Genomic DNA, 117,210 nt, shown 5'->3' on the forward strand with positions numbered 1-117,210 from the left:
AACCAGCAGTAAAGCCAGCCAGAACCCACCCCTGGATTAAACCATTCAGGGCTGGGTTGGCATCACACTAAACCATACATCATCGGTTTAGAAATCACTCCAGGTTCAGAAAACAGGCTAAAGAAAGCTAAAGCTAAAGAGAGCACCACTAATGTGGCTTAGTGTCTTGTGTGAACTGAAGTCTCCTAACCAATAACCACAGATGATCTTAACCCACCTGCATTGACTGACTCCTCTTGCATTGGGTGTAACGGTTGCTTATGGGGACTCAGTATCCCACCCCCCCAATAAAAATATAGCAACGACTTATGTTGCACCATGAATGAATGAAACCTGCAAGCCTTGAGGAAGTCCCAACTTTCCGGAGAGCGTCCGCAGTGGCTTTTCGGTTTCTTAAAAACGGGGGCAGGCAGTTCTCCGGGCTTTCTCCGGGCCCTCGGACTTTGCAAAGCAGCCGCTTGTCCCGAGCGCGCTGCGCCTGGAGGAGGAAGAGTTAAGCGCCGACTTGTGCGAGCGCGCGTGTGTGTGTTTGTGCAGTTTTTATCCCTTCCCCTGCCGCCCCGCGATTCCGAGAGCCTCGCCGGAGAAGCGGCGGAGAAACGGGATTGCAACAGCGAAGCCAGGAGCTGCCGAGCAGAGCGGGGCGCCTCCCGCCGCACCGACTTTGCCCGGGTTTGGAGGGACCGCGCCGTCCGGAGAGGTGAGTACCGCGCGTCCGCCCCGCCGTGAGGATCGGGCTGCTGGAGAACTCGGGTCCCCGGCACTCTCTTCCCGTCCCTCCAACGGGGCGGCGGAGCCCTCGGGGCTGCAGGGGCGCCGCTGCGTGGCGCCAAAGTTTCTCCCGACGGGAAAGGTGGGAGAGGCCGCGGGGAGCCGGAGGAGAGGTTGCGCCTTCCACCCGCGCTGCGTCCTGGGGCGATCCGAGCCGGGTCGGGGTGCAGCTCTCGGCGGGCGGCCAAGGGGGGCGTTGCGCAGCGCGCCTGCCTCTGCGGCCATCTGGAGCGGGGAGCTCTGGGTTGCAGCGGCTGCCAAAAAATAATAAAAATGCTCCTCCGGCCCTTGTAAGGGGATGCTTTCCAAACTCTTCCCTTTGCTTGAAATAATGGAGATCTCCGATCCATGCCAGGGGGGATCCGGGAATCGGTGCCTTCTGTTCTGGCCTTCCTGTTTTTGCTTCGATTCCTTTCTTTCGTGGGCTATTCCGTTTTTCTAAAAAGCAGGTATTTTACCTATAAGCGTTTCGGATTTGAGCGATCTGAGCCGGGACTTCATCATCCTCATAACTTGCTTTCCGTGTTTGGCAAAGAGTAACTCTTAAGCCTGTCGCCAGTGTTTTTCGACTTCCTGTCCCGTTTCCCACCGCCCGAACAGTACAAGTAGTACAATGTATTTTTTTTTAAAACAGAAAATAATTCCTAATTTTCAGAAACATAATATATAGAGAAAAAGGCTGGATGGTAAAAAAAAGATTAATAATTTTTGCAAGGCAAAGTCAGCTGCCTTTTCGGTAGAAGCCAGGAAAAACTTCGCTGGTTTTCTTCTTCCAGCCCTTATTATTCTGTTTGTTTTTTTCTCCCCCATGGTTTTCTCGCTTTCCCTAAGATGCCCTATGTTTCTTTTGTGGCACCTCAACCATCAAAAGTGGGATTCTTTTTTCCCCTCCATTGTCATCCTTATATAACTGTTGCTTCAGTACCCCCACTTCTCTCCTATTTTGGATCTGGGTCTCTGCTGTGCTCTGTTCTGCTCCGAACAGTTGTGAAAACCACACGGCTCTTCTCCCAGTGCGGTCACAACACAGAGCATTTTTTTTTGGCAGGACCACACATTGCTGCCTAAGGAAGAAAAAGAGGATCCAGTAAGAGACCCACGAAGGCGTGAGATTCCCAGACAATTTCCGGACAAATTTATCTTTGGAACTCAATGTTCGAAATTCATGAGCCATTGATGGTCCTTTTCTATTTAAAGTAATTTTTTTCTTCCTAAACATCCCGCCCTAATTTTTTTTTAAAAAAAGCTGCACCCAGAGTCTTTCATAGAAAAAAGGGAGAATAACCATTTTGCTATCCACATGTTCTGTATATCATCACTTTCCTTATCTTTTTATGCCCCTAAATTAAACCTGCCCCAAATCTCTCTGCCTTTTTTCTCACCTCTCGTTGTCTGAGCCAATGAAAGGGCTTATCTTTTTTATTTTATTTTCGAACATACAAAATACACAAAAACAAAACTTAGACATAAACTACATTTACACAGTACATTAGAACTTCATGTTCCTTCTTACAGCAGTTTCAAATCGGTACTATTCTCCTTATGTTATTTCCCCTTCTAATATATTTCATTTGAGTTTCACCATTTTCAAACCCTCTTACTTTACTTATCTATCTGATATATTGCGTGATTACCTCTAATAAGTTTAAACTCTCTTGAGTGCATATATACATGGTAATCCTCCTTAACTTCTATTTTTGGGCTTTCATTGACCCTTGTTTCTTTCCTCCAGCCACCTATACCATTTTCCCCATATCTGATAATATTCTGTCTCTTCTTTTCCCTGAATTTCTTTTGTTAATTTGTCCATTTCGGCACAGTCCATAGACCTTATTATTTAGTCTTCGCTTGGTATCAATGCATTTGGCTTATCTTCTAATAAGCCATTCAGAGGGGAAAGTAATTGCACTTTATTACATGGCTAAATCTTTCTAACCACAACCTCTCAAGGTAATATATGAAAAGCCAGATGTTTCTTAGAAGCTTAGTAAGGCCGGTAGACCAACTTATTTACCTGTGGTTTCTCATTAGCTTTATGCCTATGAAATATTCAGCCATCTAGCACTGGTTGTAAAATATTAAATCAGAGCTTTGTGACACTGAAATAGTAGGAATCTGTCCTCTGTTAGATGCCAAACTGTCAAGGCGATAGTGAGGACTTGAACATTGCAATACTGCTTCTTCAGAGAAGATGGGAGGTTGTGAGTTGATAGCATGCCTTCTCAGTAGGGTAGAAATGGATAGTTATTAGCTCTGTGGGAATCCCAGTTCTTGGTAGAAACTCTTAAGTTTTGATTCATGGATTGTTGACACTTTGGGAGGCATGGAGTGAAGATTTGGAGAAGGCTCAAGGCAGGGCTTTTTCTTTGGAAGTTTGGATTGGTTTCAGTTCTTCCAAATATTGATTTGTGTTTGTGGCAGGTATGAGTTTGAGAAAGAATCTCAAAAAAAAGCATTGTAGAAATGAGGGAACTAGGTACATCCAGCATATTGAAGAGAAGGATTGAGCAGTGGAGGGAGGGCAGCTGTCATGCCAGGGGCTGTCACAAAGAAAAGGGGATTGGTTTATTCTCTAGGGCACCAGAGGGCAGGACAAGAAGTAATAGAAGCTTATTAAAGAGCCATCCAACTGAGAAGTAAGGAGAAATTTTCTGACAGTGAGAACAATTAATCAACGGAGTAGCTTGCTTCCTGAAGTCATGGGTACTCCATTATTGAAGGTTTTCAAAAATAGACAATAACCATTTGACTGGGATGTTATGAGACTCCTGCTGTGAACTGGAGTTGGAGTAGAAGACCTCCAAGGTCCTTTTCAGTCCCTTGATTCTATGTTCTAAGACATGGTTCCTCTCCCTGGTGGATTATTTTAGAAACTGACTTAGCCCAATTTTTCCTATCTTGCTGCACTATAATTCTCATCTAGCATCAGCTAGGAGGATACCCTGACAAATCGCCCCCTAAAAACTAACAAAAGAGAGAGCGAGGAATGTCTGATTTTGGTAACCATGCACATGTAATCAAAATAAAGATTTTTAATAACTTTTTAGAGAAAATATGTAGTGTTCTTAAGTAGGAGGTAGGCCTTTAGGATTTTTGAGAATGATTAAGGGCTGTTTGATTTGATGGCTCCATACTAAAGGTCATCTCTGTTCTGGGAAGAAGAAGACTTAATTGAAGAGAGTTGGCATGGTACCAAAGGAAACAACAGGTGCTCGAAGTGAATGGCAAAGGAGGTGGGAAGGGAATGAAGCCTGAATATCCGAGTCTTCATTATTTTATTTATTAAATTTATATACCATCCATCTCAAAGTCATGCAACTAACATACAATCTGATTAAATGTTATTATAAAAAATGATTGTAAAATACAGAAAGACAATAAATATAACATGAAAAATAAACGTAACATAATAATAATAATATCTTAATATCTTCTAAAATATGCCCTGTTTCTAAGCACGTACTCTTGATGTCACCTCTAGCTATGTCTGTGTAGATATATTTCCTTGAAAACTACAGGCAGACCTCGACTTGTGACCACAATTGACCCCAAAAATTCTGTTGCTAAGCAAGACAGTTATTAAGCAAGTTTTGCTGCATTTTACAACCTTTCTTGTCACCGTTGTTAAGTGAATCGCTGAAATTATTAAATGAATCTGGCTTCCCCATTGACTTTGCTTGTCAAAAGTTTGCAAAAGCAGATCCAATGAGCCAGGACACTGCAACTGCCATAAATACATGCCAGATGTCAAGTCTCCAAATTTTCATCATGTGACTGTGGGGATGCTGCAACAGTCGTAAGTGTGAAAAATGGTCATGTCATTTTTTTCAAGCTCATTGGGACTTTGAACAATTACTAAACAAATGGTTGTAGGTTGAGGACTACCTTTATGGAACTTCAATCCAAGTAATACATTTAAGATAAGGTGCTTTTTCCAGACTGATGAACGTCCAAATTATGAACCGCCAGCAAACCAGAATTTATTGTTGTTAGTCGCGAAGTTGTGTCTGACCCATCGCGACCCCATGGACAATGTTCCTCCAGGCCTTCCTGTCCTCTACAATCCTCTGGGGTCCATTTAAGCTCATGCCTACGGCTTCAGTGACTCCATCCAGCCACCTCATTCTCTGCTGTCCCCTTCTTCTTTTGCCCACAATCTTTCCCATCATTAGGCTCTTATCCAGTGATTCCTTCCTTCTCATTAGGTGACCAAAGTTATTTGAGTTTCATTTTCAGGATCTGGCCTTCCAAAGAGCAGTCAGGTTTGATCTCCTCTAGGACTGACCGGTTTGATTGTCTTGCAGTCCAAGGCACTCGCAGGAGTCTTCTCCAGCACCATAGTTCAAAGGCCTCCATTCTTTGGCACTCAGCCTTTCTTACGGTCCAACTTTCACAGCCATACATTGCAACTGGGAAAACCAGAGTTAAAGAAGCACAATAGTATTTTGTTTTTCCCTCCTTCACCCCAGCAAAATTAGAGTCACCTTTCTCTTCCTCTTTTCTAGATCCTTTCTCAGAGATATCTACCGGTATGCTTTATCCTAAAGTAGGATGTCCTTCCTTATGTATTCTCCTATGTTTCGCCTGTCAACTCGATGTTATCTTATTTGTTTTTAAAACATTCAGCACCCAGGTGCAGAGTCATACCTACTTAGCAGGGCTTGGTTGACTTAAAACATAGCTCATCCTCAGCTTCAAGAATGGTGAGTTCAGCAAATTGGAAGAGCACTGCAGCTAAGCTTCATTTCCCAACTGCTCCCTTCCTCCTTTCCTCTTTCCTATTTAAGGAAGCTCCCAGTGGATAGATGAGAGCAAGAATAAATGAGGGAGGAGAGATTTGTTCAGAGAGGGCTGACAGGCAGGTGACAGTTGCTAAACCTCCTCTTTGTACACCGATTTTCTCCTGCACATCTGTTTTCCTGCCCCACCTTTGGGAATCCAAAGGAATATCAGGCCAGACAATGAATTTAGCTATACGAGAGAGAGAGGGGGGGGGATGGGCTAATTGACAAGGGCAGTGAAATGGATTTTTAAAAAAATGCTTTTACTTTGCATTTCATTGGAAAGGTTCCCAATGTTTGTATGAAAGGTAAGAAACAGTCCCTGGTCATGCTTTGACATTGAAAAACACCGTATAGATGTAGGAAGGTGGAAAAGAATGTGGTAATGTTGTTCGTTTAGATGGTCTCTGTTTAATGTTTAACATTTAGATAGTCTCTGTTTAATGTTATAACAATCTCAATGACTTCCTCTGCAATTGGATTGAAGGATTATGGCTGGGGAAGAAAGGAAACCTAACCGATCTGTCTTCCCAAAAGAATCACTGATGCTTTTTCTTTCTTGTTTCTGCTTTCTTGTTGAATCTAGTGCTATATGGGTCTTGAATTAGATCTTCAGATTTCTCTTCTTTTTTTAGGCTTCCACAATTCTGGGTGTTTACTATATCCACGCTTGGAATCATCTGTGCATATTCTGAATATCTTTGGGGGGGGTTCCTCCCTCTCGTGACTATGAAGAATGATGGGGAAGCTGACGTTTGGCATTGACATAAATTAATTCAGAGGTGTGAAGAATAGAGCAAAAGTTGTTGCAGGCTTCGGCATCCTTTCACGCCTGAAGGCCCGGCTGCCAAACCCATAGTATGTGTGCATAGGAAGAGTGTGTTTTTAATTGTGAAGAGCTGGGGAAATGGAAGGTTGTCTCATCCTGCATCACCTAGTAAGAATAGAAGAAGGAAGAGGAGGAAGTGACTGTCACTCTTCTCACAAAGCCTGGATATCTTTAAAGGTTAGCTATTATTTGAGATGGTTTATCTGGAAAATGTCTTTTAGAATCTTGCTGTCTTTTATTTGCCTGTTTTACCATCTGCAGGCATGAGCCCAGCATGTTAGAATAATTGGTGTATGCAGGATTCAGTTGGTTTGATTAGTTGTCTAATTCAACTAATCCAGTTATCATTATTAGTCAAAGTAATATACAGTAATTCTCAATAGAATATTTGTAGCTTGAAGTTGAACTGTGGGGTCCTTGTTGGTCTCTGAACTTGATTGTTTTCTTGCAAACATTTCATTAAGCTAACAGTAAACAACAAAGGAATCATCAACAACACTCCCACCAACACTGACAGAACAAACCACTAATATATAAACAAAGGGAAAATCCCACTCCCTTCTAGCACTGATGATGTTACCTAGTTGGGTAGTGAAATTTCTGCAAGAAAACAGCCAAGCTGAAAGAGCACCAAGGACCCCCAGTTATACGTTCGGCTGATGGTCACTCACTCACACACTCACAGGCCTAGAAAATAGCCACACTCAAATCACTTTCAACTGAACACTGAGACTCAAACACAACCTGTTATTTGGAATACATGGGGACCAAGTGAATTTAGAATAACAGCAAAACTTTACTGGTTACAATATGTTGTATGTGCGCTCTCTCTCTCTCTCTCTCTCTCTCTCTCTCCCTCCCTCCCTCCCTCCCTCCCTCCCCTCTCTGTCTCTTACATAACACACACACAAACCAGTGCTGAAATGCAAACAATTTTACTACTGGTTCTGTGGGCGTGGCTTGGTGGGCATGGCAGGGGAAGGATACTGCAAAATCCCCATTCCCTCCCCATTCTGGGGTTAGCCAAAGCTGGCATTTGCTGGTTCTCCGAACTACTCAAAATTTTCGCGACTGGTTCTCCAGAACCTGTCAGAACCCGCTGAATTTCACCCCTGACACAAACCCACATAAGAGATACTCATCCACGCTTACCCAATTCTCAACTAGGCTTGGAGGCACTAGCCGGAGGGAAGGAAGCCCACCCCTTCTACTCCCCAAATTACTTGCTTTGTTTATTCCCACGTCTGGTAGCTGCTGATGGGATTTGGGGAGGAGTTTTCTATGGGCTCAGCGCCAATTTCTTTTGTCTGGTTCATGTGACATTTTTTTCCCTTGGTTTTCTTAGCCACGTGGTTTGTTCTTAACTATTTTTTTTACAGAAGATTCAATGCTTTTGTCCACATCTGCTTATGTGCCTGCTTCGTCTTTAGTTATGGCAGCTTCAGCCTAGACTCACATCCCATACAATCTTATTGTTGTTTGCCCTGCCCTTTGCGGGAGGAAAGGTAGTCTGTGACAGGTATGGACTAGGGAATCAAATGTAGGACCCAAAACAAATCCTGATTACTGCAGTGCTTATTAGACAGCATGTACTGGTGAGACTCTTTCCAAGGGAATATTCCCTTGAGAGATCCCACCCAACAAAGGGATGCACTCATATTTATACATCTCTGTTGGAAGAAATGTCCCTCTGGGTTCAATCCCAAGTGGGGGAAAAGACACTAGAAACATGGTGGCTGCTTGGAAAGATGGTTTAAAGGTGGACAGGATCGCACGGCTTGAGGTCCTGAACAGAAAAGGAGGGATCACATGCTTCAAGATGTTGGGTGAAGAAGAAAAAAGGGGCAGAGATGCTGAAAGTTCCTGGTTTTATGCCCTCTGTGCCCATTGATCTTGAGCTTGTAATTATGATTGGTTGTCAGGCTCCCATGGGGCCATGCAGGGGCAACTCTGTAGGCTGTGAATCCACAGTTGGTTGAGCATTGCTTCTTCCCTGGTGTCTTATAATGGGATGGGTAAAAGGCTAATACTATCGTGTCTTAATCCCATTACCCTGGACCTGAAGGGGGAAGATCTTTGTTATGTAGAATAGACTGACTCAGGCATTTTAATGACCCATTGACAAAGGTGGGGGCTATTAAGAGTGAGTCTGCTTCCTGCCTAAAAACATGTTTCTCCATTTCTGATCCAGGGAAATATAATATTCTGCTTTTTCAACATTTCACAGTATATTTCATTCTTCTAGGAGGGGGGTGGGTTTTAACTTCCTACGTCCCAGAAGAGCAGGAGGGACTAATGCATAAGCAACACATGATATAAACATACTTATTCATAGGTAAAGGATCTCAAATTACTATAGTTAATGGAGCTCAGGAATAAGGCAATAAATGAATAAAACAGGGAAGGGAACATTTCCTATCAATTAAGGGGAGGAGGCAATTTGGGAATGCCAGATTCCCCCCCTCCCCCAAAGTTTCCTATTGCAAACCTATAGGATTTTTTCTAATAAGATGACTAACTTTGGCCTTGTACCTCTATGGATCCGTGACCCGTCAAAACCGCGGAGGACAAAATTGCGCTCGACGAAAGCGCGCATTTGACGCCATCACAGCGCGACGAAAAAAATTAAAAATTGAAATAAAATTAGCAATAGCAATAGCAGTAGACTTATATACCGCTTCATAGGCCTTTCAGGCCTCTCTAAGCGGTTTACAGAGAGTCAGCATATTGCCCCCAACAATCTGGGTCCTCATTTTACCCACCTCGGAAGGATGGAAGGCTGAGTCAACCCTGAGCCGGTGAGATTTGAACCGCTGAACTGCTGATCTAGCAGTAGCCTGCAGTGCTGCATTTAACCACTGCGCCACCTAAAATTAAAGCAAGCCGATTCACATAAAGGTAAGGGTTAGGTTTAGGGTTAGGGTTAGGTTTAGAGCGTTAGGGTTACGTTTAGCGTTAGGTTAAGGGTTAGCGTTAGGTTTAGCGTTAAGTTAAGGGTTACGTTTAGGGTTAGATTTAGGGTTAGGTTAAGGGTTAGGTTTAGGGTTAGGTTTAGGGTTAGGTTTGGGGGGGTTAGGGTAAGGTTTTCACTTTATTTTTACATTTTTCGATCACAGCGCGATGTTTTCGTCGCGCTGTGATGACGTCAAATGCGCGTTTTCGTCGAGCGTGATTTTGTCCTCCGCGGTTTTGTGGTAGAACCCTATGGATCAACTTGATTTAATTGATTCCACTCATCTAAGAACTATTTTTCCCCACAGTCCAAACAAAGGTCCATACATGTCCATACATGTATGCATACACATATGCCAGTATGTCACATGCACACATACTTATTGGTCAAGGTAGGAAAACTCAGATTGAACTTGACAAAGTGGGGCACTTGGGCGTTGTACAGAATCTTTCTTTTTTTTTTCTGTCTAATTTTCCTTTCTTGGAAGATCTTCAATTTAGGCCTTTGCTTCTTCTTACCCTGTTTTCTCTTTGCCTTTTGTTTTGGTTATGTTAATTTGCAGAATTTCAGCTTATGACAGCAAAACAGGCACATTCCATTCGGAATATAGAGCACAAGCAACTTCTCTAACTTCCTTTTACCTGCCATAAGCATGATCCTTCAAATGAATTCAGGCTTATTAGACTCAAGTTAATAAAAAGGAATTTTCTGAGGCTTTAAAGCTGAACTCTGAAGCCTTTCTTACAGGTATAAGATGGTAAAAAGTGGCAGTGAAATAATTAAAGCTGGCTGTCCTATAAGTCTTGCTTTGTGAAAGCATCACATTTTTAAAAAAAACCACACATTTAATTGCTTCACAGAACTGCATGGGCGTGACCCGTCAAAAGCGCGGAGGACAAAATCGCGCTCGGCGAAAGCGCGCATGTGACGTCATCACAGTGCGACGCAAAAAATTAAAAATGGAAATAAAATAAAATTAAAGCAAGCCGATTCACATAAAGGTAAGGGTTAGGGTTAGGGTTAGGTTAAGGGTTAGGGTTAGGTTTAGAGTGTTAAGGTTATGTTTAGCGTTAGGTTAAGGGTTAGCGTTAGGTTTAGCGTTACGTTAACGGTTAGGTTTAGAGTTAGATTTAGGGTTAGGTTTAGGGTTAGGTTTGGGGGGGTTAGGGTAAGGTTTTCGCTTTTTTTTACATTTTTCGATCACAGCGCAATGTTTTTGTCGTGCTGTGATGACGTCAAATGCGCGCTTTTGTCGAGCGCGATTTTGTCCTCCACGGTTTTGTGGTGGAACCCTGCATGGGTAGCCAAAGCTATCAGGCAGTTGATTTTGGTTCATTTCCATAGCTTTCATACAGATAGTTTTTGTTCAACAATCACAATTAGGACTGGCGACTCCATTGCTTAGGCCCGCAATTGCTCAATGCCATGTGACTGTGATGGAGTTACAGCCTCACTTCTGCTGCCGTCGTTAGTTGAATCACCATGGTTGTTAAACGGAACATCACATGACCATGACTTCCAAGTCTACTACTGCCTTCTCCATTGGCTTCCGCTAGTTGCAAGCCAGTTGCAAAGCACACAGTGATGATTGTCTGAGATGCTGCACGGGTTGTAAATGCGAGGACCAATCATAAAGTCACCTTTTCAGTGCCACTGAGGCCCAAAAACCAGGAACCAGGGTGGTTCAAAGGAGTCCAGGTTTATCCTGTGCTATCTCTCAACAAGAATCTGAAATCCCAAAGGTGCTTTTTCAAAAGGCTTTTTGTTTTGGCTTGAAGACGTTTCGCTTCTTATCCAAGAGGCTTCTTTAGTTCTTCTTTAGCCAAGAAACTCCAGTTGCCTGTTGAAAAAGCAGCTTTGGGACAACCATGACCTGGTTGATTGAGAATCTCCACCGAGAAGAATCTGAACTATTAATGTTCAAGGCAAATTAGCGGCAGATAAAAGTCAACAGAATTCAACGGGGGGGGGGGGCTGGACTTAGATCTCTTGTGGGCGCGAAAGGACTCCAAACTAATGACGCTCTTGACTCCCCCCTCGAGCTCAGCCTGCTCATTTCATACAGTAACTTAGAACAACGGCTAAACAAGGCAACAGGTAAGTGAAGAATACCTGTCCTGAACTCCTTGGATAAAGGTGCATCATAGAAAGCATTATCTCGGTTTCAAGGTAGAAGCAGAGGTTGGCTGCTCCGGGTTCGGCCAGGTTCGGGAGAACCCGTAGCTAACGTTATGGCTGGTTTGGAGAACCTCCAAATCCCACCCCTGGCTGTCCCTGCCCCTCCCCTCCCACCCCTCCCGTCCCAGGAGTCTCCATGCGGCCTGTTTTGGATGTGAGGTAAGTGCAGGGCCCGTGCGGAGGCTCAGGGAGGGGGAAAACAGGCCTCCGGAGCCCGAGGAAGGTGAAAACGCCCAATTCCCCCACCATGGTGCAGGAGGCCTAGGCCACACCTACCATGGCCATACCCACCCATCAACCAGGCAGAGAACCTGTTGCTGAAAGCTTTGAAGCTCACCCCTGGGTAGAAGGCGAAAGATCACCACTGAAGGTACAGGCAATAGGGTATAAATGTTTGCAAATTCCTCAAAGACACTGCTTTATTTTGGGCAAGAGTGACAGTGATGAGAAATGATGGGGAGTATTTGTGAATATCATCATCCTGTTCTGAAATCCTTTCTCTAGCTCGGTTGTTTCAGCAGGGATGTTGCATATCCAGGGGATTCATTTAAAAATACCTGACCTATCTTTCAACCAGACAGCAAAATATGACTCAGAACTGGCCTTTCAGGCATCCATTACTCAATGGTACTTTAAAAAAATACTACGGCTGCTAGGATCACATCATTTCACTCTATAGTAGTCTTACTCAGGGGAATCTGAAAATCACATTATTTCCATCCAGGTATCCAGGTGAGTTTCTCTAGTTTAAGAGCTTCCTATTTTTAGGTCTGGATAAAAACTTACATTTCATAATTATTTATCAATATGCTGGCTTGAGCAATTATGTTATAAAGAAAATAATTTCAGCAGTTTGGATCTTATTCCTTGGAAGTTTTCCTTGCCCTTCTATTAAAAAAATAAACTAATTGAAATCTTGACAAGTACAGGTCATCCTCACTTAACGACCATAATTGGAACTGGCAACCAGCACTAAGCAATGCAGTCATTAAACAAGACATCACCTGACCATGACAGACACGGTCATCACTTCTGCCATAGTCATTAAACAAATTACCCATGGTTGTTAAGTGAGACATTATATGACCACAACTTGTGATTTTACTGCCAATTTCTCCATTGATTCTGCTTGTCAGAAGATGGAAGGGCCTGACTATCGATCATGTGACCATGGGAACGTTATGACGGTCTTAAGCAGGGGTGGGCTTCGAAAAATTTCACAATGGGTTCTCTGCCTGGTTACTGGATGGGCGTGCCCATGGTGGGTGTGGCCTAGTTGGCCTCCTGCACTTTTACGTTCTCAGCTGAAGGAGATTCACTGAGGCGATTTGTGCAGGAACACAACACGTTTATTGTTAACAGCAACTACTGACAGAACAGAACAAGCAACACCAGTTTGGCAGCTATTTATAGTGCAGCTGTCAAACCGGCAACCAATTAGAATGACGCTAGGTCTTGCTGGCAACGCCTTAGCCAATCCTGGCAACCATTGGTGTTGATTGACACCCCGCGGTTGCCATGGTCTGGACACAACATGCACCGTAGCGGGAGGGATGTTTTTGCCTTCCCCAGGCTCCAGAGGCTTTCCTCGAGCCTCTGGGAGGGTGAAAACTGCCTCCCCTGAGCTCTGGAGGCTTTCTGGGATGCCCGTTTTCCCCCACCTCGAGTCTCCGCACGGGCCCTGCACTTACCTCACATCCAAAACAGGCCGCGTGGAGAGTCCGGGAAGGGGATGGGCGGGGTGGGCAGAGCCAGATGGGTGAGATTTGGAGGTTCTCTGAACTGGCCATAACGTTAGCTAAGGGTTCTCCCAAACCTGGCCAAACCCGTAGCAGCCTACCCCTGGTCTTAAGCATGTGGACTGGCCTTACAGTTATTTTTTCCACCAGCATCATAAGTTCAGGCAGACCTGAAGCAAGCATTACTTTTAGTCTATACTAGTAATCCTTTGCTACAAATCAAGCGTATATATTTCTTTTCAGTAGTGTATATATAACATCTCTTATGCCTGAAAAATTCCACAGTTCCTGATGTGTTGATCATTCTAAGTAGAATATAGTCAATATGCAATCAAGAACAACAAAGGTGCTTTCAGCATTTGGCCACAGTGGAGCCATATTAACAGCCCTGTTGATATTGGCACCTAGTGGGACAATAATAGGATGAGATTGAAACATGTCAGTTCCTGTTTCAGCTCCAAGATTGCATCTCCAATCTCAAGACAATTGAAACCAGCTCTTATTAAATGTTCTCTGAGGGCTCCTGAAGCGATTTTTTTATTATTCTGTTAAGCTCATTTCTAGGAAAACACTGCCATGTTTTAAAAGCAAATCTGTATTCGTTTATTCAACGTGCAACATTCGGTTTGTTATTTCAAAGGACGTGCGAATAACACAATTTTCACCAATCATCTTTTTTCCTAAAATGGCTAGCTTCTTCTTATATCTCTAGAAACCAGACAAAATGGCAATAGTATAACTTTCTCCTTTTGTTGTTTCTTAGACATTACCATTTAGAGGCAAGATACATCTACTCGTAATTATTTTTTTACAGCTGTCAGGAACCTATAATCTCTTTCCTATGGAATGCATTTATAAAGGAGGAAGAAAGAGCTAGAAACAGAAGTGGGTTGCTCCCAGTTTGGCCCGGATTGGGTGAACCGGTAGTAGCGGCAGCGGGAGGCTCCTCCCACCTGCCCGGACGCTTCTGCGTGTGCGCAGAATTATCGCACATGAGCTCATGCGCGAAGGAACCGGTAGTAAAAAAAATGGAAACCCACCATTTGCTAGAAAGTTATGTTCAGGCTTATAGAAATTCATCTTCCTCTCATAAAAATCTTGAAATCTGCCAACTGAAGCCAGATGTGCAAGCTTATCATTAAAGAACTGCGTGCAAAAATTCATTTTGAATATTAAAATGTGTGAAAGAATACAGTAATCTGTTTCCAACTCCGTCAAGTTTTCCTTATTTAGCTGCTGCTGAATAATTGGAAGTCAGGAATCTCTCTGCTGATTTATGCACTGTGGTCCTTTTAAACTGCAGTCTGCATCTTCTGTTAATATGTACTTAAAATGAAATAGTTCTGCAAAAAGTGTATGGGGAAAAATTATTTGGGGACATGAGTGGATTCCTGATAAATATTATTGAATCGTAGAATCAGAAGGTGTCATTTAGGTCACAGTGGGGCCAAATGTCTTGTGTAGCTCAAAAATACAAATTGAAGAATTTCAGGGTGTCTAGCTTCTGCTTAGATGCAGCAAAGGAAGAAGAGCTGAGCTCATCCTCACTTCAGGAAATTGATTGCACTGTCAAAATTATCTTTCTGTTAGACATTTCAAATGTTCAATCTGAATCTGCATGACTGTATTATTCCATTATTTTATGTCCTATTCCCTGGAAAAATAGGGAACACGTTTTAATTTTATATATAGTGGCCTTGTGGTGTGATGGACAGCTAACACATTTTAAAAATAAAACAAAAATAAATGTAAATGTTTTATGCGTCATTCTTTTTGGTACTTCATATCTCACCTAAGTCATCTTGGTGCTAAACACTGTCAGTTCCTTTTGCTTCTCTTCATAAAAATCTAGTTTCTACAAAAGTTTTTTTTTTTTCCAAGTGGCAACTGGACTTCTTGTTTTTCTTTGAAGATGTTTTGCTTCTCTTTTGACATCTAGTTTCTACACTTTTCTCACTAAGGAACTCTTTCCAGTTTTTTAAACTAAGGTGCCCAGAACTAGATCCAGTGCTTGTAGGGCCTGACCAAAGAACTATAGAGAATAAAGTGGAATTATTAGTGCTCATTATTTGAATATTAACACTAACCTAAATGTTACATTTGCCTTCTTACTGACACTTTAAATTGATAGCATACGCCAGAGGTGGGTTCCTACCAGTTCGCACCTATTCGGTAGAACCGGTTCGTCAAATCTACTGAACCGGTTAAAAGAGATTCTACTGGTGGACCCGGAAAACAGGCCACACCTACAGAAGAGGTTCCAAAATTTTTTGAAACCCACCACTGGCATACGCAATGTGTACTCAACAATCATTTTCATTTGTACCATTATCAATGGAGGCAAGGGACTCCTGCCTTGGGGAGGAAGTTGGATTAAAAGACCTCTAAGGTCCCTTCCGGCCCCATGATTCTATGACAGGGGTCTCCAACCATGGCAACTTTAAGCCTGGCAGACATCAGCTCCCAGCTGGCTGGCTGGCTGGGGAATTCTGGGAATTGAAGTCCACCAATGTTTAAAGTTGCCAAGGTTGGAGATACCTGTGATGTCAAAAAAAATCAAGATGATGTGATTTAATAGGCATTCCTCCCACCTGCCCTTCTAAGTTATTAATAAAAATAACAATGAATTAGGGGCCCAGGATTACTACCGGTTCTGTGGGCGTGGCATCGCTAGGTGTGGCTTGGTCGGCATGGCAGGGAAAGCATACCGCAAAATCCTCATTCCCTCCCCACTACAGGGCAAGGATACTGTAAAATCCCTATTCCCTCCCCACCCCACTAACCTGTGTTCTCCTGTGCAGGGCAACAGAAGAAGACCCAGCCAATCACCTGGGACTTGGGAGGCAGTGATGGGGGCTGAGCCAGCCAGAGGTAGTATTTGCTGTTTCTCCAAACTACTCAAAATTTCTGCTACTGGTTCACCAGAACCGGTCAGAACTGGCTGAATACCACCTCTGCAGCTGATCCCTCGTAGTATTATTTTTAGTTCTCGTACTTATTTTTATCTGGATGCTTTTGACACCATTGCCGGTAGTAGAGCTGAAATGAACATTTTTAACATACAAGTGCACCTGTCAGGCCTGCAGCCATCTTTTCTTTTGGATCTTTGGCCTGCCACACTTTCTATTAATCTACTATGCGTTTTCTATTGTGGGAGAATGGGGGGGGGGATTGTACGGAGTTAGATGCTATGTAGCCAAAACAAAATTCTTTCTAGAAAGCCAAGGGCATCCTTTGTCTTTGCACCTCTGCACCTGACAGGAACTAGATGGGTAGAACTGCCAGCATGGCAATGGAAGATTGAACCATGTGATGGACTTGTGGGTGTGGGGGGCAAGATCTTGAACTTTCAACCAGGTGGGGAAAACCAGGAAGCTTTCAGATTCAGGTTTTCCCAGATGTGCCAACATGGCTCTCTGAATAAATTGGAACTTTGAGCAATACTTTGCCTCGGACTCTGATTTACTTTTAGATGCTATTTAGAACCCTGACAGCACCTTCTCTTTTTCTGACACTTCTGTTAATTTTGAAAATACGGTATCCTTCAACTTCCATCAGCGGGTCCTCCTTCCATCTGTTAAACAGTATTTACTTTCCTAATGAGGCTCATCTAACATTTTTCCAGTACTCTGAGCATTAGCCTATGGACAATGAACATCATTAATTTTATGAGGCTTTTCTCCCTAAATTTTCATTGACTGTTTTAATAGATCCACTGGGGCAGCACTTCGGCTTCTTTCCACAGTGTTTGGTTTCCTTTTTAGAGTTCTTCAGAGTTTTCCAATTCTACATTCTTCAAAGAAAGGTTTGTCCTTGGGAGGTGCAACTAACTTATCTCAGAGGCCAATTATCAGATAATTGCCAATGGTCTTGATCAGTCTTGAAAATGTAATTCTGTTACATCTCTAGGACTTGCTCCAAGTAGAGAAATCTATGTCATAAGGCTGTGGTGGTGAACCTATGGTATGCGTGCCATAGGTGGCACACGGAGCCCTCTGTGTGCGGGGAGCAGGGAGGTCATGCATGCATGTGCGGGGAGTGGGGGGAGCGTGGGGGTGGCGACGCACCCCCTGCACCCCATTTTTGGTTTCAGAAGGCTTCAGGGAGGCCTGCTAGGCCCAAAATGGGCCACCGGGGTGATGCGGTGCACCCCCTGCCCTGATTTTGGTCCCAGGAGGATCCAGGAAGGCCTGCTAGGCCCAAAATGGAGTGCAGGGGGGTGCGCGCATGCACGGTGGGCAAGGGTAGTGTGGGGGAGTTGTGCTCACATGCGCGGGGGCAGGGCACATTGCATTATGGGTGTGGGCATGCGCACACACGATTTCAGCACACGAGGAGAAAAAGGTTAGCCATCACTGTCATAAGCTATTGGGGCTACAGGACACATCTTGCTTCAATAGTGAATCACCAACTACCACAAATATTCTCTTAATTTTCTTGTAGTCTTCATCTCTACTATTTCCCTGTACTCTACCATAGTGTCTTTCTCTCTTTCCCTGGAGGCCTGAGAATTCAGAGTTCTTGATCCTGAAATCTTCTATATCACTTTCTTTTGATTGTCACACTTGTCCACCTAGTTTCTTCTTCTATTTAGTTTCTTCTTTATGAAGAGTAGCCTCCAGTATAACTTTTTGTGGTAGCTCCTTTCTTGGACTTGATCTGTCTTCATCTTTCATCAGCTGAGATGTAGCTCCTTGCTGTTCCAATTCTTATATATTTTTTCTTCTTTAAAGCTTGTCATAAATCTGTGTCTGAAAATTCTTAGACAGTCACTAATGCTATTAGGAACCGATTATACATAATCCTCAACTTACAACAGCAATTCAAAGTTCTAACAGCCTCAGAAAAAGTGACGGTTGGATTTTTAGGACCGCCACACCACCCCTGAAGTCATGTGATTGCATTCAGGTGCTTGTCAACAACCTCTTCTGTAGGTGTGGCCTGCTTTGTGGGAGTGGTTTGCCGGCCATGTGACTGGGTGGGAGTGGTTCGCCAACCATGTGACCGAATGGGAGCAGCTTGGCAGTCATGTGACTGGGTGGGCGTGGCCAACTTGTAAAATGTGGTGAAACTCACTTAACAACGCTTTTGCTTAGCAACCAAAATGTTGGCTCAGAAACTCTGGCATTTGAAGCCCGTAAGTCTTAAAGCTGTCAAGTTACAAGACCCTTGCATCCCTAACCCTTTAGAAAAAAAACTCCAGGGATTTTCAAACTTGACAGCTTTAAGATTTTAAGGTTTAGATAGGACTCTTAGAGCTGGGCGGGGCAATTGGTGAGCCAGCCAATCAACTCCTAGAATTCTCCTCCAGTCATGTTGGCTCAGGAACCCTTGCATTAAAGTGTGCAAGTCTTAAAGCTGTCAACTCCCAGAATTCCTCCTCTCACTCTTCATCTTGATGATGTGCGGACGGGCGGGGAGAGGGAGCTGGAACCGGTTCTAAATGGCACGGTAGATTTGTGGAACCTCTTATATAGAAGAGGTTAGAACTGGCAGGAACACACCCATGATATATGAGTGTGTGTGTGTGTGTGTGTGTGTGTGTGTGTGTGCGTGTGCGTGTGTGTGTCTGTGTGTTGCTTTTGTGCTGATAAATAAATAAAGGGAGACTAGTATAGATCTATTTCAAGTTATTTATCTCTCATCAGCTAGCCATACCCTTACTGGGATTTGAACATGTGCTGTATTACATTTGGGCAGTTCTATTAGCCACTAGACCACAGGCTCTCCTCCTTTATCAGCTAAGCCAGGGAAATAGGTATATATTATGTCACAACCCCTGGTATGCCCAAATATGGGAGGAAGCATACTGCTTCCTTTCTCTGTCTATCGGCTCATCTCAGGAGACCATCCAGACAGAAAGCCATTATTTTTACTGTTGCCTTTGTTACATTTGTGTTGCATTTGTGCTGATAAATAAATAAAGGGAGACTAGTATAGATCTATTTCAAGCTATTTAGCTCTCATCAGCTAGCCATACCCTTACTGGGATTTGAACCTGTGCTGTATTACATACCCTAAATAGCTTGAAATAGATCTATACTAGTCCCCCTTTATTTATTTATCAGCACAAATGCGACACAAATGTAACAAAGGCAATAGTAAAAATAATGGCTTTCTGTCTGGATGGTCTCTTGAGATGAGCCGATAGACAGAGAAAGGAATCAGTATGCTTCCTCCCATATTTGGGCATACCAGGGGTTGTGACATCGTGTGTATGTGTGTGTGTGTTTGTGTGTGTGTGTTTGTGTGTGTGTGTATGTATGTCTGGAAACAAATACCGTGGGGGTAAGACATCCCTAACACCCCCACGGTGTGTTCTGTTAAGATACAGCCTGTTGTGCCTTAAAATGGCTTCTACTGTACTGCCATAAAATGGGTTCTACTGTACTGCCATAAAATGGCTTCTACTGCACAGTGCAGTGGAGTTGCAATGGTAACTGCTTCACAGTACTCCACAAGGGGGCTCCCTTTGGTAAGGGAGAAAATCCAACATTAGAAATTATGTTTGGCCCAGACATTTTCCTTCTTTAAATAAATACCCAGGCAATGCCAGGTTATCAGCTAGTTTCCAATAAAAAAACACGTTGGGGAAGCTGAATTGGCTTAACAACAGCTGGAGAAATGGTTGTAAAATTGGATTCATTTTATGACTGTGCTGACTTTCAATGGAAATTCTGATCCCAATTGAGATCATAACTCCAAGGATTACATATAATCTTGCATATAGGTTCAACTGTTACTTCTTTATTTTTGAGTTGTTTTGTAAGCCTAATGTCAGGGTTCCAAATAGCATCCAAAAGTAAATAAGAGTTCGAGGCAAAGTAAATAAGAGTTCGAGGCAAAGTATTGCTCAAAGTTCCAATTTATTCAGAGAGTTATGTTGGCACATCTGGGAAAACCCGAATCCGAAAACTTCCCGGTTTTTCCCACCCAGTTGAAAATTCAAGATCTTGCCACCACCCCCACAAGTCCATCACATGGTCCAATCTTCCACTGCCATGCTGGCAAGTCCACCCATCCAGTTCCGGTCAGGTGCAGAGGTGCGAAGGCAAAGGATGACCTTGGCTTTCTAGAAAGAATTTTGTTATGACTAAATAGCATCTAACTCCTACAATCCCCCCTCCCATTTTCCCACAATAGAAAATCCATAGTAGAATAATGGAAAGTGTAGCAAGTCAAAGATCCAAAAGAAAAGATGGCTGAAGGCCTGACCTCTTCATATTCAGTATTTCCAGGTTCCCATAGGTGCAGAAGATAAGAAATGCAAAATACCCTTTTCTTCTCCTGCTTGTTGAACACAGTGGCAGTCCCCATAGGCAACAACTGTTTCTGATTGGGAGAGACACATAATCAGTATTTGTGTCGGTGTTACTAAATTCTGCAGCCGTCTGTTCTTAAGCTACCAAAGTGCCTAATTTGATAAGTTGAAAATAAATGAGTCATGGAGTCCTCCCAGACCACTAGATTTAAAATGAAGGAATTTATCACACTTAGGGACCAGCTAAAAATTAAAAGCCTCAGGTGGAGTTTAGAGCGAACAGTTAAGGATCGGGGATCCATTGCAGAGATCATGGAGTTACGTGGGGAATAATGTAGCAAGTTGGCTGAACATCCAGACTCCTAAAAATTGTTGATGTGTCTTTGTTCTCTTTCATGATTTCATAGTATTCTGACATCAAGGAGTTAAGTTCATTAATGATTGCACCAAATGTTTTTGCCCCTTCGACAGATAAACTTGCCAAATGACCTTGTTTATGTGTTTTCTGAACTTGGTTGTTTTCTTGTAGATGTTTCATTACCAAACTAGGTAACATCATCAGTGCTAGTGATATTACCTAGTTTGGTAATGAAATATCTGCAAGAAAACTTTCAAGCTCAGAGAACACCAAGGACTCCACAGTTCAACCTGAGCTACAAATATTCTCTTCTATCTGGATTTTGCTTTTCCTGTGCATTAGAAGCCCTTTGATTTCTTGAAATGAAGGAAATTTATTTTTTTCAGCAAGGAAAAACTTTTAGATAATATAATCACATCAGGGGTGGGCTGCTGGGAATTTACAGGGGTTCGGGAGAACCTCTAGCTAAGGTTCTGTGCAGTTTGGAGAACCCCCAAATCCCACTCCTGGCTGGCCCCGCCCGCCCCTCCCCTCCTAGGAGTCCCACGCAGCCTATTTTGGATGCAGGTAAGTGTAGGCCACACGCAGAGGCTCAGGGAGGGCAAAAAACGGCCCTACCTCCAGAACCTGGAGGAGGCTGTTTTCGCCCTCCCGGAGGCTTAAGGAAAGCCTCTGGAGCCCGGAGTGGGCAAAAAAGCTCCTCCCCTCCGCCGTGGTGCAGGAGGCCGACATGGCCACGCCCACCTAGCAACCAGGCAGACAACCCCTTACTAAAATTTTTGAATCCCACCCCTGATCACAATCACTGGCTAACGTCTGCAGATCAAAAGATTACTAATAGTCCAGGATCAGTGGTGAGGTGAAAGATAGCAATAGCAATAGCAGTTAGACTTATATACCGCTTCATAGGGCTTTCAGCCCTCTTTAATTGATTGATTGATTGATTTTATTATATTTGTATGCTGCCCTTTTCCCCCGAAGGGGACTCAGGGCGGCTCACAATTCAAATCAGGGAAGAGGGGTACAGACAAAAAATAAAACAAAACATAACAATGCATAATTTAAAAACACACAACAGTCATACCATTCGAGACAGGGGCAACAGCTCTTTAGCCCCAGGCCTGTCGGAACAGCCAGGTTTTAAGGGCTTTGCGGAAGGCCTGGAGGGTGGTGAGGGTTCGAATCTCCACGGGGAGTTCGTTCCAGAGGGTCGGAGCAGCCACAGAGAAGGCTCTCCTCCGGGTAGTCGCCAGTCGACACTGGCCGGCGGATGGAATTCGGAGGAGGCCTAATCTGTGGGATCTAATCGGTCTAGTGGAGGTGATTGGCAGCAGGCGGTCTCTCAAGTACCCAGGTCCAATACCATGAAGGGCTTTATAAGTGACGACTAGCGCCTTGAAGCGTATCCGGAGACCAATAGGCAGCCAGTGCAGCTCGCGGAGGATAGGTGTTACGTGGGTGAACCGAGGTGCACCCACGATCGCTCGCGCGGCTGCATTCTGGACAAGCTGAAGTCTCCGAATGCTCTTCAAGGGCTGCCCCATGTAGAGCACGTTGCAGTAGTCCAGTCTAGAGGTCACAAGGGCGCGAGTGACTGTTGTGAGGGCCTCCCGGTTCAGGTAGGGATGCAACTGGTGCACCAGGCGAACCTGGGCAAATGCCCCCCTGGTCACAGCTGACAAGTGGTGTTCAAAAGTCAGCTGTGAGTCCAGGAGGACTACCAAATTGCGAACCCTGTCTGAGGGGCATAATGTTTGACCCCCCAGCCTGAGAGATGGAACACTTGGCCAATTAGTAGGAGGGAAACACACCAGCCACTTGGTCTTATCCGGATTGAGTACAAGCTTGTTAACCCCCATCCAGTCCCTAACAGCCTCGAGGCACTGGCACATCACGTCAACCGCTTCACTGAGTTGGCACGGGGTGGACAGATACAGCTGCGTATCGTCCGCCTACTGATGGTATTTTATCCCGTGCCGTTGAATGATCTCACCCAGCGGCTTCATGTAGATATTAAACAGGAGGGGGGACAGGACTGAACCCTGTGGCACCCCATAATTCAGGGGCCTAGGGGTCGATCTCTTCCCTCCGACCAACACCGACTGCGACCTGTCCGAGAGGTAAGAGGAGAACCACCGTAAGTCAGTGCTTCCCACCCCCACCTCCCGCAGTCGTCGCAGAAGGATACCATGGTCGATGGTATCGAAGGCCACTGAGAGGTCAAGGAGCACTAGGACGGAGGCATAACCTCCATCCCTGGCTCTCCAAAGATCATCAATCAATGCGACCAAAGCGTTTTCCGTGCTGTAGCCAGGCCTAAATCCCGACTGGAAGGGATCTAGATAATCGGTTTCCTCCAAGGACCGCCGGAGCTGAAAGGCCACCACTTTCTCAACAACCTTCCCCACAAAGGGGAGGTTGGAGACTGGACGATAGTTGTTTAAAACGGCTGGATCCAAAGATGGCTTCTTCAGAAGGGGTCTCACCACCGCCGCTTTTAGAGCGGGGGGAAAGAACCCCTCCCGAAGGGAGGCGGTAACAACCGCCTGGATCCAGCCCCGTGTCACCTCCCTGCTGTTAGCGACCAGCCAGGAGGGGCACGGGTCCAGTACACATGTGGAGGCACTTACAGCTCCCATGGCCTTGTCCACGTCCTCAGGGGTAACAGCTTGAAAATCAATCCAGTGATGTCCTTCCAGATTCTTCCCTGGTGCCTCGGCTGGCTCTGCGCAATTGGAGTCCAGGTCCGTCTGAAGCCGAGCAACTTTATCCGCGAGGAATTGGACGTAATCCTCAGCTCTGCCTTGCAAAGGATCGCTCGTATCCCTCCTATTTAGGAGGCAATGGGTTATCCTGAACAAGGCGGCTGGACGCGACTCAGCGGAAGCAATCAGAGAGGCAATGTGTGTTCTTTTTGTCATCCTAATTGCCCAGAGGTAGGCTCTGATGCTGGATGTTAAAAGCGCTCGGTCTGACTCAGACTTACTGGATCTCCATCGTTGCTCTAGGCATCTCTTTCGGCGCTTCATCTCCCGGAGTTCCTCAGTAAACCAAGGAGCCCTCCTGGATCCACTGCCTCGGATCAGCCGTAAAGGCGCAATCTGGTTAAGAGCCCCTGCCGCTGCTGAATTCCAAGCAGCAACCAGAGTCTCCGCCGGACTGCGGGCGAGGGTATCAGGAACAACGCCAAGCTGCGTCTGAAAGCCCAAAGCGTCCATAAGGCGCCTGGGGTGGAACCACCTAATCAGTTCCTCCTCCCTACAGTGGGGGTTTGGTCTCCGAAAGTCAAGCCTCAGTAGGTAGTGGTCCGACCATGACAGGGGTAAGATCTCGCTACCCCTCAAGCGGTTTACAGAGTCAGCATATCGCCCCCACAGTCTGGGTCCTCATTTCACCCACCTCGGAAGAATGGAAGGCTGAGTTAACCTTGAGCCGGTGAGATTAGAACCGCTGAACTGCAGATAACAGTCAGCTGTAGTGGCCTTCAGTACTGCACCCTAACCACTGCGCCACCTCAGCTCTAAGATAGCAATAGCAATAGCAATAGCAATTAGACTTATATACCGCTTCATAGGGCTTTCAGCCCTCTCTAAGCGGTTTACAGAGTCAGCATATTGCCCCCAACAATCCGGGTCCTCATTTTACCCACCTCGGAAGGATGGAAGGCTGAGTCAACCCTGAGCCGGTAAGATTTGAACAGCCGAACTGCTGAACTGCAGTCAGCTGAAGTAGCCTGCAGTGCTGCATTTAACCACTGCGCCACCTCAGCTCTTTGACAGATGACAGATGACAACCCTACACAAAAACACAGCTTTTAGGAACATTCCGCTTTCAATCGTATTGATTTCTTCTGCCTTCCAAGAGCCAGTCACAATACTTTATTATGTTTATTCTTTTTAAATGATTTTTCTTTACCTTTATGAAATATTAGTAATATCCTTTAATTATATTCTCCAGGGGTTTATAGGAAGAACGAGGAATTAAAATGTCAAGTTTTAAATAAAGGGTGAGTAACTAGAGGAAGTAGATGAAATTGTGTCATTTGATAGAATAGGACAAGGGAGAAATTTTAGTGGGCTAATGTGGATAGAAGGGATGTGGGTGGACTGCAGCCTTTCATGAGCAACAAATGTTTTGCCAAAAGAAGTAAAAACGGCTGCGAATAAGAGTCCGCTTCTTTCCATTATACAGAGAATTGAGTATGAAACATAAAATGGAGGTGGGGGATGCGATAAATAGAAAGCATATGGCGAAAAACAAGAATTGATCATGAAATATAGGTGATGAATGAACGTGGGTTGAATACTTAAGTGACGGGTATGAAAGCAGTAGATTGAAGTATGGATAGGGCGGAAAAGTCAGATAGGATTGTGTTGTGACTCAGCAGAAGTTTGCTGTGAGTTGAGTCGGGATGCAGGATTAACAATGCAGCTGGGGCTCGTTAGTGTCATCTTCTGGAGATAAAAGGACGGATGGTGCTACGCCCTGGTGGCAGAAGTCAACGTTCGTCGTTCATTCATGGTTCATTGTTCATCGGTCGTCGTTTGTTTGTGAGAGACACTTGGAGAAATGATTTGCTTTCTTTCTGTACACCTGGTTTGGCCGTAAGAGATCTTTGTTTTTGCATTCTGTTATCTTATTGCCAGAGACTTTATTTATGTTCATTTTGGGCTCGCATCCAGTCTGAGCCAAGGACTGATAAAGTTATTTCCTTTTAAGTCGGTTTGCCTGTCGTCTTTGAATGAGCGAAGAAGGGGGGTCAGAACAGGATTGTATAGCAATTACATAAAGCAGGGGTGGGGAACGATGGCCCTCTTATGACGTGTGGACTTCAACTCCCAGAATTCCTGAGCCAGTTGAAGTCCACACGTCATAAGAGGACCATTGTTCCCCACCCCTGACATAAAGGAAAAATCGATGGATTGAGAGTTAGGCAACAAAAACAAGGAACTTGGCTGGATGGAATTAATGAAATCCTCAAAAAGAATGTGGTGAGAAGCTTAAAAGAACAATAATACCAAGGTATGAAAAACTGGATTGACAAGCTAGAGGCAAGGATGGCTTGCAAAAATGGAAAAATACTGGAGGTTGGAGAGGTTTAAGGTGGTATTTCTCAACCTCAGCAGCTTTAAGATGTGTGGACTCCAACTCCTTGAACTCCCCAATCCACAGAACTTAAAATTGCCGAGTTTGAGAAACGCTGATATAGGGAATAGTATTGCTGTAAAGTAGTGGGCTTCTTCTTCTCTCCTGCACTTCTTGACATATAGTCATCGTAGAGCCTGCACATTACAGTCAGTGGTGGGATTTAAATAAATTAATAACCAGTTTTCTGCCCTAATGACAAACTAGGTAGGTGGGGCTCGGTGGTCATGTGACTGGGTGGGTGTGGCCAACTCAATGTCACTCAGGTAGAAGGGTGCTTTGCTATAGCTGTTACAATGTAATTAAGGGTTAACCGGAGAGGCAGTTTCTGTAAGCAGGGCAATAAAGATTAGGCTAGAAACAACACCAGAATGTTTCCTTCCTGCTTTCCTTACAGGATTAGCCCTGTAAAGTGGGAAAAAACAAAAGGAGATTTCTTTCAACAACCGGTTCTCCGAACTGCTTAGAAAGTTAACAACCGGTTCTCTCAGATAGGTGCGAACTGGCTGAATCTCACCACTGATTGCAGTCGTAAGTCTGTATTAACGATAAAAGTTCAGTCAAATGATTGATCCAATATTGTAACCTTTTATGGCAGTTGTTAAGCAAATCAGTGTGGTTATTAAGCATTCCCTCAGTCACTGAGAGAGCCAATGATTTGGTATGGGTGCAGTTTTGCCAAAAAACAGAAATAAGTACCGGTTTTCAGCAAAACGGTTGCAAAATGCAGTTGTGTGACTGCAGAATGGTGCAAATGGTTGTAACTATTTCTGATTGCCAAGCCCCATAAATTCTGTTACATTACTGCAGAGGGAGCCATTGGAATTTCATATCTGGGCCATAAGTCTCTCTTTCCAGGTTAATAGTAGGTTTGAACAGTCACCAAGCAACTGCCGTAAGTCAAGGACTACTTGAATTTTATTTACCTTATGAATTCTCCTTGTCTATGCTTTGCATAAGCCTGTTTACCCTAAATGAGAAAAAAAACATGATTAAGTAAATATGTTTGAAAGCCACTACAGCCTAAAAGCAGTCCATATAATTCCAATTGTAACAGAATAACAGAGTTGGAAGGGACCTTGGAGGTCTTCTAGTCCAACCCTCTGCTCAAGCAGGAGACCCTCAACCATTCTGGACAAATGGCTCTCCAATCCCTTCTTAGAAACCTCCAGTGATGGAGCATCCACAACTTCTGAAGACCAGCCAGTCAACTGGTTGTTTTCACTGTCATGAAATTACTCCTTAGTTCAATGATCTTTACACTTTAATGATCTTCCACCAGTTACTTCTTGTCCTGTCCTCCAGTGCTTAGGAGAATAGGTTGACCCTCTCTTCTTTGTGGCAGTGTCAGACCTGGAAGCCATCTTTTCCATTAGGCCTTCAGGCCTGCCACATTTTCTACTGTGGGGAAAAAAGAAGGGGGGATTATATGGGATTGTATGGGAGATATATATACTTGTCAGAGAGTCAAGGACACCTTGCCCGGCAGTTTGCCCATTTTTGGAAGGTACCTGATTGGACCATGTGATGGACATGTGGGTGCTAGGCAGGAACTTGAACTTTTACTTGGGTGGAGAAAACCTGGAAGCTTTCAGATTCGGGTTTTCCCATATGTGCCGAAATGACATCTCTAATAAAATGGAACTTTGAGGGAACTTAAGCCTTGGAGTCTTCTTGCATTGGGGGTGTTACTTGGAATCCTGAAAGGCAGCTCTTTAGAAACTGGAACATTACTATCATGTCACCCTGTTGTGACTCAGCAGAAGTTTGTTGTGAGTTGAGTCGGGATGCAAGATTAACAATGCAGCTGGGGCTCATTAGTGGTGTCTTCTGGTGATAAAAGAACGGATGGTGCCACGCCCTGGTTGCAGGAGTCAACATTCATCATTCATCGGTCATGGTTTGTTTGTGAGAGACACTTGGAGAAGTGATTTGCTTTCTGTAACCCTGATTCAAGGAGACACTTGGAGAAGTGAATTGCTTTGTAAGAGTTTTGTTTTGCATTCTGTTATCTTCTTGTCAGAGACTTTATTTATGTTTATTTTTGGGCTCGCAGCCAGTCTGAGCCGAGGACTGATAAAGTTCTTTCCTTTTAAGTTTGTCTGCCTGTCGTCTGTTAACGAGAGAAGAAGGGGCGACAGAACACACCCCTAGTCCTTCTTTTCATTAAACGAGACATACTCAGTTCCTGCAATTGTTCTTCATAGGTTTTGGCCTCGGGTCGCCTAATCATGTGTTAAATATTTCTGTCTTCAGCCAAAAAGGGAAATCTTGTAAAGCTGATTGCAAATTACTTTGGAAAGAATTACACTCTCTCCCCTGCCCCTCCCTCTGAGAAGACACTCTTTGATAGCCACATTCTTCATTTCAAGTAACCAGCGAGAGTCTTTTCAAGAGACCCTCAACTGAAGATATTAAAGGGTAGATAGGCGTGTGAGAGAGTGATTCACACATGTATCAAACCATCCTGCTTTTAAATTGCATCTAAGACATCTTTTCAGCATTACTTCATCGGGATCGTTGCTTTTCATCCTCTTTCAGAAGCAATTTCAGACTTTTCAGAAGGACGATATGTCCATTCTCAATGTGGCTTGATGAAAAGTATATTAGAGGTGACTATAAGGCTGTGAAAGGCATTGATTCTCACTGTATAGTTATTTATGAGTTGTCGGGAGGTGAGACTTTTTCTTTCTTCCCCTTAATTCTGTGGCTAAAGACGTGTTCTTGTGACAAGACCGGTAGACGTGAAGGTCAAGGAAAGAGAAAGACCTCAACTATTGCCCATGGTCAATTGTCTCCTGTCTGATTTCTGAGTTTTTAAGGTATTCTTGGGACAGGTGCCACTTTCATGAATGTAATTATTTCACAGTTGAGATTATTATCAAAAAGAGAAAAGTCAATTGAAACACAGTTAGCAATTTACTGTCACATTTCTGAATTGGAGCTACAGCAGATATAATAAAACAGGCGTGTGTAATGTTGACAACTTTAAGTCTTAAAAGTTACCAGAATTCCCTAGCAAGCCATGCTGGCTGGAGAATTCTGGGAGTTGAAATCTACAAGTCTTAAATTTGCCAAAATAGGACACCCCCATAATAAAGGAAAATGAGCAGGGATCTCTGCCTTCCCTTTTTTTTTTTTTTTTTAGGAAATTTTCCCATCTTTTGTGACCTACTTCACTATTCTAATTTTTCAGGAAATTGCTTTGAAGTTATGTAAATGGAAGTAGTTACCTTTCACATTTACTTAAGTTTGTTTTTCTTCCAATACTTGTTCTCCTTCCATCAAAATATGAATGTACTCCTCAGCCGTGATATGGTTACATGTTTGACAAGGACTTTCTTAAGACTGGCTGATGTTGACATGAGAACATTGTGGGTGCTTTTCCCCGGGGTAGCAAGATACTCTTGCTTCTATAACTAAGTGCACCAGTTTGGTCTAGACTCTAGTGTAGGGGTGTCAAACTCAAGGCCTGTGGATGCTTAGCTCTGGCTTGTGCCCCCGCCCCTGGAAACAGCAAAAGACTGGCCCGCAGTGCCTCTGCCAGAGAAAATGGAGCTCGGGGGGGGGGGGGCAGCCCTCCCAAGCTCTGTATTTTTGCTGGCAGAGGGTTGCAGGAGGTTGTCGCAGCTGAAAACGGAACTTAGGAGGGCCATAGGCAGTCCTCCCAAGATCCATTTTTGCTTGCAGAGGGTTGCAGGAGGATGTTGCAGCTGGAAACGGACCTTAGGAGGCCCGTGAGCAGCCCTCCCGAGCTCTGTTTTTGCTGGCAGAAGGTTGTAGGAGATTGTTGCAGCTGGGCCGCAGGCAGTCCTCCCGAGCTCTGTTTTTGCTGACAGAGGGTTGCAGGAGGTTGTCGCAGCTGAAAACGGAGTGCAGGAGCTTGTTTTCTCTGTCAGAGTGCTCGGGCCACCACAGACACCCCCGATACGAGTGACATCAAGCTGGCCATACCCATCCTGGCCATGCCCACTCTGCCCCATACCCCAGGTTAAGTGCAATCCTGATGTGGCTCTCAATGAAATCGAATTTGACACCCCTGGTTCTAGTAGTTAAGGCACCAGGCTAGAAAGCAAGAGACCACGAGTTCAAGTTCTGCCTTAGGCATGAAAGCCAGTTCGATGATCTTGATCCAGTCACTCACTCTCAGTTTAATGCGCCTCTTAGTGTTGTTGTTGTGGATAAAATAGGAGGAGGAAGGAGGAGGAGTTGTGTGATTGTCGCATTGTAAAAACAATAAAGGCAGGATATAAATAAATAAAACGATTAAATCACTGGGACCTTGACTAGTAATAATGAAAGGGCTCTCTATCTACCCTAAAGGAAGAAGAAAATGTACATTAAATAATTCAGAATAACTCTTTGATCCTGATTCTGCATTCACAAACAAATTAGAATGCTCACATTTCAGATAGCTTTATCGTAATCTGTGAGACAGATTGAGTGAAGAGTGATTGGCCTAAATTTTAGAAACATCCTGGCTGTGGAATTCTGGGAGTTGAAGTCCATCACCTTAAAGTTCTCAAGAATGAGAAATACTATCCTAGAGTTACCCAGTGAGTCCCTGACTGAGTGGTGATCACCCTGGATTTTCTTGGTCCAAGTTCTGGCCCTCATTTTAAACCATTCCCGAATGATATGGCTTTTAAAAGAAGACTCCTGCAGGACAACCCATTCTTGGGAGAGTTACTAATTTTTCCCTCAGGAGAAGATCGCCTGGGAGATCAAATGGAGCCCATGGATGTGTGAAAGTACTGTTATGAAATCCACACTGAAAGCCACTCCACTGAAGGTTTTTATACTTGCTTCATATAATTATTGCCAAAGTGTGAAGGATAGATGGAAGCTTGAAGGGTTTAATTTGGGAGATAGCTTTTAATCCAGTGTCAGTGATTTTCACTACGATCAAATTTATCGAACTGGCTTCCTTGACAGCAGCCATTGTATATTTTCATTCATTCTCTCTCTCTCCTCCCCTCTGTCTGTTTGTCTCCCTTCCCCTCTCCCTGTCTCTGTTTTTCCCCCCTCCCTCTCCCTCTCTCTCTGTCTCTCCTTCTCTCTCTCCCTCTCCCTCTCCCGCTCTTCCTCCCTGTTTCTCTCTGTTGCTCTCCCCCCCTCTCTCCCTCTCTGTCTCTCCCTCTCTCTGTCTCTCTCTCCCTTTCTTCCTCACTGTTTCTCTCTGTCCCTCTCTCCCTCTCTGTCTCTCCCTCTCTCTTTGTCTCTCTCTCCCTCCCTGTCTTCCTCCCTGTTTCTCTCTCTCCCTCTCTCTCTGTCTCTCTATCTCTTCCTCTCTCTCTTGCTCTCTTCCTCCCTGTTTCTCTGTCTCTCTTCCCCCTCTCTCTGTCTCTCCCTCTCTCTGTCTCTCTCTCCCTCTCCTCCTCCCTGTTTCTCCCCCCCCTCTCCCTCTCTCTCTCAAAATCCCTGTCTCCCTCTTCCTCTCTCCCTCCGTTTCTCTCTGTCTCTCCCTCTCCCTCCCTTCCTTCCTGTTTCTCTCTGTCTCTCTCTCCCCTCTCCCTCCCTGTCTCTCCCTCTCTCTCTATCTCCCTCTCTTCCTCCCTGTTTCTCTCTGTCTCCGCCCTTCCTCTTTGCCTCTTCCTCTCTTCCTCCCTGTTTCTCTCTGTCTCTCTCCCTCTCTCTTTCTCTGTCTCTCCCTCTCACTCACTCCTTCTCTGTCTCTCCCTCTCCCCCCCTCTCTGAAGCAGAACTCAGCATCAGTACAGAGAGACTGAGGTACAGACTTTATCCAGAAGAGCCTGCTCAATGTGTCCTGGTTTCTGAGACTGGCTGACCACTTATGCTTAGGGGCTGACCTCCAGCGTTATCAATCACCTTCGGTGTTTGGACTACCCATTTCTTCAAGTTATTCCTAGCCATTCTGGAGAGGAATTGTTCCTTCTCCTGTGGAGACCCCAACGCTTGGTCATCACGGCAGTCTTTGCCTGCTTCCTTGGGGCACCCTGGCCTCTCCCGGCAGTCAGATCTTCCTCCCAACCTCCTCAGTCATTGTGGATGTGGAGTTCCAAAGGTGGAGGAAATAAGTCCTTCGACTTGCTTCAGGTGAATCTTTCCCGGTTTTGGGGGCCCAATGCAGAGGGCTGCCATGTTGAGGCACCAACTTGTTGCAGGGACAATCGCCGTGTCTGTCTCCTGAGATGCCAGGCCCTTGGGGAAAATGGAAGCAGCCAACACCAAGTCATTCTTCTGGGAGACCTTCCCACCCATGCCTACCTGTCGGGTTTACTGCAGCCCAACCTATCAGGATGGACACCTCTTTGTGGTGGGCGGGTGCAGCCAGCAAGGCCAGCCATTGGACACCCTGGAAATGTTGGACGTGGTTTCCCACAAGTGGATGGCATTACCTTCTATGCCCACCCCACGGGCAGGGGCAGCGGCCGTGATGCTGGGCAAAGAAGTGTTGGTGATTGGTGGGGTTGACTCCACACAGAGACCCCTGGCCTCCGTCGAAGTCTACCACACGGATGAAGGCAGGTGGGAGAAAAAAACAGACCTGGCTCAGCCTTCAATGGGCATCTCAGCCCTTGAGAAAGGTAGGTGGCCAAATTACTCCATTTGGGGGGGGGGGTTATGTTAGGAATATAATCTAACGGTTGGGTTGGCAATATATAAATCATATAGCAATGCTGTACCTGTTTCTTTAAATCAAACTGTAAAATGTGATTGGTTGCTGTTTTCCTCAATCGGCCATAAGAGGGAACCAGAATGACTGTTAGCTCTCTGTATGTTAGATGTTGGGCTGATCTGATCTGAGTGTTTTGGAAGCTGGCTGTTAGAAAGTGCCGTCAGCTATTGTAAGTTTTGCAACTGCTAGCAAACTTTGAGTACCGAACTGATTATATGATACTGGACTATGTTATTTGGATTATCCCTTAACTGAAAGACGTTGATGACTGACAGTGTTAACTGTGTATGACTTAGACTGTTTGATGGACTCTGATACCTCTATTTCCACGAAAGCAAAAGCCTATTTAAACTGCAGTGTCTCTGTATGCTGGTTTATGTGTTCTCCAACACAACTCTCACAACGCTTCTCTGAACGCACTCGCTCTCTCAACGGGAAGCTAACTTAACAGCTTTTGTTCTGACCTAGGCTTCTGGAGAAAGCATAAATCACAATCTTAGCCCCCCAAACCCTCTTTTATTTATACAACTGTGAATTATGGTCATTCACAGCGCATAATGATTCACAAACAGTCTGTGAAGATTCTGACAGATGTCTGCTCGAGTTGCCACAATTTTTCAGGGTAATGTTGGTAAGCACCCACCTTTATCTCCCTTGAAACGCTGCTAGAGACCTAATTGCCAATTAGTTTCGCAAGGCCAAACGTAGCACAGAGTCAAACAGAATTTCTTAGAGCTTGAACCGACCAGATGAACTCATTGCTTCCTGCAAAGGGTCACGTCCAGGTACTCCTCTTTTATGTCTTATGGGAGGGGCCAATCATCTCCAAGCCTTATTCCCAAGTCACCCCTTTTTTCTTAATTGTTCTTGCCTTCTGGCAACTGCACATGCGCACCCTGGGAACAGGCTCACACTGTTCTTCTGCCTCACTGATGTCAGACTCCAGAGGTAGCACATAACTACCAGATGGCCTTGGCCCCCTCTCTGCCTCCAATGCAGATCACTTGTCTGAGCCTTCCCCAGACTCCAGGATTGGCCCATGTTCCTCCCCAACCTCCTCACTCTCTGACTCTGCTGCCAGTTGTACAGGCTGCCAGCAGACCATAACAGGTTGATAATGCGCTAGAGAAGGGACAGTACAAGTTGTCCTCGACTTACGACCACAACTGAGCCCAAAATATGTGTTGTTCAGGGAGACATTTGTTAAGTGGGTTTTGCCTCATTTTATGACATTTCTTGCCACAGTTGTTAAATGAATCACTGCTGTTGATAAGTTAGTAGTCCCGACTGTTAAGTGAACCTGGCTTCCCCATTGACTTTGCTTGTCACACAAAAGGTGAATCCGTGACCTTGGAACACAGCAACACTCACATAGCATCAACCGGTTGCCAAGCATCTGAATTTTGATCACCTGATCATGGGGATGCTACAAAGGCATAAGGGTGAAAAATGGTCCTAAGTCAGTTTTTTCAATGCCGTTGTAACTGTGAACGGTCATTAAATGAACTGTTGGTAAGTGGAAAACCACCTGTACTTGTCTCAACTGGAACTCCAGACGCTGGGGAAACCGGTTGGTTGTTGAAGTTACCGCTAAGCATATCCCCTTGTGGATATCCCATTCTGTGCCACGTTGGCAATTTTCCTGCCTGTTGAATGCCCACTTTTCCTGGGCTGATTTTGCTGTTCATCATTTCTGCTGCAAAACAAGTACCATCCTCTCCCCCACCTCCCCGCCCCTGCTGATAATCTTGTTATTATATAGTGCTGGAGCTGATTTAGTTGCATGAAGAGTCAGATGTAGGAGAATATAGGTAGTCCTCAAGTTATGACCACACTGGAACCCAAACAGAGATGGTATTCAGCAGTTCCGACCAGTTTTGGAGAACCGGCAGCAGAAATTTTGAGTAGTTCAGAGAACCGGTAAATACCACCTCTGACTGGCCCCGTCCCCATCTATTCTCTGTCTCCTGAATCCCAACTGATCAGGAGGGAATGGAGATTTTGCAGTATCCTTCCCCTGCCATACCCACCAATCCACGTCCGCAGAACTGCTAGTAAAAATTTTTGAATCCTATCACTGAATCCAAAGTTTATGTTGCTAAGTGAAACATTTGTTAAATGATTTTGCCCCATCTTGCTGAATCATTGCACTTAACTCGTGTTGTTAAATGAATCTGGCTTCCCCATTAGCTTTGCTTGTAAGAAGGTTGCGAAAGCGGGTCATATGACCCCAGGACCCTGCAACCGTCATAAATATGAGTCAGTTGCCATGCGTCTGTATTTTGATCGTGTGACCATGGGGAGGCTGCAATGGTCATGTGTGAAAAACAGTCATAAGTCACTTTTTCCAGTGCTGTTGTAACTTTGAATGGTCACTAAATGAACTGTTGTAAGTCGAGGACTACCTGTATATGCTAATTTGGGGGTAGGTGGGTACAGTCTTTTGTGAATCGATGGGTGCCCAAGGGTTTTCTGGAAAGTGTCATGACAAGGAGGCTAGGAAGAAATGGGCACAGTAAAAGAGCGTGTGAAAAAAATGTGAAAGAAAAAAAAACTTCTCAAACTGTCGTTTTAAAAGGATTTTTTCCCCTCCTTTTTCATTGCTTCCCACCTTATCTGAACCTTTGTAATTTTTCATTCAAATTGAGTGATAATGGAAAAGTAAGCTGTGGGGCGTAGCATTAAAAGAAGTTTGAGGGGAGGGGATGCACACAGCTTATGTGCTGGTTAAACCCATGGAATATAGCACAATTTTCCCCCAGGTTGTTGGACACAGTTGGCTTTTGAAGGTTTGTTGTGACTTGGGGAGCACCCCCCAAAAATAACAGGTAGGGCCAAGATATTTTCTTTCAGTCATGTTTACAGTTATTTAAAATCAAACTTTAAATTATCCTTTGCCGTGTATTTGATAGTTTTTCCTTCCTGCCAACTAAACAATTAAACAAGAAAAACGAAATGCACAGGTATGGTTATAGGTGGTACCTTGCTCAATAGTAGTAACTATGAGAGGGATCTTGGAGTCCTAGTGGACAAGCATTTAAATATGAGCCAGCAGTGTGCAGCAGCTGCCAAAAAAGCCAACACAGTTCTAGGCTGCATAAACAGAGGGATAGAATCAAGATCACATGAAGTGTTAATATCACTTTATAATGCCTTGGTAAGGCTACACTTGGAATACTGCATTCAATTTTGGTTGCCACGATGTAGAAAAGATGTGGAGACTCTAGAAAGAGTGCAGAGAAGAGCAACAAAGATGATTAGGGGACCGGAGACTAAAATATATGAAAAACGGTTGCAGGAACTGGGTAGATCTAGTTTAATGAAAAGGAGGACTAGGGGAGACATGATAGCAGTGTTCCGATATCTCAGGGGAGATAGAAGAGATAGAAAGAAGAGGGAGTCAAACTATTCTCCAAGGCACCTGAGGGCAGGACAAGAGGCAATGGGTGGAAACTAATCAAGGAGAGAAGCAACTTAGAACTGAGGAGAAATTTCCTGACAGTTAGAACAATTAATCAGTGGAACAACTTGCCTCTAGAAGTTGTGAATGCCCCAACACTGGAAGTCTTTAAGAAGATGTTGGATGGCCATCTGTCTGAAACGGTATAAGGTTTCCTGCCTAGGCACGGGGTTGGACTAGAAGACCTCCAAGATCCCTTCCAACTCTGCTATTGTATTGTAATTAACAACTGAATGAAACTTTGAGGGGCTGCTCATACAGAGGGTGGGGGTGTCACAGAGCTAAAAGTCTGCACACAAATATTATACAAGTAGTCCTTAACTTACAACCACGTTTTGGGATGAATATTCCATGGTAAGATATTGAGGTCATAAATTGAGTCGGACCCAATTTTTGTGGTGGCCATTGAACTTCTGCAATGGGCCGTTTTTGCCCGAAATCACCAAGTGCCTGAATTGCAACCATGATACAATGGTTGTAAGTTATGAGTACAGGTTGCATGTCACTTTTTCTGGTGCTGTTGTAACTTTGAACTGTCGTTGAATGAATGGCCATAAGTCGAGGACCCCCTATATAGCAGGTATCTTAACTAGGTACTCTTAACATGGTAAGAGTGCCTTTCTAGATAAAGTTAGGCAGGCACAAAGGAATGTCCTGTTCAGCTCAAATAAATCTTGTAGGGATTTTTTAACTTTGTAATGGAAAATGTGCAATGTTCCCTTATGTGTGTAAAAGCTGTGGTGGCGCAGTGCTTAGAGTGCAGTATTGTAGGCTAACTGCCCACTGTCGAAAGTTCGATCCGGATTTGGCAGTTCAAATCTGGCAGTTCGATTCTCACCAGGTTGACTCAGCCTTCCATCCTTCTGAGGTGAGTAAAATGAGGACCCAGATGGTTGGGGGCAATAGGCTGACTCTGTAAACTGCTTAGAGAGGGCTGCAAAGTGGCATATAAGTCTAAGTGCTATTGCTATGTGTGTGTTTTAAGTACCAGCTGTCTCAAAAGGAAAAGGGGGGTGAGAAAAACCAATAAAATAAACTTGTACAGGTAGTCCTCAACTTACGACCACAATTGAACCCCTAATCTCTGTTGTTAAATGAGTTTTGCCCCATTTTACTATCTTCCTTGCCACAGTTGTTCAGTGAGTCACTGCAGTTGTTAAGTTAGTATCCCGGTTGTTAAGTGAATCTGGCTTCCCTATTGACTTTGCTTGTCAGAAGGTCGCAAAGGGAGGTCACATAACCCCTGAACCAGAGGTGGTATTCAGCAGGTTCTAACCAGTTCTGGAGAACCGGTAGTGGAAATTTTGAGTATTTGGAGAACTGGCAAATACCACCTCTGGCTGGCCCCGCCCCCATCTATTCCCTGCCTCCTGAGTCCCAACTGATTGGGAGGAAATGGGGATTTTGTAGTATCCTTCCCCTGCCATGCCCACCAAGCCACGCCCACCAAGCCACGTCCACAGAACCAGTAGTAAAAAAATTTGAATCTCACCACTGCCCTGAACGTTGCAATGGTCATAAATACAAGTCATTTGCCAAGCATCTGAATTTTGATCACATGACCATGGGGATGATGCAATGGTCGTAAGCATGAAAAACTGCCATAAGTTACTTTTTAAAGTGCCCCTGTAACTTCAAACGGTCACTAAACAAAGTTTTGTAAGTCAAGGACTACCTAATAATAGCAACTACGATTCTCAGCCATAGTGTGTGCGAGATGCCAGCATAGCATCTCTTTTACATGGTGTAACATTCTGTAGGAAGTTACTCACCCCTCTCCTAGGAAAATGAGATATTTTAGGAAATTTTAAAAGGGCAGAATATTTTCCCTAAAAGGGAGGCAGAAACTCAGCCCCTACACACCTTTGTCAATAGGCCATTAAGGCCTGAGCCAGCCTATTCTACATAGCAAAGATCTTCCTCCTTCAGGCAGAGCCATAATAGGAATTGCCCAAACCCTCTTCATGACATCATTGCCCAGCAAGGTTCAACCAAGCTTGGGACTCAGGACAGCCTACAGAGTTGCCCCCATGGGAGTCTGGAAACCAATCAGAATACAAGCTCAAGTTCAAAAGCCCAGAGAGGGCATAAAACCAGGGCACTCTCAGCATCCCTTCCCTTCCCCCCCCCCCCCAGGACCTCAAATCATGTGGTCCTGTCCATCATCAACAAACCTTCTTTCCAAGCAACTTCCATGAATCCAGTGTCTTTTCCCCCACTTGGAACTGAACCCAGAAGGACATTTCTTCCAACAATTCATTGCCTTCAAGCTGGAAAAAAAGAAAGGAAGAAAAAAAAAGCTTTAAAAACCCAATTTCTGTCTTTTCGCATTTGTCATTATAAATAAGCAATGCAAAGGTGCATTTGGCAACCACTGAACTGATTTGCAACAAAGAGGCCTTTTCAGGAGACATTGTACCACTGTTTCCTCCACCACTTTGTTTTTAGTTTAAAGCAGCCATAGGAGGCTCCCAGTTTGGTTGCAGGAGTGGGATGGGAAGGCTGTGTCATCGTTCCCTCAGAAATGTTGTTCGCCTCACACGAGAATCCGGATTTCCTTTCGCAATCAGACACAGCTTTGGGAAGGGTGATTTTTTTTGGGGGGGGGGGGGGAGAAGGGTGATGCATGGCACCCAGAGAGAAGATTTAATTCCTCTGCTCTCAGCACTGTTGCTGTGATAAAATATGGAGCCCTCTGGAGCTGCAGAAAGTGAAAAACTGCAAAAATAAGATGTGATTATAGATGATCCCTCAAATGTGTCACGTGACTTATAAGTGGCCCTCTGTAATATGCACTTAGCTCATCTTGCTTTCTGCAGAAGAGCGCATTATTTGTAAAAAAGAGAGAGAGAGAGACAGACAGACAGAGACAGACAGAGAGAGAGATATTTGGGATTTTAAAGACTTCCCTGTTTCCCATTTATGAATTCTGAACAGGTAATCCTCAGCTTACGATCACAATTGAGCCCAAAATTTCTCTTGTAAAATGAGACATTTGTTAAGTGGATTTTGCCCCGTTTTAAGCCCTTTCTTGCTCCAATTGTTAAGTGAATCGCTGCAGTCATTAAGTTAGTGACACGGTTGTTAAGTGAATCTGGCTTTCCCATTGGCTTTGCTTGTCATAAGGTCGCAAAAGGGGATCACATGACCCCAGGATGCTGCAACTTGGGTCATAAATATGAGTCGGTTGCTAAGTGTCTGCATTTTTATCACAAGACCTCAGGGACGCTTCAGGTCGTAAGTGTGAAAAACAGTCCTAAGTCACTTTTTTCAAAGCCATTGTAACTTTGAACATTCATTAAATCAACTGTTGTAAATTGAGGACTACCTGTATTTTACTCTATGTTTTCTCAGAAATTGGCTACGATCCTTTAGGTCCACATTTTTTTTCCAATTTTCCATTTCATTCCTTTCCTTCTCTTTTTCCTGTTAAGTTTCAGATCATTTGGAGACAATCTTAAATGTGATGTTTATAAAGATGATAATTTGATCAGGAAGAATTTAAGTTATCAGCCTTTCCAGTAGAATGTATTCATGTAATGCAATCAAATATATCCATTTAATTTAATACATTCAAACAATGTTTAGTGCAATTTCATGCATTCAGCAAAGATGATCAGATATAACATTTTCAAGTTTGTTTCAAAACATATTGCATTCAAACGGGATCTATAATTAATTCCATCAAACTAGTCAATTTAGGCTTGGTTTTAAAAAAGTAAACACTTTATTTTGCCTCAGTAAATATTAATGCAAATATATTTCTTCCAACTAGCTAATATTCTAAAAAATTAAATGTATTAGCCATGAACATTTCTGCAGTATGTATAGCGTAGAAACAAAATGTTTACAACCTTATTTAATTGCATTATTTGAGAACCTTGAGCTGGGTATTAAACAATGGTTGTGCTTTTCTCGTGCCTAATAAGCCAGGTAAAATAGAAATTTCCTGTATTATCATAATATGGCTATGTCTTTTTTGATATTACTTTTCATTGGATCAATTTTCCAGCACATTTGATACCATAATAGACATTTTCAAATTCTGCTTTGTTTTCCAACATATTGCCACTGCTTGTTGGAATATGTACCTAATAAGAAAACTATCAATTCTTTACATTTCAATGTATTTTCGATTATCAAATCAAAACAAAAACTTAGTAAGGCCAACGAAGGATCCATTGTAATTAAATTAGTTGTGATTTGGTTCAAACTGGGTTTTGTCCTATTTTAATAAAAACTGCACCCCCAAAAGTGAACAGCTTTATAGGACTACTACCTATGATAATACGAACCTATTTCTTTTTATTTTCTCTAACATACTGAGTTTAATGTTAGGCTTGAAAGACCAAGTCCACACATGATGGTCTAATTAAAGTGATTTATTGCTAAACAACTTATACACAGGAATATTGTCAATTAACAGATTAGCACCTGCTTGGAATTAGAAAAAGGTCCACAAAATTCAAGTGGAGTTGGGTTTAGTCCATTTATGACTATATAGGTATTCCAGGCTGAACCCTCTTTTAACCGTGACCCGTCAAAACCACGGTAGAATAAAGCGCGCCCGACCAAAGCGCGTACGTGACATCATCATCAGCGTGAAGAAAATAATTAAAAATAAATTAAATTAAAATTAAAATTAAATTAAAGCAAGCCGATTCACATAAAGGTAAGGGTTAGGTTTAGGGTTAGGGTTAGGGTTAGGTTAAGGGTTAGGGTTAGGTTTAGGGTTACGTTAAGCGTTAGGGTTAGGTTTAGGGTTAGGGTTAGGGTTAGGTTAAGGGTTAGCGTTAGGTTTAGCGTTAGGTTAAGGGTTAGGTTTAGGGTTAGGGTTAGGTTAAGGGTTAGGGTTAGGTTTAGGTTTAGGGTTAGGTTTGGGGGGGTTAGGGTAAGGTTTTCGCTTTAATTTTAAATTTACCGCTCACAGCGCGATGTTTTCGTCGCGCTGTGATGACGTCACGTACGCGCTTTCATCGAGCGCGCTTTATTCTACCGCGGTTTTGTGGTGGAACCCTTTTAACTCCATCAGCAGGTTCTGCCATTCCTTCTTCTACCCTATTTCCCTGAAAATAAGACCTCCCCGGATAATAAGCCCAATCAGGCTTTTGAGCGCATGCGCTAAAATAAGGCCTCCCCAAAAATATTGCAACACAGCAGCAGCCATGAGGTGACCACACTCACCACCTCCTGTACCTCAAAAATAATAAGACCTCCATGAAAATAAGGCCAAGCGCTTATTTCGAGGGTCAAAATAAAATAAAACCTTGTCTTATTTTCGGGGAAACACAATTCACTTATGATAGAATTTATTCAATATGAAATACCAGCTATAAAACTCACTGAGTTTTCCCTAATTTCGGGCAAAATTGTTTTCAGTGTTTTTCTACGTCAGTTGGATAGCAATCAGATTGAACGTGTAGGGGGCTTTCTCATCTAATATATTATTTTTAACCCACTCAGAAAGTTTGCCTTCTAACAGAATGTTGCAATTTTTTTGGAAATTCTCGCCCATTCCCTATTAGCTGATGAATTTAGCTTAATCTCAGATTTAATGTTGTGTCTGTTAGTATTATAACTGCTGGAACTGTAGAATTTCTTCATGAATGAACGAAAGTTCTTAAAATTATTTTGAAGAAAGCCTCCAGTCCTGGAAGGACATGGGTTTTTAATAGGAAAAAAGCAGGGAGATGGACTAGAAGACCTCCAAGGTCCCTTCCAATTCTGTTAATTGTTAAGAGGTTTTTCAGGTTCCTCTCTGCATTCCAAAGAGCTAGAAATATTTGTATGACTCTAAATGAAGTGTAAAGTTTATAATTAGAATCTCCTTTTAATTATCACAAGTACCCAACAATATGTTATTGTACAAGTGGGAAAATGTACCAAAATAAGGATTTGTGGACCAATAGCATTTCTTTGTCGCTTGCTTTGGGCAATGTTATCTGGCAGAAGTAGCCATTTCCATCCTTTTTTCCACTTTGTTGTGCAAGGATCAAAATAGTCTGAAGTGGTCTTAACTGAATGCCTTTATTCTTCCATCTACAGCCGTGCCAGCTGAGCCGTGTGCCAATGATGTGCACACTACGTGTGACATTAAAAACAACAAAAACATGCCATCTTTTAAAAAGCTTAAACCAGCCTTCTCTGATCTGGTACCCCGAGAAGTAGAATTTTTGAGAGTTCTAATGGAGAGCAGTAGGTTTCAAAAACTGATTTGAGTCCTTCAAGAACAGGGAAAAGAATAACCAATTAACTTTTACAATCAGAGGCAAGCCAATAATGAATAAATAATGAGGAATCAGTATGTAGCATTTAGGATGGTGGACTATGGTGGAAGAGACCAGCTTTCAAATTTCTACTAGCCGGGACACTTATTTGATGATTCCGGATCAGTCACTGGAAGGTTAACAGAATTGGAAGAGAGCTCAGAGATCTTCTAGTCCAGTGATAGTGAACCTTTTTAGCACCGTGCCCAAACCAGAACGATGTGTATGTGCGTGTATGTGTACCAGGGGTGTGTTCCTGCCAGTTCTAACCTCTTCTATAGAAGAGGTTCCACAAATCTACAGTGCCGTTTAGAAACGGTTCCAGCTCCCTCTCCCCGCCCGTCCGCACATCACCAAGATGAAGAGCGAGAGGAGGAATTCTGGGAGTTGACAGCTTTAAGACTTGCACACTTTAATGTTCCTGAGCCAACATGACTGGAGGAGGAATTCTGGGAGTTGAAGTCCACAAGTCTTAAAGCTGTCAAGTTTGAACACCCCTGGGGTTTTTTTTTCTAAAGGGATAGAGGTGCAAGGGTCTTGTAACTCGACAGCTTTAAGACTTGCACACCAATATCAGAGTTTCTAAGCCAACATTTTGGTTGCTAAGCAAGAGCGTTGTTAAGTGAGTTTCACCACATTTTACAAGTTGGCCATGCCCACCTAGTCACATGGCTGGCAAGCCACTCCCAGCCAGTCACATGGCTGGCAAGCCACTCCCACAAAACAGGCCACACCTACAGAAGAGGTTCTAAAAAATCTTGAAACCCATCACTGGTGAGCACACGCTGGAGTGCCAGAAACCGGAAGACCAGCTGGTCAGCGTGCACATGCCTGGTTTTTGGCTGTTTTGGGGCCATTTTCAGGCCGCTCTTGGAGGGGCGCCTTTCTGGCGCTGCGACACCTATGAAGATCAGCTGGCCATCATGCACATGCCTAGTTTTGGGCTGTTTTTAGTCGGTTTTTCAGGCCATTTTCAAGCCGTTTTTAGGCTGTTTTCTGGTGCTCCGGCAGCCATGAAGACCAGCTGACTGGCATGCATGTGAGCGCTGGAAACCAGAAGAGCAGCTGGCGATGGCACGCATGCCCACAGAGAGGGCTCTGCGTATCACCTATGGTACGGGTGCCATAGGTCGCCACCACGGTTCTAGTCAAACCCCCTGCTCAGGGAGGAAACTATATGCCATTCTTGACAAAAGGTTATTCAAATCTCTTCTTTAAAGTCTTCAGTAATGGAGGATCCACAACTTCCGAAGGCAAGCAGTTCCACTGGTTCATTGGTCTAACTGTCAGAACATTTCTCCTTTTTTCTAGGTTGGTTCTCCTTGATTAGTTTCCATCCATTGCTTCTTGTTCTGCTTTCAATGCTTCAAAGGATAGATTGAGCCCAGTGGTGGGATTCAATATTTTTTACTACCAGTTCTGTGGGCGTGGCTTGGTGGGCATGGCAGAGGAAGGATACTACAAAATCACTATTTCCTCCTGATCAGCTGGGACTTGGGAGGCAGAGAATAGATGGAGGCAGGGCCAGTCAGAGGTGGTATTTATCGGTTCTCCAAACTACTCAAAATTTTCCACTACCGGTTCTCCAGAACTGGTCAGAACCTGCTGAATACCACCTCTGTTCGACTCCCTCTTCCTTGTGGCAGCCCTTTAGATACTGGAAGACTGTTAATCATGTCACCCCTAGTCCTTCTTTTCATTAAACTAGACATACCCAATCCTGCAACCGTTCTTCATGTTTTAGCTTCTGGTCTCCTAATCATCTTCATTGCTCTTCTCTGCACTCTTTCTAAAGTCTCAACATCTTTTTTATATTGTGGAGACCAAAACTGGATGCAGCATTCCAAGTGTGGCCTTACCAAGGCATTATAAAATGGTAGTAACACTTCATGTGATATTGATTCTATCCCTCTGTTTATGCAGCCTAGGACTAACAGAGTTGGAAGGGACCTTGGGAGGTCATCTAATCCAACCCCCCTGCTTGAGTAGGGGATCCTATAATATTTCAGACAAACAGCTATCCAGACTCTTCTTGAAAGACTGCATTGGGTGTTGTTGTTTTTTGGCAGCTGTAAGTTAATTTAATTTATTTATTTAGTTTGTCAAACATGTACAAGATAACATGTATAAGTGTAAACATGGGCATGAACAAAGGAAATGAGTAGAAATAAATGGGGACAGTAGGAAAGGGACAGTAGGCACGTTTATGTACGCCCCCTTTACGGACCTCTTAGGAATGGGATGAGGTCCATGGTAGACAGTTTAAGGTTGACGCTGTGTGGGTTAGAGGATGTAACAACGGAGTCAGGTAGAGCATTCCAGGCATTGACCACTCTGTTGCTGAAATCATATTTTCTGCAATCAAGTTTGGAGCGATTTACCTTGCGTTTGTATCTATTGTTTATTGAGGTTGAAGCTGAAGTAGTCGTTGACAAGTAGGACGTTGTAACTGACAATTGTGTGTACTAAGCTTATGTCGGACTGTAGGCGGCGTAGTTCCAGGTTGTCCAAGTCCAAAATTTCAAGCCTAGTGGCGCAAGGGATTCTGTTGTGAGCAGAGGAGTGGTGTACTTTTCTCGTGAAACACTTCTGAGCCTGCTCAATTGTACTAATGTCCGATAAACAGTGTGGATTCCAGGCAGACGAGCTGTGTTCAAGAATTGGTCTGGCAAAGGTTTTGTATACCCTAGTTAGCAGTAATAATGTTGTAGGAGGTTAAAAGCCAGATATACTGCTTTAGGATATATGGATGAGTCAGATAAGAGTAATTACAAAAAAATATATATATCAGGAAATTATGGTTTGGTAGTCACTGAGTATTTAGTGGAGGTGGGATTCTTCCACCTCTAAAATCATTCAGTGCCTTTTGTTTTTCTCAGCACAAGTTCACAGTCCCTTCTTTGAAGCCTGTTGATGAAGAATGAGAGATGAGAAGTAGCAGCTGCATTTCCTCTCAGAGGCCTCAAAAGGGTGGCACTGATATTACGTCCCCTCCCCACAGTCTTCCTCTTTAGTAGATTTGAAGAGGGGAGATGAAAAGAGCTGTGTTGTGCTTTGGAGGCTCTCTGGAAATTCAATTATCACTAGAGGGCAGCAAAGAGATACGGAGCCCCAAAATGGCAGCCTTGATTTAAGTCCACACATCTGGCTGGGTGTCACGGTTAGAAGACAGAACTCTCTGCTTCTGCTTCCATCCAGTTCCAGACTTTAAGAAATATGGGAGTAGACTGATCTTTAACCCAAACAAGCTTTCTCAGACATGGTGTTCTCCTGGTTTGTAGAAGTTTAATGTCCATTGGCTTAAGACAACATAGTATAGTGTTCTGACCCCCCTTCTCTGTCCAGGAATGAAAGCCAAAAACAAATGTAAATAAGAATACTTTTACTCAGTCCAGACTCTCGTTGGCTGCAAGCCCAAAATAAATAAAGAGATAAGCACTCTGGCAGCAAACCTAGGCAGCAAATGCAAAACAAACTCTGGCAGCAATCCAACTTGCCAAGTTGATTTCTCTAAATCGTGAACGTTGACTCTTGCAAACAGGGCGTGGCACAAACAGTCTCTTTTATAATCAGGAGAGGATCTTAATCCGCATCAGCTAAGCGCAATCATCTCCTACAATTACGCAGTTGTTCCTTCTGCAGAGTAGCTCTTCGACGGCGTGCATCCTGAAACAACTCACAAGTGTTTTCCTGAAGAATCCCTCTGATCCAAGGCTCCACCGCCACCTGGTGGCCAACCAGTCTCTCCTCGCCCTGCTCGGAGTCGGCACCCTGTCCAGGGTCCTCCACCTCCTCCAGGGCCGACTCATACGACTCCTCACTGTCGGAGTCTGGCGGCAGCTCCAACGGCTCCTGCCAGGCCACAACAGTATAGTATAGTATAGTATAGTATAGTATAGTATAGTATAGTATAGTATAGTATAGTATAGTATAGTATAGTATAGTATAGTATAGTATAGTATAGCCTTTATTGTCATTGTACATCATGCATACAATGAAATTGGTTGTAGCCTCACTGTTACAATCCATGACAAAAAATACAAACAACATAAATAGTATAAAGAATAATCCCTATGCAAGTAATTAGGAAAAAGAAAGAAAAAGAAAAACTAATCATAAATTTCCGCATGTCCGTGGAGTCATTGTGGTTGTGTTTAAGAGTCTGACAGCCCAAGGATAGAAACTATTTTTAAACCTATTTGTTCAGCTGGCTATGCTTTGATGTCTTCTGCCCGATGGTAGAAGTGTGAAGAGACACTGACCAGGGTGTGAATCATCTCTGAGCATCTTCCTTACTCTGCTAATGCAGAGAGATCTGGCAATGTCATCCAGTGGGGTTAATGGTTTCTTGTGCCAAATTGATCACTCTCTGTAGTGCCTTCCTCCCCACAGCAGTTAAACCAGCGTACCGTACTATAATGCAGTATGTGAGGACATTTTCTATTGTGGACCGATAGAAAGAGGTCATCAGCCGTTGTTCCACCTGATTTTTTCCGCAGGACTCTAAGGAAATGAAGTCTCTGTTGGGCCTTTCCAATCACCAGGGACATATTGTTTTTCCACGTGAGATCTTGACTGATAAGCACTATTTAATAAGCATTATTAAATAAGAATTTAAAAGAAGAAACCCTCTCTATACAGCCTCCCTCGATATACAGTTGGGCAGGTTCCTCTCTGTGCTCATTATTATTATTAAATAAAAACATTATTTAAAAAATAATTATTCAAACATGATTCTCTTTATAGTAGAGGGGCACAATGGCCCAGTGGTTAAAGACACTGAGTTTGATAGCTGGAAAACTGACAGCCCAGCTTCAAGATCCAAACTCTGCACAATGGAATGAGCTACTATTACTTTCCTCAGCTCCTGCCCACCTAACAGTTCGAAAACATGCATATGTGAGTAGATAAAATAGGTACCACTTTGGCGGGAAGGTAACAGTATTCCTTGTGCCTTTGGCATATGACCCATGGAAATTGTCTTCGGACAGCTTTGGCTCCCTCAGCCAAGAAACAGAGATGGGCGTCGTGCTCTAGAGTTGGACACGGCTGATAGGGAGACCTTTATCTTTTTAGTAGAGAATGATGTGGATGATGGTACAATATTTCTATATAGCACTATCTTTGGAAAAGCTAGTCAAGCTGAATGGTCTCTCATATCACAGCTATTTTCCTCTTTTTGGTGCAGTTGTATTGTTAAGAGACACACAATGAGGTAGTTCAATAACCAGACTGTGGCTAAATCTGTTTACAACTATCACTGCAGAATGATTTTCAGCTGTTAGCTTTGTTCCAAGCTTGTTTTCCGTAAATAGTGTGGAAAAGGAAAAAAAGACACAACAAAGAGTCAATATGTTGAGATCCGGACCCTTACTACCCTCCCGGCCTTCCGCAAAGCCACCAAGTCCTGGCTGTTCCAGCAGGCTGGTGGGGGCTGAGAAGCACTTACCTCCACGGAAATTGTGAATGTTGGTTTTGTTTTTAATATGTTGTCTTTGTCTCGTTTTCTCCCTTTCCCTTGTCTTTTGTGAGCCGCCCGGAGTCCTCCAGGAGTGGGCGGCATACAAGACAAATAAATAAATAAATAAATAAATAAATAAATAAATAAATAAATAAATAAATATTCATCATGAAATCAGTTTTTGTTTCTTTGACAGGGGGAACTAAGTTTTCCTAAGTTGATTTTAGCCTATCTCTCAAAGCAACTTTGAATACGTTAATTCACAGCCTTTGCTTCCAATGGGCTTCCAGCTGCAATTCAAGATGCTGGTTATCACAAAAAACCCTACATTGATTGATTGATTGATTGATTGATTGATTGATTGATTGATTGTTGATTGATTCGTTTGTTTGTTCGTTCGTTCATTCATTCATTCATTCATTCAATTTCTATAACTTCCCATCTCAATTAATGACTCTGTGTGGCTTACAATTCAAAAATATACAATTAAAAATACTAAAAACATTTTAAAACAGTAAAAAAAATATAAGCATCAATGCAAGATACTTGGCCAGTTAGCAATACAGCCAGGAAACAGGGCTCTTAACACATTCAGTGTTAAGGAACATAGCCAATTGTTTAGGACCCTATGAAAGGCTGACAGGACTGGAGCTGTTCTGCTCTCCAAAGGGAGAATATTCTATAGAGCAGGGGTCACGGCAGAAAAATCTCATCTTCTGGTCCCTGCCAGCTGACACTCTTTGGCTGACAGAATCTGCAACATGCCCATCCTGCTCTATTGACATAAAAAACCAATATACTTGTAAAACCAACCGGCTGTTTCTGCTTAGTAATCAGGGTTGGCATCCTCTGGGTCTCTTCTACCTCAGGGTAGAAAATGTTTTCTCATGGGACCAAGGATCTGTGACTTCTGAATGGCTGCATCTGCCCCATAAAAAAGTATCCCCCCCCCCCAAAAAAAAACTGGAGAAGCCCTGATCCTCCTGTTGGTGTTATAGAGCTGGATGTTTATCCTGGCATTGGGACCAGGAGATTAGATCAGCCCCGTTGATGTATTTCTCTTATTGTTCTTTACATATTGATACTGGATTGTTCAGGTCCAATGCATATGATATGCTACTAGCTGACAACCCGGCGTTGTCTGAGTATTTATTTATAGGGGGGAAATGTCTGGACCAAACGTAATTTCTAATGTTGGATTTTTTCCCTTACCAAAGGGAGTCCCATTGTGGAGTACTGCGAAGCCATTACCATGGCATCTCCACTGTGCTGTACAGTAGAAACCATTTTACAGCAGTACAGTAGAAACCATTTTAAGGCACAACAGGCTGTATGTTTACAGAACACACACAGTATTTGTTTCCAAAGAGTAATCTGTGTCATCTGTGTACCAAGTTTGGTTGCAATTGCTCAAGGCGTTCCAGAGTTATGCTGGAACACACGCAAACACACGCGCACGCACACACAGAGTCATTATGTGTGTGTGTGTGTGTGTGTGTATTGATACCTAGTTTTCTTGGTTGCATAATTTTTTTAATTCTCTGTGCATCACCCTGGGAGGGTCACTGCTGTTGGGATGGGCAGAAATATTAAATCAATCAATCAATCAATCTTCCTGCCAAGTTGGTCCTCTCCCAAGATAAATAAATAAATAAATCTTCAATACAAACAAGCAAATAAGTAAGTAAACAAATCTTCCTGCCAAGCCAGTTCTCTGCATCTGATTTGTGTCAGTCCTAGTTGGTCAGAATCATTAATTTTCTTCACCCCATTCAATAATTTTTTTAATATTACACCCTGCTCGTGTGTATCAATACCCCCTTTGTCATGCCTTGAGCCAGGAAAAGAATGAAGCTGCCTGAATGGCTGGTTCAAAGGAGCGGTTATATAACTGATTCATTTCATCTGTTTGATTTAATTACACAGGATTTAATTACCGCATATCGGTTCCAGAAATTGGCTGCAGTGATTTCTCTCGGGACGTTTTATCTTTTTAAACATCTCTGTCATAACTCTCTAAAATAAGATTGGCTGCTTATGCCTCTCTATCATTATCTGTTTTTTTAATCTCGCCAAGAAATAGGGATTTTTTCCCCCCCAGCCGGTGCCTGAGGGATTCTGCTTTTCTCGGCGTGCCTCTGCTCTCTTGGTGGAACAAAAAGGCGCTTGTGAGCCATTGTCAGAAATCACAATTGTAGGTTTCCATCCGGACCTGGAGTTAGAGGTGATTGCTCAGACAAGGAAGCCTGTTGTATCTTCTTGATGTCATATTTGGCAACCTGACTTAATGAAAAGGAGGTTAACAACAGATGCAAATCAATTAAGATCTGCAAGAAATCCTGGTTAGCTAATAATTGTGTGTCCGTCCTCTCAGATTGGGAGTAGAAACCTTCTCTTGTATTCCCACCTTCCATTACTATGGGTAGAGTGGCAGGGAGGATGTGCTGGAAGCAGAATTTGGCAGCATGGTTGGGTTGCCATGGTGTCTCCAGGGATACTACGTGGCGAATATAATTAGTTGTGATAGCCTGATATCCCAGTGTTGTTCATGTGTTATATTTGTTAGAAGGAGCAGGTACCCACGTGAGGCAGTTGCTAGGGTCTATCAGAGTACAGCTAGCTTGGGTCTTAAAGCAATTGTGAGTAGAGTAAGGTAGGATGCCATGCTGGAACAAAGCAAGCCTTCCTCAACAGGTTGTCTTCTGGAAAGAGAGACTGTTCTGACCCAGGTTTCCCAAGAGCATGAAACACACACCTTGTCCCGACAAAAAACCCTTTTATTAATTTACTGTGAATTCTGCTCATTCACATCCAGCAAAATCTTTCAAGTGAGGATTTACAATCACAGAACTTATCTGGCTTGGAGAGCTGCCAGGCCAATATCTGCAAAACTTGGCAAGGAGTCTTAGAGAGTCACGAACCAATTAAGCGAACTAATTGTCTCCTGCAAACTCCACTCCCCTTTCGCTCCTCTTTTATTTCCTCTGGGAGGGCCCATTCATTGTCCACCTGTGGCCTTACTCCCAAGTCGACCCCTGTTCTTTAGCCGTTCCCTTCGTCTGGCAACTCTGCGCATGCACACATAGGGAACAGGCTACAGCTGTTCGTCTGCCTCACTGATGTCTGATTCCAAAGGCAGCTGATAACTGGCATACGGCCCTGGCCCCCTCTCTGCCTCCGACACAGAGCCCTCATCAGAGCCTTCCCCAGACTCCAGGACTGGCCCATGTTCCTCCCCAACCTCCTCACTGTCCGAATCTGCTGCCAGCTTCTCTGGCTGTAGACAGGCGTCAACACAGACTGCTGGGCCCAGATTATGTCAATCATAGAAGAAGTCTGAGGAAGAATTTTTTAGGGAGTACGAGCAGGGTTTGGATAGATAGTGGCATCGGCACCATGAACATGGATTTAGGCAAACTGGAAGAGTGGAGTTCAAGGGAACCTGGTGCGCTGTGCTCCAAGAGGTCGTGAAGAATTGGACATAACTTACCAACTGAACAACAACAAAAGGGCGCAGTTAGTTATGAGGAATATGGTCCTTGGATTCTTTCAGAAATTGTTTCTTCCATTGATAGGAAGTAAGAATCCCTCTGTATAGGATAGGGGTAGTCAACCTTTTTATACCTACCGCCCACTTTAGTATTTCTGTTAGTAGTAAAATTTTCTAACCGCCCCCCGGTTCCACAGTAATGGTGATTTATGAAGTAGGGAAGTCAATTAAATTAAAAAAAGGAAAGTGCTTCAGTATCGGACAAAACTCCTACGCCCACCATGAAAGCTGGAACGCCCACAAGTGGGTGGTAGGGACCAGGTTGATTACCACTGGTATAGGAGATGGGAGGAGGTTCTAAATGTGGAAAGAAAGAAAGAAAGAAAGAAAGAAAGAAAGAAAGAAAGAAAGAAAGAAAGAAAGAAAGAAAGAAAGAAAGAAAGAGGAAGGAAAGGAAGAGGAAGGAAGGAAAGAAAGAAAAAGGAAGGAAGGAAAGAAGAAAAGAAAAAGAAAGAAAAAAGAAAGAGAGGGTGGAAGGAAGGAGAGAGAAAGAAAGAGAGAGAGAGAAGAAAGAAGAAAATAAAATTTAGTTGCCTATTGATTTTCCCAGATTTATTGCTGGAACCAAATCAACCTCAAATCGTTGGTTAAGATACTACTTCTGTACATCAACCTGGCCACTTTCAGTTAAATTGGGCTACTTCTGCTATCAGTTCTGACATTTAGCTAGGACTGGTGGGAATTGGAGTCCCAAAGATCTGGAGGATGTTGTTTTCAGATTCTGACTCATCAGATCATTTTGGAAGATTGATTGTTGATAAGGAAAGGAAGAGGATAGCATTGTTTTCACAATTATTTAGATTATGGAATTAGCGCAGCCAAATCATGTTCTACAAGAGTGGAAGATGAACATGTTCTACAACAGCATGTAATTTGTATCCCTCTTGATTTTAGTCGATCTTGCCCATAATTAATGACAGCCTGGCTGGGTCTGATTAATAGACTTGGAATCTAAATATATCTGCAGTTATTATCCAGGTATGCAACCTAAATAGAGGAAAAATGCACTCACAGCAGTCTTCAACAGCTTGTTGTCTATGAAGATTCTCAGTCATCGAGGTCATGGTTGTTCCAAAGGTGCTTTCCCAAAAGGCAACTGAACTTTCTTGGTTTTATTTTCCTTGAAAACAAAATTGTTCTTTCTGAAGAAATAAATAAAACAAAACCAAGAAAGTCCCATTGCCTTTTGGAAAGAACCTTTGGGATCTCTCCAGCATGTTGTTTCCAAATGTGTTGGACTACAGGTTTTATCCTCTTAAGGGAGCACAGCCATTGTATTTCCTGAGTAATAAAAATAATATTTTTAGTACATCTCCAGTTTGGGGCTAACGTTGGGGGTGTGAATCAGAAAAAGCAAAGCGACAAATCAAGGTGTTTGAAATAGTTTTCCTATTGAGGATTCTAAAATATGAATTGCCTTAATAAAAAGCAACCTAGATTGAGGAGGTGCAAGAGCTATTATTGCTAACCTAGAGCAGTTTAGACTATAAGAAGAGCGAATCATGTTTTATTTTGTTAGCAGATAAACTATGGGCTGATGACTGAAGGATTATATTTCTTGGCTTCCCCATTAAATTGCTGCAATGAACTGTGCACCTTGTGCATTAAAAGGCCCACATGGGCTTTTAATTATGCAGGCATCCAAGCCAGTGAGAACAAGAAGGTAATATTTAATTCTAGCAATTAGTATTCTAATTCATGCACAGGAGAGATCTCAAGTTTTTCTACTAGTTATTTATTAATAGAAACTGTCCTTTGAATGCGAGAGAAACATCTGAAGGGGTTCATTCTGATGATCCATAGTCTACTGTGTTTCCCTGAAAATAAGACAGGGTCTTATTTTCTTTTGACCCCCGAAATAAGCGCTTGGGCTTATTCTCAGGGAGGTCTTATTATTTTTGAGGTACAGGGGGCAGCGAGCGTGGTCACCTCATGGCTGCTGCTGCTGTGTTGCGCTGCTGCAGCTGTGAGGCATATCGCTGAGCCTGTCACTCTTTTTGCAGCGCCCATTAGCATGACAGAAGGGGCACGGTGGCTAGGGTTGAGGGAACGACTGTTAGGTAAGGGCGTGTGGGGTGCGTGGGACATGTTCCCCCCTCCCTTTCCTCCACTCCGGCCTTGCCTCCTCACCTTGTGTTTTTGCACAACTAACAACCCGAGGACATGGCGGGGACCGGCTGCGCATGCGCTTAAATATTTTTGGGGAGGGCTTATTTTCCGGGGAGGGCTTGTTTTAGTGCATGCGTTCAAAAGCCCGATTGGGCTTATTATCTGGGGAGGTCTTATTTTCAGGGAAACAGGGTAGCACCTGCAATTCTACATATAAAGATTTTAATCCCTCCGCCACGTAATTCCCAAAAGAATTAGAATTTCATTTCTATTTGAATTCGACAATTCACCAGTCGTTTTGATCGATCACATGCAGATTTTCAACTCCATGGCCAACGGTGGCTATATGAGCATTGATCCAGTTGAGCAGGAAGGCACCAGGATAATTAAGCTAAATTTTGAGGCCTACAATGGAAGAATCAGAGGGAGGATGGCATGCTGTAGTACCAGCCTATAAACATGATAAGAAGTGATTATGTAAACCTTTCTGTTGTAGCATTTGCTGATAGTTGTAAAGGGATAGCATCTCTTGTGACTTCCTCTGCTTTGAGTTTCTTCAATAATTTCTGTGAGGCCATAACTTGCATTAAGCCTAAAAGACTCTTGAATCTTTGTGTATCACTAATTATTATTCTGTTCACTTTATTCATTTGTTGTCTTTTTTAATGTGCATCGTGTCCTTTGCAAAGAACTACTTCCCATAAGAACTTCAGTAAGTGTAAAATAAAAGAATAAAAACAAAAGGCTGGATCCCACTATATTAGCTATAGTTCAGTGGTAGGTTGCATGCGGTATGCCTTGGTATGGGCGTACCGAAGCCTGCCCAGAGCACCAGCTATCGTTCCAGTATGGTACTCCAGAAGGCCCAACCACCCGCCTGAACTCCTTACCTATTCATTAAAGCCTTTGGCGCTTCCGTGCATGCGCATGGCACGTACAGCCCCTGTGCGACGCTCTACTGAGCAGCTGGAGCATCACGGAGACTTGCAGAGGCATCGTTAGAAAGTACGACGCACGCGCGCTGCACGTGTTCATGTGGAGGACGCTGGGCCCTATTGCAACCATATTGGTTGCAGCGGGATCTGGAACCCGCCACTGCTATAGTTATTTAATGGATTTGATGTGCCAGCTTGTCAGTCATTTTTACCTAAGTTCCTTTTTCTTAGCAAGGACAATGCTTCTGAAAGCTACGATGTCATGTTGCCCCTTAACTTTCTTTATCTGTTTGTGAGAGTGCAAGACAGATCAGGGGTATCAAATTCAAGTCTCGCGGGCGGGGTAGGGCTGCCTTGGAAACGGCAAAGAACCAGCCCGCAGTGCCTCTGCTAGTGAAATCGGAGCTCAGGAGGGTTGCACACGGCCCACCTGAGCTCCATTTTTGCTGGCAGAGGGTTGCAGGAGATCGTTGCAGGCAAAAATGGACCGTTTTCACTGGCAGAGTATTCGGGCCACCACAGGTACCCCTGACATGAGTGACATTAAGCAGGCCACGCCCACCCTGGCTACATCCATCCAATGAAATTAAGTTTGACACCCCTGCTCTAAAAGCTCCAGCAGCAAAGGCGAGCTAGTACAAAAATAGCCACTACTTTAAATACCTTGGTTTCAAATTGTTTAGATTTTTGCGTAGTAGATCAAGGTTTCTCAATCTTGTCAGCTTTAAGATGTCTGACTCGAATTCTCAGAATTCCTCAGCCAACATCCATATTTAATTGCCATAACCAAGAGAGAACTTTTCACAACATTCCACAAGAATCTTTTCCGCTTATTCTTTAAGATCGTCAAGTTGTGTGAAATTAAGATTATTATTTCGTGGGGTCTGACCCACGCAGAATATAGTGCAGCTATGGTGTGACTTACAGTGACATAGTGTTTCAAATGCCATTGGCAATCTTCCCAGCCAGCCTCTGACAAGCAAAGTCAAAGGGCGAAGCCGAATTTGCTTAATGACTGCACAGTTCACTTAACCGCAATGATTCACTAACAAAAGGGGGCAAAAAAAAAAGTCATAAAATTGGCTGTGGCTCATTTAACGACAGCCTTGCTTAGCAACAGAAATTCTGGCCCCAATTGTGGTCGTAAGTCGAGGATTACCTGTATGTCTTTGGATCAGCATGGCTGGCTGGGGGATTCTGGGAGCTGAAATCCTCATATCTTAAAGCTAAACACCGGTTTAGATTATTTAGAATTCTACCTCATGGCTGAGTTAAACTGCTTCACCCCCCAGTCTTTGAGCTGGCGGAAAACTCTTACGATTCAACGTTTACTGGCAATCTGTCCCGCCACAGGGAAAATATTGGAAGTTGACGTTAAGACATGTTAAATATGGGAATAAATGGATTGGTTTTATTCTTCTATCCAAGGACACTGTCAGTGTTCCAACTAATGCACCCAAAGAAAGCAGAACTCCAAGGCAGATATATTCCTCAAGGAATTATTTATTGGATTCTTCACATTGGCTCAACTGGTGAAAACCGACTCTGAAGATTCCTGTGGTTTTCACCTAATTAAAAAGTAAACATCCCTCTTCTCCCAAGTCATCAGTCGCATTGTCCAATCGAGGTGCTGGCCAGTTGCTTGGTTACTCTGCTCCTCCTCTCCCCTGCCCCCTGTTGGAATGTCCTTGGTTCCCAGAAGAAAACTTTCTTGTTTTGACTACAAACCCCCTGCTAGCTATTCCACCCTCCCCTCAAAATCCCTTCTTCTTCCTTGTGGCAACCGTGAAGCCTCCAAGATGGCCTCAGCCAGGTTCACTTCAGGTTTGACACAAACTTTATCAGCGGGTAAGAAAACCTCTGCCAAGTATTCTCCTTAATATGAGGAGGGTTGAAGCTAGAGGGAAAGCAAGATTGGTTGGGTTGGTTGATTGGTTGGTTGGTTGATTGTTGATTGATTGATTGGAAGGATAATAGGGATATCAATCTTAAGTGTCTTGATTCTCACAATAGTGTTACAAAACCCAAACCCATAAAACAATAAACATGTCAGAGTTTGTTGCAGAAAAATCAAATCCAGAAAGCACACACAGATAACTGGTTCATCTGGATTCATTAACTTTTTTATATACATAAGACTAGATGAATAAATGTACAATGCCAACGGGTGGTTCTTCCAAGTAAACACAAGGCAGGAGAGTTACAGGCAAACACAATTAGTTAGTTTCATTTCAGCAGACAAGCCCAGGAAGACTGCTCTCTTTACTTCTCAGAGCAGCAGACTGCTTCAGTTTCTGTTTCAATTCTCTGCACAGACTCGGATCTGTTTAAGCTCCCATTGGCTGACTTAGTTGCTGTGCCTATTCATTGGCTGACCTTGTTCCCATGTCTCTCCCAGTCATGAATATTTTAACAAAAAGCAAAAAAAAAATCCTGGCACCGTAAGGTAGAATTACAGGATGCTTTAAAAAAAAATCCCATCGCTTGTCCCTTTTACATGGACCCATTTCTCCTTTTCTTAGATGGAGTGGTTTATGCTTTAGGTGGAATGGGTGCAGACACGTCTCCACAAGCTCTCCTGCGAATGTATGAACCAGCTAAGGATCATTGGCAATCTTTACCATCCATGCCAACACCTTGCTATGGGGCTTCTACCTTCTTGCATGCGAACAAGATCTACGTGATGGGTAAGGATTCAGCCAACAAGGCGTGGCTGTAGATGAGTTGGATTATACTTAACCGCAAACTCTGGTCCCAGAAGCTTCCCAGCCACAGGTAAGGTGGAGACACATCCCAATTACAGATGGTCCTTGGCTTACAATGGATTGTTTAGAGACTGTTCAAAGTTACATTGGCACTGGAAAAAAATGACTTACAACTGCTGCTCACACTTATGACTGTCGCAGCATTTCTCCACAGTCATGTGATCCAAATGTGGGCCCATGACAAATGGCATGTTTTTAGGATGATTGCAGTATCCCAAGTTCATGCGAATGCCTTTCCAGCTAGCTTTCCACAAAGAAAGTTGTTGAATGAGGCCAGATTTGCTTAATGACCACACGATTCACTTAACTGCGGTGATTCACTTAGCAATTGTGACAAAAAAAGGGTCATGAAATCACTTAACAACTTACTCAGCAACAGAAATTCTGGCCCCAGTTCTGGTCTTAAGTCGAGGACCTATAAAAATGTCAAGAAATGCTCAAATATCATTTTATAAATGCTTGATCCAGAGATTGTTACCCTCAGGTAGAAATTCAGCACCCATAATGAGCTCAAGGCTATATCGAGGTGAACCAAAGAAACACAAAGAAGAATGCAAGCTTTCAAATTCTCCAAAATTCTTCAAGCATGAAGTAACAAGAAAGGAAATAAAAAGCTAGACTCCCTGGCTTCTTTCCTATCCTCTGCTTTTTGGAACATCAGGCCTGATCAAAGATTTCTGGAGAAATCTCACAAGCTTGTGGATATTTTTGTATTACTTGTATTTTTCAGAGTATAAGACGCACCGGACGCACCATGGTTTTGAAGAGGCATTTTTTAAAAAAAATAGTTTTTGCACTCTGCAAACCTCCCAAAAACTGCCCGTTTTTCGCAAAAACGAGCCCATTCCCCCCCCCCCAAAAGTACATGAACAGCCTTTAGGAGGCTTGTAGAATGCTCCTGGGGGGGTAGGGTGGGGGCCAAAAATGAGCAAAAACAGCCCATGTTTGGAAAAACAGGCCCATTTTTTTGTAAAAAGGGCATGGATAGCCTTTAGGAGGCTTATAGAGTGCTCCTGGGGGCTGGGAGGGCCAAAATCGAGCAAAAAATGGCCTGTTTTTTGCTCATTTCTGCCCTCTCCAGCCCCCAGAAGCCCTCTGAAAACTTCCTAAAGGCTATGCACGGCCATTTTGGTGAAGGGGCAGGGTTACAGGAGGCAAAAAATGCTGTATTCAGTGTATAAGATGCACCCAGATTTTCAGCCTCTTTTGAGGAAAAAATGTGTGTCTTATACTCCAAAAAATAAAGTATTTTAGTTGCAACGTTTCTTTGCTTCAGGAGCTAACATGGCTGTCATTGATTTTAATAGCTTAATGGGTCATATTATCTTTCAGCAAGGAATCACTATATAACATTTTACGCCTGCTTTGTGGCTTGATCTTGAGACATTCATAGGCATTGGGGTTCTTTACGGAATGAAAAATACTTCCATTACAGATGACAGTTTTGAAAATGTTCACCTCCTCATTAATTGTGGGGTGTGCAGCCTGGCAGATCTAATCTAAAACTAATCTAATCTAAAAAAAATCTATCTAAAACTAATCAAACCAAATCTAAAATTAATCAAAGAGAGAACCAACCTAAAACTAAGGAGACATTTCCTGACAGAACAATTAACCTCTTGCCTTTGGAAATTGTGGGTGATTCATCACTGGAGCAGAGGTGGTATTCAGCAGGTTCTGACCAGTTCTGGAGAACCGGTAGCGGAAATTTTGAGGAGTTCAGAGAACCGATAAATACCACCTCTGGCTGGCCCCACCCCCATCTATTCTCTGTCTCCCGAGTCTCAACTGATCGGGAGGGAATGGGGAGTTTGCAGTAAGCTTCCCCTGGAATGGGGAGGGAATAGAGATTTTACAGTATCCTTCTCCTGCCACACCCACCAAGCCACGCCCACCAAGCCATGCCACGCCCACCAAGCCATGCCATGCCACGCCCACCAAGCCATGCCACACCCACCAAGCCATGCCATGCCCACCAAGCCACACCCACAGAACCAGTAGTAAAAAAGTTTGAATCCCACCACTGCACTGGAGGCTTTTAAAAAGAGACTGGATTCCTGTCTGGGTCTCCTGCTTGAGCAGGGGGTTGGACTTGAAGACCTCCAAGGTCCCTTCCAACTCTGTTATTCTGTTAATTCTGTTTTTGATCAAGGTAAACATTTTGCAGCTGAACTGAGCTAGGTAGCTTTTGTCTTGTTTTCACAAGCTCTTAATTTGCCTGCCTCTAGGACTCTGCCATCAAAGGTATTCACCTGGCTTTGGAATCCTGTAGAAATTGTTGTCTATTTCTTCATTTTTGCTACACTTTGCTATACTTCATGAGTCATTTGCAGTTATGTTGTCTCTGATTTCCATAGGAGGAAGACAAGGCAAGCTGCCCGTCACAGCCTTTGAAGCGTTCGATCTGGAAGTGAGAAGCTGGACACGCTACCCCAGCGTGCCCAGTCGGCGTGCCTTTGCCAGCTGTGCCATGGCTGAGGGTTGCTTCTTCAGCTTGGGAGGACTGCAGCAGCCTGGCCCCCATAACTTCTATTCCCGGCCCCACTTTGTCAGCACTGTGGAGATGTTTGACTTAGAGGAAGGTAAACTAGAGATGTAGGTGTTCAAATTAAGTGGAAGAATTGTGAATCCTAAAATGATTATTATGTCTCGTAAATAGGCAGAATAAAGGGATAGTGACTGAGTGCAGGAAGTCCTCCACTTACAACCATGTTGTTGTTGTTGTTAGTTGCGAAGTCATGTCCGACCCATCGTGACCCCATTGACAAGGTTCCTTTTTTTTTATTTTTTTATTAAGCATTTATAGGCTGCCCTTTTCCCTGAGGGGACTCAGGGCGGCTTACAATAATAGGGGGGGGGGGAGTGCAGGACAAAACACAAAAAGAAAATGTGAATAAAAATAATTAGCAGTAAAAACCCAACATTCATTCAACATTCGGGAGGGGCGAAAGTAAAGTCTTATCCCCAGGCCTGACGGGATAGCCAGATCTTGAGGGCTGTGCGGAAGGTCTGGACGGTGGTGAGGGTGCGAATCTCCACGGGGAGATCGTTCCAAAGCGTCGGAGCTGCAACCGAGAAGGCTCTCCTCCGCGTAGTCGCCAGTCGGCACTGACTGGCGGATGGAATTCGGAGGAGGCCTACTCTATGCGATCTGATGGGACGGAGGGAGGTAATCGGCAGAAGGCGGTCTCTCAAATAGCCAGATCCACTACCAGGCCACTACCAGGCCTCCAGGCCTTCCTGTCCTCTACCATCCTCTGGGGTCCATTTAAGCTCACGCTTACTGCTTTGGTGACTCCATCCAGCCACCTCATTCTCTGCTGCCCATTCTTCTTTTGCCCTCAGTCTTTCCCAGCATTAGGCTCTTCTCCAGTGAGTCCTTCCTTCTCCTTAGGTGGCCAAAGTATTTAAGTTTCCTCTTTAGGATCTGGCTTTCTAAAGAGCAGTCAGGGTTGATCTCCTCTAGGACTGACCAATTGGATGGCCTTGCAGTCCAAGGGACTCGCAGGAGTCTTCTCCAGCATCAAAGTTCAAAGGCCTCAATTCTTTGGCACTCAGCTTCCTTATGGTCCAACTTTCTTATGGTCCAACTTTCACAGCCATACATTGCAACTGGGAAAACCATAGCCTTGATCATACACACTTTTGTTGGCAGGGTGATGTCTCTGCTTTTTAGTATGCTGTCTAGATTTGCCATTTACAACCATAGTTGAGCTCAAAAGTTTCATTGTTAAGTGACACAGTTGTTATGTGAGTTTGCCCCATTTTAAGATCTTTCTTGCTGTAGTTGCTATATCACTGTAGTTGTTACTTTATTCATTTACTAATAAGGTTAAGTGAATCTGCCTTCCCCATTGACTTTGCTTGTCAGAAGGTCGCAAAAGGGATCACATAACCCCAAGACATGGAAACTGTCAGGCTAATTGCCGAGTGTCCAAATTTTGTTCACATGACAATGAGGATGCTGCAAAGGTTGCAAATGTGAAAAATAATCATAAGCCGTCTCTTTCAGTGCCATTGTAACTTTAAACAATTATTAAACAAATGGTTGTAGGTCAAGGACTCTATCTGTACTCCATAGTTTCACATACCCAGGTTAGAACAAGCAGTCAAATTCCATCTTTGAATTCAGGTTTTGTTAATCATTATAAATGCCTTTTAAGTTGTCTCCAAGTCAAGTTCAATTCTTGGGGACTTTGTTGATACAATCATGAGATTCTTATTGGCAAACCTGCGAGTAGCTTACCATTTGACCTTGGGGTGGTTACCCGGTCAAGAATTAACCAGATCCACCCCTGCTGAGCTTCCAGACTTAGAAAAAGGAGTTCTCGGTGCTTCTATTTGTCAACGCTAACTACAGATCGTTTTTCATTTACGACCCCAATTGGTCACTAAGCAATGCTGTCATTACACAAGCCATCACACCACTGGCCCCAAAGTTACAACCATTTTTACCATGGTCGTTATGCAGTGGTGGGTTCCGGATCCCATTGCAACCGTTACAGTGCAACGGGGCTGGGCACCCACCAAGCACATGCACAGCACGCGCATGCGTACCCACTGCTCGGAGGAGTGTCACGCAGGCGCTGTATGCTCTGTGTGTGTGCGCAAATGCCCCGATCAGCTCAAATAGCGGTAAGGAGAGCGGGAAGGTGGGTGGGCCCTCCAGAGCACCGTACCAGAATGGGGCGTACCGGTTGTATCCCACCACTGTTGTCGTGACTCACTGCAATTAATTGAGTCACGTGGTTGATAAGTGAATCATGTGGTCATTAAGCAAATCTAGCTTCCCTAATTGATTTGGTTTGTCAGAAGCTAATGGGGAAGGTTACAAATCGCGATCACATGACCACAAGATGCTGCAACCGTCATAAATATGAGCAGTTTGCCAAACACCCAAGGAGCAGTCCCATGGCTATCTGTGTATGTGATGGTTGTGACTTCGAGGACGGGTCATAAATTACTTTTTACAAGGCCACCGTAACCTCAAGCCATCATTACATGAATGGTTATTCACTGCCTATTGCCCTTGTTATCTTTCGATGAAGCTAAATTCTTACTCTCTCCAATTTTCCAATTAGGGTCTTGGAGTCGGCTGAGCCGGGCCATCCGGATGAGAGACAAAAGGGCTGACTTTGTAGCTGGACACCTTGGTGGACGTGTGGTAGTAGCTGGTGGCCTTGGTGAGTGTTGCCGATCTGGGAATCCTGGCTTAACATGTGAGATGGTTTCCATTGCTCTTCTGAGCTGGGGAATATTTTAGATCCTTAAAATAAATAAGCCCTACCTATCTCATTCAAAAGGGATGTGGTGACTCAGTGGCTAAGAGGATGAGTTTGTCGATCAGAAGATCGGCAGTTCCACGGTTCGAATCCCTAGCGTCGTGTAACGGAGTGAGCTCCCGTTACTTGTCTCAGCTTCTGCCAACCTAGCAGTTCGAAAGCATGTAAAAATGCATGTAGAAAAAATAGGAACCACCTTTGGTGGGAGGGTAACAGCATTCCGTGTGCCTTTGGCGTTTAGTCATGCCAGCCACATGACCACGGAGACGTCTTCGGACAGTGCTGGCTCTTCGGCTTTGAAACGGAGATGAGCACTGCCCCCTAGAGTCAGGAACAACGAGCATATATGTGCGAGGGGAACATTTACCTTTACCTTATCTCATTCAAATACCTCACTCATTTCTTATTTGTCTAACAGATCCTTACTCATTTTGAAAACCTAGTTTTTTTTAAAAAAAAATTAAAAACGACTTTGATATTCAACTGTTTTTCTCTAATTTTCTATTCTAGCCAAAACAATGTCTCTTAATTTTTCTACGCTATTGTGCAGGGTATGTTAATAACAGCTTCGGCACAGCAAATGCTGACTCTGCAGCAAGTTAAAAAAAAAGAAAAAGAAAGTGCCACTTTAGTGACATAACAAAGGCTTTACACTTTTACGCCCTGTTTTAGCATTTGACATCTCTGTTTCAAGGATCTCGGGGAATTTTCTGGAAAGACTTTGAAGGACTGGAACCTAGTCTAGGTAAAGAGAATAGAAGATTTGATTGGACCACTTGTGGCAGTCACAGCTGATGAGCCTATATTTTTCACATTTGATTTATTTTGGAAGTTCTTACTATTTCATCAGTCTGTCTTCCCAAGGAAAGAAACTAAACTGTGACAATGAGCATCTGCTTCTAAAACCTTGCCATACACTTTGTGTTATATATTTTATATATTTACCTCCACAAACAGTGATCATAATATTAATAGGAACTATAATTGCTGGCTTACTTGTGTAGGAATCCAGTTTGATTCATACGTGTGGGAAAGGATATATCCCTTTCCAAGGCTCCTTTAAATCTCTGAAAATTTCCAATTATTGTGCACATGAATAACACTTGACTCCAGCTAGGCAGAAGGATAAAATCAGCTACAGTTTCCAACTGAGCATATTTATCAAGGAATCGTGCAGAAAGTATTTGAGAATGTTGCTTCTAAAAATAAAGACTTGGCTGAAATTTAAAAGGAGCCAAATCTTTTAAGAGTTGAGATTTCTTGGGATAGCAATAGCCTAGATTTGCTGCATATATCCTTTTACTTGAGCTTCTATAGACTTACATCAGAGAAATCCAACTAAAAGTATCATTATCTTATCAAAGGAGCTTGCAGAGAGAAAAAAACCCTTGGACTGCACAGTGAAGTACATCCATAATCTGGAATCTTAGTTAATTCCTTGGAGAAACAGTGATAGCCCTTAACAATAACAGTTATACTTATATACCGCTTTGTAGAGCTTTACAGCACTCTCTGGATGATTTACAATGTCAGCATATTGCCCCCAACTATCTGGGTCCTCATTTTACTGACCTCGAAAGGATGGAAGGCTGAGTCAACCTTGAGATGGTCAGGATCAAACCCCTGACTGGGGACAGAATTAGCCTGCAATACTTCATTCTAACCACTGTGCCACACTATTGCAGGCTAATTCTACCCACATTTCATCAAGTCTGCCCGCCATTTCACCAAGGAGAAAAGAAGATTTTTGTAAGCAAATGTATTTAATTAGGAATGGTTAGATAATGCCCTAAGAGCAAAATTCAGACTAAGTGATCAATACTGGAATGATGTAAGGCAATGTGTCTGATGTGGCTTCTCTGGAGCAATTTGATTCTGAATAAGAGAAAGGAGGGAGAACTGGAATACATCTCTGGGCTGTCCTTGACATACAGGAGATGGCATGAAGAAATATATTCTGAAAGTTGTGATGGGAAGGGGTCCTTGGTGCTCTGTGAGCTTCATTGTTTTCATGCAGACACTTCATTACCCAACTAGGTAACACCATCAGTGCTATAAATTAAGGTTTAATAGTAACAGTATAACAGAGTTGGAAGCAGAGGTGGGTTGCTGCCGGTTCGGCTGAACCTGTAGTGGCCTGGAGCAGCTGAGAGTGAGCCGGTACGGTGGCTCATTTGGCCCGCCCACCTGCTCGCACTCTATACCATTTTTTATGGCAAAAGGCGAATTGCGCACACGCGCACAGCATCCGGCGCCTGCGCGATCTCCGACAATCAGATGGTTGTCGCAGGGGTGGTGGATTGTGCACGCACGCATAGCATGAGTCAGGCGCACGAGCGAACAGAATGTGTGTACACATGATCAAGCATACCCGTAGTGAAGGTAAGTGCAACCCACCACTGGTTGGAAGGGACCTTGGAGGTCTTCTAGTAACATAGTAACAAAGCCACAGCAAACAAAATTCTGAGGCAGGCAAATTCCTCAAAGAATTAAATTTATTGGATATGTCATATTGCCACAGGCTGGTGAAAACTGACTCTAAATATGTCACTTTCTCAAAACAGTCATATGGTCCAATCAGTATACTGTCCAGTTGCTAGGTGATTCCTGTCCCCTCCTTCCAAGTACCTGCAGGAATGTCCTTGGTTGCTACGAGAAAGCCTTTTGTTTCGGCTACAACACCCCAATTATCTCTATCCCCACCCACCCCAGCCCTCTTCTCTGATGTGTCAGTGCTAAAGTCCCAAAATGGCCTCAGTCAGGCCTGCTTCAGGGCTGACAAAAAGTCAGTGCGAAAAGCCATATTTGCTTCACTACTGTATGATTCGGTTAACAACCGAATGTTGTGAGGAAAAATGTCATCACATCGAATGCAACTCATTTAACAACTGCCTTGCTTAGCCAGGAAAATTCTGTTCCCAATTGTGGTTGTAAGTTGAAGATTCACTGCATATAGCTAACATGAAGCTGAGGTTGAGTAATAGGTCATTCTTCAAGTCATTTTTGGATGTGCAGTGGTCCAAATTTTGTTTCTGATGGATTTCTTTGTTTGGAGACATGTTCTACAAAAGAGGAAACGGGCTGGGCTTGTCAATCAAGGTGATAACCGAGTGTGGATTCTGGTGTTGGCCCTGTTGCTTGAAAATCAGAAGAGTGATACACCTTTGTGAACACAGAGGCTAAGGCAGTTTTGCTCACAGAGTTTCTTTAACGTTTAGAGGTTTTACTCTTCTCTGGTAATCAAGAGAATTGTATAAATAGTTGTCCTGGAATGGCTTGGCTGTGTTTTTAATGTAGATTCAAAGCGGGAAGGAGGAAGGGGGGGGAGAAGGACATGTTTCCAGCTGGATCAGCAAACAGAATCAGAATCAGTTAGGTGAAAACTAGGTCATTTGGCAAATATGGTACAAAGATCTCTGGATGCAAACTCATTTGGAAGGACAAGAAAGGATGCTGTTACTCAAGGTAGACGTAAGACCAGGCCTGGGAGTATCAGGAGCAGATGCTTCATCATTCTCCCGTGTGGCACTTCTGCAAATCCATTCTTCCTAACAACTTTTTTCCCCCCTTGGGAAAAACTATTAAGAAATTGGTTGGACAAAAGCTAGCGAAGGGCAAGAGATGGCTTCAGGGGGGAGGGGGGGAAACAAGCGGATTAGGAGTAAGACCATTATTTTTCCTCTGCTAATGCCGACCATCACAACGATATGATGCAGCAAAGGCCCTAGCCACTTCCATTTTAGTCCTATTCTTCAGCATCCATTAACCTTCCTGCATTCAACACAAGTCAGAAGGTCTTGTCTTGCCTGGCATTCCGCCCGCAGCATTTTTCTGAATTACTTAAGCAGTGAGGGAAAGTAGATTTGGAATATGTGCTGTTCTGAATATTGCCTGGTAAGAGATCAGTGGTGGGATTCAAAAATATTTACTACCAGTTCTGTGGGTGTGGCGTGGCTTGGTGGGAGTGGCAGGGCAAGGATAGTGTAAAATCCCCATTCCCCCCTCCCACTTCAGGGGAAGGATACTGTAAAATCCCTATTCCCCCCTCCCATTTCAGGGGAAGGATACTGTAAAATCTCCATTCCCCCCCACACTCCAGGGGAAGGATACTGTAAAATCTCCATTCACCCCCCCCCCACTTCAGGGGAAGGATACTGTAAAATCCCCATTCCCCCCTCCCACTTCAGGGGAAGGATACTGTAAAATCTCCATTCACCCCCCCCCCACTTCAGGGGAAGGATACTGTAAAATCTCCATTCACCACCCCACACACACACTTCAGGGGAAGAATACTGTAAAATCCCCATTCCCCCCTCCCACTTCAGGGGAAGGATACTGTAAAATCCCCATTCCCCCCTCCCACTTCAGGGGAAGGATACTGTAAAATCCCCATTCCCTCCCCACTTCAGGGGAAGGATACTGTAAAATCTCCATTCCCTCCCCCCACTCCAGGGGAAGGATACTGTAAAATCTCCATTCACACCCCCCTCCCACTTCAGGGGAAGGATACTGTAAAATCCCTATTCCCCCCTCCCACTTCAGGGGAAGGATACTGTAAAATCTCCAGTCCCCCCCACACTTCAGGGGAAGGATACTGTAAAATCCCCATTCCCTCCCCACCCCACTAACCTGCTTTTCAGAAAGATCGGCAGTTCGGTGGTTCGAATCCCTAGCTCCGCGTAACAGAGTGAGCTCCCGTTACTTGTCCCAGCTTCTGCCAACCTAACAGTTCGAAAGCATGTAAAAATGCAGGTAGAAAAATAGGAACCATCTTTAGTGGGAAGGTAACAGTGTTCCGTGTGCCTTCGGCATTTAGTCATGCCTGCCACATGACCATGGAGAAGTCTTCAGACAGCGCTGGCTCTTCGGCTTTGAAACGGAGATGAGCACCACCCCCTAGAGTCAGGAACGTCTAGCACAGATGTGCGAGAGGAACCGTTACCTTTATGTGAAAGAAATAAATAAATGCAAAAAGATCCAATTTGAAACAGAAGCTAGAAAATACACAGCCTGAATCCCTCGGCACTGTCTTGCTGGCTTTCACTGAGAAAATTACAGCAGGCAGGGCCGGTGGCATTGGCAATGGGATCTACTGTGAGAAAGTGAGCCCAGATCTCTCGGCACCATTTCCGGCTTTAATTTTGGCTCCAGGCTTGCAGAAATCTCTCGCGTTCCAAAGCACTCCGCATCCTGTCAAATCCTTCGCTTCAGCAGCAAGACATGCCTGGCAGTAGATATATTCTGGGAGATATTTGGCTTGGTAGAATTCAATTGCGCAGTTCTCTTTTAATTAACAGAGTGTGTGATTTTATGAGGCCTTTAGTGTGTGGCACTGCAATCGGAGACAAATGCCAGCCAATTCTTCTTTGGGTAAAGGAAGTTGCCAGTCAGCTCACCCATCATTCTCTCTCCTTCTTCTCCTTCTAGGGAACCAGTCAAGTCCTCTGGGATCTGCGGAAGGATTTAACCTGGCTAAGAAGAAATGGGAGCCTTTGCCCCCTATGCCTACCGGACGCTGCTCTTGTGCTAGCTTGGAGGCACCCAACCTGCTGTTTCTGATTGGAGGAGTGGCACAAGGCCCCAGCGGTGCAGTGGAGGCCCTGAGCTTACAGGAAGAGGTCTGATTGATTATTGCTATGAGAAGGTTTCCCCCGCACAGCACCAAGGAGGACTCAAAAGTGCCTGTTGACGACAGCATTCGCATGCGAGGAGGGAGCAGCGAGATAGAGCTTTATTGCCAACGTAGAGGCCTGCTGCGGTGACTTTTCCTTTTGCCGTTCTGCAAATAAATTCATTTCATCTCTGCAAAGCATCAAGTAGCTCAGAGACCAGAGCAGTCTGTTCTGTAGGCGAGGCAAGGGGTCAAGCAGTTTAGCGGCTCTGACTGCCAGGCCGGGGGGGGGGGGGGAAGTAGGTTTCACGCGGCTGGCATAGCTTTCCAAAGGAACAGGATTGGGAATTTGAGCTTGGTCTGGGGGAACTCTGATTGAAGCGGCTGCACGATTGCCTCATAAAACAAAACGCTCCAATTCTACCCTCTTCCTTTTTGGTTATTTACTTATATTCCACTGCAATAGAATATAAAGCCAATAAACCACAACAATACTGTCATTTTATTTTTTTTATTTTGGTTTTGTTGAAGCTCTCTAGCTTGAAGATCTTCCCTCCCCTTTCTGTGGCTCAGCTACTTTGCAGGTCGTGATTGCCGTATAAGTAAGACTCATATATAGCATCCCACTATTCATCGTCCCCCAAAAAGGGGGGTAAGAGATGACCTGAATTGATTGAGTTTGGGAGATCCATTTGCAATGAAGTCATCGCAAAGCTCGGGACACAGCTTCACTCACCTTCTGGTCAAGCCTGTTTGGTAACATAGATTGTCTCTTATTTATGAAAGACGGCGACGTTCCTTCAGCTGGGCCTGGGGAAGAGTAACCGGAAGTGCTGTCCCCATGGAGCAGGTACTCCAGTACTTTGGCTTCAAGTTGTGATTGCTACCCTTGTGCTGATGCCTCTCTTGCTGCATAGCTGAGTTGACTCTAGGACTCTGGGTGTAGCCATTGCACCCCACGTGGTATGTTCCTAACTCTCTCTATGTCTCATGTAGCACATAAGGTGCCCTCTAGTTCAGTGCCTAGGAGGTGGTGTAGCACCTCACGCCAATAAAATCTGGATTTTCCCCTCCCTGGCATTCTGTCTCATTCAGTGTCGGGTTATATCCTCATTCATTGTTGGATTAGACATTACCACTGCAGTGTCTTTCCTGTGTTACAAGCTCTCTATTTTTGTCATTATTAAATGCTCAACTGCAATCTCTACACCAGAAGGAGGCAAATTTATGATCTTAAAGGCGGTGGATTGTAGCTCCCATGATACTCAAGAGTGGTATTCACTTACCTTCCGGGTAAGTGAATTTACTGAGCCGGGGTAAGGGGGTGGGGCCACCGGTGATTTCCGCTACTGTTTTGGGTGAACCAGTCCAAGCCAGTAGAATACTCCCTCTGATGCTACTTTTTAACTGTCCGAGATTGACCTGCAATTTAGGTTCATGCTCATCTTCATCCAAAAACCAGCCTATTTTCATCAAAAGATGAAGCAGTTCATTAAAAATCTTAATTTAAGTGTTCAGATGAACATACATATGTGATTGTAATGCTCTGGTCATGAACAAGGGTTTGTGATGATCCCCATTGTAGCCATGCCTGTTTGACAGCATAGATTGTTTGGCAACTGGAAAACTGACAAGCTCAGCGTCTTTAGCCGCTGAGCTATCCTGCTGATGGGATGAGCCCCCATTACTTGACCCAGCTCCTGCCCACCTACCAGTTTGAAAGCATACAAAATGCAAGTAGATAAATACCGTATTTTTAGGAGTATAAGAAAAGGAGGGTGAAAATCTGGGTGCGTCTTATACACTGAATACAGCATTTTTGGCCTACCTAAAACCTACCCCCTTTGCAAAAATGGATGTGCAGAGAGTTTGGGAGGCTTGCAAAGTGCTCCTGGGGGGCTGGGGAGGGCAAAAGCAAGCAAAAACCAGGCTGTTTGTGCCCTCCCCAGCCCCCAGGACCCCTCTACAAGCTTCCCAAAGCCTCTGCAAGCCCCTTTTTTTTTGCAAAAAAATGGACCGTTTTTTTCCTCACCCCCCCCCAGCCCCTAGGAGGACTCTACAAGCCTCCTAAAGCTCTGCATGCCCTCCCCCTTTTCTTTTTTCTTTCTTTCTTTCTTTTTTTTTGTGTGCAAAAAACGAGGCGTGCAGCGGGTTTGAGAGGCCTGCAGAGTGCACAAATTTTTTTTTAAAAAATTACCTCTTCAAAATCATGGTGTGTCTTATACTCCGGTGCTTCTTATAGTCTGAAAAATACGGTAGGTACCACTTCCGTTGGAAATTAACAGCCTTTCCGTGTCCTTCATATAGTCATCCTGGCCACATGACCACGGAATAACGCTGGCTCCCTTGGCTAAGAAAGGGAGATTAGCACTGCCCCTTAGAGTTGGGCACAAGCGGGCAAGGGAAACATTTACCTTTTATGTAATTGTAAACTTGGAAGATGTCCTCAGCTCCCATCTCAGAGTATTCTTTCTCTAGTTCTGACTTTTGAGCATTCAAGTAAAAAAAGAGGTGGGCCACAGCTACTGGAGGAGGATGTTCAAATGAAGCGATCCCCCATTCTAAAACCCCATATTTCCACAATTCCAAATTGTAAAAAGGCTTCTAAACATGTTGGAAGTCATGGTACTCCCCTAAACTGAGACAGCGAGTCTTGAGTGAGCAGAAAACTATGGTTGTGAAATTTGCTATCCTTATTGCCAATGCTAATCTTGCCTCTATTCCCAGCTGCTATATAACTGTGCCAAGTTAACTGCAATCCGTTGACTTCAAGCCAAGGTAATTTTGAGGCTGCCCTTAGAGGATGTAAGAATAAGGACAACCTAAAGCTTCTTCTTTTTTTCATATAGTGGCTGGGAGTAAAATAAAGGCAGTATCCCAGGCACACAGTAGAAAAGAAATGTCATTGAGATATATTTGTATTGTATCTAGGTCTAAGATGACAAAGGCTCTTAAAATCATACTGAAGGAGCTACGATGCGCAGATTAAGTAACAGCTTACAGAACTGCATTTTAGGAAACCTATGATTGAGAATGAAAATGTGGCCACCAGAAAGCTTTAAAATCACTGCAACACTGAGATGGGTGTCTGTTCTGACCCCCACTTCTCCATCCAGGAACGAAAGCCAAAAGCCACGTAACTAAAAAGGTTTCTTTTAATCAGTCCAAGCTCTTGTTGGCTGCAAGCCCAAATAAACAAAGATAATTGCTCTGGCAAAAGTCCTATAACTCACAAAACACTGCAAGCCACTTATCCAAGTTAGCTTCTCTCGATGTGCGAACGTGAACAAGAACAAACACTAGAACAGGAACGGAACGTTGACTTCTGCAACCAGGTTGTGGCACCAGCAGTCTCTTTATACTCAGGAGAGGATCCCAATGAGCAACAGCTGCTCACAGTCATCTCCTGTAAGTACTCAGTTGTTCCTTCCATGAGTAACCCTTTGACGGGGTGCATCCTGCAACAACTCCCAAGTGTTTCCCTGAACACTTCCTCTGATCCAATGCTCTGCCACCACCTGGTGGCCAACGGCTCCTGCTGGGCCACAACAGGTATCTATGGAGATTCTCAGTCATCCAGGTCATGGTGGTCCCAAAAGTTTTTTCAAAGAGGCAACTGGACTTTCTGGTTTTTCTTTGAAGAAGCGAAGTAAAAAGGCCTTCAAAGAAAAACCAGGAAGTCCACTTGTTCCTTGAAAAAGCACCTTTGGGACAGAAACGGGTGGCATATAATTTAATTAATTAATAAATTAGAAAGCAGGCGACTAAGGTCCATCTTAAGCTTGAAGCCAACCTTGAAATTAATGGCTACACGTTTTGGTTTTCACTTCTTTAAGGATATTTGGATTTGGACCCAAACGCTACACTCAAAATATAGCATAATTTTGGCTATACACAATTCATACCAAACAGTATATGAACTTATTACCAGCAATCATTAGACCTTAAATACACTATATTGCCAAAAGTATTCGCTCACCTGCCTATGAACTTACTGTAAGTTGTAGAAAAAACAAGACACGTAAGCCAGCTCTTCAGGGAAGGAATAGTTTATTTGCGCAGGTTCATAGCAAAGAATAAATGGCCTGAACCTTGAATGAAATTCAGGAACTTCCTTACATAGTTTATCACTTTCAGCTAAAGCCATCTGTTAAATTTGGAAACACCCCTCAAGATTTGCCCTTGAGTTACAGGAAGTTACAGGAAGTATACATGACATACCCGTCAGCTAACGGAGCAGCGTAGCTCGTATTTTGAGGAATTGACAATATATGTCTACCAAACGGATTTTCAGTCAAGCCAGCAGATAGATTAAAATAGATACTTTGCTGCAGCAGATTTCATGTGCAGACTTCCTTCTAACCCGTGTCAACCACACCATATTTTAAAAGCAGACTTTGCAATTTCTATATATGAACAGTTAAGGCTTAATATCATGAAACTCTAGTTTGGTTCAGGCTTGAGGCCTACCTTGGTTCAGCCTGCCACCTCAAAGTGACATCCCATTCCTAATCCATAGGGTTCAATATGACGTCGGTCCACCCTTTGCAGCTATAACAGCTTCAACTCTTCTGGGAAGGCTGTCCACAAGGTTCAGGAGTGTGTTTATGGGAATTTTTGACCATTCTTCCAGAAGCGCATTTGTGAGGTCACACACTGATGTTGGACGAGTTTACGTGGCCTACCACTTCGTGGCTGAGTTGCTGTCGTTCCCAAACACTTCCACGTTCTTATTACACAGCTGACAGTTGACTGGAATATTTAGGAGCGAGGAAATGTCACGACTGGATTTGTTGCACAGGTAGCATCCTATCACAGTTCCACACTGGAATTCACTGAGCTCCTGAGAGCGACCCATTCTTTCAAAAATGTTGGTAAAAACAGTCTGCATGCCTAGGTACTTGATTTTATACACCTGTAGCCATGGAAGGGATTGGAACACCTTATTCTGATTATTTGGATGGGTGAGCGAATACCTTTGGCAATATAGTGTATAATGATTGAACAGATTAGATCAGTGATGGCGAACCTATGGCACACATGCCGGAAGTGGCACACAGAACCATCTCTCCGGGCAGGCCAGCCATTGCCTGTTGCTCTTTCGGATTCCAGCACGCACATGCGCGCTGGCCAACCAGTCTTTGGGCAGACGGGAGTGCTGGAAACTGGAAGAGCAGCTCCCTGGTGAGCCTGCATATGCCAGGAAGCTGAGCTTCCAGTTTACAGTGTGTGCATGTGCACTGGCCAGCTGGTCTTTGCACATGAATGGGTGTTAGAAACTGGAAGATTAGGTGACTGGCGTGCATGTGCACACCGGAAACAGGAAACACAGCTTCCCTGCGCGTGCGCTCCCATTTTGGCACTTGGTGCCAAAAAGGTTTGCCAACACTGGATTACATCATATCATCTGTTAATAATACCTCATAAATGTGGGTCTTGGGATTGGGTATATTGATGTCATAGCACAAGCATGGATTACAAGATTTTGCTATTAATACTTCCTTAATTTCCAATTTCAAACTATAATGTTAAGGAGAGAATAATCAAATACCTCAAAAAAAATGGTGGCCTACAAAAATGTAATGCATACCTTAGGTCAGTGATGGCTAACCTTTATGCCATTGTGTGCCAAAAGAGGGGGGAGTGGGGGGTGCGCACGTGCCCACACCCATAATTCTATGCGCCATCCATGCGTGCATGCCATCCCAACCTCCCCCTGCTTTTGGCACGTGATGGCACGGTGGAGCCGTTTTTCACCCTCCTCAGGCTCCAGAGTCTTTCTAGGAGTCTGGGGAGGGCAAAAATGTCATCCCCCCCCCCCCCCCGGCCGCTCAGAGGCCTTCTGGAGGTAAGAAACGGCCCATTTGCCGACTTCTAGTTGGTCTGGAAGGTCCGTTTTTCGCTCTCTCCAGGCTCCAGAGCCTTTCTAGAAGCCTGGGGAGGGCAAAAATGGCCTTCCCCACCCTCCCGGAAGCCCACCGGAGGCGAAAAACTGCCTGTTTTGTACCCAGAAAGCCCAAAAATCAGCTGGCCAGTGCATGCATGCATGCATGCCAGAGCTGAGCTTGCATGCCCACCAATATGGCTCCGTGTGCCACCTGTGGCATGCATGCCATAGTTTCACTATCACGGCCATAGGTTATGAACACGTGACATTTTCCAGTCAAGACCTGGCTGAGTTAAAATCCAATGTAACAAGTGTGATTATCCATCTATTCATACGAAATATGAAAAGTTAAAAGTCACTAATGATAAGTCATTCTAGAAGAAGGAAGTTTTCTCTTTCACAAACTTTGATGCTCATTCTTCATGCCTGCTACCTTTCCTGAATGCTTTCCTTACCCAGTTCTCCTGCCCTAACAACTTTATTTCAATTATTTATTTTGAAATACAAGATGATGACATTGTATGCTTCAACAAGCTTCACGGAAATAGTTTCTTTAAATAAAGATGCACTTCCTTTGTTAGAAAAATTGTCCAAGGAAGTGTGCTTGAAAACATAACACATAAACATAACACATAAAACTGACAGGATCCTTCCTGTTGCCATTCATAGCAAATATTCTAACCTTGGCAGAACTTGACGGTGAGCTACAAAACATTCTCCACTGTGGCAAAAAGTCTGCAGTCCAGCAAGATTTTATTTATTTATCTCTCACTATTAGCATTTACAAAAGAGCATTTCATTTTCCTCAGTCAAATGAAAAAGAACCTTTCGGATGGGCGGTCAACAATTATGCCAGTGCAAACAGTCGAAAACTGTCAGCCGGGGTGGAAGAAGAAACACAGGACGCTTAGAAACAGGTGCCGGAGCGACAGCTTCTGCGGCTGTTGTGTGGTCCGTTGCCGTGGCCTCGCTGGAGGCAGGAGCTGCAGGATCCTCGGAGGCAAGAGTGCTAGGCTCACTGGAGGCAAGAACAGCAGGTTCGGGATCTTTCGGTTTGGGATCCTCGGCCAACCGCTGCTCTTGGAGTATGCTGGGGATGGGTTGAGGCAGATAGTAGCTGTGGAAGGTATGTTGGTAGGTGGTGCTGGGTGTGCGTTGAAGAGGTTGCCTTTGGAAGTGGTGTTGGATTAAGAGCTGGGGAACCTTCCCTTTGGAGTGGAAATCGTATTGATAACTCGTGTGAAGGGGTCTGTCACGTTCCAATTCCTCCTTCAAGGGGACCCAGTCAATCATGTTCCGGGTATTGTGAAGACTCCCTTCTATTCTCTTTCTCCCTAAGCCCTGCCATAAAACAAGGAGAATCTGTTCAGACTTGCGCTGCTGAAACAAGCTAAATTTAATCCAATTTTTTTTTTTTTTTAAAAAGGATACTAGTTACCAAAGATGAAGATCAAGCAAGTTGTAGAGACCATTGAAAAGAGCCTCTGGGGAAATGTATTTCAATGTAAATATGAGACCGGGATCGCTGGAATTTCACCCCGAAAATCCATCAGAGTGAAGAAGAAAATAAGCAAGGGCAACAACGGGAGGAGGGAGGAAGAGGAGGGAAAAGAAGAAAGGGTAAAGGAGAGGAAGTAAGGGAGGGGTGGTATGAGTAGGAGAGAGGGTAAGGAGGAGGAGGAGAGAGGAGGAGTGGGGGAGAGGGAGGGGAAGAAGAGGAAGGAGAGGAGGAAAGAAAAAGTGAGAGAAGGGAGGTTGGTTGGAAAGGAAGAAGGAGTAGAATTGTTGCAAAATAAGATGGATGTACGGGATGGAAAGAAAGCGACCACGATTATGTTTTCGATATGCTTAAACAGATTGTGATAAATGCTAGAAGATAACAGATAAATATTAAGAGTACTCATGAGAATATATATTTGTGGATGTATATGGAAAGGAAAAAATGAAACTTTTTACAACAAAAGAAAAAAGAAAACAGCCTCTGCAACAGGGTGATCAATTAGTCCTTGACTTACAACAGTTCTATCAACCTTGAAGCTGACCTGACCGAGGCCATTTTTAAGGCTTCAGTGTAGCCACACTGGAGCGGAGGCAGAGGGAGGGTGGGGGAATAGAGGTAGCTGGGGAGGTTTGTAGCCAAAACAAAATACTTTCTCCTGGGAACCAAGGACATTCCCACAGGTGGTCGGAGAGAGGAGGACTGAAGTCACCAGGCAACCGGATGGCACCTTGATTGGACCATGTGACTGTTTGTTTGGGGAAGAGAGAAAACTTTTACTTTTAATTAGGTGAAAACCATGGGAACATTCAGAGTCAGTTTTCAACCAGCCTGTGCCAATATGATATACCCAATAAAACTGTTATTTGAGGAATCTATCTGCCTCTGAGTTCTGTTCATTATGGGTATGAACCAGTGGAGGGTTTCAAAATTTTTTAGAACCTCTTCTGTAGGTGTGGTCTGCTTTGTGGGAGTGGCTTGCCAGCCATGTGACTTGGTGGGAGTGGCTTCTGGCCATATGACTGGGTGGGAGTGGCTTGCCAGCCATGTGACCAAGTGGGAGTGGCTTAGCAGTCATGTGACTGGGTGGGCGTGGCCAACTTGTAAAATGTGGTGAAACTCACTTAAAATTTACACCTATTTACACGCCACTTCAGCGTGCGCATTTACACTTAAAAAGATCTGTGCACGCGCAGAACATTCGAGGGGGGGGAATTACATTTCTGCAATGAAGATTGTTCTGCTCGTAGGCAGAATTAAAAATTAAGATGGTGCTGCCAACAATAGAACCGGTTCAGGTGCATGGGTGGCAAAGTTACTATCTACTCAGCTAAACCTGTCCAAACTGGTAGAAACCCACCTCTGGATTACCTGTGATCTCAGCCAACCCAAAGAAAAACCACATTGAGTAGATTCAGTGGTGAGTTCCGGATGCCATTCCAACCGGTATGGTTGGAACAGGCCCAGCGTCGGCCACATGGATGTGCCCAATGCACGCGCATACACACACGGTGCACGCATGAATTGTACCTGTGAACGATGCTTCTGCAAGCTTCCGTGACGCTCCAGCTGCTCAGTGGAGCATCGTGCAGGCGCTGTACACGCCATGCGCTTGTGCAGAAATGCCGAAGGCTTTAAAGAACAGGTAAGGAGCTTGGGCGGGTGGGTGGGTCCTCCAGAGATCGTACCGGAACGGTACCTGGTGCTCCGGGGAGGCTCCGGTATGCCTGTACCGGGGCATACCACCTGCAACTCACCACTGAGTAGATTCCATTAGCATCCTGGCCCCCAAAACCACTGATTTCTGCCCCCAATGGGAGAGAGTTTGAAGCTGTAAGCAATTAAGAGGCTTAGCTATACGGCTCGGCTACTGCTTTTACAAGGACATCCAACCGGTGATAGCAGTTCCTGAGAGAATCCAAGAAGCTGCTGAAGGAAGGTGAGTGATGTGAGAATTTCTCAAGAAATAACGAAGCCCTAAATGTATTGCTTTCTGTTGCTACAATAAGAGAAGAGAAACATGAGATTTGGGATCTTCCCCTTGCCCCACCCTGTAAATATACTCACATGCTCAAAATACGTCGCTGTTCCTGGGAAGGCCTGTCGGTTGTCATGTTTGGAGAATATGTGCTTTGAAGGGGTTTCCTTAAAAAAATAAAAGACGACATATTAGTCCCATGCCAAATACACAGCTGACAATATTGGGTCAGGGATAGAATTCCGCTGCAACCTGCAAAAATTAGACATTCAGGTTAACAACAAAGAAGTTGCCCTGTATTCATTTAGGCTGCAGGAGATACAGGTCGCCTCCAACGTCTCAGGTCTCCATTCTCTTCTCCATCTGCATAATACAGGTGGTCCTCGACTTACAACAGTTCGTTTAGGGACCATTCAAAATTACGACGGCACGGAAAAAAGTAACTTATGACTATTTTTCACAATTACGACCTTTGCACAGAGGTGGGTTCCTACCGGTTTGGTCCGGTTCGGCCGAGTAGGTACTAACTCAGCTGCCCACGCCTGTCAAGGTGGCCTCCTTCAGTAACCAAGAAAGAAACCATTCAACTCCATTTTGCAGAATTAAGAGTACTTTTACTGGTCATGAGTAGATAGCAGCTAAGCAAAGCAAGATCTAAGGCAAAAGCGTGCGTAATCATAGATATCAATATGTGACCCAACTCCCTCCCCCTGGTAACCCCATCCCATAGTCCAATCCGCACATCCCTCAGGTGTCACGTGGGAGACATCTTCAAAAAGCATCATCAGGTTGGTATGCTGGACAGTTGGCCTTGGTGGCAAATCCTCTATCTGCAGCAGGCGCAGTAGATGGTGAGAACAACTCCCTTTTTACAATCACTCCTGTACTGAATACTTCCACACCCAAATACCATGCCCCCCTCCCCGTTTCAATGGCAACCAAAAGCAAGCAGCAAAACAGAGGCTGACATCGCCCCTGAACAGGTTCTATCTATTTTTTTTCATCTATTTTTCTTCTTCTATGCATGCGCAGAAGCACTTTTTTCACTACTGTGCATGCGTGCGTAGTGCGCACGCACCCAAAGCGCATCCCTGAGCAAACCGGCAGTAAAAGAATCCAGAGTCCACTCGTGATTCCCATGATCATGTGATCAAAATTCAGATGTCTGGGCAACTGACTCCTATTTATGACGGTTATAGTGATCCCCTTTCGCGATCTTCTGACACCGAGCAAAGTCAATGGGGGAAGCCAGATCGAGTTAACAACCAGGTTACCGATTTATCAACTGCACTGATTCAGTTAACAGCTGTAGCAAGAAAGGTCGTAAAAACAGGGGTGAAACTCACTTAATAAATGTCTCGCTGAACAACAGAAATGTTGGGCTCAATTGTGGTTGTAAGTTGAGGACTACCTGTTCCATGCTATGAGGTTAGAGCAGTGTTTCTCAACCTTGGCAACTTGAAGTCCTGTGGACTTCAACTCCCAGAATCCCCCAGCCAGCATAGCATAGCTGGCTGGGGAATTCTGGGAGTTGAAGTCCACAGGACTTCAAGTTGTCAAGGTTGAGAAACACTGGGTTAGAGTTAGTCTTCACATTATGGGCACAATAGGGACCAGAATTTCTGTTACTAAGCAAGGTTGTGGTTAAGGGAGACATGTCCAATTTTAGGACAATTTTTTTGCGACAGTTAAGCAAATCACTGCAGTTAAGTGAATCCAACAGTTGTGAAGCAAATTTCGGCTTCCCCCTCATTGACTTTGCTTATCAGAAGCCGGCAGGGAAGGTTGCAAATGGTGATCATATGACCTTCAGATGCTGCAGGTTTCATAGATAAATGGTTGCCAAGCAACTGAATTTTGATCACCTGACAATGGCAGACCTGAAACAACCATAAGTCTGTAGACCGGGAATGGCTTTTTTCAGTGCTGTTGTAACTTCGAACGGTTGCTAAATGAATGGTTGAGTTGAGGTCTACCAGAATTGGAATTGTGGTATGGTGAAATAGAGTTGTCCTCACCAGTGGTGGGTTTCAAATAATTTAACAATTAGTTCTCTGCCCTAATGACCAGCTGGGTAGGCGGGGCTCGGTAGTCATGTGACTGTGTGGGGGTGGCCAACTCAACGCCACTCACATCAATGGGTGCTTTGCCATAGCTGTTAGAATGTAATAAGGGTTAATGGGAGAGGCAGTTTCTGTAAGCAGGGCAATAAAGATTAGGCTAGAAACAAAACCAGAATGTTTCCTTCCTGCCTTCCTTACAGGATTAGGAAAAAAACAAAAGGAGATTTCTTCCAACAACCAGTTCTTTGAACTGCTTAGAAAGTTAACAACTGGTTCTCCCACCACTGGTCCTCACCTTAAAATAGTTCATTTAGTGACCAATGTTACAATGACACTGAAAATACTGATTTATGACCATTTTTCACCCTTATGACCATTGCAAGCCAGGTGATTTACATTCAGATGCTTGCCAATTAACTCACATTTTCACTCCCCGGGGTCTCGTGATTTGCAACCTTCCAACAAGCAAAGTCAATGGGGAAGCCAGATTCACTTAACATCTATGTTACTAATTTGACAACTGCAGTGATTCACTTAACAACTGTGGCAAGATAGATTGTAAAATGGGGCAAAGCCTTGACAAAGTTCTCACTTAGCAACATCAACTTTGGGCTCAACTGTGGTCATAAGTTGAGGACTACCTGTACAAGATTAAAACTTTCTTCAGAGTATTCTTCTTTTTAGGAAATCTACTAGATATTTATAGCACTTTTACCCTTGAGCTAATAAGTGCTTAAGAGAAGCAGAAAACAGAAACGAGTTTACAAGTGCCACGTGTGTTATTCCCTAAACAACTGCAACACATTGGAATGTTTTAAATCAACACCTTCCTATTATACATGATACATATCTGTTGGGAACAAGGTCACACAAACACACTGACCTGAAATTCTGCTTAACAAGACAGCTCATAGACGCCATCAGTGATTCATACTTGACCAATTCCTACATTTGCATCAAACTGCAGGCACGACAAGCTAATGGAATTGATCTGATGGGCAAACCTTTGATTAGCCGACTGTAAATCCATAGAGAAGTTTATTTTTTTCCAAGTCAATGAACTTCTATGCTCCAAAATGTAAAAACAAATGATGAAATTGTTTCCTTTCAGAGTATTTAAATCATTTAAGGAGAAGCTTTCAAGGATCAAATAAAATCAGTTTTGTCCTGTCTGCAACCTTCCCTTTTTAAGAAGTTTGTTAAGAAGGTTGTTGGGCAATTTGAGAAAACTCTGCTGAAAACAGATTATTTGACTACTTTCAGTTGGACGATCTATCTATCGTCTGTCTGTCTCTGTCTCTGTCTCTCTCTTTCTCTCTGTGTCACTTTCTCTCTCTCTTTCGCTCTCTGTCTCTCTCTTTTTCTCTGTCTCTCTCTTTCTCTTTCTCTCTTTATCTCTCTGTCACTCTCTTTCTCTCTTTCTCTCTCTCTATCTTTTGCTCTCTGTATCTCTGTCTTTCTCTGTCTCTGTCTTTCCGTCTCTCTCACTCACTCACTCACTCACTCACTTTCTCTCTCTCTCATCTTTCCCTCCCCTGATTGTTATGTAATGTGATGCTGGCCACTTATGAATTGATTGGCCATATTAATTAAATCTATAAATAAACAAACATACTGGTACATGAGAGCTATGCAAAGGTCCTCCTGGCCCCAGTTGCCACCTGCTCTCCAAGCAGTAGTGGGGAGTCCAGGATGACCCCATAGGTTGCACAAAACACTGGAGGCAGCAGCTGCCAAAAAAGCCAACACAGTTCTAGGCTGCATAAACAGAGGGATAGAATCAAGATCACATGAAGTGTTAATACCATTTTATAATGCCTTGGTAAGGCCACACTTGGAATACTGCAGTCAGTTTTGGTCGCCACGATGTAGAAAAGATGTGGAGACTCTAGAAAGAGTGCAGAGAAGAGCAACAAAGAGGATTAGGGGACTGGAGGCTAAAACATATGAAGAACGGTTGCAGGAACTGGGTATGTCTAGTTTAATGAAAAGAAGGTTTAGGGGAGACATGATAGCAGTCTTCCAATATCTCAGGGGTTACCACAAAGAAGAGGGAGTCAAACTATTCTCCAGGGCACCTAGGGCAGGACAAGAAGCAATGGGTGGAAACTAATCAAGGAGAGAAGCAACTTAGAACTGAGGAGGAATTTCCTGACAGAACAATTAATCAGTGGAACAACTTGCCTCCAGAAATTGTGAATGCCCCAACACTGGAAGTCTTTAAGAAGATGTTGGATAGCCATTTGTCTGAAACAGTATAGGGTTTCCTGCCTAGGCAGGGGGTTGGACTAGAAGACCTCCAAGGTCCCTTCCAACTCTGCTATTGTATTGTATTGTATTAAATATCCCTGATCTGTAGGGCCAAACAGCTACAGCTACTCAGTTGTGTGTCAGAATTGAGCCACCATCCGTTCTTTTCCATCCAGACCCAAATAGCCCCCAGATACTATATCAGCAACTTGACAGCTTCATTTGTGCAGCCTGGATAGAGAGAGGTAAAGCTTGGTATCATCAGCATACTGATGTTATCAAATCCTGAACCGGTGGAGACTTCACCCAGCTGTTTATGTAGATAAAGAGGAGAAGGGAAAGTATCAGGCTTTGATATCCCAGTTAGATCATTTGAAAGATGATCTAAAGTTAGTCAAATCCAATTCCACACAAACATTTCCAAGTGCTTGATTTGAAGACAGATACCGTAGGGATACAAATTTCAGTTTCTTTTCCTAGCAATCATTACGACACAATCAAATGTTACAATATTTTATACTGAGTGGCAGGGCAGTATGAACAGTACAAACCAGATTATGGAGATTGAGATTCAGATCTAAAACCATTAACAAGGTTGCTGGTTTTCAAACAACTATTAAATATCTTCCAGACTGGATTTGCACATTATATTACAAAATATTACCATAATTTAAACCACAGTTTGCTGACTATTTCACAGTTGCCTTGGTTCACACCAGGGGTGGGTTCCAGCTGATGCTACTGCCGGTTTGCTCAGGGGTGTGCTGCGTGCACTGCATGAACTGCGTGGGCACACTTGATGTGCACTACAGTCGCATGCACAGTACTAAAAAAATGTTTCTGCGCATAAACAGAAGCAAAAAACAAGATGGCAGCATCTACAGTGGTGCTGATAGAACCGGTTCAGGGTCATGGCAGGCCGTTTTACTACCTATTCGGCCGAACTGGTCTGAACCACTAGGAACCCACCTCTGGTTCACACATTACACTAATTCAAAACCATATTATAGCTTAAGACAGGGGTGTAAAACTCAAGGCCCACGGGCCAAATCTGGCCCGTGGGGTGCTTAGATCTGGCCCATGGGGCTGCCCTGGAAACAGCAAAGGACCGGCCCGCAGGGCCTCTGCCAGTGAAAATGGAGCATGGGAGAGCCGTGTGGTGTGGTGCAGGAAGCCAAGTAGCCCATGCCCACCATGGCCATGCCCACCCATGAACCGGGCAGAAAACCAGTTGCTAAAATTTTTGAAGCCCACCCTTGAACTGTATGGCCTGTTGTAGCCTTCTGCACCTACATGACTGTGATTTACAATATTTGATAGTTTCCATCCTTTTCACTTACTTTCCAGCAAAAAAAACGCCCATAGGAATTTTTCGAAGTATAAGACACTCCGGAGTTTAAGATGTACCTTAGTTTAAGGTCCTGCCTTCTGCCTACCAGCATCCATGGTATTCAGCTGACGCATGGTAACAAGGTCAGCCAATGAATAGCATAGCAACTAAGTCAACCCATAAGGGCTATTTGGACTCTGAAATTTGCTGTGTAAGCAAGAAGGAGATAAGAAGGAGTCTGGCTTAGCAGAGAACTGAAAGTGAAACTGCTTGTGTTTTGCTTGTATTTACTGCTACCTTGAAAACCCTGCTTTTGGTAATGTATTGTATATTATTATTATTATTTTGAATCCTGCTGAATCAATTACTTGTGTGTGCTTTTTGAATTTGATTACTGCTGCAAACTTTGACCAGCCAGATCAGCTTCAGCACCTATTGCAGCCTGATTCAGCACAGCTGGATTTAAGCAGATGGATTGGACTGCCGGAATACCCCCAAACAGCTGTTCCAGGCTACAGGGATTGCCATTGTGTTTTTGGCCTCTAGTGGGGTTGGGTGGGGCCACATTCGGTGTATAAGATGTACCCAAACTTTCACCCTCTTTTTTGGGGGGAAAGGTGCGTCTTTTACTCTGAAAAATATGGTAATAGATTCACTAAATGACCACCAGTTAATGGCTGCTATAAAAAAAGTCATAAACGTGGGTCATTATGACTTCTGACAGAAATTCTATGATGGTTATAAATTGAGAATGACCTGCATTCTGCCAAGTACTGAGCTCTGAGAATCTTTCCTCTTCCAGGAATTGATCAGAATTTAATCAGCCCCTGAATAATAAACCCCGGTGTTTGTGGTGAGCTGTCACTTTCATGGAACACTCTGTTAGCAGATGAATTTAATCAACCTGCTCCAGGAATGATTATTCAATGGCAGCATTTACTGTGCCAGTGATTGATGCTGGAAAGCACTCGCCAGCCGACAACTAGAAGTCGGATTTATATTCTACTGGCATTGCTTTTTCTTTTACAAGGTGTACTCCCACACTAGGCAAAGGCTGCCAGCTGCAAACTTCAGTTTCTTCAGCCCATCAGTCAGAGTTGAGGAGGTAGTAAGTTCAACAAGGTGGAACATAAGCAGTGGCTTCTCTGTTGGTTTCAATTATGTAAATGTTTTGGTAGAGAGTTTTAGTTGTTAAAAGTGTCTGCATAATTCTTTGTGAATACTATATACAAACTAACACTGTACATTAAACTTACTACTGTACCAGTGGTGGGTTCCTAACCGATTTACTACTGGTTTGCTGAGAGAGGGCATTTTGCACATGCGTTGTTAACTTCGCTTGTGCATGCGGCGGCCACACATTGCTGCGCATGCGCAGTTTACTGAAAACTCCACATGCACAGAAACATGCTGGCAACGAGAAAAGAGACTGGGGAACCAGTTCAGGGGCGTAGCAGGCCTGGGTTGCTGCCGGTCCCAGCGACCCAGGCCGCCAAACCACTGGCCGAACCCGTTCGAAGCAGTAGGAACCCACCACTGTACTGTTCTAAAAATAATAAGGAAGGGAAAAAAAGAGGGAAAGAAAAAGAAAGAATAAAAAGAAATAGAAAGAAAACGCTTCCGATTTCCTTTGCGGCAAATATAAGTGTAGAATACAGAATAACAGAATTGGAAGGGACCTTGGAGGTCTTCTAGTCCAGCCCTCTGCTCAAACAGGAGGCTCTACAGAATTTCAGACAAATGGCTGTCCAGTCTCTTCTTGAAACCTTCCAGTGATGAAGCTCCCACAACTATTAAAGACAAGCAGTTCCTCTGGTTAATTGTTCTCACCATCAGGAAATTTCTCCTTAGTTCTAGGTTGGATCTCTCCTTGATTTGATCCATTGCTTCTTGTCCTGCCTCCAAGTGCTTTGGAAAATAGGATGATTCCCTTTTTGTGGCAGCCCTTCAAATACTGGAACACTGCAGTGGTGGGTTCCGGATCCCGTCACAACCATACCCACTGCCTGCAATGCTCCAGCTACTCGGTGTTGCATCGCGTCGCACAGGGGCCATACACTGCATGTGCATGCGCAAATGGTCTGGTTGGCTCAGGAACAAGGCGAGTGGGCGGGCCCTCCGAAGCACAGTACCGGAATGATGCCTGCTGCTCCCAGAAGGTACTGGTACTCCCATACCGGGGTGTACCACCTGCAACCCACCACTGGAACACTGCTATCATGTCACCCCAGTCCTTCTTTTCGCTAGATTTGACATACCCAATTCCTGCGACGGTTCTTCATGTTTTAGCCTCCAGTCCCCTAATTATCTGTGTTGCTCATCTCTCTCCACTCTTTCCAACATCTTTTTTATATTGTGGCGACCAAAACATCAATGTTATCTCTTACTATGATTACAAAAACTCTGTCAGGATTCCAAATAGCATCCAAACATAAATTAGAGTCCAAGGCAAAGTATTGCTCAAAGTTCCAATTTATTAAGAGAGCCATGTTGGCACATCTGGGAAAACCCGAATCTGAAAGCTTCCAGGTTTTCCCCACCCAGTTGAAAATTCAAGATCTTGCCCCCACACCCACAAGTCCATCATGTGGCTCAATCTTCCACTGCCACGCTGGCAGTTCCACCCATCCAGTTCCTGTCAGGTACAGAGGTGCAGAGACAAAGGATGACTTTGGTTTTCTAGAAATAATTTTGTTTTGGCTACATAGCATCTAACTCCGTACAACCCCCCCCCCCAATTCTCCCGCAATAAAAAAGCATAGTAGAATAATAGAAAGTGTGGCAGGCCAAAGATCCAAAAGAAAACTGCAGGCCTGACAAACTCAATCTCTTCTATTATACAGGTTTTTTTTCCTAATCATAAATCATAAATGCATTTTGTTCTATTTTACGTTAAAAAAAATCAGTAAAGGGTGTCCAGTCAGCCATAAATATAGAAATTGTTTTTTTTTTTCTCTAATGAAAGAAGTTAATTTAGCCATCTCTGCATGTTACACCATCTTCAGCGACCATTCCTCCATAGTGGGTACCATAAAACCATTCTATTTTTGAGCTAAAGTGTGTTCACTTGTCATGTATAGACATAATTCCAATTAAATATGATTTGTTGAATGAGCCATAGAAAGCCCAGGTGTGCACCTTTTGGATGATTGCAGGCATACTTACTTATTTTTTGGGAAGCTCAAAAAAACGCTAAGCTGATTTTATTGTAATTGAAGAAAATTCAAATACTTTAAATGCAAAGCTGCATGAATCCCCAAAGCCTTCAAGATCTTTACCCCTTTTATCAGTTAACATTTACCTCTGGCTGGGTTCACACCTGACAGTAACAAAAGCCAAGTAAGCTATATTATGATTCAGGCAGTGGTGAAAGTCAAATTCTTTTACTACCGGTTCTGTGGGCGTGGCTTAGTGGGCTTGGCAGGGGAAGGATACTGCAAAATCTCCATTCCCTCCCCACTCCTGGGGGAAGGATATTGCAAAATCTCCATTCCCACCCCACTGTGGGGCCAGCCAGAGGTGGTATTTGTTGGTTCTCCAAGCTATTCAAAATTTCCACTACCCTTTCTCCAGAACCTGTCAGAACTTGTTGAATTTCACCCCTGGATTCAGGGTAGGAATTAGCAAAATAGTGCTTTTAAAAGGCACTGACAACACTGTTAACTTCCCTCCCCCAAAACCTCTCAAGAAATGTTACCCATTAAAATGTTTTTAAAAGTATTTTAGTGCCTTTATAATTGTGCAAGTCCCTGGAGCCTGTTTGCCATCTGAAAAGGAGACCAAGCAGAAAATGTGGTGGTAGGGCTATTGAAAATGTTTTTGTTTCAAAGTTCAGACTAAATTATTCTCTTAATGTTGTTTTATCTGCATTTTGTGTTATCAATCTCACTATAATTCCAGCAATCCATACACTCCTTCATGTGTCATAGGGGATCTATTTGCAACTCTTTTGCAAATCTCTTTTATGGCTCAGCCCTTCTTTCCAAATGGAAATTTCTCTGGTTTTTTGTATTAGATAACAATAAGTTTGAGACACACAGCCTTGTTTTCTTTTGCAAAAAAAGTATTTGTAAAATTGGTAAACACTCAAAATCAATATAGGCAAAATCTAAGAAGCTTCTAAGTTTTATAGTATTACAAAATTATAGGCCTTTCTGTTCTCTTAAGTGAGAATTCTGGTACTTCTGGTAATATCAGATTCGAATGATCTTCTAAATATTTTAGATATTATAGGCTTCAAAATCCAGAGAGTCATGGAATATTTTCTTAAAGAGTTTTGAAATAAGAAGGTTTGGTATATTAACAAACACTTTCCAGTATTAAACAGCATTAATGTCTAATTGGATTGCTACGAAGTAATGTAATGCTTTAGGGCAGTGATGACTAATCTTTTCCAGATCGAGTGGCCAAAGCATGTACATGCGCGCCTCCGAGCTCCCAAAATGCAATGCGTGCATGCCCCCTGTGCATGCCCCCCACTCCCCGCACATCCACGCATGTCCCCCTGCATGCACATGCATCCCCTGCACATGCTCAGCCCCCCATGCAGGCATGGCAGAAACCCGAAGACCAGCTGTCCAGCGGGAGGTGTACGCGCATGCACAGCAGAACTAAACTGGGGTGAGGGCTCACGTGCCCACAGTGAGGGTGCTGCGTGCCACCTCTGGCACATGTGCCATAGGTTCGCCATCACAGCTTTAGGGTTTACAACTTAACAATACAACTGTTCCTATTCTGTCGAGTTATTTTTGTACAGTATGTGATCTTCAGAAAATTCCCGTCAAAGCAGTCTCTCTCAGTTTGGTTGTTTGGTTTGAGTTGGTTTGCTTGCAGATGATTCATTTCCAAACTAGGGAACATCATCATTGCTAGAGACTCTGGGCTCTGTTTATATACGCATATTCCCAGTTTACATATAGAAAACATAAGGCAGACAATCGTACCGAAGACCAGAAGAACACAGAATCAGAAACATATTCAAAACAGAGGACAGAACAGTCCTCAAAAACCTAAAGGAGGACCAAACCATCACTATTTTCCCAGCAAAGGAAGAACCACAGTTATTACAGAACCCCAATGCATACAAAAAAGCCAAATTACTGGAAGGCAAAGAAACCTACACCCCAATAAACACCAACCTGATACAAAAACTAGACAAGAACCTTCAACTCCATAACTAACTAACTAAGAAGAAGAAGAACAACGGCAGATGAAAAGCAGTGGGCCCATCCTCCTCTGTGTCTATGGACATCCAAAACACACAAGCCCATCCTTTCGCTTTCTCCAATTGTATCACTATCAGGAATCCCAATATACAACATACAAAAGAATATATATATATATATATATATATATATATATATATATATATATATATATATATATATATATATATATATATATATATATATATATATATATAAAGCTTGGGCCTCTCACAGAGGGGAGTGAATATTCTATCGATTCCTCACTACAGTACCTGCCAAAAATCTAAAAATTGAAGAAAATGAAATTATGGTTTATTTTATGTCACTGCACTAAAAACATCCATAAATCCAGAGCTAGTAAAAGAATCAGTAGCAGCAGTACTACACAATAGCCAACATAGCCAAAAAATATCCACTGGGTCATTTTTGGACCTCATCAACCTCTGCTTCAACACCAACTTTCAGTTTGATGGACAAATATACCAACAAATCAGAGGAACACCAGAGGATCAACATTCTTGGGACTCATAGAAGAGACCTATAAGGCAGCAGCTAGAAACTATAGTCCTCCCACACATACAATTTAAATTATGGGTTTGGTATGTAGATGACACCTTTTGTCAGGCCTGCAGCCATCTTTTCTTTTGGACCTCAGGCCTGCCATACTTTCTATTATTCTTCCATGCATTTTCTATTGTGGGAAAAGGGGGTGTTAGGCGGGATTATATGGAGTTGGGTGATATGTAGCCATAAAAAAAATATTTATAGAAAGCCAAGGTCATCCTCTGTCTCTGCACCTGGCCAGAACTGGATGGTGGACCTGCCAGCATGGCAGTGGAAGATTGGACCATGTGATGGACTTGTGGGTGTGGGGTAAGATCTTGAACTTTCAACTGGGTGGGAAAACTGGGAAGCTTTCAGATTTGGGTTTTCCCAGATGTGTCAACATGGCTCTCTTAATAAATTGGAACTTTGAGGAATCCTTTGCCTTGGACTCTGATTTACTTTTGGATGCTATTTGGAGCCCTGACACCTTTGTCATAATAAGAAGAAACAAGTAGAGAAGACACATGAAACTATTAACAACATCCTCAGCACACTATATTTTTATTTAATCTATATGCTGCCCATCTCACTAGGGTGAGAATATTATTCAACTAAGTATAAATGCACTGAAGCAATCTGGGACACCAGAAGGAGGAAACGGTCCACCTATATAACATCTTCCAACAAAATTGATACCCACATTTAAAAAAATACCTGACCCCTCAACCCACTGTAGCACATCCAACACAGACAACGAAAAGGACAACAGTGCCATGCATCAAAGACAGAAACAACCAACTATTACAACAACATCATCACAGCACACAAATCAACTAAAGCCCTCCAAAGCATCCTAAGTAAACCAAAAGCCCCAATAGCCCAATAAGCAAAACCAGGAGTCAACTATAGTGTAAAAGACTGTAGCACTCACAATGTAGGACAGGCAAACAGAAAACTAGAGAATGCATTCATGAACATCAACTAATAGAAGATATGATGAAAACTCCCTAATCTCACAGCACATGGGCAAACTGAACCATAGTTTCAACTGGGAAACAATGAACATCTTAGACCTAGCTAAATCCAAAAGCACTTGGGAATTCCTGGATGCTTGGCATTCAATCAGCTATCAGCTAATCAGCTATCAACTTACACATAGAGATAAATCACATTTACACACACACACACACACACACACACACACACACACACATACGAGACAATGTAAAAGTTAGGAAGGAAACAAAAACACCAGAATACTGCCTCTCTAACAGCCTATGCCCAGATAAGCAGGGATTAATACAGACAAACAATCAAACAGAAAACAATAACAGACCATCAAGGAATTACCAAGGAGAAAACCACTTCCCTATCAATAATACAAAGCAAAGCCCACACTCACTAGTACTGATAATGTTACCCAGTCAGGTAATGAAATGTCTACAAGTAAACAAACAACCTCAGCACCAAGGGCTCCACAGTTTAACCCTGAGCTACAAATATGCTCTTCTATTAAAAGCAGCAAATTGTCACGCTGAATTGCTGCAGGAATAAGAACAGAATCACCTAATTTAAATAAGCATAAATACTAAGTGTCTGGAATCCCTATCTGTAGCATCTGACCTCAGCTCCAGAATTACATTAGAACCCCACTGGTACCTATCAGGCTTTATCATTTTTTACCTTGCATAAAATAAATAAGAACTAACATTTTGATTAGAAAATCAGCAGTGTGAGATCTCTTTAGCAAACTGAAAGGATCAGAGATTTATCTACCCAAGGCAGATGGAGAGTCGCATGAGCTAAATCCGCTATCACAATATGATGTTCAATTAGACTTACTGGGTCTGAACCACAAAAATCCAGACACCAACTGGGCTACATTAACTCTTTGTTGCTACCTAATTTTTTGCTGCCTAGTTGTGTTATACTGATGCTTTATTTCCCACTTCTGCAACAAGATGACAGAAATCCAGGCACCGGGAGAGAGATACACCCAACAAATTTTACCAGTGGTAAAAAATTCTGTGGTTCTAAACAGAGAATAAGGAGGCAGCTGCCATTATCTGGTACAGGTAGTTTATTTAAAGACTGTTCAAAGTTACAACATCACTGAAAAAAGTGACTTATGACCGTTTTCGTGCTTACAACCTTGCATAATCCCCATGGTCACATGATCAAAATTCAGATGCTTGGGAACCCATTTAAGTCGGTTGCGGTGTCCTGGGATCATGTGATCACCTTTGGCAACCTTCTGACAAGCAAAGTCAATGGACAAGCCAGATTTACTTAACAACCATGTTATTAATTTAACAAGGGCAGTGATTCACTTAACAACAGTAGCTACGGAAACTTTGGCCTCAATTGTGGTTTTAAGGGAAGGACTACCTGTACTGGGGACAGATGTTATCCTTGCCCAAATGTGGTGGCAGGAATCAATATCCAAGGTAAGACTATGGTCCAGGCAATTAAATACAGCTTAACTGCTCCCTCAAATCCCAGCAGGTAAAATTCATATAAGCAAGATTTTTTTTTAAATCAGGTCTTTCTTGAAGTTAAAATGAGCTGCCTGAAATTGATTCAATATCTTTCTCATGAGCAGATAACAGCAAGAAGAATAATTCCCACCGATCTTAACATAATGCCTTTAGAATTTGATTTTGATAGAATATTTGATAGAGGAGAAAATAGCACTGATGATGTTACCTAGTTTGGGTAATGAAAGTTCTGCAAGATAATTTATTTACATAATATATGTAAGGATATATTTAAACCCTTCTTTTCAGTATAGAAGCTCTTAAAGCAGAAACAATAGGAAAATAAATTTTAAAATGTTACTTTCTAACAAGCTTTTTCTCATCAGAAACTTGCTTTAAATTTTAACATTTGCTGAGATATACAGTTTCAGTTTATAGCAAACCTGGGCATTTTACAGTCCCTGGGCCACATCTGGTCCTTTGGCTGACCCTGTTCAACCCACATGGATTGCTTTTATTTTGAAGGTGACTGGGGTTTCCCCCCCACTTTACATATGTTCATGCGTGCATGCCTACATACCTTCACAGCCCTATTGGTTCAGCCCTTCACAACAATTCCAGTTTCTGATGTGGCCACTTGGGAAAATTAACTGCTTACCACTGGTTTATAGATTAGATTTTGACAAGTAATGAATTAAGCCTTTTATCCTGGAGTATAATAAATATAAGGGACATGGTGGCTCAGTCGCTAAGACGCTGAGCTTGTTAATCAGAAAGGTTGGCAGTTCAGCAGTTCAAATCCTATTACTTGTCCCAGCTTCTGCCAACCTAGCAGTTCGAAAGCATGTAAAAATCCAAGTAGAAAAATAGGGACCACCTTTGGTGGGAAGGAACAGCATTCCGGGTGCCTTTAGTGTTTAGTCATGCTGACCACATGACCACGGAGACGTCTTCAGACAGCATTGGCTCTTCGGTTTTGAAACAGAGATGAGCACCGCCCCCTAGAGCTGGAAACAACTAGCACAAATGTGCAAGGGGAAACTTTACCTTTTTATACAAATATAATTCCCCCCACCCCACCCGGCACTCAAATAATGCATTTAAAGTTGACTTGCAAAATGGGCAACAAATAAGTTTAATAAACAAATAATATAAATAAACAAACAAATACATTAAAAAATTTAATGCTTTCTGGATTTCTAAGGAAAGGAGGTGGAGAGTAACCCTTTGCCAGTCATGACAACATTATGAAAATGATACATCTTATGTACTGCATCATTTGTATCATAAAGCAACTGATGCAAATAATTTGTTTTATTTGCATGATGATCTTGTGATGTATGTAATGTCATTGTAATCTCCCCCAGATGCCTCTGCTGTGGCAATCATAGTGCTGGCAGGGATCCAATTCTTTCAGTCAGTTATGCTGTCATTTATGAGGGAAGAACAGAATTAGAATCACAATAGATGTTTATAAAAAATATATTCCAATTATTTTACAAGTTCCAGAATTGATTGCAAAGGGCTTAGATTGCTAAGGCATAGAACCTACTGCTTTCCCAAACTGTAGATGGAGAAATTATGGCCTGCATTTATGTTCCTGAATGTCTTTTTACAGTCTTCATCATCATGGAAAATTGTATTGATGAAATTGCAAGTCAAATTGCCAAATGACAGAGATGCAGTTTTCGTACTGTTTATACACACACTTTGCTTGATAGGTAGGTTGATAGGTAGATGATAGATAGATGATAGATGATAGATAGATAGATAGATAGATAGATAGATAGATAGATAGATAGATAGATAGATAGATAGATAGAAGGGTGGGTGGGTGGGTGGGTGGGTGGATGGATGGATGGATGGAAGAAAAGATAGATAGATAGATAGATAGATAGATAGATAGATAGATAGAGATAGAGAGAGAGAGAGAGAGAGAGAGAGAGAGAGAGAGAGAGATGGAGGGAGGGAGGGAGGGAGGCATGGAAATATAGATGGATGGATGGATGGATGGATAAAAAGAATGGATGAAAGAAAGAAAGAAAGAAAGAAAGATAGATAGATAGATAGATAGATAGATAGATAGATAGATAGATAGATAGATAGATAAGAGAGGGAGGGAGAGATAATAGATAGATAGATAAACCAAATACAAAAAGTACAACTATCCCAATGCAGCAATTCATGCTATTCCTACCTATCTAGCACATGGCCAATAGAGGAAAATGCATATACAGTTCTTGCAGACTGTAAAAATCACCTGGACCATCCTCATCTCTTTTAAGGGTGTTTGTCTCAGTTCGGTGGTTTGAACCCCTAGCACTGCATAATGGAGTGAGCTCTCGTTACTTGTCCAAGCTTCTGCCAATCTAGCAGTTTGAAAGCACGTAAAAATGCAAGTAGAAAAATAGGAACCACCTTTGGTGGGAAGGTAACAGTGTTCCGTGCGCCTTCGGGCGTTTAGTCATGCTGGCCACATGACCACGAAGACAGTGCTGGTTCTTCGGCTTTGAAACTGAGATGAGCACTGCCCCCTAGGGTCGGGAACGACTAGCACATATGTATGAGGGGAACCTTTACCTTTAAATTTGGTCTAGAGAAAAGAAGGAGTAGTGGGGATATGATAGCAGTATTCCAGTATTTGAGAGGCTGCCACAAAGAGGAGGGGGGTCAAATTATTCTCCAAAGCACCAGAGGGCAGGACAAGAAACAATGGTTGGAAACTAACCACAGAGAGAAGCAACCTGGAATTGAGGAAAAACTTCCTAACAGTGACGACAATCAACCAGTGGAATAGTTTGCCTTCAGAAGTTATAGGAGCTTCATCACTGTAGGTTTTTAGGAAGAGGATGGACAGCCATTTGTCTGAAATGGCCCTATACTATACAGTCTCCTGCTTGAGCAGGGGGTTGGACTAGAAGACCTCCAAGGTCTCTTCCAACTCTATTCTGATTCTAATTCTCTTTCAACTCCTCTGCCATACTTGGGACCTATCAATTGGGCTATCTTTCAACCTATATTTTCCACTCTTCCTGAGAAGCGCTAAACCTTCGGGGAAAAGGGCGGCATATAAATGCAATAAATTCAATTCAATTCAATAAATTCAACCTATATCCAACAAGGGGTGGGTGGGATAAGCAACTGTGTGCTGTTGGGCAACCTGTCAGTTAGGTTATTTTTAGATATAGTTTACCGCTATTCAGGATCACACTCATATTTGAAAAAAACAAGTCCAGCATATTCTATCGGGACATTTACCATTTTCTTTAAGCTTTGAACTTTAGCTAAGAGCAAACAAGGGTTGGAAAGGGAAAGGAAAAATAATCACAAGAGAAAAACAGTTTTATGCAGTACCACATTTAGAAAGTAGTTTTTTTACAGCAGGAGTTGAAGATGTGTGCCAGATTTGAATAACTGCTCCAATCAAGTAGAGAAAAGTTCTGAAGTCCAGAACTCTAGGATTTTCTACCTGCTCAGAGTTTACAGAGGGGCAAACGACCAGTGTATGCATGTTTTGTCTCTGAGCAAAACCAAGCTGTTACTAATAGTCAGAGGATCCTTTCTTCTATTACAGGTAGTCATCAACTTATGACCACAATTGAGCCCAAAATGTATGTTAAGTGAGAAATTTGTTCAGTGAGTTTTGTCCCATTTTACAGCTTTTCTTGCCACATGTGTTAAGTGAAACACTGAAGTTGTTTAATCAATAACCTAGTTGTTAAGTGAATCTGGCTTTCCCATTGCCTTTTCTTGTCAGAAGGTTGCAAAAGGGGGTCACATGACCCCGGGACAGGGCAACTGTCACAAATATGAATCAGTTGTCAAGCATCCAAATATAAATAACGTGACCATGGGAATGCTGCAATGGTCATAAACAGGGGGGACATCAGCAGGTTCTGAGAGGTTCTGGAGAACCGGTAGTGGAAATTTTGAGTAGTTCGGAGAATCAACAAATGCCATCTCTGGCTGGACCCAGAGGGAGGGAATGGAGATTTTGCAATATCCTTCCCCTGCCATGCTCACCAAAGCACCCCCATCAAGCCACGCCCACAGAACCAGTAATAAAAAAATTGAATGTCACCACTGGTCATAAGTATGAAAAATGGTCATTCAGTGCCGGTCACTAAATGAACGGTTGTAAGTCGAGGATTACCTGTATCTATTGAATGACGGAAAGGTGTGCTGGCAAGGTCTTTGTGCAACCTTCCCTCACCTTCTCCGGCAGCTCTGTGAGAAAGCAAGAAGAGAGCGACTGCCACTCACCTTCATCCTTTTCAGAAAGATATCGGGAGGTTGTGGACGGGCTGCTTTACGATACTCCTGGTTGAAGTCACTCCTGCATCTGCTTCTGTGGTTGCCATAGAAACCACTGGCGTGCTAAAGAAAGATAAGCAAGAGGGAGTCCCTAATTAGTAACTGGGCTATATGATTGCAAACCAAACTTTCTGGTTAGCTTGATACTAATAAAACCAGGGGAAGTCACGTTTTGTCTTTGACAATGAGAGAAAGAACTTTAACCAATTTCGTTGTATTTCAGTACAATGCCAATAAAGATTATACTTAAAAGGATTTATTATTACAACTGAAGAGTGGCTCTTCAGACACGGGCAAAGAACCAGGCGAAGAGATGTCACAGGTGGTCCGTGACTTACGACTGGTGGCTTATTGACTGTCTGACGTTCCGGTGAACACATCTGCGGGATATTTATGACCCAGATTCAAAGTTACAATGGATTGTTATCCCCCCTCTTATTGGTCACGTGACTGCATTTCAGGTGCTTGGCACCCGGGCGCCTTTATGGCTGTTTGCAGCATCCCACAATCCCATGAAGCATTGGTATGCTTAATGACCAGTGTTCACTTAATGACCACTACAAAAACAGTCATAAAATAGGGCCAATCATATTTTTGCCACCATCACATGGTAATAGGCAATTATGACACAATGGGCAGGCTTCATTATGATTGTAATGCGAGGATGACCTGTATTTAGAGAAGTCCAGACAGCTTCCCAAGTCAACCATCAAATCAGGGGTCGTCAAACTATGGCCCGCAGACTGGTTATGGCCCACTGAAGTCATTAATCCAGCCCACGTGGTACCACAAAATTGCCCCACCCACATCACCCGTCTACCCGCCAGTCCCACCCGTCTTCTGGAGGCCAAAAACGGAAGGGGGGGGGGGGGGGGGGGAGAGAGAGATACACAAACAGAAGCCACACACAAACAGAATACACTCCCCAAGGGCACTATCCATTCACCATTGAGTGGAAACAAACTGAATACACTCACCATTGGGCACTATCTAATAAAATGAAATTCAATGGTGAGAAGAGTAAGGTTCTACATTTAGGCAACAAAAACGAAATGCACAGGTACAGTGTAGGTGGTACCTTGCTCAATAGTAGTAACTGTGAAAGGGATCTTGGAGTCCTAGTGGACTCCATTTAAATATGAGCCAGCAGTGTGCAGCAGCTGCCAAAAAAGCCAACACAGTTCTAGGCTACATAAAGAGAGGGATAGAATCAAGATCACATAATACCACTTTATAATGCCTTGGTGAGGCCACACTTGGAATACTGCATTCAGTTTTGGTCGCCACGATGTAGAAAAGATGTGGAGACTCTAGAAAGAGTGCAGAGAAGAGCAACAAAGATGCTTAAGGGACTGGAGACTAAAACATATGAAGAACGGTTGCAGGAACTGGGTATGTCTAGTTTAATGAAAAGAAGGACTAGGGGAGACATGATAGCAGTGTTCCAATATCTCAGGGGTTGCCACAAAGAAGAGGGAGTCAAGCTATTTGCCAAGGCACCTGAGGGTAGAACAAGAAGCAATGGGTGGAAACTAATCAAGGAGAGAAGCAACTTAGAACTGAGGAGAAATTTCCTGACAGTTAGAACAATTAATCAGTGGAACAGCTTGACTCCAGAAGTTGTGAATGCCCCAACACTGGAAGTCTTTAAGAAGATGTTGGATAGCCATTTGTCTGAAACGGTATAGGGTTTCCTGCCTAGGCAGGGGGTTGAACTAGAAGACCTCCAAGGTCCCTTCCAACTCTACTATTGTATTGTATTATATTGTATTAAGGCAGCCACATCCCTTCACTAACCTAGTTTCCACCCCCCGGGAGCATAACAAATTAAAGTTTAATTTGTATATATTGTTTTGATTGCTAAATTGGCCATGCCCACCCAGTCACATGACCACTAAGCAATGTCCACCCCAGCTTATCCGCCCCCCCCCAACAGTCTGAGGGACCATGAATTGGCCCCTGTTTAAAAAGTTTGAGGACCCCTGCATTAAACCATTAAATTCAACCTGAATTTAATCTCCCTGTTTAGGATTCTCTCAAGAATACTAGCAATATTCTCCATTACTGGCTGCTTCGTTCACAATAATGTCTTGGTTGAAAGGTTTAACAAAGGTTGGTTATAGCATATGCTACAAAGGGACACGGTGCTGAATCTCTTAATACATTTTAACATAGCTATTTCACGGTGGAGTTATGCTTTGTAATTTCTTTGCTCAAGGGGTCAGCACTTTAATTGGAGGTACCAAATTTGAAAGAGTTATTACTTAGAATAACAGGCCACGTCCCTGTATTACAATACAAAAACCAAGTTTGGCAGCAGACCTGAATACCTCCTTATCTATTCTTGCTCTGTTCTAAAAACTTAGTACCATGTCCCACAACACTGTGGAATCAGGCAATGGCTGCAAGCTTTTGAATGTGGCATGTGCAATCTTCTGTTACATTGCGCTATAAATTGGACAAATTGGCTAATCCTTACTAAAAGAACAGAGACAATATGCAATATGACAAGATTATATTCAAAAATCAGTTCCTAGGAGAGTCCATCGCAGGCCTCAAGCAGGAAATTATTGAGCAAAGAATTTACAAAAACAAATTTCATAATGAGGCCACTGAGCCAGAACTTTTAATTTTTTAAATCACGCTATAAATATTAATTGATCAAGGCAAGCTCTTATGCCTAACAACTCTTGTGAACAGCCATTGTCTAAATATAATATTCAGGCACTGCATTTCTTCCATTTAATTTTCCTACTTTCTCTCCTGCCCAGACACATCTCTATTGCTCTATCTCAGAATAATAACTGTGCATCTAATCAAGTGTCTCAGAGGAAGGAAGAAACAGTCCAGTTGCCTTTTGAAAAAGCACCTTTGAGACAACTAAGATCTGGATGAATCTCCACAGACCAAATCTCCACCTAATCAAATGGATCAATGTGCATATTAAATGTGTTAGCTTTTAAACCATTACAAAACACCCTAAATATTTTTTCAGTTAAAAGAAGGTTATTTGGTTACTATCTAGACATTGCCAGTTTCCAAAGACTAGTGTAAGACTTAGAAGCTGCAAATGGACAATTATAATAGAAAGTGTGACATAATATATAAGTAGGGTTATGTGTGCTCTTCACTTTAAAAAAGTGCCTATTTTATATTAATTTATGCTGGGATGGTCTATCTTAACCCCTTAAAATGCAAATGGGAAACAATTTTGCTTAAAGAAGTGCTTGCAAGAACTATTTTGTACTATTAATTATTCAGAATATAACCCCTGCATTATCTGGAGTGTAAACTGGCAGGTTATGCATTTTATGATCTTTAAGTGTTTCTTCAGAGGTAATTATCTATATTGTAGATGAGTGACATTCATCATAGAAGTTTAACTTGCCTCTACTCAAATAATAATAACTCTAATAACTCAAGCTCTTAGCAACATAATCCCCTGAACAATAGCCCGGACAGCAATTTACTATCGATCAGAATTAGAAAATAGAAGCTATTTCTGGTAAAGAGGAGAACTGAGATGCCTGTAATTATGGATATTAGGCCAAAAAGGATCTTGGATGATCAGACATGACATTAAATCCCAAAGCAATGTTTTAGATTCTTGCCCTTAGATTTTCCAACTTATTTTTACTGACCTTACTGGATTAAAAAAAGATCTTTTTAAAAAGTGAATGCCATGATCTGCCCCACTTTTGTGGGTGAGATTTTAGAATAGTCACATAGCAAAATCTGGTGATTCTGTATTTGTGCTTCTGGAAAAGAATGGAATGAAATGGAAGATGGAGACAAAGATTTAGTTTCTCTGCACCATTTTCTCTGAGTCTCATTTTTGACATTTGTAGACAGCTCTCAGGGCTACAGCTAATACACAGTTCCATATTTTATCTAACATGGCAATGTATATCATACAAACTGCCACCAAGGGTATATTGCGATTAGAATGCATCCTTCAGCTTTTCTTGATTTATTAGTTTATTAAAGGAAGGGATGAAAGAGGATAATTTGAATGCTTCCTTAAGCTGTATTTCTAAATCAGGCAGAAGAAAAGACTATTTATAATATTTATCAAGCATTGTGAAGGACATTTTCAGAAAAATATTAGAACAATTCTCTACAGATGAAGAGAATTTGGAAATGGGTCGCTTTCACTGAAGGCTTGCTAGAAAAGACCAAATGATCACAGTAGGGGTAAGCTACAGAGTAGGGGTAAGCATAGTAGGGGTAAACATTTAAGCATGCTGCTTCACGGCAGAATCTGGGCCCAATGTAGAATAGCTATGATTTAAGACTCTTTTTCTGGAATTCAGAAATAATAATCAAACAACAGCATCTGTCTTTCCCAGGTTCCTGGGAAAGACTTGATAGATAGGTAAAAATGTCAAATCCAGTCTAAGCATCTGGCTGAATATGCAATGAACCATAATAATAATAAAAATATGTGGCAAAAGAAAGCAAAGATAGTTTCAATAGTTTCTGGTGCCTTGGGTGCAATTCTAAAACATCTGGAGCACCACTTGAACCCCAACAGCATTGATAAAATCGCCATCAGTCAATTGCAAAAGGCAGCTTTATTTGAAACAGCTACATCCTGTGATGATACATTAACACCATCAAACAACAACATCTGCCTATACCAGCTCCTTGGAAAAGATTTAATAGGTGGCTAAAAAATGCTAAATCCAATCTAAATATCTGACTGCAACTAATTAGTAAACTTGCATGCTGCTCGACTCTCAACAACACAATGGAGGAAAAGTTGACACTCATTTGAGCACTATTGTATATTTAGTGTATATTTGTATATTTAGATAGCATTATTTAAAATGCTATCAAATTCCAAATCTTAGCCAAATTTTACTTTATTATTTATTTTCTTGCTAACGACGAGTCATCTTGTCATATAGTTAAAAATGTACTTTTGAAACACAAATATAATATCATCTATATACTACTAAAACTCTTGCATCTGTAACCCTTAACTGGACAAATGGTGCATCATTATGCAAAAGATTTTCAACCAAGAGAGCTCAAATGGGCTAAGGTACGGAATGGTGGGACCTATGACTCCTGAGGGAATGAAGTTTGGGGAAATTGTGGCTGCTTTAGTCCCATCAGGCTACTGATGCTTCAGCAACAGTCAGCTGCAGTCTGGCAGGGCAGGGCAGGAAGGAGGGAGGGGAGAGGAGGGAATGGGGACAGAGTGATGGAGGGTGAGGAAAAAGGAAGGAAGAGGGAGGAAAAAGAAATATTTCTAATACTCACTGGCAGCTTCCCACAAGAAAACCGAATGAGGAAGCCAATAAGAAGTCAAAAATTATTCCCCATTAAATTTTTGCCCACCAGCAATCATTCTATTTCTCTGTTTAGATACAGAAATATCTCTGAAATTATAACCCAACAGATCACTGGTTGTCCAGTTATTTCTAATGTCACATTAGTGGTGGGTTCCTACCGGTTCGGACCAGTTCGGTCGAATTGTTAGCGGTTTGGCAGCCTGGGTCACTGGAACTGGCAGCGACCCAGGCCTGCCACTCCCCTGCATGGGTTCTCCGGGCAGCACCGTCTTGTTTTTTGCTTCTGCGCACCAATTTTTATTGCACTGCGCGTGCGCAGCCAGCACACATCAAGCACACGTGCACAGCGCGCCCACATGCAAACCAGCAGTAATGCCTGCCGGAACCCAACCCCTGTGTCACATAGTCGGAAACATTACATCTTTCTTGCTCAAACCATGGTTGGCATCTTTGAAAGGTCATTGGGTTGACATACCTTTCTAATCACTTGAAAATCGTTTGTCAATAACTGTTCAGCTTTAGAAACCGTTGAACTGACAAGTGTGACAATATTGGGTAAGTTTCTTTCAAACCTTAGCAAAATAATTCAAGTTTAAGGACTACAAAACATTATTTTGAAATAAACAGCGAAAGGGTGTAGAACTTTGATTTTGGAAAGTTACAAACGGATTAAGAGTTCAGGTGGATTTGAAATTAGATTTTGGAATTAGTTATAAGAATCCTTCACATGGGAGAAAAAAATTATTTGAATTCTCTTTAAAAAAACAGGGTGAGACTTTGAAGGTTGGACACTAGAGGGAACCAGGGGAAGTAAAGATTACAATTAAAGAAGAAATTTGATTTACTGGTATTTCTTGTTTAACAACAACAGGTTGCTTAGTAGCTATTGAAGTTACAATAGACCCCTAAATGCCGCTTAGAACCCAGTTCCTGAGTTCTAACTGTAGCAACTTCCCCCCTCCATCACATGGCTGCATTTTGGACACTTGGCAACTGGCTCCCTGTTATGGCCGGTTTCATGTTCCACAATAATATGACCACAATTTATTATGTTTTTGGCCAGTTTCTAGTCTTTCAGTAAGTTTCTGGCAAAAAACACCCTTAGGAATTATTGGATTTGCTTAATGACCACTATGTTCACTTAACTACTGCTATGTTTCTTTAAATAATGCTGCATTCACTTAATGACTGTGTTTACTTAATGACCGCCACAAAAAAGTTGTAAATTAGGTCGGTCACATGGGTGCTTTGACTTTCGATCAGCAGGACTGACAATGGAAATTCCAGGCTCCGATGATCTTAAGTCAAGGATTCTCTACTAATACAGAACGAACCCTGGACACACTAAAGTATATTTTTCAACAATGGACCTGGAAGTTAATCTTAAGGGTCTTTGTCTTTATAGTGTGTGTACAGTCTACAAAGACTGTTTGAAGACTGTGTTTAAAAGATGTTATAAAAGTTTTATATGACAAGACTGAGGCTGATCTCAAACTAGATTTAAAAATAACAGGCTACAAGAATGACATGGAAAAAGATTGAACATGCAGAAGAAACAAGTTGATATCTTAATAATTAAAATGGATGTATTTACAAATAACAAACTAAGAGAGTGACCTTGATAATTTTTCTACATTAGATTTCCAAAATAGTCTTGTTGAAACATTGAAGATTTTTGTGAGAAGGAATAAAGAAAAACATTAAAAGAAATAAAGTTCTAGGACATTATTTGAAGGGATATATGACCAAGATTGTTAAAAGTGAGGAATATAAAGTTAATTTATCTGATTAAGCTTAAAATAGATATATAGACATTTTAGGGGCCATTTGTCATAGGGGTGTTACTTGGAACCCTGATATATATTTTAATTGATAAAAGCTGTTATGTCTGGTAATGCTTAATCGACTTTTGCTGATCAGGACTGAATGATGAGGCTTTAAGGATCTGTTTATAGATAAAGAGTTGGGATAATGGAAGAAGAAATCATTTGTTGTATGTTAAAACAAGGTGATAAGTAACTAAAATTATTTGTAATTACAAGGAATGGGGAAGTCATTTTTATGTATTTCTTTTCTATATTCTCTTTTCTGTATTTTCTATTTTTTAAAGCATTTTCTATGTTTTTCTGTTTTATTTCCTTTTTCAGTTTCACTGGTTTTTAATTTTTGTAATTATATTTTTTAAATAAAATCACTATTAAAATGAAATAGGCCCTCCTTAAGTAGTACTCCAAAAATGAAAAGTTAAGGGTTAAGTTGCTAGTATGGTAAAATAATTAGGTAACATTTATATTTGCCAGTTCTGTAATTCATCTTTGATTTCTTCCTTGGGACACACACTGCAGTAGCAATCTTTCTGCTTGGCACTTCGTGTGGTATTTAGTTGCTGAAAATCTTTAAGGGGGAAAAGAATGGCAGCTCTAATGGAAAATAAAAGTTAAGAAATCAGAATCAAGAAAGAGAAATATCTAGTAGCCTTCTAAATAGTCAGATGAGAATTCCTACCTGCCTGATCAGCCGAAGCTTTAACAGCCTGGAGAATTGTTACAATTTAAAGAATGGAGGAGAATGAGGTTTGGTGAAAGTTTGCAATACAGTAATATACTGTATATTAGTGAAGGCAAGTTAGACCATGTACAGTTATGGGGGAGGGCAATTGTCATTTTTATCATTGGCCTAAGTCGGCTCCTGTTTTCTGCCTGAGATGAACATGCTGTGGTTGCCAGGCAACAACAGGGCTTATTCCCTAATCATTTTCTTTTGAAAAAAGCAGAGAGGGGCCCAGCAGTGAGACTGTGGGGAGAGAGGCAGCAGCAGAAATAGGCGGGGGGGGGGGGGAGAGATGTGAATGCATAGGATCCTAGCTCAAGGTTGACCCAGTACAGAGATGATTGTAAGGATTTGGATCAAACTGAACCTGGTCATTTCTATCCCCTTCTGCAGTGAAACACCAGCCTAAAATCATCCCTTACCATCCCACAACATAAACAAGGCTACCGTTTAATTATCAGGGGGGAGAACTGAAAGTGGGTCACCTAGCTAACCCCCCGACTCTGCCATTCGGAACTGGGTTGATTTGTTGCAAGACCAAATTAACCTTAACAGCCGAGTCGTGTCATCCCTTAGGCACTTTCGTGCCCTGGGTCAGTGACACTAATGTGCAAAGCTTTATTCGTGATACAGCAGGTCAAGATTCCATTCTCAACTGAAGAAACAATAACAAGAATGAAATATTCTCTTTAGAAAATATTTCTTCCCCCCCCCCCCCCCCCCAGGTTTCTGGATGGGGGACCATCGATCACCATGGCAGGCAGGGCAAAGTTTGTAATTTTAAGAGGTGGTTTGTTTTTTTTAATATACCAAATCAATGAATCAACTCCCTCTGAAGCTTAATACACTTACTGAGCTACCTTCTCTATGGGCAGAAAAAGAACGTATCCATTGGCTGTTGAATTTTGGACCCCGCAATTCTCTTAAGGATTGGAAACTGAGGCTGGTCAGATCCAGTCACAACTTTTCAGTGCCTCAGGTTTTTTGTTTTTTTTTAAGGCAAAGAGTTTCCAGATCAAAGGGGGATATTTTCAGATGCTTCTTTGCTCTTTGAAAGTAGAAAGCATTGCTGATGGGGCCCTAAGCATATAAGCCACAAACCAAACTTATCACAACGGTTGAGCTTACCCATGTCCCTACAATAGGACTTGGCATCCCCTCACAGTTTGAGGGGAGCCTCCTAAAAGCAGCCAGTCCCTTCTGCTTTTTAGAGCAGTCACATGAAGCTGGCTGTGGTGGGGACTAGAACCCTCCATGTTTATGTAGTTGCTAAGCAACCATTCTGTGAGGAAAGCAGTTAGATTGTTCAAACAAGACCAAGACATTCAGTGGCGCCTGGGAGCCCTTTCATCTTGGAAGAACCTTATCTCAGAATTTAAACACTTGTTGGTTAATAGTTACTTGCCACAGGTGTTTGTATGTGTGTGTGTCCACACACAGGTGTGTGAGTGTGGTGGTAGAATCACATGTGGGGGTCTATAGTTTAGTTATAGTGATGACATTTTCTCAGAAATAAAGGGAAATCTGAAAAGGGGACAAATTTGGAATAATTTCTATAATTTGCTTTGTAGTGGAAAATTCAGAAGCAAAACCAAGAAAAACGTTACAGAAATGCATATTCTAATAAATATATCTAAAATCAAACACCAGGTATAAAGGTATTTTTACAAAATTCCATTTCCATATTTTTCCCATGAACGTGAAAGATTGGGCATGAAGTAATACCATTTGTATAGTGAGCATTGTGGGATCAGAATAAAAGTTAAACCAGGTTTTGAAAAATTAATAAATCCAAAAGACAGTTTTCTTACCATTACAGACTGTCTTTTATAATAAAGGACATGGAGTCCCTATATCTGTAATGCAAAAGAAATTTTTAAAAAAACCATGGCTTTGAGTTGAAATAATACAAAATAGTCTAGGAAAATCAGAAATGTTTACAAACAAGTTGCCAATCCCAGTTAAATAGAATAAAGTAGTGTAACAGTAGTTTAATGGTTTCTTAAACTGTGGTCTGAAAGACCCTCTCAGAGGTTGCCAAAATTTGCCAGATAGTGAAAATATTTGCAAAAATATAAAACAATGTCACTCTTCTTGTTATTTTTTAAAAAGGATTCTTAATGAAAATATTTTGTTAATACCTAATGCATTATTATTTACATGTTTCAATAAATAAATATGCAGCAGCAGGTGCATATTTTAATTTTTAATACAGTAAATTTCAATAAACATAACTCATGCAACAAAAAATCGTTGGGGATCCTCTGTAATTTTTAAAAATAAGAAGTGGTTCAGTCCTAAGAACAAAAGGGTAAGAAACACCGGTCTAACAGATTTAACAAAGGTTTTATTTAATAAAAATTTTTATTCCATAAGTTTTATTTATTATGATGACATGAAGTCTTTATCAATGACTGCATTTACCTCTGTAGATAAAATTACTTTAAAAAAAAAAAAAGAGCAACCAGGACCATTTCTACAGTAAAATTTGCTGTTGACAAACAATATGGAGAGCTAAGGTTTAACAGATGATACCTACTGTGTTTTTGGAATATTAAAATGGAGCAGGATGCATCTGTCCTTAAATTCTTATAATTATTAAGGGTAGAAAGTTGACATTCTAAATTGGAACTAAATGTGCTTGTCAAGTATTCATCTTTCTGGCTATGCCTTGATACTGATGTTTCTTCTTGCTTAAAATTACAATCTCACTTTGAAAGATGAACACATTTACAGACATATAGCTATAGCTATATATTACTTACATGTTCATAAATTTAGATTTGTGCTTTGATCTATTACTAAGATGTGAAGTTTAGCATTATGCATAGTTAAAATGTTCTGAAATCTCAAGGGATGACAAAGTCACAATCTTGCTAAAGGACAAAAATGAAGAACGTTAAACAAGTTCAGGAGACTATATTCAGGGCAGGGCAGGGCAGGGCAGGGCAGGGCAAGGCAAGGCAAGGCAAGGCAAGGCTAGAAGACTTGGAAAAGACCTTAGATGTCTTCTTGTCCAACCCTCTGCTTAGGCAGGAAATCTTATACCATTTTAGACTAATGGTTGTCCAATCTCTTCTTAAAAGCTTCCAGTGTTGGAACATTCACAACTTCAGGAGGCAGGTTGTTCCACTGATTAATTGTTCTGTCAATAAATTTCTTCTTACTTCTAGGTTGCTTCCCTTCTTGATTAGTTTCCACCCACTGCTTTGTGTTCTGCTCTCAGGTGCTTTGGAAAATAGTTTGACTCCCTCTTCTTTGTAGCAACCTCTGAGATATTGGAATACTTCTTGCTGGAAGAATCATGCTGAGTGAGCCATGCAAGTCTTTTGAGATGGACTAGCTCTGTGATTTTTCTCATAGTTTTATATGCATTAATTTAACTAAAATGAATTGATTTTATATCTTTATAACTTCTTGCAGCACCTTACTTTTAGAAATACATCTTGTATCCCACAGCTATGCTCATTATGGTGATCCCCGAGGAGAATCAATTCAGAGGGAAATAGTCTGTAATGAAATTTTTATACCTTCAAGAACTTCACAGCCAGTGTCTGACAGTAGCCCTAAGCTCTGAATTTTGGAGAAGGAAAGGAGACTATGATGATGCATTAACAATCATAAATGTCAATAGAGACTTTTTTCTTCTTCCATATTTTTAATGTTGGTATATAATGCCTTTTAAACAAAACTTTTTCAGTATCCCACAGAAACAATTTACAATTTTAAGAAAGTTCAATCTCCACAACATCATATGAAACTGGATATTTTCTGTATAAGAGCAGAAAATGACAAGACAGACCAATGCCAAATTTAATTGAAACTGTAAAGTACAAAGCACTTTGTAGGATTTTTGTGGAGATTATGACAACAAAAAATAAAATAGAAATGGACAAGTTAAAAAACAAAAGCATTTATGCAGTGTAGGTTGGATGCACACATAGCAGATTATGATTCATTAAATAAATTACAGTGCCTAATTTATGCATAATGTTATACTACAGTGCCTGAGTTTTACATATATATAATTTTGTATATAAAGCCACTGCTACATTATAGCTTTATGCATTGCATAAATTTAGTCATAAACTATGTACTTATACACTACAGAGTAGTATGATTCAGACATCTTGTGCAGATTATAAACATTGAGAATCTAAATCCTATAAAATATATTCATTTCTGGCTTTCTTAGTTGCAAATAAAAAATTAATTTTGTGCAAGCCAAAACCCCCAAAACAATTATTTGCAGCATTGTTGTTATTGGTCTGGGGCAAGAAGATACTACTCTCCCAAGTGTCTTTCTTACATAGCTTGTGTCTGAATGTATTTGGGTATATTTTAGGGTTCATACATTTTATTATACAAACCATAATGGTTGCCTTCTTTATTGGAATAAGACTATAATAAGGTTCATTTGATTTTCGCCTATGAAGTATGTGAATCTAATCTGTAACATTTTTACTACATAAACCATTTCTTGTTAGTTTGATGTAATGCTTAATGCACCAGACTACAGCCTGAGAGACCATAAGTTCCAGTACTACCTTAGGCACAAAGCCAGCTGGGTGATCTTGGGCCAGTCACATTCTCTGAGCCCCAAGAAGGAGGCAATGGCAAACCACTTCTGAAACACCTTGCCAAGAAAATGGCAAGGACTTGTCCAAGCAGTGACAGTCTCTAGGAATGAGACACAATTAAATAGAAGAGGGGAATTACAATTTCCTTGTTTGAACTGAATTTTCTTTCACTTTCAGGAATATAGTTTCTAATATTTGGGAGGAGAGGTTGGAATAATTATTAGTTTTTCTAATATCAATTGCCATAAAACTAATTTCTGCAAGTCATATTATTTGGGAACTAGATTTATATAACAGAGTGAATGTTGAGATTTTTTATTCTTAAATATTTCAATACATAGGTTTTTACATTTAAGACATGGAAATGAACTTCTAGGTTCACTGACCAATCTCTGATGCAAAATCAGGAAAGGTAACATTGGGTCTCTCATTAATTAATATCTCCTCTTTTGAACTATACTTTTAGTTTCTTTTTAATTACCATATACAGGGCATCCATACAAACCAGCTCTCATATCATATTTTCACATGTGAATAATATATTAATTTGTATTTAGATTATTTAAAATGGAATACTATATGAAGCTTTTTGTATGGAGGTGTAGTACATTAAAATGGAACAGTCAGTTTTGTTTTGTGCCCAAGTAATATTTAAAAAAAGGTTTCTGTGTAATATATAAACATTATTAAACTACTAAAGTATAAAGGGAATGCATGCTGTTCAGGTTATGCTAAATATAGTATTCATGAAATTATATGCAAAAAGTATAGTGTTGAGCAATGTTAGTTACAAAGGTTTAAAGAAGATAACATTTAAATTTATAATTGTGAAGAAAAAAGGAAATATTAATTTCTCTATCTGCTTTTTAAGTTTTTAGCAGGATATTGGAACAATTAATAGTTAATAAGTCATTACATCTGTATAACCAAGCTGAAATCTTCCCTTGTAAAAAGTCTGCTCATGGATTATTTGTGTTATGATGGGAAAAATTTACCACCCATAATTGCTCACAAAGTAAATTCCCCATGGTATTTATATATTATGATAGGAGATAAATACAAAATATTATGCTATCCTATGATAAAAAAGTAGCCACTTACAGATGGTGATTGTAATCAAATATCCTGAGATTGAAATTCTAAATGTACCAATAAGCCATTTTATTGTAATTATGGAAATTGAATTGCTATTATGTTTGAATCAAGCTGTAAAGCAGCACACATTTATAAAATGTAGACACTACATATCATAACTTTTAATTGACTTTGAAAATTACCTTTTTTTTTTGCTAAGTGAAAAGAAATTATACAAGGAGAACTAAGGACTCCCTATAGTATGTATCTGAATGGCTGGATATTGTTTGAGAGAAGTCCATAGGGGAATTCATTGAGAATGAATGACTTTAACCTTCTCTGATACATTATGGGAAAAGATTATTTCCTCTATTTTATAACTTTTATATAGAAAATGGGTTTGTAATATCTGCTTTAATGAATGTTACAATACTGTATATCAATATAGGAACTATTTTCCTCTTGTAATCCTTTAAACTCCTGAAAGAAATGAGAGTTTCTTGTCTTGATTTTGTTCTCTGTGGAATGAATTGAGGTTATTAAATAGCAAGTATAAAGTTCTTCAATAGGAAGTCTTCAGGATCAAAATCCAGCTCAAAGCTTCTGCCCTTTTGAAGTATCAGGAGCTGTCTGCTGCCTAAATTAAATGTCTTTGTTCTCCCATTGTTAACAGATCTTCTGCAAAGCACTTTATACAGCATTATGTAAAAAGTATGAGGGCTAGGATTAATGTCATGACTCATTAGGAATCCAGTCAAGCAACCCTATCCCCAATTTATCCCCCAAAGAAGAAAATCCCTACACTTTAATGAAGGTTAATAAAGGGTTTGTTAACACAGAGATCTTGTTTTCAACAAATCCCCAAAACGTAGGATGGTTCGCCAACACTGGCTTAGAATTTAGAATAACACAGCTGGAAGGGACCTTAGAGGTTTTCTAGTCCAACTCCAAGTTCAAGCAGGAGACCCTATACCATTCTGAGCAAATGGCTGCCCAATCTTGTCTTGAAAACCTCCAGCAATGGAGCACCCACAACTCCTGGAGGCAAGCTGTTCCACTGATTAATTGTTGGTAAAAGGGATTAATTAACTGGTGGTGCCTACACTACAGCAGATTTTTTTCCCCTCTCTGATTCTTATACCGAACAGTATATTATGAATGGAAGAAAAAACATAAAGTGAAGTTTGAATGAAAGTAGAAATGAAGATTTTATGCTCCATTAGAGTCCTCCCCATGCCCCCCCCACATTCTACTTTTAAAATGTGGCATACATTAAAACACTATTGCTGAAGTGAATAGAAAATGCCAAATGGCACTCTGACTACCACTCTTTCAGACAAATCGGATACAACTTTGTAGCCTATCCTATAGAGGTGCTATTCAGCCAGTTCTGACCGATTCTGGCGAACCGGTAGCAGAAATTTTGAGTAGTTCAGAGAAACCGCAAATACCACTTCTGGCTGGCCCCACCCCCATCTATTCGCTGCCTCCCGAGTTTCAGCTGATTGGAGTCTCAACTATACAATACAATAGCAGAGTTGGAAGGGACCTTGAAGGTCTTCTAGTCCAACCCCCTGCCTAGGCAGGAAAAGTTAAACAGTATTTTGACTTTAAAACAAATGCTGAAAATAAAAGGATACATATATGCATATTATTTAAGTATGCAAGAATTGAAGTGAATGAAAAATTCACTTCACGGATGGAATTGTCTTTATAATTTTATTCCGAGGTCCTACAAATGTATATGATTGCTAGGCCACCATTCCGGGCTTGATATTTGATGTGTTGGCTGAAGGAAATGGGACTTGCAGTCCAGGTCTGGGCAATCTGATTGTGGAATTTGCTATATTTTATATTAGTACTATCAGTATCAATTTTATATCATTCTTTGTCAAGTTAATACAAATAGCAGGTGGGCTTTATATTTTCTATACAGTGTTTTTATTGTCACCTAAAATTGTTTTGAGCTAGTGGGCAGCTATATAAAATTTCTAAATAAATAAATAGTGGATTTTTTAAAAAAAAATTGTAATCTTCCTCCTGCAGTCACCTCTTTGAGTTGAGCCACTATAATAATTTGTTTAATAAATCACCTTTTCCCTTTTACCCTACACTTTTTCCTCTTCCCCTTCTCATCTCCTACTTTCCTATTGTTTTCTTTTTTCTTTGCATTACAGTATTTTATACTGTACACTGACTGGAAAAGAGCTGGTTCCCATCTTCAAAAAAAGGGGAAAATATAGACCCAGGAAACTATAGACCTATCAGCCTCACCTCAATACCAGGAAAGATTATGGAAAAGATAATCAAGCAATGAATTAGCGAACACCTAGAAGTAAACAAAGTAATAGCCAAAAGCCAACATGGGTTTGTCAAAAACAGATCATGCCAGACTAATCTTATTGCATTCTTTGACAAAGTGACAAAATTAGTGAACCAGAGGAATGCCATTAATATAGTTTACTTGGACTTCAGTAAGGCATTTGATAAGGTAGACCATAACCTACTACTAGATAAAGTAGAAGAATGTGGGTTAGACAGCATCACCACCAGATGGATTCGTAACTGGCTGACCAACCGCACTCAATGTGTAGTCCTCAATGGAACTGAATCTACATGGAGGGAAGTATGGAGTGGAGTACCCCAAGGCTCTTTTTTAGGCCCAGTGCTCTACAAGATCTTCATCAATGATTTGGATGAGGGAATAAATGGGGAACTCATCAAATTTGCAGATGATACCAAGCTGGCAGGAATAGCCAACACTACAGAAGACAGGCTAAAGATACAGAAGGATCTTGACAAACGTGAACACTGGGCACTATCTAACAAAATGAAATTCAATGGTGAAAAGAGTAAGGTTCTACATTTAGGCAAGAAAACCGAAATGCACAGGTACAGTATAGGTGGTACCTTGCTCAATAGTAGAAACTGTGAAAGGGATCTTGGAGTCCTAGTGGACAAACATTTAAATATAAGCCAGCAGTGTGCAGCAGCTGCCAAAAACCAACAACCCAGTTCTAGGCTGCATAAACAGAGGGATAGAATCAAGATCACATGAAGTGTTAATATGACTTTATAATGCCTTGGTAAGGCCACACTTGGAATACTGCACAATAGCAGTGTTCCAATATCTCAGGGTCTGCCACAAAGAAGAGGGAGGCAAACTATTCTCCAAGGCACCTGTGGGTAGAACAAGAAGCAATGGGTGCAAACTAATCAAGGAGAAAAGGAACTTAGAACTGAAGAGGAATTTCCTGACAGTTACAACAATTAATCAGTGGAACAGCTTGCCTCCAGAAGTTGTGAATGCCCCAAAACTGGAAGTCTTTAAGAAGATGTTGGATAGCCATTTGTCTGAAACAGTATAGGATTTCCTGCCTAGGCAGTGGGTTGGACTAGAAGACTTCCAAGGTCCCTTCCAACTCTACTATTGTATTCTTGTATAATGTGATCTACTAATTAAAAATTGATAATCAACAATAAATAATAATAAAAGAGGAAAGAGAAAAACAGCTTCTGAGGCAGGAGAAATGGATGGGGGAAATGCCAGCTCATCCCTGAAAGCCCCTTCTAATCTCTGAGAAAAATAATTTAAAAAGTCTGCCATTTCGTAGTATTAATTCTTATTTCACCCATGAGATTTTCTTTCGACCAAGGAAGAAAGAAAGAAAGACAGAAAGAAAGAAGGAGGGAGGGAGAAGGAAGGAAGGGAAAGAGACAGAAAAAGAGAAAGAAAGAAAGCGAGAGGGGGGGAAGAGAGGGAGAAGGAAAGAAGGAAAGAAAGAGGAAAGGAGGGAGGGAGGGAAGGAGAAAGGGAGAAGGAAGAGAAAGAGAGAAAGAAAGAAAGGGGAAGGGGGAAGGGAGGAAGAAAGAGAGAGAGGGGGAAGGAGGGAGGGAGAAGGAAGGGAGAGAAAGAGAGAGAGAGAGAAAGAAAGAGGGAGAGGGGAAAGGAAGGGATGGAGGGAGAAGAAAAGAAAGAAGGAAGGAAAGAAAAAAGAAAGAAAGGGGAGAGAAGGAATGAAGAGAAAGAGAGAGAGAGAAAGAAAGGGAAAGGGGGAGGGAAGGGAGAAAGAAAGAAAGAAAAACAGACAGACAGGCAGACTCCCGGAAGGGGTAGGTTTGGCGCGTGGGATTCCTGCAAAGTGCCACATTAAAGTTGGCGGCGCGCGCGGTTCCCGTGGATGATTTTACGAAGGGAAAAGCGGCGAGCACGCGAGTTCCCGCGCCTGGCCGGAGAACACGTGATTGCCTTCAGACGGTCTTCGTGCCCTTATTGTCTTTAAGATGTCGCGTTAAGTTCTCTTTTGCCCGAGAAACAGAGCTGAATTGCCACACTCCTACGCTAGAACCAGTAAGAGTAATGGTTGTATTGTGGTAAAGAAGATAGGAAGCCATTTCCTCAGTGGTTGAAAAACTAACTTCTCGTGTGTTCCTCGCTTGTCTCCCTTCTCCTCCAGGTCCTGTATAGAGGAAAATACGTACGAGACTGTACACGTTTACGAAACAGTGTGTCATAAGCTGTTTGCTGCATCGTTGTTATTATTATTATTATTATTATTATTATTATTATTATTATTTTATTAATAGGAGTATCCTTTTCAAAACGTTTTTTTTAGTTATTGCTTCCGTGCTTCGTTTAATTCAGAATAAGATACGATTATTCTCGTTGGCATCTCGTTGGGTTGGACTAGAAGACCTCAAAGGTCCCTTCCAACTCTGTTATTCTATTCTATTCCCACATTTTATGTTAGACTTCTGTGACAACATGTAAGTTCATCGTGGAATTGAGAGTATCAGGAAATCTGTCCATAATGCCTTTCTGCACAATATTTTTATGCAGTCTATGTGTCATTTGTTCTAGGGACAGGCAGACTTCAGTGCTTTATATGATTTCTTTTCCTCTCTTTTATTTTTTGCCATTGCCAAGACCCAGTAATTAAAACCAAAGTGAATTGAGAATATGAATTAAAAAAATAAGGATATGAATAGAAGAATTCTGAGTTTAGCCTAGGAATTTTTTGAAGGTGTATTTGCACTATTGTACGTGGATGTTGCAATTGCTGCATGCAATTTTCCATCCCAAAAATAATAAATCTGCTTAATGCTATAAGTATAATTTTTTTCATTCACTATGAGAAATCTTGATAGCTTTCCATATAGCATCCTTTTTTTTTCTTTAGTGCATTTTTTTGGCTACTTTTCTTTTCACTTCCAGCTGAACTTGCTAATGGAAGGATAGGAAGCTAAGTGCGTCAGTTTTGGTGCTGATTTTCAGTGTTGAGTGCCACTCCGACAATCCTTTTTTTGCACTATTTTTACTTCTAAGAGGCAATATGGCAGACTGTCGCTGTTACAGATACTCCAAAAGAGCTGGATTTGACAAGAAAGCGTGGATATTGTTCTAAGCATTCAAGATTAAAAAAACCCAGCATTTAGGGATGTTGTTACTAAGTGCATGCTATTGCAATCTGTAGCAATTTTTTTCCTGAACTTCTGTGATTCAGAAATGCTACCCTACATGTAATCTCCTTTGGGCAAGTGATCATCCCTCAGCATCATCTCCCTTGGATCATTTTGATGTTAAATATAATTGACTTTCTACTGATGCTCAGATACAAATGTAAATAATAACTTGTATGACAATGCCAGGCAGCATCCTACGTAAAGTAGCTAGCAGCTATCACTGTTAAAGATAATTTAATTAGTTTCAATCTCCCGGGCCAGATTAACTACATTCTGTGATACAGTAGAAATTTAATAATAGTCTTGCTAAAACTTTGTTTATTTTTTTCCTTTCAAGAAATCTTTGAGAAGTGGAGGAAGTCAAATATTATCTCTGTATTTAAAAAAAGGGAGGAAGGGACAATCGGGGGATTTGCAGTCTGGCATGTCTGAAAAAATTATAGTACAGACTCAGAGAGAGATCTACATGCACCTTGAAAACTATGCAGTAGTTGTCCACAACCTGGATATGGCTGAAACGCTGAAATTTAGGAAATTTCACAGAATAACTTCTTGGACAACATAAAGAAGAATCTTGTCCTGATAAACTTGTAAAATTTACATATTTTAAGACAAAACAGACAATAACAGAATTTCTATAAAACCTGGAAATATAATAATTTTTTAAAATCAAATGTACCTCCAGGCATACTCAAGAAAAGGAAAAATATGAGCTTTTACTACTGTTTAGTGGTTAAGGTACTGGTGTATAAATGAGGAGACTGTGCGTTCTAGGCCTTCCTTAGGCATGAAAGCCATCAAGGTGACTGGGCCAGTCACTCTCTCTCAACCCAACTCCCTTGACAGGGTTATTGTGAGGAAAATAGTAAGAGGAAAGAGTTAGTTTGCCAACTGGAGTTATTTATAAACATAATAAAGGGAGGATATAAATAAATATTCTTCTGCTACTAGTTCATACAGTTAGACTACTTCATTTTATATATAGTCTCTATGGTTGCTGGCAAAATGTTTGTGAACTGTACTGAATATGTCACAATTCTCTCCCTTATTTTATAGAAATATAAACATCCTAGGAAGAGTTTATTTATTAGTCTTCAGTTCATAAAATGTACCCAATAATAGACATGAATAGGATCTTTAATTCATTATTAACTAACCTTATAGACGTAAAATTGGAAGTACCTACCATGTAGGTTATAATCCAATAACTTTAACTACGGTAAATACAGAAACGTACAAATTGAAAAAGGAAATTAATGAACTTTTATTATCACAAGAGGATATTAAATTGAAGTATCATCGGAAACTGAAGAGTTTACATCAGTTTAAACCTTTAATGTTTTCTTTACCCACTGGGTGGAATGCCAACAAATAAACAAACAAATAAGAAACAGTATAGGATAGATTGCTGAACGAACAGAAACTATTAGAAAACCAATTTTAGATTTGGTACAGGGGATAAAAACAGGCAATAAAATTGATTGCTTGTTAATGCAAGTAAACAAGACTTACAAGAAATTGAATTTATTAAACTGAAATATTTTGAGAAAGGCAACCTCCGATAATTTGTTGGCCTAGTAAATGCATAAGGGGAAAAAAAACAAATGGACTATTATTTCCATTTGGGATAGAACCAAATATGTCTCTACAATCAAAGAGCTGATGAAGCAATTTATTAATTATTATTCCAGATTTGATAATAAACATACATTTGATTTAGACATATTGAAGAATATTAAATCAAACATTACCTACAACGTACAAGTCAACAAAAATGAGTCCTCATTCATTCACTCATTTTCCTGAATGTATAAGTGGAAAGAAAACTAAAGCAATAGAAATTAATGGAGAGCTACAGGATGATACTTAGGTTGTGCTCCAAAATACAAGACCCGGAATAATGGATTCAGGTTACAAGTCTGCAGATTCTGATGGTATATTAGAAGAAATTTCCTAATACTGTAATGACAGGATAACTAATTATCCAGAGAAATGTCGGACACCCCTTAACTGAATGTATTCAAGCCAGACTTCGCTTGGACTTTGAAATCATTAACTGAGATTTCTGCACAGCTTGGACTCATTAGACTAAGAACCTCCTTTTAAACATATTTTTGTGATAGATGTAGAAAGATGAATATAGCATTTATAACAAACCTCACATATTTCTCTATCTTTCATGTAACAGACAAGCCTAAAAGATGAATCTGAATCTTTGGAATAACAAAGATATATTTATGACTCCAACAAAAATGGGGTAAGAAGAAGCTTATTATTGACGTTGTTATTGATTTGTATTACTTCGTAATATTCAACATCGTGACTTTCAAACCATGTTTTTCTAAGTTGAAAGCAAGATGTGGTCCAGTAATATTCACAATTTGTTCAATAGCAATAGTAATAGCAGTAGACTTATATACCGCTTCATAGGCCTTTCAGGCCTCTCTAAGCGGTTTACAGAGAGTCAGCATATTGCCCCCAACAATCTGGGTCCTCATTTTACCCACCTCGGAAGGATGGAAGGCTGAGTCAACCCTGAGCCGGTGAGATTTGAACCGCTGACCTGCTGATCTAGCAGTAGCCTGCAGTGCTGCATTTA

At 42.3% G+C, this 117,210-nt stretch overlaps 2 protein-coding genes across 3 annotated transcripts; one reads left to right on the plus strand and one right to left on the minus strand.

The window, feature by feature from the left end:
- Positions 1–545: 545 nt before the first annotated feature.
- KLHDC8B (kelch domain containing 8B) lies at positions 546–69,167 on the plus strand. 2 transcript variants are annotated; one of them, XM_032211809.1, is made up of 6 exons: positions 546–700; positions 31,715–32,563; positions 56,959–57,123; positions 59,559–59,783; positions 62,283–62,384; positions 67,911–69,167. In XM_032211809.1, exons 2-6 carry the CDS (start codon positions 32,188–32,190, stop codon positions 68,105–68,107), a joined length of 1,065 nt encoding a protein of 354 aa, XP_032067700.1. In that variant the 5' UTR covers positions 546–700; positions 31,715–32,187; the 3' UTR covers positions 68,108–69,167. The 2 variants fall into 2 exon arrangements, with proteins under 2 accessions (XP_032067700.1, XP_032067699.1); XM_032211808.1 differs by having other exon boundaries at positions 31,718–32,563.
- Positions 69,168–74,717: 5,550 nt separating this feature from the next.
- C2H3orf84 (chromosome 2 C3orf84 homolog) lies at positions 74,718–96,024 on the minus strand. Its single transcript, XM_032239125.1, has 4 exons — positions 95,983–96,024; positions 95,594–95,707; positions 77,547–77,624; positions 74,718–75,322 (listed from the first exon to the last, which is right to left on the minus strand). Exons 1-4 carry the CDS (start codon positions 96,022–96,024, stop codon positions 74,822–74,824), a joined length of 735 nt encoding a protein of 244 aa, XP_032095016.1. The 3' UTR covers positions 74,718–74,821.
- Between the last annotated feature and the right edge of the window lie 21,186 nt (positions 96,025–117,210).

The sequence above is a fragment of the Thamnophis elegans genome, chromosome 2 (genome assembly GCF_009769535.1).
Source record: "Thamnophis elegans isolate rThaEle1 chromosome 2, rThaEle1.pri, whole genome shotgun sequence".
NCBI lineage: Eukaryota > Metazoa > Chordata > Lepidosauria > Squamata > Colubridae > Thamnophis > Thamnophis elegans.

Excerpts from the sequence above, each read along its gene's own strand:
- KLHDC8B (XM_032211809.1), top strand. The coding sequence starts at position 32,188 with ATGGAAGCAGCCAACACCAAGTCATTCTTCTGGGAGACCTTCCCACCC. Across the intron at positions 32,564-56,958 it reads CATCTCAGCCCTTGAGAAAG|ATGGAGTGGTTTATGCTTTA; the intron begins GTAGGTGGCCAA and ends TCCTTTTCTTAG. Across the intron at positions 62,385-67,910 it reads GGTAGTAGCTGGTGGCCTTG|GGAACCAGTCAAGTCCTCTG; the intron begins GTGAGTGTTGCC and ends TTCTCCTTCTAG.
- C2H3orf84 (XM_032239125.1), bottom strand. The coding sequence starts at position 96,024 with ATGTGTTCACCGGAACGTCAGACAGTCAATAAGCCACCAGTC. Across the intron at positions 95,708-95,982 it reads CAGTCAATAAGCCACCAGTC|CACGCCAGTGGTTTCTATGG; the intron begins GTAAGTCACGGA and ends ATCTTTCTTTAG. Across the intron at positions 77,625-95,593 it reads TCTTTCTGAAAAGGATGAAG|GAAACCCCTTCAAAGCACAT; the intron begins GTGAGTGGCAGT and ends TATTTTTTTAAG.